The 144,179-nt window shown below is 43.0% G+C and overlaps 4 protein-coding genes and 1 pseudogene across 6 annotated transcripts; 3 read left to right on the forward strand and 2 right to left on the reverse strand.

The window, feature by feature from the left end:
* Positions 1-26,513: 26,513 nt before the first annotated feature.
* Positions 26,514-32,030, reverse strand: LOC110261945 (tripartite motif-containing protein 75-like). 2 transcript variants are annotated; one of them, XM_084973759.1, is made up of 2 exons: positions 31,940-32,030; positions 26,514-28,344 (listed from the first exon to the last, which is right to left on the reverse strand). In XM_084973759.1, exon 2 carries the CDS (start codon positions 27,975-27,977, stop codon positions 26,592-26,594), a length of 1,386 nt encoding a protein of 461 aa, XP_084829885.1. In that variant the 5' UTR covers positions 27,978-28,344; positions 31,940-32,030; the 3' UTR covers positions 26,514-26,591. The 2 variants fall into 2 exon arrangements, with proteins under 2 accessions (XP_084829885.1, XP_020956186.1); XM_021100527.2 differs by having other exon boundaries at positions 31,844-32,030.
* Positions 32,031-38,292: 6,262 nt separating this feature from the next.
* On the forward strand, positions 38,293-40,105 carry LOC110261946 (tripartite motif-containing protein 75 pseudogene; annotated as a pseudogene).
* A 20,035-nt stretch (positions 40,106-60,140) lies between these two features.
* LOC100737304 (tripartite motif-containing protein 75-like) lies at positions 60,141-106,694 on the reverse strand. 2 transcript variants are annotated; one of them, XM_084973897.1, is made up of 5 exons: positions 106,628-106,694; positions 103,794-104,941; positions 62,767-62,901; positions 62,164-62,266; positions 60,141-61,439 (listed from the first exon to the last, which is right to left on the reverse strand). In XM_084973897.1, the coding sequence occupies exons 2-4, from the start codon at positions 104,684-104,686 to the stop codon at positions 62,248-62,250; spliced, it is 1,047 nt and encodes a 348-aa protein (XP_084830023.1). In that variant the 5' UTR covers positions 104,687-104,941; positions 106,628-106,694; the 3' UTR covers positions 60,141-61,439; positions 62,164-62,247. The 2 variants fall into 2 exon arrangements, with proteins under 2 accessions (XP_084830023.1, XP_003129043.2); XM_003128995.6 differs by lacking the exons at positions 60,141-61,439; positions 62,164-62,266; positions 62,767-62,901 and having other exon boundaries at positions 103,085-104,941.
* A 12,784-nt stretch (positions 106,695-119,478) lies between these two features.
* Positions 119,479-121,159, forward strand: LOC106507778 (tripartite motif-containing protein 60-like). The gene is made up of 2 exons (XM_084971119.1): positions 119,479-119,958; positions 120,254-121,159. The coding sequence occupies exons 1-2, from the start codon at positions 119,479-119,481 to the stop codon at positions 121,157-121,159; spliced, it is 1,386 nt and encodes a 461-aa protein (XP_084827245.1).
* A 9,730-nt stretch (positions 121,160-130,889) lies between these two features.
* Positions 130,890-134,716, forward strand: LOC100513607 (tripartite motif-containing protein 60-like). Its single transcript, XM_021100530.2, has 2 exons — positions 130,890-131,065; positions 132,887-134,716. Exon 2 carries the CDS (start codon positions 133,251-133,253, stop codon positions 134,634-134,636), a length of 1,386 nt encoding a protein of 461 aa, XP_020956189.1. The 5' UTR covers positions 130,890-131,065; positions 132,887-133,250; the 3' UTR covers positions 134,637-134,716.
* The last annotated feature ends 9,463 nt before the right edge of the window (positions 134,717-144,179 follow it).

Here is a 144,179-nt window from a genome sequence, read left to right on the forward strand (position 1 = left end):
GAGCCACAGCAATGCGGGATCTGAGCCACGTCTGCGACCTACACCACAGCTCACGGCAACGCCGGATCGTTAACCCACTGAGCAAAGCCAGGGATCGAACCCACAACCTCATGGTTCCTAGTCGGATTTGTTAAACACTGCGCCATGTCGGGAACTCCTGCATGTATCTTTTTAAATGAAAGTTTTTTTTCCAGATATATGCCCAGGAGTGGGATTGCTGGATCATATGGTAGCTCTAGGTTGAGTTTTCTGAGGAACCTCCATAGTGTTTTCCATAGTGGTTGTACCCATTTACATTCCCACCAACAGTGTGGGAGAGTTCCCTTTCTCCACACCCTCTCCAGCATTTGTTATTTGTAAAGTTATTAATGTTAGCTATTCTGACTGGTGTGAAGTGGTACTTCATTGTAGGTTAAAGGATCTGGCATTGGAGTTCCTGTTGTGGCTCAGTGGTTAACGAATCCGACTAGGAACCATGAGGTTTTGGGTTCAATCCCTGGCCTTGATCCGTGGGTCCGCTAAGTGGGTTAAAGACTGGCGTGGCCGTGAGCTGTGGTGTAGGTTGCAGACACAACTCAGTTCCTGCTTTGCTGTGGCTCTGATGTAGGCTGGTGGCTACAGCTCTGATTAGACCCCTAGCCTGGGAGCCTCCATATGCTGCCGGTGTGGCCCTAGAAAAAACAAACAAACAAAAAAAAGGGATCTGGCATTGCCACAGCTGTGGCACCTACAGCTTAGATTCAAACTCTGGCCTGGGAAATTCCATGTGGCCTGAGTGTTGCCATAAAAACAAACAAACAAAAAAAAAACCCTGCTTTTTCTGCATCCCATAGGTTTTGGAGCATCATGTTTTCATTTCCATTTGCCTCTAGGTATTTTTAATTTTCCTCTTTGATTTCTTAGAGATCCATCAATTGTTTAGTAGCATATTGTTTAGCCTCCACAGCTTTGTGTTTTTCTAGTTTCCTTCTTGTAGTTGATTTCTAATCTCAAATTGTTGTTGGAAAAGATACTTGATATAGCTACAATTTTCTTAAATTTTATGATGCATGCTTTGTGGCCCAGCATGTGATGTAACCTGGAGAACATCCCATATGCCTTGAAAATAATGTGTACTTGTCTGCTTTTGGATGGAACTCTCTATTAATATCAATGAAGAACATCTGATCTAATGTGCCATTTAAGGCCTGTATTTTCTCATTGACTTTCTGTCTGGGAGTTCTGTACATTGACATAAGTGAGATATTAAAGTCCCCCACTATTGTTATATAACTGTCAATTTCTCCTTTTGCCAAATACATAAGACAGATATTTGTTAACAGGTCAGTCAATATTTGCATTGTCAATTCAGGTGCTCTTATGTTAGGTGGATATATATTTACAATTGTTATAATTTCTTGGATTGATCCATTGATCATGATGTAATGTCCTTATTTATTTCTTGTAATAGTCTTCATTTTATGGTCTACTTTGTCTTACATGTATATTGATACTCCAGCATTGTTTTGATTTACTTTTGCATGGAATATCTTCTTCCATCCTCTCACTTTCATTCTGTATGTGTCCCAAGAACTGAAGTGAGTCTCTTGTAGACAGTATATATATATGGGTCTTTTTTTGTATCCATTTAGCCACTCCATGTCTTTTGGTTGGAGCATTTGGTCCATTTACATTTCAGGTAATTATTATTATTATTATTATTATTATTATTATTGTCTTTTTGCCTTTTCTAGGGCCGCTCCCATGGCAAATGGAGGTTCCCAGGCTAGGGGTCTAATCGGAGCTGTAGCCACCAACCTACACAGAGCCACAGCAATATAGGATCTGAGCCATGTCTGTGACCTACACCACAGCTCACAGCAACACTGGATCCTTAACTCACTGAGAAAGGCCAGGGATCAAACCTGCAACCTCATGGTTCCTAGTCAGGTTCGTTAACCACTGCACCACAACGGGAACTTCCAGTTTTTAAAATTATTTTAAAAGTCACATAGCCATAGCTGGTTAAGCTTTTATTCTGACCTTTAGGCATTTAACAATCATTAGCATTGAGGAAGCTTGGTGTCAGCTATCTATGCATAGCATTCTAGAGAATCACCATTGTGCTTCTGCAGACTTCGTGCATGTCTGCAGCAACCCAGCATGCCCTACGTTTGCACCATGGTTCTTCTTGCTAATGCATATCCTGCTAACGACCCCTTATAAACCTCTTGGGGCCATGAGGCTCATCTTCCTCTTGTTCTTAAGAGGACATAACATGCTGTGCAAATAGTGTGCCTATATGCACAGGTCTGGGATACCTAGACCAACGCATTATGTCCTCATTCAGCTGACCACATGAACAATGTATGCCTTTAGGTCAATTTTTTTTTTTTTTTTTTTTTTTTTTTGTCTTTTTGCCATTTCTTGGGCCGCTTCCGCGGCATATGGAGGTTCCCAGGCTAGGGGTCTAATCGGAGCTGTAGCTGCCAGCCTACGCCAGAGCCACAGCAACGCAGGATCCGAGCCGCGTCTGCGACCTACACCACAGCTCACGGCAACGCCGGAACCTTGACCCACTGAGCAAGGGCAGGGACCGAACCCGCAACCTCATGGTTCCTAGTTGGATTCGTTAACCACTGCGCCACGACGGGAACTCCAGGTCTTTGTTCTTAAGCTTAAGTCATTTGCAAGCACTTTGACTGTTTTTCAAGTGGAAATATGGGGTAAAGTAAAGCAGGACAAGATGGAGTTTTCAGCATAGAAAATAGAAGCAAAGAGGCTAAGAAAATATTGTAGAAACAGGTCACCCGACAAAGGTCCACTGAAGCTTGCATGGGGAAATTGGCTGAAATGATGGCCCTGCCCCTTGCACATCTTTCAACAATGGTGCTCAACCTCCATGGCAGCCCAGGATCCCCGGCCACCAAACCTTCACACTTGCGGCACTCTGCTCTCCAGTCCCTCTCGACTGCCTCTACACAGCCAACTACGGTTCTATCTCCAAGGCCTGCTCTCTAAACCTCACATTCCAGCTGATGGTCCACACCTATATCTATGGTCAGGAGTCTTAGGCTGAAGCACACAGTAAAGTGGCAAGGATCATCACTGTATGTCTCAGTCTGTCTCATCTGACACAGACTGGCTGCTGTGTTCTCCTCCAAGCCCCCAGAGCTCCTTTCCTATCTCATCTGATCTCCCCGCAGCTGAGGGGAACTCCCTGGGTGTGGGAACCTTTCTCTCCTTTCAGCACTCTCCCAGGGGTGCAAGTCCAAACTCACCTCCACTTTTCCTTCATTTCTTTTTTCTTTTCATTCCCCTTCACCCTCTTCAGTTATGTGGAGACCCCTCCTGTCTCATACAGGAGTTTGGGTCCTTCTGTCAGCATTGAGTCCCTGTCCTATAAGGACTGCTATATTTTTAGATGTATTCCCAATGTATTTGTGGGATGAAATGTGCTCCACCTCCTCCTATTGTGCTGCCATCTTGATCTCTCTTTCAACCTATATTCCTAAAAATGGAATTTTATTCTTTTATTGCCAGGCACTTTTCTGAGTTCTGGGATGCATTCACCCTCATGGAGTTTACATTCTAGATTCAAGACTTTCTACAGCATGGAGTCTGTAACAGGGACATCAAATGTTTAATAGATAGGGGGAGTTTCCAAGTTTATGTGCCTGAAATGAGGTTCTGGAGTGACATCCCACCATATACAGAGGACAGTGAGCAGGACATATCCACAATATTCACTCTAACATCACTTTTTAAAATTAAAGTATAGTTGATTTATAGCATTGTTCCAATTTCTAACTTATCACATTTAAAAAAGTCTCAAGTCAGTGTCTGTAGCTTGAACCTCTCCCCTAAATGTCAAATGAGTAAATCCAACTGAAAACTAGATATTTATATTCTTTATGGACCAAATACTTTTTGGATTCAATCTGAACTCACTTTCCAATCAATCCTTCCCTGGCCTATTCCAGGGGCTGAAGCTATTGCCCTCCTCTCTGTATCCCATAGTTTACTAATCTCTTGGGTCCAGTTCTCACCTCATTATACCATGTGGCTTCAGGACATCACAGTTTCTAGAAGAACCCTCTAATGACTCAATCTGGCAGCCGCCTCTACCCCACCTCATCCAACCAATTCTAAAATGCGGCCTGGAGATCTGATCAAAATCACTTGCCGCTCATGGTGTCACTCTGCTTGAAATCTCCCTGAGGTTCTCAAAGTCAGATCCCAAATGCCTAACATGTTTCAGGGCCAACTGTCCCTGTCTCACTCATTGGCTTCATGGAAGTCGTTCTCTGTGTCCCCATTTGAGGAAGATATGCCACCGTAACTTCTCACTTTGCCAAAGCACATGGGCCTTTGAATGGAATCTTTGACCTCAGAGTTTACTTTGAGCCACACTTTGGGCCCCACAAAAAAATTTTCCAGGGGCCCTGAAGTTGTTGGACTTCTTAGCAAATTACCCTACCTGATTCTCATTTTGATGTTGGGTGTCTTGTATGATTTGCCCTCAATGTCTCTTCTTCCACCTCCTGTGTCTCTGTTGGTGAATTTCAGTGGACACTGTTCACTCCTTGCAACCATCCTGAGGCTGGCAGCTGCCTTGCCCACAGTGAGAACCCTTCTGGGTTTAGCTGCCTCTACTGCTTGTTGATATAGGGATAGAGGAATCTGGTCTATACACCTGACAAGATTCCCCAGGGGGTTCCATTCTGAGGACAGGTATGGAGATCCCTGGCTTCAGGATTTAGTAAGATGGGTTTTATGTAACTAGAGTTTGGGTGGAAGCAAAATAGAATGATAAGAATAACTATTGTGGGCAACAAGTGACATCTTTAGTAAAGGTTTTTAATCTTCAAAACAATTCAGTGTTTTTCATGAATGTTCTCAGTTTATGTAGAGAACAATTTCTAAGTGATAGACCTTGTTTTAAAACAATGATTCTGGGAGTTCCTGTCGTGGTGCAGTGGTTAGCGAATCCGACTAAGAACCATGAGGTTGCGGGTTCGATCCCTGGCCTTGCTCAGTGGATTAAGGATCTGTGAGCTGTGGTGCTTGGATCCCGTGATGCTGCTGTAGGCTGAGGTCTACAGCTCCAATTAGACCCCTAGCCTGGGAACCTCCATATGCCGTGGGAAGCAGCCCTAGAAAAGGAAAACAAAAAAACAATGATTCTTTTTTGACAAATAGTTATTGAGCATAATATCTGAGCTAGTTGGTGTCCTAGGCTTTCAAGACACCTGGACTAAAGGAAAAGCAGTCACAGAACTTCAGTCCCATGTGTGGGAAAAAGTTGAAACTACCTGTAGATTCCAGATTCTGTGTGACGTGCTGGGAGGGAGTACACCCAGGCATCCTAAAGGTGCTGTCCTGGCAGGGAAGTCTAAGAAAACCTCCCTGGGGAGAGAAGTGCGGTAGGAAGAGGGTCACAGCACAGATTTCTGGATGAGATATAAGTAGAGTTATCATTCTGACTGCAGAGGGCAACCAATGCAGAGGGCACAGCAGTAAGTAGGGAAGAAAACGTGGTCTTGTAGCAAAGTGTCACAGAGGCTACAAAACTACAGGTCTTTGAACATGAGTTGCATAAGTTAGAGGTGGGAGTAGGAAATATTAAGTGAAATTAAGGTTACTTGTGCCATGTTTTTGGTTCCACTGATAAGTAATATCATATGATGTTTGTCTTTCACGTTCTCTTTCTCTTTTGCTCCACTTAGTATGAGAATCTCTAGCTGCATTCACATTGCTGCAAATGCCATTATTTTGTTCTTTTTTTTATGGCTGGGTAATATTCCATTGTATATATACACCACATATTTTTAATCCATTTTTCTGTCAATGGATATTAAGGTTGCTTCTATGTCTTTGCTACTGTGAATAGCGCTGCAATGAACATAGGAGCACATGTATCTTTCAAACTATAGTTTTCTCCAGATAGATGCTCAATAGTGGGATTGCTGGATCATATGGTAGTTCTATACTGAGTTTTCTGAGGAACCTCCATACTGCTTTCCATAATGGTTTTTGCCAGTTTACATTTCCATCAACAGTGAAGGAGGGTTCCCTTTTCTCCACACTCTCTCCAGCATTTGTTATTTGTAGACTTGTTAATGATGGCCATTGTGACCAGTGTGAGGTGGTACCTCATTGTCGTTTTGATTTGCATTTCTCTAATAATTAGTGATGTTGAGCATCTTTTCATGTGTCTATTTACCAGCCATATGTCTTCTTTGGAGAAATATTTATTTAAGTCTTCTGCCCCTTTGTGATTGGGTTTGTGTTGTTGTTGTTGTTGAGTTGTATGAGTCGTTTGTATATTTTGGAGATTAGACACTTGTCAGTTGAACCTATCTACAAAATAGAAACAGATGCACAGACATAGAGAACAGACTTGTGGTGGCCAAAGTGGAGGAAGTGGGATATATGAGGAGTTTGTGCTTGGTAGATGCAAACTATTACATTTAAAATGGGTAAGCAAAAATAAAATAAAATTGGTAAGCAATAAGGTTCTACTGTATAGCACAGGGAACTATATCCAATATCTTGGGATAGAACCTGATAGAAGATAGTATGAGAAAAATGCATATGTTTGACAGAACACTTTAAATGGACTCTCTTTTAATAAAAATAAAAATAAAAAAATAATGTTACTGGTGAGGAAACAATGAAGTGCTGAGCACTGGGCTGTGTTTCTTTCCTTTTCTGTTTTTCTTTCTTTTTTCTCTTCTTTTTTTTTTTTTTTCATAGCTTCACTTGAATCATATGGAAGTTACTGAGACAGGGGTCAAATTGAAACTGCAGCTGAGGCCTGCACCATAGTAACACTGGATCCAAGCTGCTTCTTTGACCTATGTCATAGCTTGGAGCAATGCTGCATCCTCACCCACTGAGCAAGGCCAGGAATCAAACCTGTATCTTCATGGAGACCATATTGAGTCCTCAACATGCTGAGCTACAGTGGGAACTCCAGGGCTGAGTTTTCTAGGTTGGCAGACAATATTTACTATGATCCTTTCATTTACAGGTAACATACATGACCCAGATCAGGCTCATCTGTCTTACCTCCCTGAGAAGGAGCAAGTTATCCTCTATCCCTTAAAATCATTTCCCCATTGTAATTGGTGGATGGGAATAATAATTTATACAGAGAGTATCTGTAGTCTAATGACCAGAAATTCTGTAGCTACTTCAAATGAGAATGTATGCGAGGCACACGCTGCCCATGATGAGCTCCATTTGTGTTTGTCATTATTTTCAGCTTTTTTTTTTTTTTCTTTTTATGGCTGCACCTGTAGCATATGGAAGTTCCCAGGCTAGGGACTGAATTGGAGCTGCAGAAGCTGGCCTGCACCACAGCCACACAAATGCCAGATCTGAGACATATCTGTGACGTACACTGCACCCAACTTGTGGCGACAATGGATCCTTAACTTACCAAGTGAGGCCAGGGATTGAACCCACATCCTCACAGTCATTGCTAGGTTCTTCATGCACTGAGCCACAATGGGAACTCCTATTTTCAGCCTTTTGATTAACATTGTTTTTAGTATTATTTTATTTTATACCAGAAGAAAAACATCAAAACACATAATGTGAACAGAAGAGATAATCAGCCATCATCCTACCACTTAGATAAATCAAGATTCATATTCTAAACTGTGCGCGTTCAGAAATTTTTATATTCCACATCTTTATATTTTGCTATGTGACAGAAGGTTTAGATTAAATGGTAGACTATTTTACATATGTTTCTGTAATATCCTTCCCTCCATTGAACATTACATAAAATGGCGTGCTTCACTATCATAAAATTGTTTCTTTAGAAGTTCTCCTTGTGGCTCAGAGGGTTAAGAACTCAATATAGTGTTCATGAGGATGCAGGTTCAATCTTTGGTCTCATTCAGTGGATTAAGTATCTTGTGTTGCTGTGACCTGAGGTGTAGTTCACAGATGTGGCTCGGACCCAGTGCTGCCATGGCTGTGGTGTAAACTGCAGCTGCAGCTCCAGCTAAATCCCTAGCCTGGGAAATTCCGTACCCTGTAGGTGTGGCCTTAAAAAAAGAGAAAAAAAAGTTTCCCTAATAGGAAATACAATTTTTATCAAAAAATGTGTATTATTAATACCAGTTGTATTTAATCAATATGGGATTCATTAATTTTGAAGGAAAAATTTGGTGTTATAGGTAATTTTGATGTACCCCAGAACCATTCTTCATATTTATGCCTTATGGACGCAAATTTCATTTGTATTTTTCAATGCATTTAAAAAAATTATCGAAAATTTCAAAGATACAGTGAAGCAGGAAAATTGTATGAGAAAATATTTCCATCAACATTTAGTAGTTCCTATCATGGCTCAGGGGTAAGGAACCCAAATAGTATCCATGAGGATGTGGCTCTATCCCTGGCCTTGCTCAGTGGGTTAAGGATCTGGTGTTGCTGTGGCTATGGTGTAGGCCCTAGCCTGGGATTCAACTCTGATTCAACCCCTAGCCTGGGAACTTTAGGTGCAACCCTAAAAAGACAAACAAAACAAAACAAAATGACACTCAAAATTTATCAAATTTTTGTTAATTTATCTATTTTCTTCTCTTCTCATCTCCCTCCTACATAACTCATACCGAACAGAAAAAAAATGGGCTTTTTTTTTTCTTTTGTCTTTTTAGGGCTGCACCTGTGGCATATGGAGGTTTCCAGTCTAGGGTTCTAAATCGGAGCTATAGCTGCCGGCCTACACCACAGCCACAGCAATGCCAGATCCAAGCCACATCTGTGACCTACACCACAGCTCATGGCAATGCAGGGTCCTTAACCCACTGAGCAAGTCTAGGGATCGAACCCACATCCTCATAGATACTAGCTGGGTTCATTAACTGCTGGGCCATGACAGGAACTCCAAAAGGGTCAATTTAAAATAAAACAATTATAATATCTAGGAAACAATCAAAACTTCCTTGATATCATGAAATATCTAACATATAGTTAAAATTACCCAATTGTTTAATGAATATCTTTTTAAGTTGGTTTATTCAAATATGAATCCTAAGAAATGCCATGCTTCCATTTAGAATTTTTTTTTTTTTCATTTTCAACTCAGTCTTCCTCTCTCTCTTTTTTAAGCACACCGACTTGTTGAAACGACTAGGTTATTGCCCTGTACAATTTCCCACACTGATGTTGTTTTTGTAAATGGCATTAACTTATGTACACGCAACTCCCTACATTGACCATAAAGTAAAAGGATTTTACCAATGCTTGTTCTATTCAGATTCAATTTTTCTGTGTGTGTGGCTAGAATAATCCATAAGTGATGTGGTTTAGTTAAAAAAAAAACCTTCACATTAGCATACACTTTTTTTTGTGGTCTTTTTGGGGTCATGCCTGTGGCATACAGAAGTTCTCAAACTGTTGGAGTCAAATAGGAGCTGAAGCTGTCAGCCTATGCCATAGCCACAGGGACGCAGGATCTTAGCTACATCTGTGACCTGTACCACAGCTCACAGTACTGCCAGATCCTTATGCCACTGAGCGAGGCCAGGGATTGAACCTGAGTCCTCATGGATACTAGTGGGGTTTGTTACTGCTGAGCTACAACAGGAACTCCCAGTATACTCATATTTTACTTATTATTTTATTTTCTATGTTTAGGGAGTAAACTAGAGGGGCAAATCATCACCAGAAACCTTATTTTAGAGGACTGAAGGGCTTTGTAGGTGCCTCAAAGAACAGATTCTATTTCAACTATTTCCTTAGAGTGAACACACATTTTTTAAAAAGGAAGTAAATGTGCTGATATAGGACAAAAGTTAGTGCAAACAGGAAGCTAAAGATAACATAAATTGCCCTCATGGACAGATATACAAGGGGGACTATTCTATATGCACAATGCACATAACATTAACATTAGATTTATGTGTATAGACTACTTGGGAAGGCTTGTCCAAAAGCCATTAGGTGGGACTCCTCTAGAAAAGGAACCAGGAGAGGAGGCCACCATGTGACCCTTCTACCTAGCAGGGTTTTCTGTAACACATCCTGTCATTTTACCCATCAACACTAGGAAGAAAGATGGTTCTGGAGTGCAGGCATGTGTGCTCCTGCTGAAGAAAATGCTTCTGCTCTCCTGGGAGTAGATGCTGTCCTCACGGGGAGGAGGGAACCCCTTCACACTGGGGTCGATCTCCCTGCACGGGCACCACAGCTGCCCCCTGTGGGGAGTGTGCTGGGGCCCTCGTGTCCCAGGCTGCTAGTCAGAGTCCAGGGACAGGGAGCAGGTGACAGTTTGATGGATGAACACAGGAATGATTGAGCTGTCAATGAAGGGGTCAGCATGCAGGCCTTCCTCACATATTAATACAAAATCCTTATTTCTGAGAGAATGACAGAGAGAGAAAGATCACATCTGGAAGTGGAGATTTGGGATTACTGAGGAACTGACAAAACTTAGGGAGCACTAGGGAGATTTATTTAAATTTCAATCCAGGCAGTCCCAAGACAAACTTCTGATTCACTCCATCCAGGGAAGCCTGCCCCTCCTGGTGTCCTGGTGCTGCCCTGTCACAGCCCCTCCCCCACCCTTCCAACACCCCCATTAAGCCTCCACCTCCTGAAGGAGAGGAGCTGCTTGTCTGCTGCCTGAGGGCCTGTGAGGTTGAGAACTGCAAGCTTTGAGAAAGTTCAGAAATCCATAAACCTGAGACAGGAAAGATTCTGAAATACTTCCCTTGAGGGCAAGATGGAATTTATTTGTATATTATTTTTTCAATCCATTTACAAACTCTTTTGTGAGGGCTCTCTTTCAAAAGATTGCAGTGAGGGAGCTGCTCTGCTAAGGAAGAAACCATGATAGAGAAGCAGGTTGTCTGAGACAGTTTAACATCAGGTTCCCCATGAATGTTCAGAGAGTGACATGAAAGGGGGTGGCTGCTTTTCCTGCTATACGCTGTGTCCCAGGATGAAGAGCCCTTGGCATCAACCCTAGTCCTGAATGTGAAGTGGTCCACTGGCAGGACAGCAGGGGACTGGTTATCTTAGGTAAACAGGAGTGACCACAGCCATGCCATGCAGTTCTGCCTGGGAAGGATTCTGACTTAGAGGCTTTCAGTCATAATCCCACAGTTGGTGGCATAGCCCCATTGTCTCCTCAAAAAGCACATACACCAAGGAGAATACGAAATTAAACAATCTCTGAAAGGAGAAGCCAACACTGTTCAGTAGTGTCACTTGAGAAAAACAAAATGAAGACTTTCCAAGTATCCCACTGAGTTAGAAACAAGATACTGATTGAATTAGAGAGAGGGGATTAAGTTGGGAGTGTCTTCCAGACCCTGGATGGAAGATGCAGTCCAGTCAGAAAGAAAGATTATGAGTGATCATAATCATTACGTCATCACCCCAGGTTGATTGAATCTGCAATCTGTCCAATGGGAAGAAGGAAAGGAAACTCATTCTAGGCTTTAAAAGTCCAAGGGTTCAGATTCTGACCCCAGCAGTGAACAGAAAAGAGGGGTTGTGTCCTGTGCTCCAACCTTGCCCCAGGAAGGCCCTTGGGCTGTGAGGAGTGAGGAGCCCAAAGTCAAGGTGGGGGCACATGAAAACATGGTCAACACCACTAATTATTAAAAAAATGCAAATGAAAACCACAGTGAGGTACAACCTCACACCTCAGAATGGCTGTCATCAACAAGTCCACAAATAACAAATGCTGGAGATGTTTTGAAGAAAATGGACCCCTCCTACACAGCTGGTAGGAATGTAAATTGGTACAACCACTATGGAAACAGCAAGGAGGTTCCTCAGAAAACTAAAGATAGAACTACTACATGATCTAGAAATCCCATGCCTGGTCATATATCTGGACAAAACTTCGATTCAAAAAGATAACATGCACCTATATGTTCATAGCAACACTATTCACAATAGCCAAGACATGGAAGCAAACTAAGTGTTTACTGACAGATGAATGGATTAAGAATATGTGGTACATATGCACAACGGAATACTACTCAGCCATAAAAAGGATAAGGAGTTCCTATTGTGGGGCAGAGGAAACCAAATCCAACTAGCATCCATGTGGACATAGGTTCAATTCCTGGCCTCGATCAGTGGGTTAAAGGATCTGGTGTTGCTGTGAGCTGTGGTGTAGGTTACAGACCCAGCTCAGAACTTGTCTTGCTGTGGCTGTGGCATAGGCTGGCAGACATAGCTCTGATTTGACCCCTAGCCTGGGAACTTGCTATGTGCCTTGAGTGCAGCCTTAAAGAGACAGAAAAAAAAAAAAAACAAAAAACAAAGAAAGAATGCCATTCACAAAACATGGATGCAACTAGAGATTCTTCTACTAAGTGAAATAAGTCAGAAAGAGAAAGATAAGTACAATATGACATCACTATATGTGGAATCTAAACTATGACACAAATGTACCTATCTACAAAACATAAATAGACTCACAAATGTGGAGAACAGACTTGTGGTTGCCAAAGGGGAGTGCGGAGGGAGTGTAATGGACTTGGAGTTTGGGGTTAGTGAATGCAAACTATTACATTTAGAATGGATAGAAAATAAGATCCTACTGTATAGCACAGGGAGCTATATCCAATCTCTTGGGATAGACCATGATGGAAAATAATGTAACCAAAAAATGATATATATGTATGACTGAGTCACTCTGCTGTACAGTAAAAATTGGCATAGTGCTGTAAATCAACTATACTCTAATAAAAAATTTTAATGCAACCATCTAATCAATTTTGGTAAAAATTCATCACTACACTTTTTTTTTTTTTTTTTTTTTGCCTTTTTAGGGCCACTACTGCAGTATATGGAAATTCCCAGGCTAGAGGCTGAATTGGAGCTATAGCTGCTGGCCTCCTCCACAGCCACAGTAACATGGGATCTGAGCCACATCTGTGACCTATACCACAGCTCACAGCAATGCCAGATCCTAAACCTACTGAAAGAAGCCAGGGCCTGAACATGCATCCTCATGATCCTAGTCAGGTTCGTTAACCCCTGAGACATGAAAGGAACTCCCATCATCACTACACTACTTAAGTTTCTTCTGTATCTATCCAGGAACATACCATATATGTACAAACACAGAAAATTTTCCCTTTTATTTTATATTACAGACATGTCATATCTTTTTCTTCTGTTCACTTAAGTGTATCTAGGGACATTTGTTGGATATTTGCCCATATAAATCTACTTCATGTATTATTTTTAAACATTCTTTGCCCTTGCAATAGAAAGACAAATTAGACATTTTATAGTATAATTTTTTGAAAGAACCAGTAATACGAAACATTTACTTTTGGAAATTTTCATACTAATAACAAAAGATTAGAAAGAGAAATTAAGGAAACAATCCTGTTTATCATCATGTCAAATAGAATAAAATACCTAGGAATCCCTATTTAAGGGGCAAAAGACCTGTACTTTGAAAACCGTAAGGCATTGATGAATGAAATCAAAGACAACAAAGACAGAGGGAAAGATATACCATGTTCAGGAGTTCCCTTTGTGGCTCAGTGGATTAAATACCTGATTAGTATGCATGAGGATGCAGGTTCTATCCTTGGCCTCACTCAGTGGGTTAAAGGATCCAGTGTTGCTGCGAGCTGTGGTGTAGGTCACAGATGTGGCTCAGATCTGGAGTGGCTGTGGCCATGATGTAGGTTGGCAGCTGCAACTCTGATTCAACCCCTAGCCTGGGAACTTCCATATACCACACCTGTGGCCCTAAAAATAAATATATGAATAAATAAAAATAAAAAGCAAAAGGGAAGAAATCACAAAGATCAGATAGAAATGAAGAAAACAGTAGAATTGATCTCAATGAAACTTAATTCTTATTCTTTGAAAAGACCAACAAAACTGATAACTCTGATAGATTCATCAAGTAAAATAGTGACAGGGCTCAAATTAATAAAATTAGAAATGAGGGAGTTCCCACTGTCATTCAATGATAATGAAGCTGACTAGTATCTGTGAGGACACAGGTTGGATCCTTGGTCCCACTCAATGGGTTAAGGATCTGGTGTTGCCATGAGCTGCTGTGTAGGTTACAGATGTGGCTCAGATCTGGCATTGTTGTGGCTGTGGCCCACAGCTGCAGCTCCGATTCAACCCCTAGCCTGGGAATTTCCATATGCCTTGTGTGTGGCCCTAAAGGAAGAAAAAAAGAGAGACAGAAAAATAAAATTAGAAATGAAAAAGGAGAAATTACAACTGACATCACAGAAATACAAAGGACCATAGGAGACTAATACAAGCAACCATATGTCAATAAAATCAAATACCTAGACAAAATGGACAAATTCTTACAAAGGTACATTTAGAGAAAAGTTAACACCTATCCTTCTTAAATGCTTCAAAACAATTGCCGAGTAAGGAAAAATCCCAAGCTCATTCTAGGAAGCCACCCTCATCCTGATACCAAAACAAAACAAAGTTACGACAAAAAGGAAAATTACAGGCCAATATCATTGACAAACATAGTTGTAAAAATGTTCATTAAAGTATTAGTAAACCCAGTACAGCAATACATTAAAGGGATCATACTCCATGATTAAGTGGGATTTATCCCAGGGATGAAGGATTCTTAAATATCTGCAAATTGATCAATGTGGCACTCCACATTAACAAACTGAAGAGTAAAAACCTTATGATCATCTCAGTAGATGCAGAAAAAGCTTTTCACAGGGTTCAACACACATTTTCTTTTCAACAGACATTTTTTGATAAAATTTTTCTAGAAAGTAGGCATAGAGGGAAACTGCCTCATCATAATAAAGGTCATATATGACAAACTCACAGCTAACATCATTCTCAAGGGAGAAAACCTGAAAGAATTTCTGCAATGTCCAGGAAAAACACAACAATATCCACTACCACCACTTTTATTCAAAATAGTTTTGGAAGTCCTAGCTACAACAGTTAGAGAAGAAAAACAAGTAAAATGAATCCAAATTAGCAAAGAAGTAAAACTCTCACTGTTTGCAGATGACATAATACTTGTACTGAGAAAATCCTCAAAATGCTACCAGAAAACTACTATTTATCAATGAATTTGGTAAAGTTACAGAATACAAAATTAATATACAGAATCTCTTTCATTCCTATTCAATAACAATGAAAGAACAGAAAAAGACTTTAATGAAAAAATCCCATTTAGCATCAGATTAGAGAATAAAATACCTAAGAATAAACCTACATAAGGGGTAAAATACTTTTACTTTGAAAACAATAAGATGCTATTGAAAGAAACTGATGATACAGATGAAAACATATATCATGCACTTGCATTGTAAGAATCAATATTGGCAAAATGACTACATTACTCAAGACAATTTACAGACTCAGCGCAATCCTTATAGAGCTACCCATGGAATTTTTCACCGAACTAGAACAAAATTTTTTTTCATTTTGTGTGAAAACACAAAAGACCCACATAGCCAAAGCAATACTGAGAAAGAAAAATGGAGCTGGATAAATCAGGTTCCCTGACTTCAGACTATACTACAAAGTTACTGTCATCAAAATGATATGGTACTGGTACACAAACAGAAATGTAAATCAACGGAACAGTATAGAAAAACCAGAAATAAATCCACATATATATAGTCAATCTATGGTAAAGGAGGCAAGAATATACAATGGAGAAAAGACAGCCTCTTTAATGAATGCTGCTGGGAAAACTGGACAGCTACATGTAAAAGAATGAAATTAGAATATTCTCTTATGCTATACTCAAAACAAAATTGATAAAGACCTAAACAAAAGACCAGATACTATAAAACTCTTAGCACAAAATATAGGTAGAACATTCTCTAACATAAACTGGAGCAATACTTTTAAGATTCACCTCGTCTAAAAAATAAACAATGGGACCTAATTAAACTTAAAAGCTTTTGAACAGCAAAGGAAACCATAAAAAAAAAAGTGAAGACAACCCACAGAATGAGAAAAAAAATTGCTACAAACTAATCAACTGACGAAGGATTAATTTCAAAAATATAGGAGTTCCCATCGTGGCGCAGTGGTTAATGAATACGACTAGGAACCATGAGGTTGCGGGTTTGATCCCTGGCCTTGCTCAGTGGGTTAACGATCCGGCGTTGCCTTGAGCTGTGGTGTAGGTTGCAGACAAGGCTCGGATCCCGCGTTGCTGTGGCTCTGGTGTAAGCTGGTGGCTACAGCTCCGATTCAACCCCTGGCCTGGGAACCTCCATATGCTGCGGGAGCGGCCCAAGAAATAGCAAAAAAAAAGACAAAAAAAAAATATATATATACAAACATCACAAAAAGCTTTATATCCAAAAATAGCCCAAATAAAAAAAGAAAAGATCAGCATTTCCCATCCTGGCTCAGTGGACATGAATCTGGCTAGTGTCTGTGAGGATGCAGGTTCAATCCCTGGCCTTGTTTGGTGGGTTAAGGGTCCAGCATTGCTGTGAGCTGTGGTGTAGGTGATAGATGCAGTTCAGACCTGGTGTTGCTATGGCTGTTGTGTAGGCCAGCAGTTATAGTTCCAATTCAACCCTTAGCTGGGGAAACTCCGTGTACCATGGATGAGGCCCTAAAAAAAAAAATGATCAGAAGATCTAAATAGCAATTTATGCAAAGAAGAGAGATGGCCAAAAACATGTGAAAAGATTCTCAACATCACTAAGTATTTGAGAAATGCAAGCAAAATTACTATGAGGTTATCACCTTACACCAGTCAGAATGGTCATTATCAAAAAGCCTATAGGCAATAAATGCTGGAGAGGGTGTGAGAAAAGGGAACCCTTCTACACTGTAGGTGGGCATGGAAATTGGTGCAACAACTATGGACAGTGAGGAGGTTTAGTTTAAAAACTAAATATAGAACTACCATATGATCCAGCAATCCCATTTCTGGGCATAAAGTGGGAAAAAAACATTGAAAAGATACATGCACCCCAGTGTTCATGGCAGCACTATTTACAATAGCCGAGATATTGAAACCACCTAAATGTTCATCAGTGGAGGAATGGATAAAACATGTGGTATGTATATGCAAAGGAATATTGCTCAACCATAATAAATAATGAAATAGAAATTCCAGTTATGTCTCAGCAGAAAGGAACCCTACTAGTATTCGTGAGGATGCGGGTTCGATCCCTGGCCTTGCTCAGTGTGTTAAAGGATCCAACGTTGCCATGAGCTATGGTATAGGTCGCAGATATGGCTGGGATCTGGCATTTGCTGTGGCTATGGCTGTGGCTGTGGCTGGCAGCTGCAGCTCCCACTCTGCCCCTAGCCTGGGAACTTCCAGATGCTTCATGTGCAGCCCTAAAAACAAAGAAAGAAAAGAAAGAAAGAAAATCATGCCATTTGCAACAATATAGATGGAACCAAAAATTACCATACTAAGTGAAGTAAGTCAGAGAAAGACAAATATTGTATAAGATGACTAATATGTGTGTAGTTCCCATTGTGGCTCAGTAGGTTAAGAACCCAAATAGTATCCATGAGGATGGGGTTAGATCCCTGGCCTCTCTCAGGGGGTTAAGGATCTGGCATTGCCACAGGCTATGGCATAGGTCACAGATGAGGCTCTAATCCTGAGTTGCTGTGGCTGTGGTGCAGGCCAGCAGCAGCAGCTCCAACTCGACCCCTAGCTTCCATATTCAGCATGTGCAGCCCTAAAAAGACCAAAAAAAAAAAAAAAAAAAGACTCATATGTGGAATCTAATAAAAATAATACAAAGAAGTTCTTAGCAGAAAGACATTCAAAGATTTCAAACCAAACTTATGGTTATCAAAGGTGAAACGTTGGTGGGGGGCATAAATTATGAATTTGTGATTAATGTATGTACTACTACACATAAAATATGTAAGTAACAAGGACCTACTGTACACTACAGGGAAATCTACTCAATACTGGGTAATAACCTATATCAGAAAAGAATCTGAAAAGGAATCGATATATGTATAACAGATTTACTTTGCTTTACCCGTGAAATTAATAGAACATTGTAAGTCAATTTTACAATGGTCGAATTGGAGCTGTAGCTGTTAGCTTCCCCCGCAACCACATCAACTCATGATCTGAGCCCCATCTGCAACCTATGCCTCAGCTTGCAGCAACGCTGGATCTTTAACCCACTGAACAAGGCCAGGTATTGAACCTGCATCTTCATAGACACTGAGTTGGGTTCTTAACCTGCTGAGTCACAGCAGGAACTTTAATAAAGAATGAAATAATGACATTTGGAGCACCATGGATGGACCTAGAAATTATCATTATTTCTTCACTTAATTGTGGAGAAAGTCAGACAAAGGCAAATACTATATGAGATCATTTATATGTGCAATCTAAAATATGAAACTAGTGGAGAGAGGACAAGATGGCGGAGGAGTAGGGGGACACGCTCGCCCTCTCCCACAAACACAACAAAAAAAGCACATCTACAGAAGAAATGACTCGCACAGAACAGCAACCAATCGCTGGCAGAGGAACCTAAACTCCAATAACGGCAAGAAGTTCGTGACATTATTGGGCAGAACGGGAGAAAAGAGAGTGAGAGAAGGTGAATCCCAGCGGGACGGGCGCTCCCGAAAGGGAACCGCGGAGGAGAAAGGGATCCCGCACCCTGGAAAGTCACCTACCGGGCGAAAGATCAAATGAACCAGAGGAATCTTCAGATGCAGAGAAGAGTGTAGCAGTAAGTCGGAGTACGGAAAAACCGATCAAGAACCCAACGGACCATCTGAACTACGGGCACAGTCACCAAAAATTGAGACGCCTGGGTGGGGGCTGGGCACCGAGACCTCGCCTCCGAAGGTTAGTCCCCAAGAAAGGGCCGGGGGACGCCTGGGTGGGGGCTGGGCACCGAGTCCTCGGCTCCAGAGATTAGTCCCCGGGCTAGGGGGGCGGGGAAGAGCGGAAACTGCTTCGGAGGTCTCTAAACCATTTGACGGGGCAGAGACTGCCTGGGAGACTAGAAAACAAAGCCGTCGCAGAGGAAGGGAGCAATACTCTAGGGGCGGGGAAGTGGAAAGCCGCCTCAGAGGGAACCTGGGAGAAGAGCCTGGTCTGCACCCGTGCTGGGGAGGGGAGAGAAGAAGGGGTGGGTCCCCATAGAATACCCCCCACGCCACAGCAAGCTTACAGGCCCGCTAGCCAGCAGAAAGCTGTGCTTCCCAGTGCATTCCCTCCCCCCACCCCCACCACCCCCTACGCTCTCGCCGAACACGGGGCTGCCTACCATCCAGGAGGGCTGGCCTCAATAATTGCCTGAAGCCTACCACTGTAGGGGCTCTCCCTGCACAGGCCTGCTTGCCCTTTGGAGGGGCTACACTTCCACAGAGCAGCACCAAACACCACCAGCCCCCTAGAAAAGGCCTGCAGCCCAGAAAAGCTAGAACAAGCCTAGCCAGGCCGTGAATAGATCGGCCTAATTCTCCGACGGTTTTTCTGAGACGGGCTGCCCCGGGGAGGAGCCTCCTGGGTCTCCAAGGGTCTTGCTACCCGCCCAAGACCCCAGGGGGTGCTAAGACCTAGTGGACCAGCTGCATAGGACTGCCAGCTCCAGGCAGGACCCCCTGCAGCCCAGAAAAGCTGCAACAAGCCTGGCCGAATCGGGAAAAGATCTCAGACGGTTTTTCTGAGTTGGGCTGCCCTGGGGAGGAGCCTCTTGAGTCTCCAAGGGCCCTGCTACCCGCCCAAGACCCCAGGGGGTGCTGAGAACCAAGTGAAATCTGCTACCATCGTGGGGTGGACCTCCCAGTCCTGTCTGCCCTCAGGAAGTCCTCCTTTGCTTCAAAGAAACACTGTTAGTCCCATCAACACTCCAGAAAAGCCACACTGCCTCAAAAAAGATTGACCAACAACGCCAGCCCTCAGGAAATATTCCACGGCAGTGACAAGGCAAACACTACCCGATAACGGAGCGTACAACTCCCTCAGGAGAAAGAAGACAACAAGCAAGATGAAGAAGCTGAGAAACCACCCCCAGTCAAACCAACAGGAGAACTCACCTAAAACAGTCAACAATGAAACAGATCTCTGCAGTCAGACAGACCTGGAATTCAAAAGAGAAATACTGAAAATACTGAAGGAATTAAGAGAAGATATGAACAGTAATGCAGATACCCTCAGAAAGGAGCTAGAAAATATAAGGAGGAGCCAAGAAAAACTAGAACATTCATTTGCAGAGATGCAAACTGAACTAGGGGCAGTAAAAACCAGAATGAATAATGCAGAAGAACGAATCAGTGATATGGAAGATAGAATAATGGAAATCACTCAATCTGGTCAACAGACAGAAAACCGAATCAAAAAACTGGAAAGCAATATAAGAGACCTATGGGATAATATAAAGCGGGCCAATCTATGCATAATAGGAATTCCAGAAGGAGTAGAAAAAGATAAGGGAATGGAAAATATATTTGAAGAAATTATCGCTGGAAACTTCCCAAATCTAAAGGATACTGGATTCAAGATACAAGAAGCACAGAGGGCCCCAAACAAACTGAACCCAAACAGACCCACACCAAGACACATCATAATAAAAATGGCAAAAGTTAGTGATAAAGAGAGGATCCTAAAGGCAGCAAGAGAAAAACAGAATGTTACCTACAAGGGAACCCCCATAAGAATATCAGCTGATTTCTCTACAGAAACGCTACAGGCCAGGAGGGAATGGCAAGAGATATTTAAAGTGCTAAAAGGAAAAAATATGCAACCTAGAATACTTTATCCGGCAAGAATATCATTTAAAATAGAAGGGGAAATAAAATTTTTTCCCAACAAACAAAAACTTAAAGAATACAGCAACACAAAACCCAGGTTAAAGGAAATATTGAAAGGGCTTCTCTAAACCAAAAAGAAAGGAAGGAAAGGGAAGAAAAAAGAAAAGAAAAAAAAAAAAAAAAGAAGAGGAAGAACTAGGACTGAGGAAACCGCAATCAGAGAGCAGTCACTCAAATAAGCCAGCATACAGATTTAATCATGAACATGCTTCAAACAAAATAAAATTAAAAAGAAAAAAATAAAAGAGTCATCAAAACCATAAAATGTGGGCAAGGGATGTTAGGAGGTAAATAACCCTTTTTGTTTGTATGTATGTCTCTCTTCTTAATTTTAATATAATAATGAAGTGTTTGAACTTACAGGACCATCAGGCTAAAACACACAATTATGGGAAGGGGTTAGCATACTTAAAAAACAGGGCAACCACAAGCCAAAACCAAATATTGCATTTGCAAAAAATGAAAAAAAAAAAAAACACACTCAAGCAGATAATAACAGGAGACCATCCAACCAAAAAAAAAAAAAAAAAAAAAAAAAAGAAAGGAAGAATGGAGAACCATAGAATCAGCTGGAACACGAGGATCAAATGGCAATAAATAATCATCTATCAATTATCACCTTAAATGTCAATGGACTGAATGCCCCAATCAAAAGACACAGAGTGGCTGAGTGGATAAAAAGGCAAAAACCTTCAATATGCTGCCTACAAGAAACTCACCTTAGGACAAAAGATACATACAGATTGAAAGTGAAAGGGTGGGGAAAAGTATTCCATGCCAATAGACATGACAGAAAAGCAGGAGTCGCAACGCTCATATCAGACAAAATAGACTTTAAAACAAAAGACATAAAGGAAGACAAAGAAGGACACTATTTAATGATTAAGGGATCCATCCAAGGAGAGGATGTTACTATCATCAACATATATGCCCCAAACATAGGAGCACCCAGATACATACAACAAATATTAACAGACATAAAGGGAGATATTGATGAGAATACAATCATAGTAGGAGACCTAAATACCCCCCTCACATCAATGGACAGATCCTCTAAACAGAAAACCAATAAAGCAACAGAGATCCTAAAGGAAACAATAGAAAAGTTAGATTTAATTGATATCTTCAGGACACTACATCCAAAAAAATCAGAATACACATTCTTCTCAAATGCTCATGGAACATTCTCAAGAATCGACCACATATTGGGACATAAAACGAATCTCAATAAATTTAGGAGCATAGAAATTGTCTCAAGTATCTTCTCTGACCACAATGCCATGAAATTAGAAATCAACCACGGGAAAAGCAAAGAGAAAAAACCTACTCCATGGAGACTAAACAACATGCTACTAAAAAACCAATGGGCCAATGAGGAAATCAAGAAGGAAATTAAAAACTACCTTGAAACAAATGATAATGAAGACACAACCTCTCAAAATCTATGGGATGCTGCGAAAGCAGTGCTCAGAGGGAAATTTATAGCAATACAGGCCTTTCTCAAAAAAGAAGAAAGATCCCAAATTGACAACTTAACCCTCCACCTAAATGAATTAGAAAAAGAAGAACAAAAAAGTCCTAAAGTCAGCAGAAGGAAGGAAATTATAAAGATCAAAGAAGAAATCAATAAAATAGAGACAAAAAACAATAGAGAAAATTAATAAAACCAAGAGCTGGTTCTTTGAAAAGGTGAACAAAATTGACAAACCCCTGGCCAGACTCACTAAAAAGAGGAGAGAAAGAACCCAAATCACCAAAATTATAAATGAAAAAGGAGAAATCACAACGGATACAGCAGAAATACAAAAAACCGTAAGAGAATACTATGAACAACTATATGGCAACAAGTTTGACAATCTGGAAGAAATGGACAATTTTCTAGAATCTTACAGCCTGCCAAAACTGAATCAAGCAGAAACAGACCAACTGAACAGACCAATCACTAGAAATGAAATTGAAGAGGTCATAAAATCACTCCCTACAAATAAAAGCCCAGGACCAGATGGCTTCACAGGTGAATTTTATCAAACATATAAAGAGGAATTGGTGCCCATCCTCCTTAAACTCTTTCAAAAGGTTGAAGAAGAAGGAATACTCCCAAAGACATTCTATGAGGCCACCATTACCCTCATTCCAAAACCAGGCAGAGATACCACCAAAAAAGAAAACTATCGGCCAATATCATTGATGAATATAGATGCAAAAATTCTCAACAAAATCTTAGCCAACCGAATCCAACAACATATCAAAAAAATTATACACCATGACCAGGTTGGGTTCATCCCAGGTTCACAAGGATGGTTCAACATACGCAAATCAATCAGCATCATATACCACATTAACAAAAAAAAAGTCAAAAATCATATGATCATCTCAATAGACGCAGAAAAAGCATTTGACAAAGTTCAACATCCATTCATGATCAAGACCCTCGCCAAAGTGGGTATAGAGGGAACATTCCTGAATACAATCAAAGCCATTTATGATAAACCCACAGCAAATATAATCCTCAATGGGGAAAAACTGAAAGCCTTCTCACTCAAATCTGGAACAAGACAGGGATGCCCACTCTCACCACTGCTCTTCAACATCGTTTTGGAAGTCTTAGCCACAGCAATTAGACAAACAAAAGAAATAAAAGGCATCCATATAGGAAGAGAAGAGATCAAACTGTCACTGTATGCAGATGACATGATTCTATACCTAGAAAACCCTAAGGACTCAACCCCAAAACTCCTTGAACTGATTAATAAATTCAGCAAAGTGGCAGGATATAAGATCAACATTCAGAAGTCAGTTGCATATCTGTATACCAGCAATGAAACATTAGAAAAGGAATACAAAAATACGATACCTTTTAAAATTGTACCACACAAAATCAAATACCTCGGAATACACCTGACCAAAGAGGTAAAGGACCTATATGCCGAAAACTATAAAACCTTAATCAAAGAAATCAAAGAAGATGTAAAGAAATGGAAAGATATTCCATGTTCCTGGATTGGAAAAATCAATATTGTGAAAATGGCCATCCTACCCAAAGCAATCTACAGATTCAGTGCAATCCCTATCAAATTACCCATGACATTTTTCACAGAACTAGAACAAACAATCCAAACATTTATATGGAACAACAAAAGACCCAGAATCGCCAAAGCAATCCTGAGAAACAAAAACCAAGCAGGAGGCATAACTCTCCCAGACTTCAAGAAATACTACAAAGCCACAGTCATCAAAACAGTGTGGTACTGGTATCAAAACAGACAGACAGACCAATGGAACAGAATAGAGAATCCGGAAATTAACCCTGACACCTATGGTCAATTAATCTTTGACAAGGGAGGCAAGAACATAAAATGGGAAAAAGAAAGTCTATTCAGCAAGCATTTCTGGGAAACCTGGACAGCTGCATGCAAAGCAATGAAGCTAGAACACACCCTCACACCATGCACAAAAATAAACTCCAAATGGCTGAAAGACTTAAATATACGACAGGACACCATCAAACTCCTAGAAGAAAACATAGGCAAAACACTCTCTGGCATCAACATCATGAATATTTTCTCAGGTCAGTCTCCCAAAGCAATAGAAATTAGAGCAAAAATAAACCCATGGGACCTCATCAAACTGCAAAGCTTTTGCACAGCAAAGGAAACCAAAAAGAAAACAAAAAGACAACTTACAGAATGGGAGAAAATAGTTTCAAACGATGCAACTGACAAGGGCTTAATCTCTAGAATATATAAGCAACTTACACAACTCAACAGCAAAAAAACCAATCAATCAATGGAAAAATGGGCAAAAGACCTGAATAGACATTTCTCCAAAGAAGATACACAGATGGCCAGCAAACACATGAAAAAATGCTCAACATCGCTGATTATAAGAGAAATGCAAATCAAAACTACCATGAGATACCACCTCACACCAGTCAGAATGGCCATCATTAATAAATCCACAAATAACAAGTGCTGGAGGGGGTGTGGAGAAAAGGGAACCCTCCTGCACTGCTGGTGGGAATGTAAACTGGTACAGCCACTATGGAGAACAGTTTGGAGATACCTTAGAAATCTATACATAGAACTTCCATATGACCCTGCAATCCCACTCTTGGGCATCTATCCGGACAAAGCTCTACTTAAAAGAGACACATGCACCCGCATGTTCATTGCAGCACTATTCACAATAGCCAGGACATGGAAACAATCCAAATGTCCATCGACAGATGATTGGATTCGGAAGAGGTGGTATATATACACAATGGAATACTACTCAGCCATAAAAAAGGATGACATCATGCCATTTGCAGCAACATGGATGGAACTAGAGAATCTCATCCTGAGTGAAATGAGCCAGAAAGACAAAGACAAATACCATATGATATCACTTATAACTGGAATCTAATATCCAGCACAAATGAACATCTCCTCAGAAGAGAAAATCATGGACTTGGAGAAGAGACTTGTGGTTGCCTGATGGGAGGGGGAGGGAGTGGGAGGGATCGGGAGCTTGGGCTTATCAGACACAACCTAGAATAGATTTACAAGGAGATCCTGCTGAATAGCATTGAGAACTATTGTCTAGATACTCATGTTGCAACAGAAGAAATAGTGGGGGAAAAACTGTAATTGTAATGTATACATGTAAGGATAACCTGACCCCCTTGCTGTACAGTGGGAAAATAAAAAAAAAAATAAAAAAAAATAAAATAAAATATGAAACTAGTGAACTTATCTATGGAACAGAAACAGACTTGGAAAAATAGAGACCAGATCTGTGCTTGCCAAGAAGAAGGGAGTTGGGAGAGGGACGGACTGGGAGTCCTGATGGAATTTCTTTGAGGCCAGGCATTGTCACTGCAGTGTTCTGGGTCCCTGCTGTGGTGTGGGTTCATTCTCTGGCCTGAGAACTTCCATATACCATGAGTGCATCCAAAAAATAAAAAAGGTGAAGTAAATCAGACAGAGAAAAACAAATATATCATAATGCTTATACATGGAATCAGAAAGAAAAAGAGAAAATTTTAAAGATCCCTATGTGCTTCTAACTTTCTCAGGGGAAATGGGCAATCACAAAATCTGTATTAGTGCTTCCATTGTGGCTCATTGAGTTAAGAACCCGACTGGTATCCTCGAAGATGTGGGTTTGATCCCTGGCCTCGCTCAGTGAGTTAAGGATCTGGCACTGTCGTGAGCTGTGGGGTGGGTTGAAGATGTGCCTCGGATCTGGTGTTACTGTGGCTGGGGTATAGGCCGGCAGCTATTGCTCCCATTTGACCCCTTGCCTGGAGACTTACATATGCTGCAGGTGCAGCCCTAAAAAGACAAAAAAAAAAAAAAAAAAGACTCCTGGAATCATTCAATATTCTAAGGACGATTATGGTCATCCCACCAAGGCAAACAAAACTCAAGCCACTCAAAATTTGGTTCTGGTGTCAAGTCTACTAAAGCCACAAACATACCAAGAGGGTATGAAATGGTTTACTTTCAATTGTGGTGGCTTTTCGTGGAGCCAGGAAGGCCACTGTTCCAAAAATGGATTGAGAGAAGGGAGAAAAGCCAATAATTTGGGAGATTTGTTGGTTGGGGAAATTGTCCCTGTAAGAAAGGTCTTCCTGGGTTAGAATCCCTATCCTAAGGCCAGAGAAGTGGCACCAGGCTGTCCTGAGAGTTTTCCCAGATGTGGGGCAGAGGAGAAGGCAGAGGGTGAGGTTTAAGAGAAATCACCAGTCAGACATCAAATATGGACTCGGACTCTTTATTATAAGGACTTTCCCCAACACAGGAAGAAAGAACACACAGAACATCTGCCCAGGGAGCTCAGACCTCATCTTCAACTATTCTTAGTTTAAATGATGTGGAAAAAGGTCTAACAGAGAAGTAGGGCATAAGTTTTCCTGTAAAAATGGCACTGAATGTATATAAATTAGATCTATCATACAAGTTGTAAAAAGAAACTTCTCCCAACTCATAGTCCAGAAAAACACCAATGTGACAGGAGTTGCCTGAAACCCCTGTGTCAGGTGTAGTGGCCCAGACCTGAATTTTCCAGCAGCCATTGTCTGGGGTTGGTGGTATAGGAACATTTCTGGGGAAAGATTCTTTACACACACCTAAGGACAATTCACCCAGGCCTCTTCCTTCAACCTGCCAAAAATGCCTGCCAGCATCAAATCCCTCAGAACCCAAGACAGCTGGGTGAGAAGTAAAGGCCTTGGGATTATGAACATGGTTGGGTTCCAAGCTTTGAAATGTTGCTGTTTTCCCATCTTGTGAAAGGATGAGACTGCCGTGAGCAGTTTCAGCATCAAGTGTCAGATATTCCTGAAATGTACTGATCATTTTGTGCAGGCCAAAATATTGTGGGGGGAGAGTGAAAATCTCCTTGTTTAATTCATAGGAAAAGCCTGCTGGGCTCTCCAGGTTTTCAAATGTGCTATGGATCTTTTCAATGCCCATCAGTAAATCCACATCAGGTTGTGCACACTTATCAGTTATTTTTCTAAGCAGAATTTTCAATCTGGATTCATGGCCTGATATTTTGTGGTTTGTTCCAATTATTTTATCTTGAACCCTCTTCTCTTCCTTCAGTAACCTAACACAAATTTCATCATGCTCTATTCCCAAGAAATGTTTAATGTATTCAACTTCTGAGTGCAAATCCCTCCTTTGATTCTCCACCTTCCTCACCAATTCAAATGATTTTGAGACTTGCATTTCTAATGCCTTATTGGCCTCCTTAAACTGCTTTGTAAGGTGCTCAATGGAGCCTTTGAGCCTCTTCCTATGACAGGCTGCAGCCTGTTCCATGGGCACCAGGTGGTGATCCTGGTGGTCACAGGAGACCTGGCACTGGGGACACAGCAGCTCCAGGTCCTCCTCACAAAACAGGCTGAGAACCTGATGGTGCTTCTCACATAGTGGTTTCTCTTCCTGCTGCTTCCCCTCACCTTCCGTGTTGGGAAGTTGCTTCACAACATCAACCATGTGACAGAGCTGGGTGTTCCTCCTGAGGCTCCTGTCAGGGCAGTGCTGGAGGCACACAGGACAGGGGAAGTCGCCCTGCAGACCCTCCCAGCGCTGGAGGAGGCACGAGTGACAGAAGTTGTGCCCACAGTCAGTGGTCACTGGGTCTCGCAGGTAATCCAGGCAGATGGGGCAGCTGGCTTCTGCTTGGAGCTGTGCCAGGGAGGCTGCCTGGGCCATTGTCCAAGGAGGGTTTCTTTGTGAGGACACTCCTTCAGACAGACAAGGGAGAAGCTTCTCGTCTTCAGCCTTCTCTCTGTTCCTTCCTGGCTGCCAGGAGGTTGGCCGGGATCTGCAGGGAGCTGTGCTTCCTCAAGACTATTTCTATCCCTGCCCTTCCACTCCAAACAAGCAGCCAGGAGGACTTAAGAGTCCCCGTCACTCTCTGCTTCCTTTGTCACTTTGGTCCCCTTTTACTCAATGGGCTGAAATGGAAGTTTGCTAGGTAGTCCTCTTCCTCAGAGAAGGAAGGGATGCAGGTCAACAGCACAGAGGGGATCAGCACAATCCAGACATGAGCAGCCGTATGGCACAGCTCACCTGTTTCCTGCAAGAAAATGATAATAAGGAGGAGAGAATATATATTAGAGATTAGGAGCATGCATATATATATGACATTGCCTTACCAGGCTTTTCCTTTTTTTTTTTTCTGATTTCAAATATATATTTCTCCCACCCCCAAAAAGGTAATTGTTGTCTGTTGCAATAGTGAGTATCTGATTATGTTTTTAAAGGTTAACTAATGTGATTTTATTAATGAAAAGAGATCCTATACTTGAAGTGTTTAGAGTACACTCTTTACATATAAAACCCTATGATATCAGGGACTTGTTTCACAGAGATAGGGTAGGGAAGGGCAGGTGGCATCACTCCATGGATGGGCACATGGGATGTTTTTGGCTGAACTGTTCCCCATCTGCCACCCCTTCCCCTAGCCAACAGTTCATATATTGAAGCTGTAACTCCCGGTACATCATATGGGACCCTATGTGGCGATGAGGTTTGTGCAATGCTGCTTAGGTTAAAATGGGGCTGCTCTGAGGGAGTTCCGGTTGTGGCGCAGCGGAAACAAATCTGACTAGTACCCATGAGGATGCGGGTTAGATCCCTGGCCTAATCAATGGGTTAAGGATCCCAGTGGCTATGGTATACACCAGCAGCTCCAGCTCCAATTCTACCCCTAGCATGGGAACTTCCCTAGGCTGCAGACACAAATGTAAAAAAAGCAAAAAAAAAAAAAAAAGAGGTGGGGGACTGACTGCTCTGTGGAGAAGCCCCCAGTGAAATATCAGTGGGTTGATGGGTGTCCTTAGAAAGGGAAAGGACGTCAGGGATGGGCACCCACAGATGAAAGGCCATGTGAGGTCACAGGCAGGAGGCAGCCATCTGGGAACCAAGGAGAGAAGCCTCAGGAGAGAGTGGACCTGCTGGCCTTTTGATCTTCACCTTCCAGTCTCCAGCACCTTCCAGCCTCCAGAACTGTGACCACAAATTTCTGCTGTTGAAGCCACTGCAATTGTGTGTGGTGATTTGTTATGGCAGCTCTTGGAGACTGAGACATTAGGTTTGTTGTACTATTTTTTTTTTTATCATTTACAAGCTTAACATGTTCTATGTGGAAACATTTTTCCCAAGGCTGACCAGTGTTTTCCATATGCACCTGCCCAACCAGGCCAAGCCTGCTTCTCTCTTCCTTCTTTGAGCCACAGTTCGCCCTCTCCCTCTATCCCTGTGTCCACAGCTCTTCAGTCGCTGTGTCTCCTGGCAACATAGAGATTGCAGCAGATTCAAAACATGAGCCAACAATTGGAAGTAATCAATGTGAGTTTGATGCAAGGTCAAACACAGGAGAATAATACTATTGCTCTGAGACAGAAGACAGTTTTGGAAAAAGACCAGGAAATGGCCTTAAATTAAATAGGCCTTGCAGGCTAAAGAAAAGCCCTTGGGGCTTGAGATGGGGAGGCAGGTGGGGAGAGAAGAAAGACTAAGAAAGCAACAGGCTTAAAAGATTAACTGCAGCTCAGTTACACTAAGGTGTATACCTATTTACAACAAATGCAAGTTCAGCTATAAATTTTAAACTCATCTGTCCCTTGTTTTCTTGCAGATAATCTTCTTATCTTTTTGCATTTCTTTCCCCACACAGAGGCACTCCCTGGCCCTGATGGTCACCATGGAGCCTCATACTGCTAATCAAAGATGATTTCTGGAAATGATCAGAACTCTCCCCTTTTGTTATTAAAGCAATTCTCCCCTTCTACTCAGGGAGTTGGCACTTTTCCCCCACCTTCTCCCTTGGGCACAAGATCTCTTTTAGTTAAAAAGCTTTGCTTGCCTAAGAGTCATGGAAGTGTATTCATTTCTGTAGTATTCCTGCCCAAGAATCTTGAGAGGGCTCAGTAATGATTTCATTTCTGAAGGTAGCTATACGAAAAAAAATAATTGAAAGGAGTTCCCACTGTGGCTCAGCAGAAACGAAAAGCTACTAGTATCCTTGAAGATGCAGATTCCATCCCTGGCCCTGCTCAGTGGGTTAAGGGTTGGCGTTGCCATGAGCTATGATTTATGTTGCAGATGTAGCTTGGATCCTAGGTTGCCGAGGCTGTGGCACAGGTGACAGCTGTACCTCTGATTGGACTCCTAGTCTGGGAACTTACATATGCCACAGGTGTGGCCCTAAAAAGACAAAAATTAAAAAAAAATAAAATAAATAATAACCGAGGAGTTCAGCTGTGGCAATGTGTGGGTTAAGAATCCAACTGTAGTGGAGTTCCCGTTGTGGCTCAGTGGTTGACGAATCCAACTAGGAACCATGAGGTTGAGTGTTTGATCCCTGGCCTCACTCAGTGGGTTAAGGATCTGGCATTGCCATGAGCTGGGGTATAGGTCACAGATGTGGCTCAGATCTGGCGTTGCCATGGCTATGGCGTAGGCCGGTGGCTACAGCTCTGATTCGACCCCTAGCCAGGAACCTCCATATGCCAAGGGTGCAGCCCTAAAAAGACAAAAAGGCCAAAAAAAAAAAAAAAAAAAAAAGAATACAACCATAGCAGCTCACAGGTTGCTGTGGAGGCGCAGGTTCTATTCCTGGCCCAGCGCAGTGGCTTGAAGGATCTGAAGTTGTAGAAATTTGGAAAAGTCTTTCTGAATGTTGCTCCTCTAACCCCCAGAAACCTCCCAGATTGCGACTGAGGGGAGATGGGGCCATCCGCTCCTATGCTGGGGTGGGGGGGGGCAGGGTCTAGACAGGATCTCAGGTCACTTCTGGCCTCCAGGGCTGGTTCCTTGATCCCCAACCCTTTCAGGGACACATGGAAAAAGGTTAACTATCCTCCTCTTCCCTGTCCTTTGTGTGTGGGCATAAACACAAACACAAGAATAGTCTGATTTTGAACAATAAGGCATTGGTGTCACACAGAAACTCCAGGGTGTTTGCATCTCTCATCCTTATTTGGGAGGCTTAATTCTAGATTTCCTGACTATTTATTCAACACCGTCCTCAACACTACATGAAGAGTGGATGTACACTGATGTCCCTGAAACACCTAAAATCTTGTGTGATTATCACCAAAACAAAATCCAAACAGTTGAATACAACATAAAAAGGAAAATATCCATATATAAGCCCTCATGATAGCCAGCAAATATTTATCTTTTTAAAGTAACCACATGCATGTACATAACACCTTAATTAGGGAGTCCATATGTGGAGAAGGTGGTGGAACAGCCCTGAGCATAGTGCCTGGTGCACAGCAGGTCCCCCCCATTCCCAACACAAGGGAGACCCTGGAACTTGCTCACACCCCTCCAGGTGTGGTCCAGGTGAGAGGCAGAGCAAGTCACATCCACACCTACAGCTGGAGCGTCCCTCCTCTGAACCCTTGGATATGCCCACTCTGCTGGCCGGAGAGTCTGTTCCAAATGGACCCTCTGACTCCAAGACCACCTCAACTCTCCATCCTCCCACTACCTCATGATCACCCAGTGCCCTGGGGAGCCCAGTCATCGAGCTCCAATCCCACCTGCCCCAAGTTGGCACTCACGTGTCCATGCTTCTTGATCTTGGCTCTGCTCTGGGGAGCTGCTCAGTGTCCTTGAGATGGGGTGTGTGTTGGGGGGGGATGTCTCCACTCCCTCACCTTGAGTCTGGGCTTCTCCCTTCTTTGCAGAGCAGAAGTTCTTCCTGTGTCCAGGTAGGAAACACAACCCAATTTTCTCTTCACTGCAGGTATCAGAATCTGGTCCCTTGGCCTTATAAGTCTGTAGGGTGTTTCCTTTCCTTCTTCCCATTGGACAGACTGCAGATGCAGTTAGCCCGGGGAGATGACAGGCTGCTGCTGATTGATGCCTCCCTTCTTCCTCCCTGATGGCATCTTCTGTCAGGTACAGGAGACACTCCCACCTTAATCGCCTCAATCTAATTCCATCAGTGATCTAGGGTCCAGCTGTATAGAATAATATGGAAAGTCCTCATCATTATTATTATGTTTTTCTCAAGTGAACTTGCTGAACAGTCTTGGCCTCTCCTTATAGAAATTGTTTGAATCCCATCCACCCCATAAAGGAGGTGTTTCCAGAATCTTTCCTGTCTCTGCATTCTGGATTTCTAAAAGTTCTCAAAGGTTGCAGTTCTTGAGAGTCCCATAGAGGCTCAGAGGTAACGAAACCAACTTGGATCAATTAGGAATCGTCAGGGTTCCATCCCTGGTCTCCCTCAGTGGGTTAAGGACCTGGCATTTCTGTGGCTGTGGTGTAGGCCAGCAGCAGCAACTCTGATTCGACCCCTAGCCTGGGAATTTCCATCTACTGTGGGTGTGGCCCTAAAAAAACAAAAAAGAAAAAAAGTTTGCAGTTTTCAACCTCGCAGGCCCTCAGGCAGAAGACAAGCAGCTGCTCTCCTTCAGGAGGAGGGGGCTTAATGGGGGTGTTGGAGGGGTGGGGGAAGGGCCGCACCAGGACATCTAGAGGGGCAGGCTTCCCTGGATGAAGTGAATCAGAGGTTTGCCTTAGGGAGGCCTGGACTGTAGTTTAAATAAACCTCCCCGATGCTCCTGAAGTTCTGTGAGTTCCTCAGTAATCCCAAATCTCCACCTCCAGATGTGGTCTTTCTCACATTGTCATTCTCTCAGAAATAAGGATTTTGTATTAATATGTGAGGAAGGCCTGCATGCCGACCCCTTCATTGACAGCTCAATCATTCCTGTGTTCATCCATCAAACTCTCACCTGCTCCCTGTCCCTGGACTCTGACTAGCAGCCTGGGACACGAGGTCCCCAGCACACTCCCCACAGGGGGCAGCTGTGGTGCCCCTGCAGGGAGATGGACCCCAGGGTGAAGGGGTTCCCTCCTCCCCGTGAGGAGAGCATCTACTCCCAGGAGAGCAGAAGCATTTTCTTCAGCAGGAGCACACATGCCTGCACTCCAGAACCATCTTTCTTCCCAGTGTTGATGGGTGAAATGACAGGATGTGTTACAGAAAACCCTGCTAGGTAGAAGGGTCACATGGTGGCCTCCTCTCCTGGTTCCTTTTCTAGAGGAATCCCACCTAATGGCTTTTGGACAAGCCTTCCCAAGTAGTCTATACAGCGTTGCCATGAGCTGTGGTGTAGGCTGCAGACGTGGCTCGGATAGACAGCTGTGGCGTAGGCTGTAAGCTATAGCTCCGATTAGACCCCTAGCTTGGGAACCTCCATATGCTGCAGATGCAGCCCTAAGAAGACAAAAGGCAAAAGACAAAAAACAAAAAACAAAAAACAAAAAACAAAAAAACCGGAAAACCAAAAACCAAAAAACCAACATTTCTATGACGTCTGCTCTGCGTGTCTAGAACATTCCACTGTGTACATCTGCAATGAAGGTGAATCTAGGTTATCTCCAGTTGCCTATTTAACACTTACTTTTGTCCTATGTCAGCGTATGTACTTCCTTGCTTTAAAATGTGTTGTCAACGCTAAGGAAAGAGTTGAAATACAAGTGGTGTTTTCTGGAGTTTCTGTTGTGGTTCAGCAGGTTAGGTCCCTGACATAGAATCCATGAGGATGTGGCTTCCATCTGAGACTTCGCTCAGTGTATTAAGGATTCACCATTGCCACAACGCGAAGTGTAGGTCACAGATGTGGATCGGATCTGGCGTTGCTGTGCTTGTGGTGTAGCCCAGCAGCTACAGCTCCAATTCAACCCCTGGCCCGGGAACTTCCATATAACAGAAGTGTGGCCATAAATATTTTTAAAATATATGAAATAAATTTTAAAAAAGCAGTGGTGTTTTCTGAAGCACCTGCAAGTTATCCATGCTTCTAAAATAAGGTTTCTGGTAGTGATTGGCCTTTCTAGTTTATTCCTAAACATGACTAAACAGAAGAATAAGTAATATCACATTATTTTTATTTATTTATTTTTTTGCTTTTTCTTGGGCCGCTCCCACGGCATATGGAGGTTCCCATGCTAGGGGTCTAATCAGAGCTGTCACACCCAGCCTACACCAGAGCCACAGCATAGAGGGATCCCAGCCGCATCTGTGACCTACACCACAGGTCAAGGCAACGCCAGATCGTTAACCCACTGAGCAAGGGCAGGGATCGAGCCCTCAACCTCATGGTTCCTAGTCAGATTCCTTAACCACTGCACCACGACGGGAACTCCATATTATATTTTTAAAACAATGTGCTTGTGGACCTTATTTGCTATTTCACTGATGCTATAATCCCACCTGGAGAGAATTGAAACTTTGTGTATATGGGTCATCCAATCCACGGAGGTGTGGTGTTACTCTTCAATTTTTAAAGGTCTTCTTTAATCTCCTTTGCTAGATGTTTATAACCTTGTTCAAAAACTTTTGCATTTCATGTTCAATTTCATGAAAAGTGTTGACATAATTGTAAAAGGTCCACTTTTTTTTTTTTTTGGTCTTTTTAGGGCCGCGCCATGGGTCAAGGAAGTTCCCGGGCTAGGGGTCAAATGGGAGCTACAGCTGCCACACTACGCAACAACCACAGCAATGCCTGATCTAAGCCGAGTCTGCCACCCACAACACAGCTCACCGCAATGCCAAGTCCTTAATCTCAGGGCAAGGGTAGGGATCAAACCAAGTCCTCAAGGATAAATCTTTATAAGTTCTCTTTAGATTTTTCAAGTTTTCTAAATGACAGTCATGTATTTTGCAGATAATAAAACTTTATTTCTTTCAATGCCTAGGACTTTTTTCAGCAACTCTTTACTCAGCTGGTAGACCCTCTTGTAGGAACTCTACACAGAGCATTCAGGCTTCACTGCCTTAACCCACTGATCAATCCCTGAACGGGGAGCAACCACATGTTTTCTGGACACCTGTTTGACGTTTTCTGAGCTACACTGCATCACATATGAATTATCTACACAAAACTATGAATCTAATCCAGGTGAATCTGAGATCTGAGTTGAACAAGATTTTGTAGCACATTTTACTTTACGGAAATGTAGAGAGTAAAGGAGGCATACTTAAGGACCCTAAAAGAAACAACACATACATGTGGGAAATTGTACAGGAAAGTGACCTAATCTCTTCATCCAGTCAATGCCCAGGGTTAAAAAAAAAAAGAAAAAAAGAAGAGATTTGAAAATGAAAAAAAATCCTAAATGTGAAATATGAAACTTCTTTAGATCCACATCTGAATAAACTAACTTAAAAAGGTATTTATGAGCCAATTTGGGAATTTTGACTATGTATTAGGTATTATATGATACCAAAGAGTTGCTGCTTGGTTTCTAGGTATTGTAAAGGTATTAGTGAAAAGTATCCATATTTGTGGTTGAGGATGAGGTATACAGGAATGAAATGAGAGCAACCAAAAAGGGAAGAAAAGAAGATGAATTAACAAAAGATTGATCAAGGAGTTGCCATTGTGGCACAGCAGAAACAAATCCAACTAGGAACCATGAGGCTGCAGGTTCAATCCCTGACCTTGCTCAGTGGGCTAAGGAACGGGCATGTACATGGTCTATGGTGTAGGTCACAGATGTGGCTTGGATCCTATGTTGCTGTGCCTGTGGTATAGGCTGGCAGCTATAGCTCCGATTCGAGCCCTAGCCTGGGATCCTCCATATGCCGTGGGTACGACCATAAAAAGCAAAAAAAAAAAAAAAAAAAAAAAAGCAAAAAAAAGAAAGAAAGAAAGAAAAAGAAAAAGGTTGATCAATATAGAGTGTGTCTTGATGAAAATATTTGTTGATATTCTTGTCTATGTTTATCCATATCTTTGAAATTTTTCATAATAATTATTTTTGAAATTGACTGAAAGATACAAATTAAATTCAACTGCATAAGGAATAACAATGAAGAATGCTTCTGCGTACCTCAAATTTATCTGTAGCACTAAGTTCTTCCATGATACACAAGTATTGAATCAGGAGCTCCTGCTGTGGCACCAGAAGACCAACAGAATCTCTGGAGCACTAGGACAGGTTTGCTCCCAGCCCTGCACAGTAGATCAAGGAGCCGGAGTGGCTGCAGCTGCAATTTAAGTCACAGCTGGGGCTTGGATCCAATCCATGACTGGAACTCTATATGTCCATATACTGTGGGGAGGACAAAAAAGAAAAATAAAAGGGGCAGGGGGGAGTGGAGACTAACCTGCCTCTCCTCAGGAATGGAATGTGGCCAAGCCTGATGGGAGTTGGGTCATTCACACAGGAAACCATCATAGTAAATAGTCTCTCTCAATCAATTATCTCAGACCGTGGTCCTCAGAACATCACTATTCCCCCATCAGTCACTTTCCTTTTCCTTCATATTTCTCTATTCCTCAACCTCCCACCACCTTCCCCAACATGTGCTCAGGGAGTCACACCAGAGCCACACCTCCCCTCCCCAAGGAGGAAATGGACAGCCTCAAGGAGCCTTTCAGGTCTCAGGGCCTCATCAGGGAAGATGAGGTTAAGTGGCATTGAGAGGATCAGGGGCTGATCACCAAGGTGCAGCACCAATCCTGTTATCACCTGGGGGGGAGGGGCCCACCCTGCCTGATCTAATCTAGGCGGGGTCTTGCCTGTCTCTCCTCTCCCTGGAAACCTCCAGGCCCTGTGTGCCAGCCCTCCCCCAGGGGGGAGGAGCCTCAGGCTTTAGGGTGGGACCCCAAGAGCCCCGCCCTCCTGGGGTGTGTAATTGCCCAGGTCCCACCCAAGACCACACAGTCTGGCGGGAGAGCAGTGTGAGAACCTGGACCACTGAACCCAGTCAGAGCCTCAGAATCAGGTAAGCAGGGATCCTGGAGGAGGCAAGAGGCTGGGTTTCCTGAGTCCCTGCTATGAGCTCAGCCTAGGGGTTCAGCTCAGAGGGAATTCAGACTGGGGTTTGGCTCATGTAAAAACATGTTCTTTATTAGGGTGCTCAGTCCATGAGGAGCCTTGTCCCTAGACACCAGAATTTGCTTCCTCAGCCAGAGAGATTGAACTTATTTTTCTGTAATTTATTTTTATACTCAGTGGTGTTTTGCTTTTATTGGACATGCACACAGAAAACTTCCTGAGCCTGTAACCCTACAACTGACTCCCAGATTAAGAAATAAGTTTTTCCCAGTATCCCCAGAGCTCTGCACATATTCCCTCCAAAGTGTTATTATGTCCTAATATTTTGGACTCACAGATTATCTTGAATTTATCAGGGCTTGGGTGATTAAATCAGGAAACCCCATTCCCCACCACACCCCCATGGATGCTCATTTCTACCTTTGGGAAAGCTTCTCTGATCCCAGTGGAAAATTTGAGTGTTTACAAGACACTGTGGGTGTCTGACTCTGAGTTCTCAGGCCTGAGATTGTCCTCTCAGTCTCTTGGATAAGGGGAAGCTGCACACCTTCTCTAGAATCATGACCACACAAAACTTCACTAGTTCATAGCTCACCACCTCACTGCATCATCAGAGAGAACTATATGTGTGTATGTCTGTTTCTCAGCTTCAACTCACATTGCATTTCTGGTCTCAGTCTCATTCTGTGCTTGATGTGAAAAGTTTTGGCAGATGGTGCCCAGAGTCCTTTTATTCTAGTCGATATAGATTCCATCCATACAGGCACTGAGGTTGATAGATCCTGTAGTTGAGAAGCTTAAGTGACAAGTAAGTCTTGATGTATTATGAATTCAGTGCTGTCAGAAATAATCTGGTTTAAAAAGTACCAGGTTCAAAAATACCAGGTTCGTGAGATTTTCAAAAAGATTGAAATCACTGAAGTTGTGGTTTTTATCCTTTAATTAGATTCTCTTAGAATCAGGGATGTCAATGTAATTTCCCCCTGGTCCCCAGGTGACTGAGGGGTCCTCTCACCCAGGCTCCTGTCCCCAAGCCCACAGATTCACACGGTCCCAGACCTGGTCCATCAGCCTGTGGTCCATGTGGCTGGGGGGAGGTGGGGATGGTGAGGATCTGGGGATGCCTGGAAGTGGCAGTGAATAGGCCCACAAGACACAGAGCAGCCTTTTCACAAGAAGGATTATTTTTTCCCATCCCCAGGAAGGAAAAACCACGTTGGAGTGGTGTCTGCTTACTGACCAAGAGAGTTGCTGACCTTGGCTTCAGCCTTGGAGCTACTGAGGGTACTAGTCACCCAGCTGCTCTGCGATCGCCTGAAGGAGTGAAGGAAGCCCCTCTGGACACCTGCCTGCAACAGGAGCCCCTCAGCTTCCCAGCAGGAAGGACCCCAAAGGTGCGCACCCTCAGCCCAGGACAGAGACCCTGCAGCCCAGCCTCGTGAGAAACCCAGCTCAGTGCAGCCCCAATGGCAGTGGCCGCAGCCCTGGCTGGCCTCCAGGCAGAAGCCAAGTGTCCCGTCTGCCTGGACGGCCTGCACGACCCTGTCACCATCGAATGCGGGCACAACTTCTGCCGCCGCTGCATCCAGCGGTCCTGGGCTGAGCTGGAGGACAGGTTCCCTTGTCCCGTGTGCCGCCACTCGTGCCAGGAGCCGCACGTGAGGAGCAACACCCAGCTGGGCAGGATGATCGAGGTGGCCAGGCTGCTCCACAGCAGCAGGAGCAGCAGCAGGAGGAGCCAGCAGTGTCCCCCGTGCGAGCGGCACGACCAGGTCCTGAGCCTCTTCTGTGAGGATGACCTGGAGGTGCTGTGTGCCCTGTGCGCGCAGACCCCTAAGCACCGGAGCCATGTGCTGAGGCCCCTGGCCGAGGCCGCCGCTGACCACCGCCAGAGGCTGGGCGGTTACGTGGGGCCTCTGAAGAGGCAGGTGGCGGAAGCCCAGAGTCTGCTGGTAGCCCAGGACAGAAAGGTGCTGGAGCTGCGGGAGCACGTGCAGCGTCAGCGGCTGGAGCTGGCCTCGGATTTCGCGCAGCTCAACTGGGCTGTGGACCGCGAGCAGGAGGCCGCCCTGGCCAGGCTGGTCCAGGAGGAGCACACCATCCACGAGCAGCTGGGCGCCAACATCGCGGCCTTCTCAGACCACATCTGGGAGCTCCGCGGCCTCCTGCAGGAGGTGACAGAGCGGAGCGTGCTGCCAGGGGCCCAGCTGCTGAGAGGCATCGGGCCCGTCCTGGGCAGGTGCGAGAGCCTCAAGTGCCCTGAGGTCTACTCCTTCCAGCTGCGGCGGGAAGGCTGCAGCCTCCCCGCGCAGCACTCAGCTCTGCAGAAGATCATTCAGAAGTTCACCGAGGACGTGATCCTGGACCCCGAAAGCGCGCATCCCGACCTGCTGGTGTCAGAGGATAGAAAGTCTGCGACCTTAGCGAGGAAGAGGCAGGGGGTTCCCAGGGCTGGGAGGTCCCAGGTGGAGCCCGCAGTGCTGGGCCTGGGGGGCTTTGGGCGGGGCCGGCGGTACTGGGAGGTGCGGGTGGGCGGGGCCACGTGGGCCGTGGGCCTCTGCACGGACTCCGCCCCCAGGCCCAGAGCCTGGCTCTTGGAGGACCCGAGAGGCTCCTGGACGGTGGGCCGGCGCCAGGGGGCCTACGAGGCCCGCGGCCCCGCGGGCACTGTCCCTCTGGAGCTGAAGGAGGATCCCGGCGGCATTGGCGTCTATCTGGATTATGAACTGGGAGTGATTTCCTTCTACAGTTTCAAGGACAGGTCCCACATCTACTCTTTCAGCGATACCTTTTCCGAGGTGCTGAAGCCCTACTTCTCTATCGGGTGCTCTTCTCAACCTCTTACCATCTGCGCAGTAAGAGATTACGGAGAGACATCAGAGACTTTGCCTTCCTTCCTTCCTTCCTGAAGTTTATGGACAGTAGGAAGACTATGTACCGATGTCAGTACATCTGGCACCGACAATTTTTTTTTTTTTTAAATTCTCATTTGATTTTAGCCATTAAGAAATTTTTTTTTTTTTCTGTTTTGTTGATGGTGGTGGTGGCGGCGTAAAGTGTTTCTGGAATTCTCACATTGCACCTGTAAAACTGCCATTTCACAGCTTCAATAAAGGTGTGTACACCTGCATTTTCCTATACCTATACCTTTACCTGTTTTATAAGTAGCTTCCATGTTTTATGTGGGAGGGAAGACACAGCTCTGGGGAGAGCACAGTCTCTGAGCCTCCTGCTTGTCCAGAGGTACGCTGAGCAGGGAACTGAGTCCTCCAGCCTATGTTTTCCAGTTTTTTGTATTTGGTCTAGATGATGAACTCAAACATGACAGACTATCTCCAACGTCCCAGGGACTCTCTCCCACACTGTCACTGATAGGTGTGGAGGAGGATAGTTACACAGGTAGAAGTCCCAGTAGGGGATCATAGATAGAGAGGGAAGGCCACTATTAATAATGGCTCAAGAAAGCTAACTATCAAACCACACACACACACACACACACGGCACACAAAAGCAGGAGATATGCCTCAGTTCATTAAGTGAAAGGTAAAAGTGGTCTGCATTCAAGTTCAGGGAGACAAATGACCCTTAGGACCAAGGACAGGAATTTAAGGGAAAGATGACCTTCCAAAGTAGGAGACCCTCTCATGGGATTGAGGAAGTTCCTGAACTTCCTTTGGTGGTTGAAGATAAAGTTGAAAGCCACAAAAAAGTCCAAGGAGGCTGTTCTGCTTCTGAAGAAGCTTAAGGCCTGGAATGATATCAAAAAGGTCTATGCCAAATCAGGTGAGAAGGGAGTTCCAAACAAGAAGGCCCTGGTAGAGAAGAAAGGAAAGAAGGCTGTTGGTGTTAGGAAGCAGAAGAAGCCTTTGGTCGGGAAAAAGGCTGTGGTGACTAAGAAACCAGTAGCTGTAAAGAAGCCTGCAGAAAAGAAGCCCACCACAGAAGAAAAGAAGGCTGCTGCATAAACTTAAATTTGTTTATTCCATAAAGGTCAAATCATTTTGGACAGCTACTTTTGAATAAATACCTGATCAGAGCAGGGGAAAAAAAAAAAGTAGGAAACCTGTGATATATTTTAACTGTTCCCCCCTCATAGGGTCACATACTCTCTTACTGGTTTCTACTCAAAGAGGAAGAATGTGGTCTTTTCCCACTCCCCACTTTCCTTGGATTATAAAACTTTAGCCCACCTAGCCCTTGGGGCAAAGCCTCCTTGCCTGCCTGCTTGCATCTCTTACAGGCATGTTATCATAATAAAGCTATTTCTTGCCTACACTTTGTCTTGCTGAATTCATTCTGCACTGAGGAACAAGGAGCCTGAACCTCAGTAAGTCCAGACACTAGGTGAGTGAGTCTAATTTAAAAACTGGTTTTTGAAGTTCCGTTCGTGGCTCAGTGGTTAACTAACCAGAATAGGATCCATGAGGATGGGGATTTGATCCCTGGCCTTGCTCAGAGGGTTAAGGATCCCATGTTGCCATGAGCTGTGGTGTAGGTCGAAGACGCTCAATTCCCGAGTTGCTGTGGCTGTGGCGTAGGCTGGCGGCTATAGCTCTGATTCAACCCCTAGCCTGGGAACTTCCATATGCTGCAGGTGTGGCCCTAAAATAGCAGATAAATAAATAATACATAAGTAAATAAAAAAAACTGGTTTCAAGTCCTCATCTGGGTTCTGGCTAGGTTCAAATCATAAGTGTTGTCAGTTTCCTCACTAGTGTTTTTCTTAAGCCTGTGGCATACAGTATCTTGATTGATACTAAATATCCTTTGCTTTTCTTCATAGTTTTACCACCTATGCATATCTTCACAACCAATAAAGAAAATGTACAGTCTAAAAAGCCGGAGCCCAGGAGTACCCATTGTGGTTCCATGGTAACAAATCTGACTAGTATTCATGAGGATATAAATTTGATCCCTGGCCTTGCTCAGTGGATTAAGGATCCGGCATTGCCATGAGCTATGGTGTAGGTCATAGATATGGCTTGAATCCCACACTGTGGCTGTTGTGCAGACTGGCAGCTCTAGCTTGGATTCAACCCTTAGCCTAGAAATTCCATATGCTGTAGGTGCAGCCCTAAAAAAAAAAAAGGACACGGGAGTTCCCGTCGTGGCGCAGCGGTTAATGAATCTGACTAGGAACCATGAGGTTGCGGGTTCAGTCCCTGCCCTTGCTCAGTGGGCTAAGGATCTGGTGTTGCCGTGAGCTGTGGTGTACATCGCAGACGCGGCTGGGATCCCACGTTGCTGTGGCTCTGGCGTAGGCTGGCGGCTACAGCTCCGATTAGACCCCTAGCCTGGGAACCTCCCATATGCTGCAGGAGTGGCCCAAGAAATAGCAAAAAGACAAAACAAAACAAAACAAAACAAACAAACAAACAAAAAAACCAAAAAGGGACAGGATAAAAAAATATCAGGAGTTCCCCACTGTGGCTCAACAGGATGGCCAGCGTCTTGGGAGTGCTGGAACATTGGTTCAATCCCAGCCTGACACAGTAGGTTAGGTATCTGGCATTGTCACAGCCTAGGGCTTGGATCTGAGCCCTGGTCCTGGGAATGTGCATGTGCCCCAGGTGCAGCCATTACAGGAAAAAAAAATTGTCTTGTTATAAAATCTGAATTTTATTTTATTTTATGTTTAAGGGAATAGGGTAATAATAGGAGAATAAAACACTCATTGTCAATATCATGCACAGGTGACCAATCTTCTTTTGTTGCTTACTTATGCTGACAGGTTGGAAGGGGAGTAGAGAGAAATCACGGCTGCCCCCAGGTTTTGCCTTAGCTACTAGGAGCACGGAGGTTCCCTGCATTGTGATGGAGAGATTTGGGGAGGGGCAATTTCCTGGCAGTCAGGGTTGGAGAGAAGTCAAGATTTTGGTTTGGGACCACTGAGTCTGGAGATGCAATTGGAGTCCAGGTGGGCACCTCTACTAGGCAATTGCATGCAGAAGACTGATGGCCCAGAAAGAGGCCAAGATGGAGAAAATCACAGCCCTGGACACAGATGTGTCTTAAATAGTGCTAAGGAGGCATGCTAGTACTTGGGCAGAAAAGTTAATGAGAAAAAAGAGCTCCCGCCTTTCAGAAAACTCCTAAAAGAAACACAAATTCACAACTGGATAAATTCTTCTTTGTGTGTATGTGTGTGTGTGTTTGTGTGTGTGTGTGTGTGTGTGTGTGTGTGTGTGTGTGTATCTTTTTAGGGCCACACGCATGGTATACAGAAGTTCCCAGGCTAGGGGTCAAATCAGAGGTTTCGCTGCCAGCCTACACCACAGCCATAGCAATGCAGGATCCCATACTTATCTGCAAACTACACCACAGCTTTCAGAAAGGCTGGATGTTTAACCCACTGAGTGAGGCCAAGGATCAAACCAGTATCCTCGTGGACATTAGTTGGAATCATGACTGCTAATGCATGATGGCAGAATAGGACAAAATGGACTTTTTTTTTTTTTTTAAGCACATCTAGGGCATGTGGAAGTTCCCGGGCTGGGGAATGAACCCTTGCCACAGAAGCAACCAGACCCACAGCAGTGACAGTGCCAGATCCACAAGGTAGCTCTTGGACTTGGTTTTATAAAACAATGTGTTTCAAATATAAATAAGCCTTTTTTAGGAATATAATTTTGGGTGCATGTAGGGCTGTTATGAGTCTCCCTGAGATGTGCCTTCATCTCACTCATCAGTGAGGGCATATCATCATTTCATGCAGCAATTTGCCCTTGTTTAAAAAATGCCTCTATTTATTTATTTATGTTTTGTCTTTTTATGGACACCCCCACAGCATGTGGAGGTTCCCAGGATAGGGGTCGAATAGGAGCTGTAGCTGCTGGCCTACACCACAGCCACAGCCATGCCAAATGTGAGCTGTGTCTGTAACCTACACCACAGCTCAAGGCACCGCTGGATCCTTAACCCACTGAGCAAGGCGAGGGATAGAACCTGCTTCCTCATGGATACTAGTCAGGTTCATTAAATACTGAGCCATGATGGGAACCCTCAATTCCCCCTTATTCTAGATTCCCACTCCCACCCTCTTCCTCCACTGAGCACCCATGTAATTGCACCTCAAATGTCTTTAAGAATGGATTATTTGGGGAGTTCCCATCATGGTGCAGCAGAAACAATTTGACCCCTAGCCTGGGAACCTCCAGGTGCAGGTGCAGTTTTGCTTTATAATTGCTGCTATTCACTTAAAAGCAGTATTGGTCACGGAGTTCCCGTTGTGGTGCAGCAGAAATAAATCTAACTAGGAATGGTGAGGTTGCAGTTTCATATCTCTGGCTTCGCTCACTGGGTTAAGGATTTGGTGTTGCCGTGAGCTGTGGTATAAGTTGCAGATGTGGCTTGGATCCTGTGTAAACAAACGTCAGTTTGTTTATGGGTATATAAGTCCTTGCCTCTTTCACTGATAAGAGTTTCTAGAGATTGGGTCTAGCAAGGGAGACACCCTCACAGATGGAGATTTTCCTTATTAAAATAACTGATATGTCAGAAACATAATTTGAGGCAGCTAATTTCTCTCCCCTACCTCAGCTACAAATCTTTATTTCCCTTCAGCTAAATTATTATTATTATTATTATTTGTCTTTTTAGGGCCACACCCATGGCATATGGAGGTTCCCAGGCTACAGAGCTGCAGCTGCTGGCATTTACCACAGCCACAGCAACGCAAGATCGAAGTGAGTCTGAGACCTACACCTAGCTCATGGCAATACCAAATCCCTAATCCACTGAGCACAGCCAGGGATTGAACCCACATCCTCATGGGTACTAGTTGGGTTCATTAACCACTGAGCCACAATGGGAACTCCCTCAGCTGAATCATTTTAAATCCTGTTATGAAAGATTAAAAACTTGTGCAGATTAGAGATAATAAAGCTCCAGTCAATCACCACCCAGTGTGATTATCCCTGTTACAACATAAGAATCACTTTAGAATTATGTTCTATAGAGAGAGATAGAATGGAATTAGATTATTTCTCAAGATTTTCCTGATGAAATAAGTTTGCATCTACGAAACCAGGGCTTGTTAAAAAAGGAGCAAAGTGCGTTGCTCACCACCTGCTTCTACAAGGATTAAGTAGCAACCCACTGCATTTGCCCACCAACAGTGCACCCTGATGGGAATTCAGGGTGAAAACAAGGATGAGGCACAGTGTGCTTTAGATAGATGGTCCCTAGATAGTTAGATGCATATCTCAGGAAGAATTTCCATGACAGCTGATTCTTGCTTCTTCCCACAAGAGAAAGCACTAACATAATTAGCTTGAGATATTGGTTCTTTGTGATGAGCAGTAATGGAAGCAGATAGGTTGGGGGTCCTTGAAGGAAGGGGACCAGGCATGGCTTTCTTGACATGAGAAGCCATTTTGGCTTAAGCCATTTTGTGATCTAAGCCTGGCCACAATGCTTGCCCTTGAACAGGCCTCAGTGATCAATGATCTTAAGAGAATGAAGGAATGTAGCAGCAACTTAAAAAAAAAAAAAAAAAAAAAAAGCACAACCTGAAAGTTGACAGTTAAATTTTGGGAGTGAATTAGGACTTGAGCCTGGCAGACAGCATCTCAGGTAGCCCTAAGAAACTGCTCAAGAAGGAGGCGAGGGGGGAAGCTAGGGTATATGAATTTTTGCAACAAAGGGAAGGTGACAGGAAGGAAAGATTTGCAGATAACCAGATTTATGGAAAAAGATTTATGGAAAACCAGTTTCTATGGGAAGATGTGAAGGTCTGGGCTTAGTGGAATCACTCCTTTGATGTGCACCTCAGCTGTGGGCCAGCTTTCTTTGTTTCTTTCCTGAGTTCCCTCAGGGCTCACTGGCCTACCCTTGGGAGTGGCTGTTCTCAGAGAGGATCGTGACATCTTTTGCTTTGTCCACTTAACTGCAGCCCAGGAGGCAGTATTTTAGAGCTATCTGAAATACTGCCCCAAAGAGGAAAGGGGGACTATTAAGATAAAAGTCATAAAGGTGAAGGAGGAGGACCATGCAGCCATGCTTGTATTTTACAGAAGTTTGCTGCTGGTCTCATGAAGGTTACTACTAGTCACGAGATGCAGACACCACCATGAAGGATATTAGTGTTTTTCTGGATATGAGGAGATGCAAAAGTGAGCTCATAAAATCTGCTAAAAACATCTAACTATCTGAAGACCTGCTCTTCCAGTTTTCCCAGAGCACAGAGTGCCTCACTCCTGGTCTCCACCCTGAACTCAACTCAGGGGGTGTTGTGGGTTGGCAGCATCAGTGGCATATGATTTAATCCATGTAGAGTCAGATGGCAAGTGCCAAAACCTAGTTCATAGTAGGAACAGAGAAAAGCCAGTCAAAGAATAATAGAGTGATAAAGAAGAATCCTAGTTCCTTCTCAAGGGATATGCATAATAATAGACCTTGATTTCTGCAGGAACTAAGCCTCTCCCCTTGCTCCCAATGCATCCTCCCCCCCCCCCCATGGACAACTGAAAGATTATATTGACTCTTTTGACTTGGACTTGGATTCTGAAGCTTGAATTCTGTTGTCCTTGGCCCCAATTCTAAGCTGAATTCTCCTCTGCTCAAGACCCTTCATGAATATGAATATGAATGAATCCTTAGCTTAAAACTTCCCCAGTCTTTCTGTTGGGGGGACACTGCTTTTGGAAGGATTGCTGGTTGTCTCCTTACGGAAACCAGGCAGGACCCTGCGGAGCTCCTGGGCACAAAAAACATTTTGTGTTCCCCATCGCTTGTTTGTGGAGGTAACAAACAAGTTACTCCTCATTCTGTGTCCCCCCATTACTTGTTTGTAGGAGTAACAAACAAGTTACTCCTCATTCAGCATCCATGACCTTCCCTGAGCTCTAAAGGGCAGGTTCAAACAGTTTCTAATCAGGGAAGGGAGAGGATGCAGAGACACTGGGAGAAGTCCGGAAACAACAGTGCAGCCTGGGGGAAGTGTCCTGGTTCCTCCTCAAGGGATATGCTAAACAATATCTTTGAACTCTTCTGAAGACATAAAACTCCCAAGAAATGGAAGATGCTAACAATGTGATGAAGACTTCTTCATTCCAGGACAACCAGAACCTGTCCCAGAGCCTCTAAACATCAACTTTGAAGAAGAACGAAAGCTTGCATCTACCCTGAACCTTATCTGTGGCCCTATTTTCCACTCTCAAAACCATAAAATCACCTCCTAATCTCTCCCAAAGTAGGGAAGGGGTGTGTACAACCTTTAATGCATTAGCCTGCTATAAGCTCCTTTGCCAGGCAAAGGAAGAAAACTATTTTATTTCTCTTTTGCCCCAAACTCTGTCTCTGCATTTCTATTCAGCACAGGAGGATAGAGGCTGAGTTTTGGAAGCATTGCTTGTTGCAAATAGTAAATCCTGCCTTCTCTGAATCTTTGGCTCAACACCCTCCAAGAGGTGAACCCAGTTTTTGGGTAACAGTAATTTTTTACCAGGATGAATTCTTAACAGCACATATTCCCTGGCCAAGAAATTCATATATATCTCAGGTCCTCCCCTACATTTTTGGCAGTTCCCTGGAGCTAATGAGTGGCTGTCTCCTGGGCTGTAGACTTCAGTAAGACCCTGAATAGAACTGAATGTCAAAGCTGTCATGTTGTATGTTTTTATTTCCATAAACACTTGTTTCACATGAGTCCCCTCAGTGTTAATCTCCTATAAGAAAGAAGGTCTTTCAGCAGTAAACCCAACTGGCAGGATCTGGATTGAAATCTCTTCTTGACTTTCTCAAATTCTCAGCTCATTGGTTTGCTCATTTAAAAAAAAATGCAGGAGTCCCTATCGTGGCTCAGTGGTTAACGAATCTGACTAGGAACCATGAGGTTGCAGGTTTGTTCCCTGACCTTGCTCAGTGGGTTAAGGATCCAGCATTGTCGTGAGCTGTGGTGTAGGTCACAGACAGGGCTTGGATCCTGAGTTCCTGTGGCTCTGGTGTAGGCCAGTGGCTATAGCTCTGATTCGATCCCTAGCCTGGGAACCTCCATATGCCGTGGGAGTAGCCCTAGAAAAGGCAAAAAGACAAAAAAAAAAAAAAAAAATGCAAATAATAACAAACTGTCCTACAAGATTATTAAGGAAGAAAACTAAAAAATTCTTAGACCAAGGCCAAAGCCACTTAGGTGCTTATTATGACTTTTTTTTGGTCTTTTAAAAAATTATTATTTTAGGGCTGCCCCTGTGGCATATGGAATTTCCCAGGCTAGGGGTCCAATCAGACCCCTAGCTGGCCTATACCACAGCCTCAGCAACACAAAATGCAAGTCATGTCTGCAACTTATACTACAGCTCATAGCAATGCTGGATCTTTAACCTATTGAGAGAGGCCAGGGATTGAACCTGCATCCTCATGGATACTAGTCACCTTAACCTGCGGAACCACAGTGGGAACTCTGAGTGCTTATTGTAATTACAGGAATCCCTACCCTTCTCTGACCCCTGGCTTTCCCACTTCCAGGAGGAGCAAGTCATTGTGGGGCAGGGTCTCCATGGCCTCTCCCTCCCACAGGGGTGTGTTCAGTTGAACTGCATCACTGAGCCTCTACTGCAGGTAAGCGGAGATGGGGGTTGTGGGCACAGGAGGGACAAGCCAGGTCCTCTGGGTTGGTACTTGGTTCTCTGCTAGTGAATCCAAACTCAAGTGTGGCTTATTTTAGAACATATATTGTAGTTTCGAGGCCCTCCCTCGAAGAGTGTTGTCCAGAATTGCCTGAAATGTTTGCTAAAACACCAACAAAGTCAGTAGGTCTAAGAAAGAAATGGAAAATTTTATTCAAGCTGAATTGAGGATTATAATCCAGGAATGGTCTCTCAGAAAGCCCCAAGAACTGCTCTGATAGTTAGAAGTCAAAGCACAGTTATATAAGTTTTTGAGACAGAGGGCTGTATATTAAATGATGTATAACTGACATTCTGCACAATCCAGATCTGTAAGTACAATGTGGTGGGCCATTGTGGCCCCATACAAGATCAAGAATGAATACTATCTTTTAAAGATTTGTCTTGTTGGTGCCAGGAAAATGGTGCTGTTTATGGTTGAGCAGGTATTTCTGCCAGGTGAGGAGGCCTGGTGGATGCATAGTATAAATATGCCATGCACAGTAGAGGGGAGAGAGGAGGCCAATGGGCATAGAAAATGTTTGATGTTTAAAACTTTTCATGTCTTTCCATAAAATATGAATTTTAAGTCACATCTGGCAGGTCCCCTTTCTGATGTAATTTATAATTTATATAAATATAATTTATAATTGCAGATTTCCCCTACAAATGAGCCTGCTGCATCTTGACTACCTTCAACTCAAATACCTCATATGCTTAGAAGGCATATTTGGGGGTGCCATGTTCCAACCCCTTCAGGATGTAAAATAAATCCCCCCATGTTACTTGGACAGATGACCGAGTATGAGTTCTAATTTACAGGTGGCACATCTGTCCTTTAGCCTATGCCCTTTCTACAGGCACAGTTGGGTAGCTGTTAAGTTGATGGGATATGGGATTTTGGTTCCAAGTGTGTGGGTATAGATCAGCACAGGTAAAGGCAGGAGAATAAAAGATTGAGGTTATTCTGTGTTCAGCTGGCCTATAGCAGTGAGTAGGACCAGCTGAACTAAAGGTTTTTTTTTTTTTTTTTAGGAAGAAATACCTTTGCATCCACAGCAACTAATGATTTGAGGCAACAGCTGTTCTCTTGACTACTAAACCTCCTTAGTTTGGCTTCATTTCTCTGAGCTTCCAGATACTGGAGGAGTAGTTTGTCCAACTGAGCTGTAGACCACTGACTGCAGACCATGGGAAGGGCTCCTCTTGGCAGCTAGAATTAAAAGCTCTGAAGACTCAACAGAACTTTATGAGGACTGAGGTCCCAGGGTGCACCTGCACTCAGGGCAGAGACCCTGCAGCCCGGCCTCCAGAGAAACTTGGCTCAGTGCAGCCCCAGTGGCAGTGGCCATGGCCTTGGCTGGATTCCAGGCAGAAGCCATGTGTCCCATCTGTCTGGAAGGCCTGAGAGTCCCTGTCACCATCAAATGTGGGCACAACTTCTGCAGCTGCATCCAGTGGACCTGGGTTCACCTGGAAGACAAGTTCTTTTGTCCCGTGTGCCATCATCTGTTCCAAGAGCCGCAGATGAGGAGCAACACCCAGCTGGGCTAGATGATTGAGGTGGCGGGGCTGTTCCATTAACAGCAGGAGCAACAGGAAGAGGAGCCAGCAGCCTCACCTGTGTGAGTGGCACCACCAAGTCCTGAGTCTATTTTTTTTCTTTTTTCTTGTTTGACTACACCCATAGCATATGGAAGTTCCCACTCCAGGGACTGAATCTCAGCCACAGCTGTGATTTATGCCATATCTGCAGCAACACTGAATCCTTAACCCACTGTGCTAGGATGGAGAGAGAATTGGTGCCTCCACAGAGACAAGCTGGATCATTAGCCTACTGTGCCATAGTGGTAACTCCCTAAACCTCTCTGGGAGAATGATCAGAAAGTTCTGTGTCCCCTGTTCCCATAGACCCCTAAGGCCATGTGGTAAGGCCCCTCGCCAAGGCCACCACTGACCATTGGCAGAGGCTGTGTGGTTATGTGGAACCTTTGAAGAGGCATGTGGCAGAAGCCCCAAGCTTGCTTGTCATGCAGGACAGAAAGCTGATGGAGCTGTGGAAGTAGGTGCAGCATCAGTGGCTGGAGCTGGCCTTGGAGTTCGGGGTGCTAAGCTGTGGACCATGCGCAGGAGGTGGTCTTGGCCAGATGGTCCAGGAAGAGAAACATCTAGAAGCAGCTGGGTGCCAACACTGCCACCTTTTCAGACCACATTTCCACACTGAAAGGCCTAATTAAGGAAGTATAGAACTGCGCATTGTCCGGAGTGGAAATGATATCTCAAATTGACAGTCACTACAGGTAGAATGTGAAGATTAGAGGACCCCATCAATCTTTTCCATTGATAAAGAGAATCTGCAGCTTCCTTCTCAGTATTCTGCTTTCAGAAAATTCTAAGTAGCTAGAATTCTAGAGCCTGAAATAGTATATCCTAACCTAATCGAATATTAAAATGTATGAGATTTACAGAGACAAAATTCCTGATTTTTCTAAAAGAATTACAGTGGCAACAACAACAAAAAATTTACAGTCAACACTGTTGTCCTGGGTTTTCCATATTTTCATTTTGCAGGCAGTTCTGGGAGACAAGTCTGATTGGGCTGTTGGATTCTGCAAAGACTTCCCACAAAGGCTGGGGACCCCTCAGCCCAGCAGGGATATTTGAGGTTCAGCTGCAGGAATATGATCATGATGCACCTGATTTTTAGAAAGAAAAAATTTTATTGCAAGATCAACCAGCAAGGAGATCTCAATTTTCCCCATGTCTGCTCTTTCTTAGAAAATAACAAGCCTAAAATAATTTGCCAAAGACCCATATTTTGGAGTGACATAAATATGTCTCCTGACCCGGAGTTTGGTCATCTTTTATCAGTTAGGGGAGGAGGGCTGGTGTGCAGAGCTGCTGACAGACAGGTTCCCTTGGAGGGCTTTGGAACAGGGCCCTTTACAGTAAGGTAGGGAAAGGGGCTTCAGCACCAGATCTACTGAGAGACGGGCATTCGGGTGCCTGCTGTGTCTTGGTTCCTAGCAGGAACCCTAATTTCAGGTATGATTAAAGGTTGAAATTTTCTCTTCTGTGCATGTTTCAGCTGCATGACTTGCAGTTCATTCTGCTGTCTCTGAAAAACAGCTTGGTATCTTGTTAAAAACAGGATAGGGCCAGTTTGGACTTGTTCTGAGTTACACTGACCCTTTTATTGAATCCTTATGCCTTATTTCCACATAGGATTCAAAACCTCTCAGAATTGGGAGTTCCCATTATGGCTCAGGGGTAACGAATGCGACTAGTATCCATGAGGGCTCCAGTTCAATCCCTGGCTTCTCTCAGTGGGTTAAGGATCTGGTGCTGCTGTGAGCTGTGGTGTAGGTTTCAGAAGTAGCTCAGATCCCCTGTTGCTGTGGCCGTGGCATAGGCTATCAGCTGAAGCTCCGATTTGACCCCTAGCCTAGCCTGGGGACCTCCATATGCTGTACATATATGCTCCCCCCCACCAAAAAAAAAGATAAAAAAACCTCTCAGAATCCATACAGGAAGAGATTATGACTAAAAACTCCCTGTTAGGCTGGAATATTTTAATAGTTTGGTGGGTAGGCATTGCAATAATATACCCGTAAATTTTCCTTTTTTTTTTTTTTTTTTTGCTATTTCTTGGGCCGCTCCCGCGGCATATGGAGGTTCCCAGGCTAGGGGTCCAATTGGAGCTGTAGCCACCAGCCTATGCCAGAGACACAGCAACTCGGGAACGGAGCCGCATCTGCAACCTATACCACAGCTCACAGCAACGCCGGATCATCAACCCACTGAGCAAGGGCAGGGACCGAACCCTCAACCTCATGGTTCCTAGTCGGATTCGTTAACCACTGCGTCACGATGGGAACTCCAAGAAGAAATTTTCATTTTGTTTCAACCACTGTCTAGAAAAGGCTGCTAGTAATGACCCTCTCCAGGAATGTCCCAGAGGATTGCTGGGAATGAGGGTAGTTGTTGGAAAGTGCGGATGAGTCTCTTTTTTCTTTTGGGATGGTGGGCTTGTCTGCACCCACGGCTTATGGAAATTCCTGGGCCAGGAACTGAATCCTTGCCACATCAGGGACAAGAACTGGCTGCAGTGACTACACTAGAAACTTAACCTACTGAGCCACAAAGGAAATCCCAAACATGGGGATGAGTTTGCAAGGAATTAACCAAAAGAGAACTGGTGGGTTTCACCTCAACTAAAGGTAAAGGCTGGATGGTACTATTCCTGCCACAGACAAAGCTGTCTATTGGACAGAGAGCAGATTAGAGCTTAGTTTCACTGTAGGGCACAATTTGAAGGGGTGGGGCTCCTAGAGCTTTAACTTAACAAGTGCCTTTTTTTTTTTTTTTATGTTGTCCCCAGGGCCACCTCCTGGTGGCACTCACCACATCAATTTTCTTCAAAACCCTGTAGGGGAGCAGAAGAGGTCACCCCAAAATGTGTTTCTATGGCAAATTAATTATTTTAGGCTATTTATTTCCTTTTTTTTTTTCTTTTGCCCACACCAGGGGCGTGTGAAAGTTCCTGGGCCAGGCATCAAACCTGTACAACAGCAGCAACCAGAGCCTCTGCAGTGACAACATTGGATCCTTAACCCACTGTGCCACAAGAGAACATCCTAAGGTGGTTATATTCTAAAAAACAGCAGACATGGGAAACTGAAAACCAAGTAGGAGTTGCCCTTTCATAAGAAACATTGGCACAGCACACTCTCCCCATCTCCAAGTGCTCACCAAGAACACCTGAGCTCCATCCTTTGGGGGTTTTATGGAGGCATCATTCCATAGGCTCAAGGGGTGACATCGTGGGCCACTGGTAGCTGAATCAGCCTCCAGGAGCTCCTGCTCCCTTCCTGGAGGCTGCTAGGGAAGGGATGGTAAGGTCCAGCCCTCTAATCACTTGGCTGGTTTCTCAGGCAGCAAAGTCCCATCCTTAGGGCCTCATGTCACCTCATGAACCTCAGCTCAGCTGGGGTTGAAAGGGCTTGTTATCTTCTCAGTTCTATGGATGTGCAGCTATTCAAGAATGATGACAGAAGACCAAATATTATAACCAAAGGTGCTCCTATTGCTCTTATCACATAGGGAATTCCAAGGGTTTAAGGAGCTCTCGGAGTTCCCGTTGTGGCACAGTGGAAACGAATTCGACTAGGAACCATGAGGTTGCTGGTTTGATCCCTGGCCTCGCTCAGTGGGTTAAGGATCCAGCATTGCCATGAGCTGTGGTGTAGGTTGAAAACGTGGCTCAGATCTGGTGTTGCTGTGGCTGTGGTGTAGACCAGCAGTTGTAGCTCTGATTAGACCCCTAGCCTGGAAACCTCCATATGTCATGGATGCAGCCCTAAAAAGACAAAAGCCAAGGGTTTAAGGAGCTCTGTGTCAAGTATATATTTCTTATTATAAATCACACTCTCAGTCTGACTTGAATTATAAGTATTTTTTACCTAGTTTCTTTGTCCTATAACTTTTGTCTTGTTCATGTTACAACAGTCTTTCCCAAGGGGAAATATTTTTTATATAGTTAAATATATCAGGCTTTTTACTTATGGCTTCTATGCCTATCTTTTATTTGTTTTTTTGCTGTGCCCACGGATTGTGGAAATTCCTGGCACAGGATCAACCTGAGCCACAGCAGTGACCTGAGCCACAGAAGTGGCAATGCTGGGTACTTAAGCCACTGAGTCACCAGGGAATTCCTGTGCCAATCTCAATAGGTTTAGGATCAAGGGCTGACACTGCTATGGCTTAGGCAGCTGTTGTGTGGGTTTGATCCCTGAATCAGGAATTTTGGAATGCTACAGGCGAGGCCAAAAAAAAAAGCATAAAATTTTAAAAGATTTAAAAAAACCTACCCCATTTTTTATTTATAATACTTTTAATAATTTCATTTTAAGCTGTGAACTCCTTGAATCAGCTAGAATTAGAAGATATAAGTTGTAAGTTATAGGTAATAAACTAGGTATTTTTCCATGATGCTTTACCCAGTTAAGTTTTCTGGTTTTCTGTGTCACTTTCTTTCTTTCTTTTTTTTTTTTTTTTTTTTTTTTGCTTTGCTTTTTAGGGCCACACCCATAGCACATAGAAATTCCCAGGTGGAATTGGAGACACAGCTGCCAGTCCATGTCACAGCTCACAGCAATGGTGGATCCCTGACCCACTGAGTGAGGTCAGGAATCGAACTTGCATTTCCATGGATAGTTGGATTCATTTTGCTGTGCCACAATGGGAACTCCCAGTGTCACCATTGTATATTAAATTTGCCTATCCACTTTTGTCTAGTTCATTATTTCCTACTTTGTTTCTTTGATCTGATTACTCATGGACAGCACCTCACTGTTTAATTATTACTGTCACCATAACAATGTGCCCAGTCTCCTATAACACTAGTCCTCCATGGATGGATTGAGAAGTGCCGTGTTTATGGTGTCGAATGTGCAGATGTCAGAAAGGACAGCCCTGGGAGCAGCCAGCTTGTACACTGAGCTAGAGCCAGAAGGTCAGCAAGGGTGAGTACCTGTGGAGAAGGGTCCAGGAGATACTGACAGTAAGAAAAGACCCTGCAGGGGTTCCTTTGTGGCTCAGCTGGTTAAAGATCCAGTGTTTTCACTATTGTGGCTCAGGTCGCTGCTGTGGCATGGGCTCCACCTCTTGCCTGGGAGCTTCTTTATGCCTCGGCACAGCAAAAATAAGAAAAAGATAAAGAGCCTCCAAAGGAGACAGGAGAGGAGACCAGTGAGGCTGGAGGAAAATTAGGAGTAGGCAGTATCCCAGAGGCAGAGTAAAGAAAATCAGCAGAGCACCTCCTAGAGTAATGACAATAAAAACAAAAATAAACAAGTTGGACCTAATTAAACTTCAAAGTTTCTGCATGGCAAAGGAAACCCTAAACAAAATGAAAAGACAACACACAGAATGGAAGAAAATATTTGCAAAAGAAGTGACTGACAAGAGATTAATCTCCAAAATTTATAAACACCTCCTACAGCTCAATACCGAAAAACCAACAACCTCATCAAAAAATGGGCAGAAGATCTAAACAGACAATTCTCCAAAGAAGACATACAGATGGCCAAAAACACATGAAAAGATGTTCAGCATCACTCATCATTAAAGAAATGCAACTCGAAACTACTATGATGTACCACATTACACTAGCCAGAATGGCCATCATCAAAAAGTCTACAAACAATAAATGCTAGAGAGGGAGTGGAGAAAAGGGAACCCTATTACACTGTTGGTGGGAATGTAAATTGGTGCAACCACTGTGGAAAACAGGATGGAGATTCCTCAGAAAACTAAAAATAGAATGACCATTTGACTCAGCGATCCCACTCCTGGGCATCTATCCATAGAAAACCATGACTTGAAAAGTGTACTCCAATGTTCACTGCAGCACTATATTCAGTAGAAAAGACATGGAAGCAACCTAAATGTCCATCGACAGAGGAGTGGATCCAGAAGATGTGGTACATATACACAATGGAATATTACTTAGCCATAAAAAGGAATGGAATACTGGCATTTGCAGCAACACAGATGGACCTAGAAATTATCATGCTGAGTGAAGTTAGTCAGACAGTGAGACACCAACATCATATGCTATCACTTATATATGGAATCAAAAAAAAAAAAGGATACAATGAAGTTCTTTGCAGAACAGATACTGACTCACAGACTTTGAAAAACATGTTTTCCAAAGGAGACAGGTTAGGGGATGGGGTTGAAAGGGCTGGGCATTTGGGATGGAAATGCTATAAAATTGGGTTGTGATGATTATTGTACACAACTATAAATGTAATAAAACTCATTAAGTTAAAAAAAAAAAGAAAATCAACAGAGGAGGGAGTGGGCACTTGAGGGGAAGAGTGCAGGCAGGCTGAGGGGGCAAACTCAGCCCAGGGAAGGGGTTCCTACCCCTGCCTGGATGAGAAGTTCCAGTGGAGCATCTGGGCAAAAAGATAGACTAGAGAGAAGGTGAGGGGAAGAATTAGAGACAGGCTTACTTGATTTACGAAAAACTATTGTAAGAAATGTTTTGAGATTTTTGTGATTTGTGATTGTCATATATTCGAAGTTTGTTTTTTCCAGATTTCAAGAGGCTGCCAGATGGAAGTTTTGTATTCAAGATGCATAAGAGCATCTCTGATCAGGCTGTGAGATCGTTGAACAGTGTCTTTTGCAAAAGAAATGGGATAGGACTTAAAGTTCATTTTTTTTTTTTTGCCATTCAACTTTCTAAATATTCACAGAACATGTAAGCTAAATTCTCTCCACAAGTCATGTTAGTATCAGAATCTCCATGAGGCCTAATCTACGGAAGAATCATGCTCATCAAACCTGATAGGTGGCTAATCTCTTTACTGTGTTCATTTCCACCTTCCCTCTAGCCCTCCCCCACCTTCTCCCCAACCACCATGTAGACTCTGTGAGAACAGAAACCTTCTCTGTCTGAATGACCCTGGTTCCCTCTCTGGTGGGGGGCAGGTCTCACTCAGTTAAATGCAAAGTGTGAACTGAAAGGCCTGTACATGGAGACATTCTTGGTTGTCAGAACTGGAGGTTGATCCTGGCATCCTAGTAGCTAAGAAAAATGATAAATATCCTACGACACACAGGACAGCCTCCACAACAAAGATTATCCACCCCAAAATGTCAATAGTGCCAAGGCTGGAGAACCCTGCTTAGAGTAAATAGGAAAAATAATTAATTCATATAAGACTTTGGTTTCAAAGGAAAAAGAAGGAGAAACGGGGCCTCCAGCAGAAGCCTGGATGTATTAAACTTCCCTCAAGCCACTGCTGGCTCCCACCTAGTGTGGCTTTAGGTATCCATTTGGGTGAACTTTCCACCAGGACGGAGGGGACAGAATCCAATCTGCAAGGTTTGAAGAGTACAGAGCAAAAGAACCTGAAGCAAATTAGGAAATATTTCCAACAAGTATAAAATGAAGGAAGATCAGGTTTATTAAGAAAAAGAATATCTTAGGAGGATAATGAGCAAAAGACTCAAATACGTACATCACGGAAGATTTATGAAAGGCCAAAGAATAGGAACGAAAGCTCAAATTTATTAGTAATCACAGAAATGGAGTTAAGGAGTTCCCATTGTGGTGAAGCAGAAACAAATCTGACTAGAATCCATAAGGGTGTTGGTTTGATCCCTGGCCTTGCTCAGTGGGTTGGGGATCTGGTGTTGACGTGAGCTGTGGTGTAGGTCACAGACAAGGTTCAGATCCCATGATGCTGTGGCTATGGTGCAGGCCGGCAGCTGCAGCTCCAATTCAACCCCTAGCCTGGGAACTTCCATGTGCCTCGAGAATGGCCCTAAAAAGACCAAAAAAAAAAAGGAGAAAGAAATGAAGTTGTCATGATGCTATTATCATTTGGAATAAAATCTCCAAATTAGCAGTACAGAAATACATCACAGATACAGATCTATGCTTAATAAAATGTTACCACACACGCCCTAGTTCAGCACCATGTACTCTGCCACACACTTTCCCACGTTGCACACTCTGATCCCCCTGAGGTGAAAAACAACCACCCCTTCAGTGGACTCCATTCCAGTGCAGGCCCCTCGGCCTAGAGAGCATCGGGGGTCCCGGAAGCTGCTGCTGGTCATCCCTCTTCCCAAGTCCCACCTCACACTTTGGGGCTCATGCTCATCTGCAGTGGTCACTCTTCTTGTTTACTTGTGAATTTTCCTGGGATCCTAAAGCCCTTCCCCAGGGAACTCTCTTATCTGCAGTCCCTGAGGTACCTTGGGCTTTTCTGCCATCATTTCTGGATGATGCAGAGCCTGGAAGTCCTTGTCTTCTCCTTAGAATGTGAGCGCAAACTAGGGCGGTCTTACTGAGTTTTGCAGCCAAGGTGCTAGCCCAGTATCCGCCTGGTGTACAGAATGATTTAAACTGTTTTCTTCTCTAAACTGGTACAGCCACTATGGAGAACAGTTTGGAGATATCTTAGAAATCTATACATAAATTGTTTTCTTCTCAATCTGTATCCTAGTATACACCAGGAGAGAGGTTCGATCCCTGGCTTCTCTCAGTGGGTTAAGGACCCAGGGTTGCCATGAGCTGTGGTATAGGTTGCAGATGAAGCTCAGATCCCAACTTGCTGTGGCTGTGGCATAGGCCAGCCGCTACAGCTCTGATTTGACCCCTAGTCTGGTAAGCTCCATAGGCCAGGGTGCAGCCCTCATAAGATAAAAATTAAAAAATAAATAATAAATAGTTTTCTTCATTCCTTTCTGCTAATTCTGATAGTTTCACTTTCTCTGTTTGAACTGTTCATTATAGAGTTTAGAAAAGAGTGTTGGTGATCCTACAAACATCCCATCAGAACCTGAATATTCCAGTGTTCTAACTATTCCTTTCTCTGTAAACCAGAGTTTATTCATATACCTTAGAAACTGACCATGGATCCAAAATGAATTTAAAAATAAAGTAGAATTGGAGGTCCCACTGTGGCTCAGTGGAAACGAATCTGACTAGAATCCATGAGGACGCAGGTTCTATCCCTGGCCTTACTCAGTGGGTTAAGGATCCAGCATTGCTGTGAGCTGTGGTGCAGGTCGCAGACACGGCTTGGATCTGGCATTTGCTGCGGCTGTGATGTAGGCTAGCAGCTACAGCTCTGATTGGACCCCTAGCCTGGGAACCTCCATATGCTGTGGGTGGGGCCCTTAAAAAAAGATCAAAAAAATAATAATAATAAAGGAGAATTAACTATCTACCACCAGTATTTTCCTCAAGTAAAACAGGTAAACAAAAAATTTGTTCCAGAACATAGAGACGGATCTCCATAGAAGGCAATGGCCTTGAGTTATACTTATTGAAAAGGAAGAAAAAATAAATACAAAATAAAAAGACAGGAAAGAAGGGAGGGAGGAAAAGTCAGGAAACTTGGATACAGTCTGAACTTTAAAAATACATTTTGGCTCTAGTTTGTCAATGTTGTCATTTTGGGGATTCAATGGTATTGGCTTCAGGTGACAAGACAGTCACCTTGTCCTCAGCAGGAAACCTTCAAAATGCTCTGCAGTGGCCATATCTGAAGGAAACCAATGTTTACCCTTCATAAGTGTGATATGATCAATAAATACATCCCTTGGCAAATGGTTAGGTGAAGCTCAAGGATTTTTATATCAAATATTGATTAATTGGCTAAATTAAAAAAAAATTAGCAGCATACTTAATCACAAATATTCCCTCCCTCATTTTACGCTTTCAACCAGAGTCTTTCTAAGGCAGCATGTAAAGGTGCCAAAAGCAAACTGATAGATTAAAAGGGCACAGTAGAAGAACTGTAGAAAAAATTCCATTTACTCATAAAAATGCTTCTTTTTATCTGGGAAATTATAATATGTTTAATAGCCATATATAAGTTGATAGGACATTTTTTCCATCATAATTTTTAGGATAATGCAGGAATTTTTTTTTTTTTTTTGGTCTTTTTTTAGGGCTGCACCTATAGCATACAGAAGTTCCCAGGCTAGGGGTCAAATAGGAGCTGCAGCTGCTGGCCTACACCGAAGCCACAACAACACCAGATCTGAAACACATCTGCAACCTACACCACAGCTCACAGCAACCCGGGAGCTTAGGATCCTTAACCCACTGAGCATGGCCAGGGATTGAACCCACGTCCTCATGGATACTGGTCAGGTTCCTTACCACTGACCCACAACAGGAATTCCTTGTTTTTTTGGGGGGAAGGGGGGTACTCCAGGACTAAATACTGTTGTTCTTTTATCTTTCAGACAAACTTAAAGCCACTAAAGACTCCTTTCCTATCCCTGAACTTATTGATCCAATGACAGTCCAGTCAATATGAAATACACGGCAATGTCTTGAAAAAGGGCCAAAGGAAAGTTAAAGCCTGAAGTCTTCCCTAAGTATTTCAGCTGCTGCCAGTGGCAGGCGCTGCTGCTGTCACAGCAGCACTGGTCGGCCTAACACTGGTGCAAGTGATCCTCAAGTCTTATTTCTGGAGAATGGAAACCCACAGGAGGTGCAAAGAAAATCCCCTATGGGGACCTTGGTCCTATAGTGAGGAAATTCACTAGAAAGGCTCCAAGGGCCAAGGTCACTCGGTACCACACACACATATAAGATCCACCTGGCCTCAGTGGAGAAAACACTAACCAGGAGAAAGAATGTCTTCACTCACCAGGATAAAGTGGGAAAACCTCATTTGATCAAAGCCCCACTTTAAACAGCTTGTCAGGTCAGACTTCCTCTCTAAAACACCAAATGATTACTGGCTGCTAAGGAGGATGCAAGGAGAGTTGCTCAGAGATATTTAAACTGTACCTTTGATCCTGGAATAAACCAAGCAGTGCAATAATTTCAAATGTGCAAACAGACCTTCCCCTTGAGTTAGAAAGGCTCTACAAAGTACCCTTTAAACACTCCACGGGTCCTGCTTATTAAACGTCCAAGCAGGTGAGAACCAAGTTCAGGTTTCCAACAACAATTGTAGACTGTTACTTGGCAAAGCTGCAGTTCGCTGGGACAGCTTGTCAGGCAGGCATTCAGTCTTAAGAGCAGGCAGTCAGTCTTAAACTACTCGGGCTCCTCTAGAGTTGCTGTCAAATCCCACTTGGCTGAGAGCTGAGGTCAGAAGTCGTGAGGGCCAATAGCCGCCTGCTGAGCAGTGCATTGTGGCGCTTCAGGTACAGGATGATGTCCCCCTGCTTCTCCACAATCTCCTCCAGGCTTGAGAGAGTCCTGCACAGAAGCAAATTGGCCATGGCTTTACACATGTTCAATAGTCTCTTCCCAAATGTATTCCTACTAGTTTTCAATACAGCAATGTTGTACTGTTTGTTACTTTTTTTTTTTTTTTTTTTTTGTCATTCCTATGGCATGTAGAAGTTCCTGGGCCTGGGATCAAACCCAAACTACAATAGCGACCCAAGCCAGAGCAGTGACAATGCTGAATCTTTAACCCACCGAGCCATGAGTGAATGCCTGTGGTTTTTTTCTTAGATTTTTAAAAATTTTATTTTTAGGGCAGAACCTGCAGCATATGGAGGTTCCCAGGCCTGGGGTCAAATCAGAGCTGTAGCTGCTCGCCTACACCACAGCCGCAGCAATGCCAGATATGACCTGCATCTGTGACCGACACCGCAGCTCACCACAGTGCTGGATCCTTAACCCACTGAGTGAGGCCAGAGATTGGACCAGCACCCTCATGGATACTAGTCAGATTTGTTTCCACTTCGCCACAACAGGAACACCTCATATGTTCTAAGCCAAGGCAATATCTCCAAATGAGATTCTTTCAACAGAGGTGGTTTCAGCACAGCCAAGAGACAGTAAACAAATCAAACATAATTCAAAACAAATTCTACCCTATGCAGAGTCCTCGACTCTAACCATGAGAATTGTCTCTAGAGTTCCAGAAGGAAAGACTTTTAATTCTTTCTCTAATCATTTGTTAGGCACTTACCTGAATCCCGTCTCTGAGGTCATATTGATGGGGTAAGCATAGATTTTTTCTTCTTCTAGTACATCAGGCTGTGGTTTGGCTTTATTAAATTTTCGAATTTTCACTAAAATAATAAGGTCATTATTGTCAGGTTATTCAATCATGATAGAGTTTTTCCATTTTTGCCAATTACATTAGTAATTAGCCATTCTTTTCAAATAAGTGAACACGCAAAAAAAAAAAAATGGCTTCATAAAGGGGATTAAAAAAAAAAGTAGGCAAAATGTGCTGAAAGGAAATGGAAATTCTGGTGTGGAGAGGCTGGAGGGTCAAGGAAGAACTGGCAATGCTCCCTGCCCAGAAGAGAAGACACCTGGAGTAGCTGGGACTTTGGTGACCTGAAGGCCACAAATGAACTTGAAGCCCCAAACCCAACATGACTATCCTTGGAGACAGGACCACTGGTGAAGACATTACAGCAAAAACAAAGTATTGGGGGCAGGGGGTGTTGATCTGATGGAAGAGACACCAGAAGTATGCCTGCACAAAGCAAAGGCCACAAGAGGGCACAGGGAGAGGCAACTCGACTTCAATTAAAAAATGAAAAGGCTCTGTGACTCTCACCTGTGTACACAAGCAGGCACGTCAGGGAACAGAGCAGCTCCAGGGCCAGGGTGGCCAGAATGAGGTCCAGGTACAGGGTGCTGGGCTCCGGGAAGGAGTGCTGGAGGCAGAGCAGGAGGAGGAGAGCAGTGCTGCCTGCAGGGGGAGGGGGTGCACCAGTGGGTGTCAGGGGGCCCACACTCCCGCAGCAGGGGCACCACCACCAAAAGGGCAAAGGCTGAGAATGAAGATCAAACACAAACCAACAACATGGCTAAGAGCAAACGATACCCCATAACACAAATAGGTAAGAATCTGGGCTTAAAAACCAAGCAGTGAGTTTCTAGGAGGACCCAGCGGCCCTCTCTGCTGGTGCAGTGCCATCGAGGACTCAGGGAGGATCCAGAAGAACCCAGGACTCGCTGCTGACCTTGGGCTGCTGATCAAACACCTCTGCTCCTCCTCTGAAAGATGGTGTGACAGCACCTTCCCACAGGACTGCTGTGAGGAGTAAATGAGGTAGTGTATGCAAAATACTCAGAATGGTGCCTGGTTTGTAAGTATTCAGTAATTATGAGCTGTCTCCCCCTGCTCAGAATAGCCATTGCTCACTGTTGAAGACCATTTTAAACTCATTCTGAATTTTTCCTGTTTTTTTTTTTTTTTTTTTTTTTTTTTTTGCGACACCTGCAGCATGAAGAAATTCTGGGCCAGGATCCAACGCATACCACAGCAGTGACAATGCTAGATCCTTAACCTGCTGAGTCACGAGGGAGCACCTTCATTTCTGTGCTTTTATTGTAAAGGTTGCCAGAGAAAGGCCTAGGTGCAGAAGTCATTTCTGTAGGATTTCCTAAAACTTAACATACTTATCTAGGTCTGATCATGGTTGGAAGGGATGCTCATTTGATTCACCTTCTACTTCTTGGTAGAAAAGTGATGATTGACAGCAAAGAGCCCTGTTTAATTTTTTTTTTTAAATTACTTAATTGAGAGTTCCCATTGTGGAGCAGTGGAAACAAATCCAACTAAGAAAAATGATGTTTCGGATTTGATCCCTGGCCTCACTCAGTGGGTTAAGGATCCGGCATTGCCGAGAGCTGTGGTGTAGGTTGCAGATGTGGCTCAGATCCCTCGTTGCTGTGGCTCTGGCATAGGCCAGCAGCAATAGCTCTGATTAGACCCCTAGCCTGGGAACCTCCATATTCCACAGGTGTGGCCCCATAAAGACAAAAGACAATAACTACCTACCTACCTACCTAACTAACTAAATAAATTACTTAATTTTTTGGTTGTACCCATAGCATATTGAAGTTCCTGGGGCTAGGGATCAAACCCATGCTGCAGTTGCCACTTTTGCCACAATTGTGGCAATGCTAACAACTTAACCCACTAGGGAACTAATGAGCCCTGTTTAAATTGATCGTGGAAGGACAGCAGTGAGTGAGAGCTTGAAGTGAGATCTTAACTCTCTGCTCAGGAATTGAACCTAAGCTCAATGTATAAATTACTTTTGTGTACAAGACAAATAAATATAACTGACAATATTGAGGGAGAGGAAAAAGCTAGGGGAAAACCTCCCTAGCTTAGAATGTGAACACAGTTTCCAGAGGACTTTTTTCTTTTTTTTTTTTTTCTCTCGCTTTTTAGGGTCGCACCTGTGGCATATGGAGATTCCCAGGCTAGGGGTCTAATGGGAGCTGTAGCCACCAGCCTATGTCACAGCCATAGCAATGCGGGTTCCGAGCTACGTCTGCAACCTATACCACAGCTCACGGCAACGCCAGATCCTTAACCCACAGAGCAAGGCCAGGGATTGAACCTGCAATGTTATGGTTCCTAGTCAGGTCCTTTCCACTGTGCCATGATGGGAACTCCTCCAGAGGATTTTTGATGCCCTGAGCATAGCCTGTGTCAGCAGGGTGTCAGATCACACATTGAACTTTCAGGTTGGAGACAGAGGCTGCTGAAGTATACAGGCCCCTGAATGGCAGCAGCTGGAGACATGATGAAGGCACACTCCTTCTAAGCCCCAGGATGCCCTGCCCAGCACTGTGTCTCAGTTCAGACAGCCATCAAGAGATGGCGCTGCTTTGGGCCACTGCTGCAGCCTCCTTATGGCTTTGCTCGACACAAATGCACTCTCCAGCCAAGGCCCACCCATCTTCCCAGTCTCACAGGTCTCAGCTGGCTCTCCCCTCAGGGTCTGGCCCTGGCTGAGCTCTCTAGCCTCCCCTTCACCATTGTCCACTGAGCAGTGTTTCTTACAGGATAACAAGGATGAGGTGGGCTTGTTTTCAAATTGTTTTATAACAAAGACATAAGCCTGTTTTGTGTACTATTCCATTTGCCATGTAAAAAAGGTTCTCAGAGTTAATGGGATACTTACTATCCATAAAAATCCTGGGAAGAAACCAGTTCCTGTGGGTAGGGGAGATAGTACAGTGTGAGGTGCAGGGGCTCTGAGAGGCTAGGCTCCAGGGCAGGACCTGCCACCTCTTGTAAGTGAAACCCAGCAGGACCCAGTGGGGCTCCTGGGCACAAAAGCCTTTCTGTGTCCCCCACTGATTATTTTAGGGAGGAAGCTTCAGCTTCCATGGATTTCCCTGAGTTCCAAAGGGCAGGTTTAGCCAGTTGCTAATCAGGACAGGGAGGGGATGCAGAGACAAGGCATCCCAGAGGCAGGGTCCTGGTTCCTCCTTAAGGAACACACACAACAGTACCTTTGAGCTCTACTGCAAAACGAAACCCCCACCAAATGGAAGCCAGAGAAGAGGACCACCAGAATTGGGGCCACGAAACACCAACCTTGAAGAATACAAGCTTGTGCTTACCCTGATCCTTATCCGTGGCCCTATTTTCTACTCCTAAACTATGAAACTACCTCCTCTTCTCTCCCAAGGGAGGGCACAATTTTTAGGGTATTAGCCTGCTGTGGCTTCCTTTGCCTGACAAAGCAATAAAGCTGTTTTTTTCCTCCTACACCCAAAACTCTGTCTCCACGTTTCTAAGACTGAGTTCCAGCAACACAAGGTCCATAACTAAAACTTTGCCTCACCCCAGCCCCAGACACTCCTCCTCTGTAAAACTGCAGAAATAAACCCAAACAAGCCCTGTTGGAGGAGAAAATGAACAATTCCTAAGTAGGTGTTCAATGAATGGTAGCAAGTATCAACATTATTACAATAACAATGGTTTTACGGAATCCATCACAACTTCTCCAAGCAGGCCCCAGGGCAGACTTATAGTCACTACCCAGGCTCTGCTCCACCCACAGAGCCCAGGAGCAAGGGCACAGCCACAGCAGGACTTGAGCAGTGTTTCTGCTGAGGGGTCTGTAGATCTCCATCTCCCTGACCTTGGGGCCCTGCAACTCCTCCAAGGACCCACTCTTGCAAGCAATCTTCCAGAGCTGACTTTCTAGTAATTCCTTCACACTGCCCCTGGCCCATCCTCTGCCTCTGGGCTCACCCTTTCAGACCCAGGGAGGAGTCTTCCTGTGCACATCTGACGGGTTGAAGCTCACTGCTTTTCAGTGAAGGGTCAAGTGTTCATTTTAATGAGAAGAACAAGTACATATGCTACTTGCTACATAGGCAATATCAGACTTCGAGATGCATTTCAATCTAAGGAAAGAGAACACATATATACATATTTTCCACTTATGTGGAAGGAAAGTAAAGCCCCCTCTCCCATCTCCACAAAACAAGGCAAAATTGATTTATTTTTCTCTCTGCAGAGAATATCAAGGATCATGATGAAGCTAAACAATACTCAGCAATACTAGCACAAGCAGAAAAAGAAAGGGGACACCATTCAGATTAGCTGGAAGTTCTATGTCCTCATAGATGGATCTGTTTTTTTTTTCTTCAAATAAGAAGAAATAAAATAAAATAAAGAAAATGGAAACAAAGTAAACATCTGCCCCAATCTCTTGGATTTTCTGGATATTTACATGAGCAACATAAATGTGATGCCATCTGTGATAAAACTAAGGGTTTGGCTGTTTAGAAACAGACTGAGATTAAGGGTTACATGTTGATATAGAATCTGAAAGTCAGAATTGAGATAAAGATCAGACAATCTCTTGGTGAGCCTCAAAAATACTATTTCCATGAGTTCCTGTTTTGGCTCAGTGGGTTAAGGACCCGAAGTTGCATTCATGAGGTTGCAGATTGGACCCCTGGCCTTGCTCACAGGGTTAAGGATCTGGTGTTTTCACAAACTATGGCATACATCACAGAAGAGGCTCAGAACTTGTGTTGCCCTGGCTGTGACACAAGCCGGCAGCTGCCAGTCCCATTGGACCTGTGGCCTGGGAACTTCCATATCCTCAGGTGTGGCTGTAAGAAAGAAAAGGAAAGGAAAGAAAGGAGGAGTTCCCGTCATGGCACAGTGGTTAATGGATCTGACTAGGAACCATGAGGTTGCCGGTTCGATCCCTGACCTTGCTCAGTGGGTCGAGGATCCTGCATTGCCATAAGCTGTGGTGTAGGCTGCAGACACAGCCCGGATCCTAAATTGCTGTGGCTGTGGTGTAGGCCGGCAGCTACAGCTCTGATTGGACCCCTAGCCTGGGAACCTCCATATGCCACAGAAGCGGCCCTAGAAAAGGTAAAAAGACAAAAAAAAAAAAAAAAAAAAAAAAAAAAAAAAAAAAAAAAAGAAAGAAAGAAAGAAAAGAAAAATACTATTCCAGACCTTCACTGGAGAAACCAAACATTATTTTGTTTAGTACATAAATAGGCTTCTGCTTCTTTTTTCTGTGGGGGGGGTGGTGGTAAGAGAGGTTATAGAGCCACCTCTGGCCAAAAACCAAATACTGCACAATAGCAGGAGTACATAAGACTTCTCTGGGAGCAATAAAGGCTGCCTCTGGAGATGCATCAAGACCAGCCATCCCACTGCAGTGCTTCTCCCTTACTCTCCACCAGGCCCCCTTGCCACATGAGAACCTCAGTGATTAGATGAACTAGCAGCCTGTCCTTTAAGTAAATGCTCTACCACACCACAGAAAAAACATTCAATTCTATGGAGCTGTTTTTGTAGTGAAAAATTAATTTCTAATTTGGTTTCAAAATGTTCAAAGATTTATTCTGGACTCAAAATGAAAAAAGGATATTTTTGGAGTTCCCGTCGTGGCTCAGTAGTTAATGCATCCGACTAGGAACCATGAAGTTGCAGATTCGATCCCCTGCCTTGCTCAGTGGGTTAAGGATCCGACATTGCTGTGAGCTGTGGTGTAGGTCGCAGACATGGCTGGGATCCGGCGTTGCTGTGGCTGTGGTGTAGACCAGTGGCTACAGCTCCGATTAGACCCCTAGCCTGGGAACTGCCATATGCTGGGGCGCGGCCCTAGAAAAATACAAAAAAAAAAAAAAAAAAAAAAGAAAAAGAAAGAAAAAAAGGATATTTTTAAAAGGTAGAAACTCTGACAACAAGGAAAATCACCTAAACAAGTTCAATTTAATTTCACTAAGCCTTTAAAATATCTGCAGCACTAAGAAAAGCAGGCACTTACACATTCTAAGTTCTGGATGTGTTCTGACTTTGTAACCAATCAGGGCCCCGTGAGGCTCCTGGGCACACAAGCCTTTCTGTGCCCTCCATTTCTTATTTTCAGGGAATAAGATCTAGCCTCCGTAACCTTCTCTGAGATCCAAAGGGCAATTGCTAATCAGGGAAGGGAGGGGATGCAGAGGCCAGAGGACAAGGAGGAGCAGTCAAGAGACAATGGTGCAGCCTTGGGGCAGAGTCCTGGTTCCTCCTAAAGGAATATACATAACAACACTTCTTTTTTTAAGTCCGCACTCATGGGATATGGAGGTTCCCAGTCTAGGGGTCCAGTTAGAGCTGTAGCCATTGGCCTATGTCATAGCCACAGCAACACAAGATCTGAACTGAGTCTGCAACCTACACCACAGCTCATGGCAATGCTGGATCCTTAACCCATCGAGCAAGGCCAGGGATCAAACCTGTGTCCTCATGGATGCTAGTCAGATTTGTTTCCACTGAGCCTTGAAGGGCCCTTCCATAACCTTTGAGCCTTTCCATGGAATCAAACCCCCCAACAAATGAAAGAAGTACTTGATGAAGCAGTCTCATTCCTGGAAGAAGGAGAGCCACCAGAATCAGTCCTGGGGCCACTAACCACCAGGTTTGAAAGATAATACAAACTGGCCTCTAGACTTATCCTTATGTACAGCCTTATTTTCCACCAAACTGTAAATCCACCTCCTAATCTCCCCCAAGGGGGACAGAGTCTTTAAGGCGTTAGCCTGCTGTTGCCCCTTTGCCTGGCAAAGCAATAAAAGCTATCTTTTTCTCCTTCACCCCAAACTGTGTCTCCATATTTCTATTTGGCACTGGTGGACAGAGACCAAGTTTTGGCAACAACTTTGCGTTCATATGCTCTTTTTCATGTTTTCTTTTTCTGTCTTTTTATTTTATTTTATTTTTTAAAATTGTAATCAATTGTTATTTCCCCAATGCATTTTTTTTCCTACTGTACAGCATGGTGACCCTGTTACACATACATGTACACATTCTTTTTTCTCACATTATCATGTTTTCTGTTTTAGATAATGCACCTTATTATGTACAAACTCTCTTACTGCAAGAAAAGCAGGGAGCATCATTTAAAATAAAATAATTCAGAGTTCCCGTCGTGGCACAGTGGTTAAGGAATCCGACTAGGAACCATGAGGTTGAGGGTTCGATCCCTGCCCTTGCTCAGTGGGTTAAGGATCCGGTGTTGCCGTGAGCTGTGGTGTAGGTTGCAGACGCGGCTCGGATCCTGCGTTGCTGTGGCTCTGGCGTAGGCTGGCGGCTACAGCTCTGATTAGACCCCTAGCCTGGGAACCTCCATATGCCGTGGGAGCGGCCCAAAGAAATAGCAAAAAGACAAAAATAAATGAATAAATAAATAATTCCCTCTTCTTCTGCAAGTATCAAAAAGCAATAGCTTTCCATCTCCTTGCGATCCAACTCCTTGAGATGAACAAGCCTGCCGGCGCCCAAAGGAGAGAAGACCCACATTTCACACAGGGACCATTACAAGGAAGGGGAACAGAAGATACCACCCCCAGAATATGCTTCTTGGTGGCATCAGGATTATTTTAAGGAAATCATAGACACAGATGAAGCTCTGAAAAACAAGTAGGAGTTACATTTCATGGAAGACATTTATATTTATAAGGGAAATCTCTATGTGTTAGGGTGTGCCCCTTGTTTTACTAGGAAAAGAAGGATGACTTGAAATTTCTAGAAACTCTTATCACTCAAAGAAAAGACAGGGCCTTAAATCTATGTAAAAATCTTACTCTTTTTCTCCTTCTTTTTATGGGGCGACTCAGATCCTCAACACACTGAATGAGGCCAGGGATTGAGTCTGCATCCTCACAGACTCTGTGCTGTGTTCTTAACCTGATGAGCCACAATAGCAACTCCAACAACCTTACTCTTGTTTACTGTGCTTTTCCTGAAAACCTCCCATAACTAGCAGCCCCCTTCATCTTTCTTGATCTTTAGCTAGAGATGTTATATAAGGGGACAGTGTAGGCCATTTCAGAGAGTTGCTCAATTTTCTTGAGTCTCTCCCATGTGTACAGGAGGTGCACATGTTATTGAACTTCTATTAGCTTTTCTCCTATTAATCTGTCTTTTATTAGAGTGGAACCTCAGCCAAGAGCCTAGAACGGTAGCAGGAATATTATTTTCCCTTCCCCAAAATAACAGACACAGATTTCAAAGGAAAATAGAAGAAAAGCTTCAAGACACTAAGGGGATTCGAATTTTAGTGGCCATATCATTGTCACAAAAAGCAGAGAATATATTTGATTATAAAATCAAACAAGCTTTCCCATCGTGGCTCAGTGGCTGGCCAACCCGACTAGCATGCATGAAGATGCAGGTTTGATCCCTGGCTCTGCTCAGGGAGTTAAGGATCCAGTGTTGCTGTGAGCTGTGGTGTAGGTCATAGATGTGGCTTGGATCCTGCATTGCTGTGGCATAGGCTGGCAGCTGTGGCTCCAATTGTACCCTTAGCCTTGGAAATTCTGTGTGCTGCGGGTTTGGTCCTAAAAAGACAAAAAAAAAAAAAAAAAGACTTAACAGAAATTTCTTTTTTTTTTTTTTTTTTTTTTTTGTCTTTATTGTTGTTGTTGTTGTTGCTGCTATTTCTTGGGCTGCTTCCGCGGCATATGGAGGTTCCCAGGCTAGGGGTCTAATCAGAGCTGTAGCCACCGGCCTACGCCAGAGCCACAGCAACGCAGGATCCGAGCCGCGTCTGCAACCTACACCACAGCTCACGGCAACGCTGGATCGTTAACCCACTGAGCAAGGGCAGGGACCGAACCTGCAACCTCATGGTTCCTAGTCGGATTCGTTAACCACTGCGCCACGACGGGAACTCCTAACAGAAATTTCTATTGTGGCTCAGTGATAATGAAACTGACTAGGATCCATGAGGATGTGGGTTCAATCCCTGGTCTTACTCAGTGGGTTAAGGATATAGTGTTGCCATGAGCTGTGGCATAGATCACAGACAAGCCTGGGATCTGACATTGCTGTGGCTGTGGTGTAGGCCAGCAGCTGCAGCTCCAATTTGACCTCTAGCCTGGGAACTTCCATATGGAGTAGGTATGGCCCTAAAAAGAAAAGACAAAAAAAAAAAAAAAAAAAAAAAAAAGAAAAAGAAAAAGAAACCAAAAGTATTAAAATGCTCCAGCCTAACATGGAGTTTTCATTCATAATCTCTTCCTATATAGATTCTGAGAGGCTTTGAATCTTATGTGAACATAAGGTCTAAGAGTCCCAATAAAAAGGTCAGTGTAACTCAGAATAAGTCCAAACTGGCCCTATCCTCTTTTTAACAAGATACCAAGTTGTTTTTCACAGACAGCCGAATGAAACCACAGGTCATGCAGCTGAAGCATGCCCAGAGGAGAAAATTTTGACCTCGTATAACACCTGGAATTGGTATTTCCATTGATTTCTAGGAATCAAAGGACATAGACACAGCAGGAACCTGAATGCTAGAACGCTTTCAGAAGAGAAGGGTCTGCTCTCCAGTAGATCTGGTGTTGAAGCCCTTTTCCCTACTTTACTGTAAAGGACCCTGTTGCAAAGCCCTTCAAGGGAAACTGCCTGCACACCAGCCGTTCTCCTTTAACTCATAAAAGATGACAAAACCCCAGATCAGGAGAAAAATTTGTCACTCTAAAATGTGAGTCTTTGGCAAATTATTTTATACTGATTCTTTTCTTTCTTTCTTTGTTTTTTTGTTTTTGATTTTGTTTTTTGGTTTTTTTTGGCTACATTCACGTCATGCAGAAATTCCCGATAGAGGGATTGAACACTTGCCATGGCAGCCACCCAGGCCCTTGCAGTGACAACACTAGATACTTAAACAACAGTACCATAAGGGAACTTCCTCTACTTTCTTTTTTTTGTCTTTTTTTTTTTTTTTTTTTGCCTTTTCTAGGGATGCTTCCCGCGGCATATGGAGGTTCCCAGGCTAGGGGTCTAATCGGAGTTGTAGATGCCGGCCTACGCCAGAGCCACAGCAATGCGGGATCTGAGCCTCATCTTTGACCTACACCACAGCTCATGGCAACGCCGGATCCTCAACCCACTGAGCAAGGGCAGGGATGGAACCCGCAACCACATGGTTCCCAGTCGGATTCGTTAACCACTGAGCCATGACAGGAACTCCATCTTTCTACTTTTTGGCTGCACTTATGACATATGGAAGACAGAAGTTCCCAGTCTAGCGATCAAACCCAAGCTAAGCTGTGACATAAGCCACAGCTGTGGAAACACCAGAACTTTAACCCACTTTGCCATAGCAGGAGCCCCTCTAGTTCTCTTAATTAGGCCTTTCAGTACGGAAATGTGGTCTGAGAAGGTAGCAATGTTGGTTCACAGCTGCTCCTGGATGTTGATCTTCTTCTAGACCAGCCTTACCAGGATGTCCTCATTCTCATGGTTTGCAGCCGGGCTCAGCTGCCCAAACTCTGAGATCATCGCCAGAGAAAATGAAGCCAAACTAAGTATCTTTCATGGTTGTGAGAACAGTTGTTCCCTCAAATCACTAGTTGCTGTGGATGAGAACATATTTCTTCCTAAAATCCTCTGAGTTTATTTCAGGTGGTCCTACCCATTGCCAGCCAAACACCGAGTATCCTCTCTTAACCCCAGTCTTTTATTCCCCTGCATTTACTATTGAGCCCCATCTACCCCCACATACTTGGGAACAAAATCCCACATCCCATCTCCTTAACATCAACATCAGCTATGCCTATGGAAAGGGCACAGGCTATGGGACAGATATTTGTACCTCATGCAAATTAGAACCCAGCCTTGGTCATCTATCCAAGTAACTTGGGGGGATTTGTTTTATATCCTGAATGTGTCACACCCAAATATGTCATCTTGGCATACAGCATATTTAGAGCTGAAGGCAATTGAGAAGCAGCAGGCTCAAGAAAATCCATTTACCTCCCCTAACTGCTAATAAATCATAAAATTCACCATTTGTGGGTGAAATCTGTAATTATAAATTATGCTTACATAAATTATAAATTATCAGAAAGGGGGCCTGTAGCAAGAAGAGTGCTATTGCCAGATGTGAAATAAAATTCATATGTATAGAAAAATATGAAAAACTTTTTTTTCCCAGCCGCTCCTGCAGTACATAGAAGTTCCTAGGCTAGGGGTTGAATTGGAGCTGCAGCTTCAGGCCTATGCCACAGTCATGGTGACGCCAAATTTGAGCTACATCTGTGATCTATGCTATAGCTTGCAGCAACAGCTGGATCTTTAACTGCTGAGTGAGGTCAGGAATCGAACCCACATCCTCATGGAGACTACAGTGGGTTCCTAAAAAGCTGAGCCACAGTGGGAACTCTGGACTTGAAAAATGTTAAACATTAAACATTTTCTCTGCCCTTTGGCCTCCTCTCTTCCCTCTACTGTGCATTGTGTATCTATTATGTATCAACCAAACCTCCCCACTGGCAGAAATACCTGCTTAACCATAACGAGCATCATTCTCTCAGCATAGACAAAATAAATCTTTAAAAGATAACATTCCTTTTTGATCTTGTAAAGGGGTACAATGGCCTACCACTTTGTACTTACAGATCTGGATTGTGCAGAATGTCAATAAGACACCATTTTTTTTTTTTTGACTTTTTGCCTTTTCTAGGGCTGCTCTCGCAGCATATGGAGGTTCCCAGGCTAAGGGTCGAATTGGAGCTGTAGCCTCCGGCCTACACCAGAGCCACAGCAACGCAGGATCTGAGCCGCATCTGCAACCTACACCACAGCTCACGGCAAAGCCGGATCCTTAACCCACTGAGCAAGGCCAGGGATCAAACCTGAAACTTCATGGTTCCTAGTCGGATTTGTTAACCACTGCGCCACGATGGGAACTCCAATAAGACATCATTTAATGTACAGCCCTTTGTCTCAAAAACTTATATAACTGTGCTTTGGCTTCTAACCATTAGAACAGTTCTTGAAGCTTTCAAGATGCTCTTCCTGAATTATAATCCTCAATTTGTCTTGAATAAAATTTTCCATTCTTTCATAGATATACTGATTCATTTTTTTTTGGTGACACAGAGATCACTTTTTTACTTGACGCATCTGCATGGCAGGGCAAACTTTGTTTACCAAACATTTCCTCTTCTCATTTTCCAGGGAACTGGCTCCTTACTCCCAGAAGCCCAGGCCCTGATCCCTTAGCTTAGCTCAGAATGGGAGAATGTCTCAGTTGCCTGATGCATTTGGAATTTTCATGACATTTCTGTGCCTAAAATTTAATTAATTTTTTTCTTTTATGTCATTTTGATTCCTATACCAACTATAGAACCTGGCAAGGTGTCAATTCTAGGTCCAAACCATACCCCTGTTCTCAGATAACCCAGGAATATTCTTCCCACTCTTTCTAATCCCCTCCCTTTTACATCAATCCTTCTATATATTTGATATCTCCGCCCAAATTAGGTTGAGGTATTGACTTGCAAAGTAGGATCTGCTTATCCATTCTTTGGCCATTGGATAAAACTTGTGCTGTTCCAGGCTCAGCATTGGTTTTGTTATTGACTGCTTGAATCCAATCAGAATAAGAGCCTCCTTGGCTTGGATATGGGATCTCAGCCCAGGCTAGAACCCTGGCAAGGGTCCAGGTGACCAAGTTGGTAATAATTGGAGGCTATGCCTAGGTTACATACAAATATGATGCTATTTCATATAAGGGACTTGAGCATCCATGGATATTGGCATGGTGGGGGAGGGCCTTCCTGGAAATGCTCTCCCATAGATACCTAGGGACTACTGTATTCCTAATGGCTCAGAGTACACATTAGCCACATTTTGTTTTTCTTTCCTCACCCTTGCTCTGTATAGAGGAGGGTATATTACTTCCCTTCTACCCTCCTGGATTGTTGACTAAGACGCCCCTGTAATAAAGATAGACTAACAAGAGAAAACCTAAAAGAAGTTTGATAACATGTATACCTCTTATATACATAGGAGAGACACCATCTTCAAGAGTTACCTCTGTGGCTTAGTGGGTTGAGAACCTGACTAATATTCATGAGGATGGAGGTTCAATCCCTGGCCTCACTCAGTGGGTTAAGGATCCAGGGTTGCCTTGAGCAGTGGTGTAGGTTGCAGATGCTGCTCAGATCCTGTATTGCTGTGGCTGTGGCGTAGGCCAGCAGCTATAGCTTCAATTCGACTCCTAGCTTGGGAACTTCCATATGCTGTAGATGCAGCCCTGAAAAGAAAAAAAATATATATATTTTTTATGAAGATTTTATATATATATATTTTATATTTTAATATATTTAAAAATCTTCAGCTAAAGACAAAAGAAATATGTTGGGAAGGATGTGTCAGTTGCAGGAATTTGTTTTGTTTGTTTTTTGGTCTTTTTTTTGCCTTTTGTAGGGCCGCTCCCATGGCATATGGAGGTTCCGGGGCTAGGGGTCTAATCGGAGCTGTAGCCACTGGCCTGCGCCAGAGCCACAGCAATGCCAGATCCAAGCTGCGTCTGTGACCTACACCACAGCTCACGGCAACGCCGGATTCTTGACCCACTGAGTGAGGCCAGGGATCGAACCTGCAACCTCATGGTTCCTAGTTGGATTTGTTTCCTCTGTGCCACAATGGGAACTCAAGTTACAGGAAGTTTTTGGGAAAAGCACAGAAAACATGGGTAAGGTTCTTATGCATATTTCAGTCTCTGCCTTTTCCATTGATAACTGTGTCTAGAGGCTAGTCATCCTTCTCTTCCTAACACAGGAGAGAAACAGCCTCCAAGTATAATTCTTTCTAAATAAATATTTCCCTCACAAAAGGGCAACTTCTACTGTTTTTAGAGATTCTCTTGCAGGAGCAGACCTTCAAAAAAATTGGCCCCCCAAAATCCTTATGTCAAAGGGGCACATTTAAAAAATGTTTCTTTATAGTTGATTTACCTTGTTCCATCAATTTCTGCTGTACAGCAAAGTGACCCAGTCATAAATCCATATTGTCTTTCTCATTTTGTCTTTCATCATCACAAGTAATTAGACATAGTTCCCTGTTCTATACAGTTGGACGTCTTTCTTACACATTCTTTTCTTTTTTTTTTTATGTCTTTTTGCCTTTTCTAGGGCCGCTCCTGCGGCATATGGAGGTTCCCAGGCTAGGGGTCTAATCGGAGCTATAGCTGCCGACTCATGCCAGAGCCACAGCAATGTGCGATCTGAGCCGTGTCTGCAACCCACACCATAGCTCACGGCAACGTGAGATCCTTAACCCACTGAGCAAGGCCAGGGATCGAACCCGCAACCTCATGTTTCCTAGTTGGATTCATTAACCACTGAGCCACGACAGGAACTCCCATCATTGCTTACACATTCTAAATGTAATAGTTTGCATCTCCTAACCCCAAACTCCCAGTTCATCCCACTAACTCCTTATTTCCCTTGGCAACCATAAGGCTATTTTCTATGTCCATGAATTTGTTTCTGTTCTGTGGGTAGGTTCATTTGTGCCATATTTTATTTATTGTATTTATGTATTTATTTATTTTGCTTTTTAGGGCTGTACCTGCATCATATTGAGGTTCCCAGGCTAAGAGTCCAATTGGCTTATAGCAATGCAGAATCTGAGCCACATCTGAGACCTACACCACAGCTCACGGCAATGCCAGATCCTTAATCCACTGAGAAAGGTCAGGGATTGAGCCCACAACATCGTGGTTCCTTGTTGGATTATTTCCACTCCGCCACAGTGGGAACTCTGAAATTAGACTTTTGACAGTTACATCATTTGCAACTATTCTCTCCCATTCCCTAAGTTAATTATTATTATTTTTTTTATGGTTTCCTTTGTTGCACAAAAACTTGTCAGTTTGGTTAGGTCCCATTTGTTTATTTTTGTTTTTATTTCTATTGCCTTGGGAAACTTACCTAAGAAAACATGTGTATGGTTGATGTCAGAGAATATTTTACCTATGTTCTCTTCTAGGAGTTTTATGGTGTCTTGTCTTATGTTCAAGTCTTTAAGTCATTTTGAGTTTATTTTTGCACATGACGTGAGGGTGTGTTCTACTTTCATTGATTTAAAAGCAGCTGTTGTAAAAACAAGAATGAATAACGCAGAAAAATGAATTAGTGATGTGGAAGATAGAATAATGGAAAGCACCCAAACAGGACAGCAGCCAGAAAACCAAATGAAAAAACATGAAAGCAATATAAGAGACCTATGGGATAATATAAAGCGGGCCAATCTACACATGATAGGAATTCCAGAAGGAGTAGAAAAAGATAAAGGGATGGACAACATTTGAAGAAGTTTTCGCTGAAAACTTCCCAAATCTAAAGGATACTGGAGTTCCCGTCATGGCGCAATGGGAGTTTCCGTTGTGGCTCAGTGGTTAATGAATCCGACTAGGAACCATGAGGTTGCGGGTTCGGTCCCTGCCCTTGCTCAGTGGGTTGACGATCTGGTGTTGCCGTGAGCTGTGGTGTAGGTTGCAGACGTGGCTTGGATCCGATGTTGCTGTGGCTCTGGCGTAGGCCAGTGGCTACAGCTCTGATTAGACCCCTAGCCTGGGAACCTCCATATGTCATGGGAACGGCCCAAGAAATAGCAAAAAGACAAAAAAATAAAATAAAATAAAATAAAGGATACTGATTTCAAGATACAGGAAGCACAGAGGGCCTCAAACAAGCTGAACCCAAATAGACCCACACCAAGACACATTATAATAAAAATGGCAAATTTAATGATAAAGAGAGGATCCTAAAAGCAGCAAGAGAAAAGCAAAATGTTACCTATAAGGGAACCCCCATAAGGTTATCAGCTTATTTCTCTACGGAAACTCTACAGGCCAAGAGCGAATGGCAAGAAATATTTAAAGTACTTAAAGGAAAAAATATGCAACCTAGAATACTCTATCCATCAAGAATATCATTTAAAATAGAAGGGGAAAGAAATTTTTTCCACCAAACAAAAGCTAAAAGTATACAGCAATACAAAACCCAAGCTAAAAGAAATATTGAAATGGCTTCTCTAAACCAAAAAGAAAGGAAGGAAAGAGGGAAAAAAAAAGAGGAAGAGCTAGAATTGAGGAAACCACAATCAGAGAGCAGTCAGTCACTCAAATAAGCTAGCATACAGATTTAACCATGAACATGTTTAACACAAAATAAAATTAAAAAGAAAAAAGAGACATCGAAATCATAAAATGTGGGCAAGGGAAGTAAGGAAATAAATAGACTCTTAAAAAAATTTTTTTTCTTTTCTTTTCTTTCTCTCTCTCTTTTTTCTCTTCTTAATTTTAGTATAGTAATGATGTGTTTGAACCTGCAGGCTAAAACACACAATTATAGGAAGAAGTTAGCATTCTTTAAAAACAGGGCAACCACAAATCAAAACCAAACATGGCAGTCGCAAAAAATGAAAAGAAAAACACTCAAGCGGAAAATAATTGGAGACCATCCAACCAAAAAAAGAAAGGAAGAATGGAGAATCATAGAATCAACTGGAACACAAGGTTTAAATTGGGAATAAATAATCATCTATCAATTATCACCTTAAATGTCAATGGACTGAATGCTCCAATCAAAAGACACAGAGTGGCTGAGTGGATAAAAAGGCAAAAACCTTCAATGTGCTGCCTACAAGAAACTCACCTTAGGACAAAGGACACATATAGATTGAAAGTGAAGGGGTGGGAAAAATATTTCATGCCAATAGGAAAGCAGGAGTTGCAATACTCATATCAGTCAAAATAGACTTTAAAACAAAAGACATAAAGAAAGACCAAGAAGGACACTATTTAATGATTAAGGGATCTATTTAAGAAGAGGATATTACTATCGTCAACATATATGCCACAAATACAGGAGCACCCCGATACATACAACAAATATTAACAGATATAAAGGGAGAAATTGATGGGAATACAATCATATTAGGAGACTTTAATACCCCACTCACATCAATGGACAGGTCCTCTAGAGAGAAAACCAACAAAGCAACAGAGATCCTAAAGGAAACAATAGAAAAGTTGGACTTAATTGACATGTTCAGGACACTACATCTAAAAAAAATCAGAATACACATTTTTCTCAAGTGCTCATGGAACATTCTCAAGAATTGACCACATATTGAGACACAAAGCTAACCTCAACAAATTTAGGAGCATAGAAAGTATCTCAAGTATTTCTCTGACCACAATGCCATGAAATTAGAAATCAACCATGGGAAAAGAAATGAGAAAAAACCTACTACATGGAGACTAAACAACATGCTACTAAAAAACAAATGGGTCAATGAGGAAATCAAGAAGGAAATTAAAAAATACCTTGAGACAAACGATAATGAAGACACAACCTCTCAAAATCTATGGGACACTGCAAAAGCAGTGCTCAGAGGGAAATTCATAGTGATACAGGCCTTCTTCAAAAAAGAAGTAAGATCTCAAATTGACAACTTAACTCTCCACCTAAACGAATTAGAAAAAGAAGAACAAAAAAGACTTAAAGTCAGCAGAAGGAAGGAAATCATAAAGATCAAAGAGGAAATCAATAAAATAGAGATTCAAAAAGCAATAGAGAAAATTATTAAAACCAATAGCTGGTTCTTTGAAAAGGTAAACAAAATTGACAAACCCCTGGCTAGACTCAAAGAAGAGGAGAGAAAGAACCCAAATAAACAAAATTAGAAATGAAAAAGGAGAAATCACAATGGATATGGCAGAAATACAAAAAAACCATAAGAGAATACTATGAACAACTATATGCCAACAAATTCGACAATCTGGAAGAAATGGACAATTTTCTAGAATCTTATAGCCTGCCAAAACTGAATCAAGAAGAAACAGACCAACTGAACAGACTGATCAATAGAAATGAAGTTGAATCTGTCATAAAAACACTCCCTACAAATAAAAGCCCAGGATCAGATGGCTTCACAGGTGAATTCTACCAAACACGTAAAGAGGATCTGGTGCCCATCCTCCTTAAACTTTTTCAAAAAGTTGAAGAAGAAGGAACACTCCCAAAGACATTCTATGATGTCACCATCACCCTAATTCCAAAATCAGACAAAGATACCACCAAAAAAGAAAACTATCGGCCAATATCTTTGATGAACACAGACACAAAAATTCTCAACAAAATTTTAGCCAACCAAATTCAACAAATTCATACACCATGACCAGGTAGGGTTCATCCCAGGTTCACAAGGATGGTTCAACATATGCAAATCAATCAACGTCATATACCACTTTAACCAAAGAAAAGTAAAAAATCATATGATCATCTCAATAGATGCAGAAAAAGCATTTGACAAAGTCCAACATCCATTCATGATCAAAACTCTCGCCAAAGTGGGTATAGAGGGAACATTCCTGAACATAATCAAAGCCATTTATATAAACCCACAGCAAATATAATACTCAATGGGGAAAAACTGAAAGCCTTCTCACTCAAATCTGGAACAAGACCAGGATGCCCACTCTCACCACTGCTATTCAATAGTTTTGGAAGCCCTAACTACAGAAATTAGACAAACAAAAGAAATAAAAGGCATCCAAATAGGAAGAGAAGAGATAAAACTGTCACTGTATGCAGACGACATGATACTATACATAGATAACCCTAAGGACTCAACCCCAAAATTACTTGAACTGATTAATAAATTCAGCAAAGTAGCCTTATATAAGATTAACATTCAGAAATCAGTTGCATTTCTGTATACCAGCAATGAAATATTAGAAAAGGAATACAAAAATACAATACCTTTCAAAATTGCACCTCAAAATGTCAAATACTTTGGAATACACCTGACCAAGGAGGTAAAGGACTTATACGCTGAGAACTATAAAACTTTAATCAAAGAAATTAAAGAAGATGTAAAGAAATGGAAAGGTAATTCATGTTCATGAATTGGAAAAATCAATATGGTAAAAATGGCCACACTACCCAAAGCAATCTACAGATTCTATGCAATCCCTATCAATTTACCCATGACAGTTTTCACAGAACTAGAACAAACAATCCTAAAATTTATATGGAACAACAAAAGACCCAGAATTGCCAAAGCAATCCTGAGAAACAAAAACCAAGCAGGGGGCATAACTCTCCCAGACTTCAAGCAATATTACAAAGCCACAGTCATCAAAACAGTGTGGTACTGGTATCAAAACAGACAGACCGACCAATGGAACAGAATAGAGAACCCAGAAATAAAGCCTGACACCTATAGTCAACTGATCTTTGACAAAGGAGGCAAGAGCATAATATGGGAAAAAGAAAGTTTATTCAGCAAGCATTGCTGAGAAACATGGACAGCTGCATGCAAAGAAATGAAATTAGAATACACTCTCACTTCATGCACAAAAATAAACTCAAAATGGCTGAAAGACTTAAATATAAGACAAGACAACATCAAACTCCTGGAAGAAAACATAGGCAAAACACTCTCTGACATCAACCTCATGAATATTTTCTCAGGTCAGTCTCCCAATGCAACAGAAATAAGAGCAAAAATAAAGCCATGGGACCTAATCAAACTGAAAAGCTTTTGCACAGCAAAGGAAACCAAAAAGAAAACAAAAAGACAACTTACAGAGTGGGAGAAAATAGTTTCATGTGATGCAATGGACAAGGGCTTACTCTCTAGAATATACAAGCAAATTATACAACTCAACAGCAAAAAAGCCAATCACCCAATGGAAAAATGGGCAAAAGACCTGAATAGACTGTTCTCCAAGGTGAACAACAAGATGGCCAACAAGCACATGAAAAAATGCTCAACATCGCTGATTATAAGAGAAATGCAAATCAAAACTACCATGAGATACCACCTCACACCAATCAGAATGGCCATGATTAATAAGGCCACAAATAACAAGTGCTGGAGGGGGTGTGGAGAAAAGGGAACCCTCCTGCACTGTTGGTGGGAATGTAAGCTGGTATAGCTACTATGGAGAACAGTATCTCCATACCTTAGAAATCCATACATAAAACTACCATATGACCCAGCAATCCCACTCTTGGGCATACATCCAGACAAAACTTTCCTTAAAAAAGACACATGCACCTGCATGTTCATTGCAGCACTATTCACAATAGCCAAGACATGGAAACAACCCAAATGTCCATTGATAGATGATTGAATTAGGAAGAAGTGGTATATATACACAATGGAATACTACTTAGCCATAAAAAAGAATGACATCATGCCATTTACAGCGACATGGATGGAACTAGAGACTCTCATACTGAGTGAAATGTCAGAAAAACAAAGACAAATACCATATGATATCACTTATAACTAGAACCTAATACACAGCACAAATGAACATTTCCACAGAAAAGAAAATCATGGACTTGGAGAATAGACTTGTGGCTACCTGGGGGGAGAGGGAGGGAGTGGGAGGGATCAGGAGCATGGGGTTATTGGATGCAAACTATTGCTCTTGGAATGGATTTACAATGAGATCCTGCTGTGTAGCATTGAGAATTATGTCTAGATAAGTATATCCCAACAGAACAAAGGGAGGAAAAAAATGTATACATGTAAGTGTAACTTGGTCCCCATGTTGTATGGAGGAAAAAAAAATAAAAGCAACTGTCCATTTTTCCCAGGACAACTTGCTGAAAAGACTCTTTTCCCCATTTTACATTCTTTCCACCTTTGTTGAAGATTGACCATAGGTTTCTTGGTTTATTTCTGGGTTCTCTATTCTGTTCCATTGCTCTCTATGTTTGTTTTTGTACATGATGGAGTTTTCAGGACAGGGATCAGATCAGAGCCAGAGCTAAAACCTAAGCCATAGCTGTGGCAATACCAAGTCTCTAAACCACTGTGCTGGGCTGGGGATTGAAGCCATGTCTTGGTGCTCCCAAAATGTCTCTGATCCCATTGCGCCACAGCAAGAATTCCTTTTTAACTAATTTCCATTTTTTTTGGTCTTTTTTCCTTTTCTAGGGCCGCTTCCCACAGCATATGGAGATTCCCAGGCTAAGGGTCGAATTGGAGCTGTAGCCTCCGGCCTACACCAGAGCCACAGCAACGCAGGATCTGAGCCGCATCTGCAACCTACACCACAGCTCACGGCAAAGCCGGATCCTTAACCCACTGAGCAAGGCCAGGGATCAAACCTGAAACTTCATGGTTCCTAGTCGGATTTGTTAACCACTGCGCCACGATGGGAACTCCAATAAGACATCATTTAATGTACAGCCCTTTGTCTCAAAAACTTATATAACTGTGCTTTGGCTTCTAACCATTAGAACAGTTCTTGAAGCTTTCAAGATGCTCTTCCTGAATTATAATCCTCAATTTGTCTTGAATAAAATTTTCCATTCTTTCATAGATATACTGATTCATTTTTTTTTGGTGACACAGAGATCACTTTTTTACTTGACGCATCTGCATGGCAGGGCAAACTTTGTTTACCAAACATTTCCTCTTCTCATTTTCCAGGGAACTGGCTCCTTACTCCCAGAAGCCCAGGCCCTGATCCCTTAGCTTAGCTCAGAATGGGAGAATGTCTCAGTTGCCTGATGCATTTGGAATTTTCATGACATTTCTGTGCCTAAAATTTAATTAATTTTTTTCTTTTATGTCATTTTGATTCCTATACCAACTATAGAACCTGGCAAGGTGTCAATTCTAGGTCCAAACCATACCCCTGTTCTCAGATAACCCAGGAATATTCTTCCCACTCTTTCTAATCCCCTCCCTTTTACATCAATCCTTCTATATATTTGATATCTCCGCCCAAATTAGGTTGAGGTATTGACTTGCAAAGTAGGATCTGCTTATCCATTCTTTGGCCATTGGATAAAACTTGTGCTGTTCCAGGCTCAGCATTGGTTTTGTTATTGACTGCTTGAATCCAATCAGAATAAGAGCCTCCTTGGCTTGGATATGGGATCTCAGCCCAGGCTAGAACCCTGGCAAGGGTCCAGGTGACCAAGTTGGTAATAATTGGAGGCTATGCCTAGGTTACATACAAATATGATGCTATTTCATATAAGGGACTTGAGCATCCATGGATATTGGCATGGTGGGGGAGGGCCTTCCTGGAAATGCTCTCCCATAGATACCTAGGGACTACTGTATTCCTAATGGCTCAGAGTACACATTAGCCACATTTTGTTTTTCTTTCCTCACCCTTGCTCTGTATAGAGGAGGGTATATTACTTCCCTTCTACCCTCCTGGATTGTTGACTAAGACGCCCCTGTAATAAAGATAGACTAACAAGAGAAAACCTAAAAGAAGTTTGATAACATGTATACCTCTTATATACATAGGAGAGACACCATCTTCAAGAGTTACCTCTGTGGCTTAGTGGGTTGAGAACCTGACTAATATTCATGAGGATGGAGGTTCAATCCCTGGCCTCACTCAGTGGGTTAAGGATCCAGGGTTGCCTTGAGCAGTGGTGTAGGTTGCAGATGCTGCTCAGATCCTGTATTGCTGTGGCTGTGGCGTAGGCCAGCAGCTATAGCTTCAATTCGACTCCTAGCTTGGGAACTTCCATATGCTGTAGATGCAGCCCTGAAAAGAAAAAAAATATATATATTTTTTATGAAGATTTTATATATATATATTTTATATTTTAATATATTTAAAAATCTTCAGCTAAAGACAAAAGAAATATGTTGGGAAGGATGTGTCAGTTGCAGGAATTTGTTTTGTTTGTTTTTTGGTCTTTTTTTTGCCTTTTGTAGGGCCGCTCCCATGGCATATGGAGGTTCCGGGGCTAGGGGTCTAATCGGAGCTGTAGCCACTGGCCTGCGCCAGAGCCACAGCAATGCCAGATCCAAGCTGCGTCTGTGACCTACACCACAGCTCACGGCAACGCCGGATTCTTGACCCACTGAGTGAGGCCAGGGATCGAACCTGCAACCTCATGGTTCCTAGTTGGATTTGTTTCCTCTGTGCCACAATGGGAACTCAAGTTACAGGAAGTTTTTGGGAAAAGCACAGAAAACATGGGTAAGGTTCTTATGCATATTTCAGTCTCTGCCTTTTCCATTGATAACTGTGTCTAGAGGCTAGTCATCCTTCTCTTCCTAACACAGGAGAGAAACAGCCTCCAAGTATAATTCTTTCTAAATAAATATTTCCCTCACAAAAGGGCAACTTCTACTGTTTTTAGAGATTCTCTTGCAGGAGCAGACCTTCAAAAAAATTGGCCCCCCAAAATCCTTATGTCAAAGGGGCACATTTAAAAAATGTTTCTTTATAGTTGATTTACCTTGTTCCATCAATTTCTGCTGTACAGCAAAGTGACCCAGTCATAAATCCATATTGTCTTTCTCATTTTGTCTTTCATCATCACAAGTAATTAGACATAGTTCCCTGTTCTATACAGTTGGACGTCTTTCTTACACATTCTTTTCTTTTTTTTTTTATGTCTTTTTGCCTTTTCTAGGGCCGCTCCTGCGGCATATGGAGGTTCCCAGGCTAGGGGTCTAATCGGAGCTATAGCTGCCGACTCATGCCAGAGCCACAGCAATGTGCGATCTGAGCCGTGTCTGCAACCCACACCATAGCTCACGGCAACGTGAGATCCTTAACCCACTGAGCAAGGCCAGGGATCGAACCCGCAACCTCATGTTTCCTAGTTGGATTCATTAACCACTGAGCCACGACAGGAACTCCCATCATTGCTTACACATTCTAAATGTAATAGTTTGCATCTCCTAACCCCAAACTCCCAGTTCATCCCACTAACTCCTTATTTCCCTTGGCAACCATAAGGCTATTTTCTATGTCCATGAATTTGTTTCTGTTCTGTGGGTAGGTTCATTTGTGCCATATTTTATTTATTGTATTTATGTATTTATTTATTTTGCTTTTTAGGGCTGTACCTGCATCATATTGAGGTTCCCAGGCTAAGAGTCCAATTGGCTTATAGCAATGCAGAATCTGAGCCACATCTGAGACCTACACCACAGCTCACGGCAATGCCAGATCCTTAATCCACTGAGAAAGGTCAGGGATTGAGCCCACAACATCGTGGTTCCTTGTTGGATTATTTCCACTCCGCCACAGTGGGAACTCTGAAATTAGACTTTTGACAGTTACATCATTTGCAACTATTCTCTCCCATTCCCTAAGTTAATTATTATTATTTTTTTTATGGTTTCCTTTGTTGCACAAAAACTTGTCAGTTTGGTTAGGTCCCATTTGTTTATTTTTGTTTTTATTTCTATTGCCTTGGGAAACTTACCTAAGAAAACATGTGTATGGTTGATGTCAGAGAATATTTTACCTATGTTCTCTTCTAGGAGTTTTATGGTGTCTTGTCTTATGTTCAAGTCTTTAAGTCATTTTGAGTTTATTTTTGCACATGACGTGAGGGTGTGTTCTACTTTCATTGATTTAAAAGCAGCTGTTGTAAAAACAAGAATGAATAACGCAGAAAAATGAATTAGTGATGTGGAAGATAGAATAATGGAAAGCACCCAAACAGGACAGCAGCCAGAAAACCAAATGAAAAAACATGAAAGCAATATAAGAGACCTATGGGATAATATAAAGCGGGCCAATCTACACATGATAGGAATTCCAGAAGGAGTAGAAAAAGATAAAGGGATGGACAACATTTGAAGAAGTTTTCGCTGAAAACTTCCCAAATCTAAAGGATACTGGAGTTCCCGTCATGGCGCAATGGGAGTTTCCGTTGTGGCTCAGTGGTTAATGAATCCGACTAGGAACCATGAGGTTGCGGGTTCGGTCCCTGCCCTTGCTCAGTGGGTTGACGATCTGGTGTTGCCGTGAGCTGTGGTGTAGGTTGCAGACGTGGCTTGGATCCGATGTTGCTGTGGCTCTGGCGTAGGCCAGTGGCTACAGCTCTGATTAGACCCCTAGCCTGGGAACCTCCATATGTCATGGGAACGGCCCAAGAAATAGCAAAAAGACAAAAAAATAAAATAAAATAAAATAAAGGATACTGATTTCAAGATACAGGAAGCACAGAGGGCCTCAAACAAGCTGAACCCAAATAGACCCACACCAAGACACATTATAATAAAAATGGCAAATTTAATGATAAAGAGAGGATCCTAAAAGCAGCAAGAGAAAAGCAAAATGTTACCTATAAGGGAACCCCCATAAGGTTATCAGCTTATTTCTCTACGGAAACTCTACAGGCCAAGAGCGAATGGCAAGAAATATTTAAAGTACTTAAAGGAAAAAATATGCAACCTAGAATACTCTATCCATCAAGAATATCATTTAAAATAGAAGGGGAAAGAAATTTTTTCCACCAAACAAAAGCTAAAAGTATACAGCAATACAAAACCCAAGCTAAAAGAAATATTGAAATGGCTTCTCTAAACCAAAAAGAAAGGAAGGAAAGAGGGAAAAAAAAAGAGGAAGAGCTAGAATTGAGGAAACCACAATCAGAGAGCAGTCAGTCACTCAAATAAGCTAGCATACAGATTTAACCATGAACATGTTTAACACAAAATAAAATTAAAAAGAAAAAAGAGACATCGAAATCATAAAATGTGGGCAAGGGAAGTAAGGAAATAAATAGACTCTTAAAAAAATTTTTTTTCTTTTCTTTTCTTTCTCTCTCTCTTTTTTCTCTTCTTAATTTTAGTATAGTAATGATGTGTTTGAACCTGCAGGCTAAAACACACAATTATAGGAAGAAGTTAGCATTCTTTAAAAACAGGGCAACCACAAATCAAAACCAAACATGGCAGTCGCAAAAAATGAAAAGAAAAACACTCAAGCGGAAAATAATTGGAGACCATCCAACCAAAAAAAGAAAGGAAGAATGGAGAATCATAGAATCAACTGGAACACAAGGTTTAAATTGGGAATAAATAATCATCTATCAATTATCACCTTAAATGTCAATGGACTGAATGCTCCAATCAAAAGACACAGAGTGGCTGAGTGGATAAAAAGGCAAAAACCTTCAATGTGCTGCCTACAAGAAACTCACCTTAGGACAAAGGACACATATAGATTGAAAGTGAAGGGGTGGGAAAAATATTTCATGCCAATAGGAAAGCAGGAGTTGCAATACTCATATCAGTCAAAATAGACTTTAAAACAAAAGACATAAAGAAAGACCAAGAAGGACACTATTTAATGATTAAGGGATCTATTTAAGAAGAGGATATTACTATCGTCAACATATATGCCACAAATACAGGAGCACCCCGATACATACAACAAATATTAACAGATATAAAGGGAGAAATTGATGGGAATACAATCATATTAGGAGACTTTAATACCCCACTCACATCAATGGACAGGTCCTCTAGAGAGAAAACCAACAAAGCAACAGAGATCCTAAAGGAAACAATAGAAAAGTTGGACTTAATTGACATGTTCAGGACACTACATCTAAAAAAAATCAGAATACACATTTTTCTCAAGTGCTCATGGAACATTCTCAAGAATTGACCACATATTGAGACACAAAGCTAACCTCAACAAATTTAGGAGCATAGAAAGTATCTCAAGTATTTCTCTGACCACAATGCCATGAAATTAGAAATCAACCATGGGAAAAGAAATGAGAAAAAACCTACTACATGGAGACTAAACAACATGCTACTAAAAAACAAATGGGTCAATGAGGAAATCAAGAAGGAAATTAAAAAATACCTTGAGACAAACGATAATGAAGACACAACCTCTCAAAATCTATGGGACACTGCAAAAGCAGTGCTCAGAGGGAAATTCATAGTGATACAGGCCTTCTTCAAAAAAGAAGTAAGATCTCAAATTGACAACTTAACTCTCCACCTAAACGAATTAGAAAAAGAAGAACAAAAAAGACTTAAAGTCAGCAGAAGGAAGGAAATCATAAAGATCAAAGAGGAAATCAATAAAATAGAGATTCAAAAAGCAATAGAGAAAATTATTAAAACCAATAGCTGGTTCTTTGAAAAGGTAAACAAAATTGACAAACCCCTGGCTAGACTCAAAGAAGAGGAGAGAAAGAACCCAAATAAACAAAATTAGAAATGAAAAAGGAGAAATCACAATGGATATGGCAGAAATACAAAAAAACCATAAGAGAATACTATGAACAACTATATGCCAACAAATTCGACAATCTGGAAGAAATGGACAATTTTCTAGAATCTTATAGCCTGCCAAAACTGAATCAAGAAGAAACAGACCAACTGAACAGACTGATCAATAGAAATGAAGTTGAATCTGTCATAAAAACACTCCCTACAAATAAAAGCCCAGGATCAGATGGCTTCACAGGTGAATTCTACCAAACACGTAAAGAGGATCTGGTGCCCATCCTCCTTAAACTTTTTCAAAAAGTTGAAGAAGAAGGAACACTCCCAAAGACATTCTATGATGTCACCATCACCCTAATTCCAAAATCAGACAAAGATACCACCAAAAAAGAAAACTATCGGCCAATATCTTTGATGAACACAGACACAAAAATTCTCAACAAAATTTTAGCCAACCAAATTCAACAAATTCATACACCATGACCAGGTAGGGTTCATCCCAGGTTCACAAGGATGGTTCAACATATGCAAATCAATCAACGTCATATACCACTTTAACCAAAGAAAAGTAAAAAATCATATGATCATCTCAATAGATGCAGAAAAAGCATTTGACAAAGTCCAACATCCATTCATGATCAAAACTCTCGCCAAAGTGGGTATAGAGGGAACATTCCTGAACATAATCAAAGCCATTTATATAAACCCACAGCAAATATAATACTCAATGGGGAAAAACTGAAAGCCTTCTCACTCAAATCTGGAACAAGACCAGGATGCCCACTCTCACCACTGCTATTCAATAGTTTTGGAAGCCCTAACTACAGAAATTAGACAAACAAAAGAAATAAAAGGCATCCAAATAGGAAGAGAAGAGATAAAACTGTCACTGTATGCAGACGACATGATACTATACATAGATAACCCTAAGGACTCAACCCCAAAATTACTTGAACTGATTAATAAATTCAGCAAAGTAGCCTTATATAAGATTAACATTCAGAAATCAGTTGCATTTCTGTATACCAGCAATGAAATATTAGAAAAGGAATACAAAAATACAATACCTTTCAAAATTGCACCTCAAAATGTCAAATACTTTGGAATACACCTGACCAAGGAGGTAAAGGACTTATACGCTGAGAACTATAAAACTTTAATCAAAGAAATTAAAGAAGATGTAAAGAAATGGAAAGGTAATTCATGTTCATGAATTGGAAAAATCAATATGGTAAAAATGGCCACACTACCCAAAGCAATCTACAGATTCTATGCAATCCCTATCAATTTACCCATGACAGTTTTCACAGAACTAGAACAAACAATCCTAAAATTTATATGGAACAACAAAAGACCCAGAATTGCCAAAGCAATCCTGAGAAACAAAAACCAAGCAGGGGGCATAACTCTCCCAGACTTCAAGCAATATTACAAAGCCACAGTCATCAAAACAGTGTGGTACTGGTATCAAAACAGACAGACCGACCAATGGAACAGAATAGAGAACCCAGAAATAAAGCCTGACACCTATAGTCAACTGATCTTTGACAAAGGAGGCAAGAGCATAATATGGGAAAAAGAAAGTTTATTCAGCAAGCATTGCTGAGAAACATGGACAGCTGCATGCAAAGAAATGAAATTAGAATACACTCTCACTTCATGCACAAAAATAAACTCAAAATGGCTGAAAGACTTAAATATAAGACAAGACAACATCAAACTCCTGGAAGAAAACATAGGCAAAACACTCTCTGACATCAACCTCATGAATATTTTCTCAGGTCAGTCTCCCAATGCAACAGAAATAAGAGCAAAAATAAAGCCATGGGACCTAATCAAACTGAAAAGCTTTTGCACAGCAAAGGAAACCAAAAAGAAAACAAAAAGACAACTTACAGAGTGGGAGAAAATAGTTTCATGTGATGCAATGGACAAGGGCTTACTCTCTAGAATATACAAGCAAATTATACAACTCAACAGCAAAAAAGCCAATCACCCAATGGAAAAATGGGCAAAAGACCTGAATAGACTGTTCTCCAAGGTGAACAACAAGATGGCCAACAAGCACATGAAAAAATGCTCAACATCGCTGATTATAAGAGAAATGCAAATCAAAACTACCATGAGATACCACCTCACACCAATCAGAATGGCCATGATTAATAAGGCCACAAATAACAAGTGCTGGAGGGGGTGTGGAGAAAAGGGAACCCTCCTGCACTGTTGGTGGGAATGTAAGCTGGTATAGCTACTATGGAGAACAGTATCTCCATACCTTAGAAATCCATACATAAAACTACCATATGACCCAGCAATCCCACTCTTGGGCATACATCCAGACAAAACTTTCCTTAAAAAAGACACATGCACCTGCATGTTCATTGCAGCACTATTCACAATAGCCAAGACATGGAAACAACCCAAATGTCCATTGATAGATGATTGAATTAGGAAGAAGTGGTATATATACACAATGGAATACTACTTAGCCATAAAAAAGAATGACATCATGCCATTTACAGCGACATGGATGGAACTAGAGACTCTCATACTGAGTGAAATGTCAGAAAAACAAAGACAAATACCATATGATATCACTTATAACTAGAACCTAATACACAGCACAAATGAACATTTCCACAGAAAAGAAAATCATGGACTTGGAGAATAGACTTGTGGCTACCTGGGGGGAGAGGGAGGGAGTGGGAGGGATCAGGAGCATGGGGTTATTGGATGCAAACTATTGCTCTTGGAATGGATTTACAATGAGATCCTGCTGTGTAGCATTGAGAATTATGTCTAGATAAGTATATCCCAACAGAACAAAGGGAGGAAAAAAATGTATACATGTAAGTGTAACTTGGTCCCCATGTTGTATGGAGGAAAAAAAAATAAAAGCAACTGTCCATTTTTCCCAGGACAACTTGCTGAAAAGACTCTTTTCCCCATTTTACATTCTTTCCACCTTTGTTGAAGATTGACCATAGGTTTCTTGGTTTATTTCTGGGTTCTCTATTCTGTTCCATTGCTCTCTATGTTTGTTTTTGTACATGATGGAGTTTTCAGGACAGGGATCAGATCAGAGCCAGAGCTAAAACCTAAGCCATAGCTGTGGCAATACCAAGTCTCTAAACCACTGTGCTGGGCTGGGGATTGAAGCCATGTCTTGGTGCTCCCAAAATGTCTCTGATCCCATTGCGCCACAGCAAGAATTCCTTTTTAACTAATTTCCATTTTTTTTGGTCTTTTTTCCTTTTCTAGGGCCGCTTCCCACAGCATATGGAGATTCCCAGGCTAAGGGTCGAATTGGAGCTGTAGCCTCCGGCCTACACCAGAGCCACAGCAACGCAGGATCTGAGCCGCATCTGCAACCTACACCACAGCTCACGGCAAAGCCGGATCCTTAACCCACTGAGCAAGGCCAGGGATCAAACCTGAAACTTCATGGTTCCTAGTCGGATTTGTTAACCACTGCGCCACGATGGGAACTCCAATAAGACATCATTTAATGTACAGCCCTTTGTCTCAAAAACTTATATAACTGTGCTTTGGCTTCTAACCATTAGAACAGTTCTTGAAGCTTTCAAGATGCTCTTCCTGAATTATAATCCTCAATTTGTCTTGAATAAAATTTTCCATTCTTTCATAGATATACTGATTCATTTTTTTTTGGTGACACAGAGATCACTTTTTTACTTGACGCATCTGCATGGCAGGGCAAACTTTGTTTACCAAACATTTCCTCTTCTCATTTTCCAGGGAACTGGCTCCTTACTCCCAGAAGCCCAGGCCCTGATCCCTTAGCTTAGCTCAGAATGGGAGAATGTCTCAGTTGCCTGATGCATTTGGAATTTTCATGACATTTCTGTGCCTAAAATTTAATTAATTTTTTTCTTTTATGTCATTTTGATTCCTATACCAACTATAGAACCTGGCAAGGTGTCAATTCTAGGTCCAAACCATACCCCTGTTCTCAGATAACCCAGGAATATTCTTCCCACTCTTTCTAATCCCCTCCCTTTTACATCAATCCTTCTATATATTTGATATCTCCGCCCAAATTAGGTTGAGGTATTGACTTGCAAAGTAGGATCTGCTTATCCATTCTTTGGCCATTGGATAAAACTTGTGCTGTTCCAGGCTCAGCATTGGTTTTGTTATTGACTGCTTGAATCCAATCAGAATAAGAGCCTCCTTGGCTTGGATATGGGATCTCAGCCCAGGCTAGAACCCTGGCAAGGGTCCAGGTGACCAAGTTGGTAATAATTGGAGGCTATGCCTAGGTTACATACAAATATGATGCTATTTCATATAAGGGACTTGAGCATCCATGGATATTGGCATGGTGGGGGAGGGCCTTCCTGGAAATGCTCTCCCATAGATACCTAGGGACTACTGTATTCCTAATGGCTCAGAGTACACATTAGCCACATTTTGTTTTTCTTTCCTCACCCTTGCTCTGTATAGAGGAGGGTATATTACTTCCCTTCTACCCTCCTGGATTGTTGACTAAGACGCCCCTGTAATAAAGATAGACTAACAAGAGAAAACCTAAAAGAAGTTTGATAACATGTATACCTCTTATATACATAGGAGAGACACCATCTTCAAGAGTTACCTCTGTGGCTTAGTGGGTTGAGAACCTGACTAATATTCATGAGGATGGAGGTTCAATCCCTGGCCTCACTCAGTGGGTTAAGGATCCAGGGTTGCCTTGAGCAGTGGTGTAGGTTGCAGATGCTGCTCAGATCCTGTATTGCTGTGGCTGTGGCGTAGGCCAGCAGCTATAGCTTCAATTCGACTCCTAGCTTGGGAACTTCCATATGCTGTAGATGCAGCCCTGAAAAGAAAAAAAATATATATATTTTTTATGAAGATTTTATATATATATATTTTATATTTTAATATATTTAAAAATCTTCAGCTAAAGACAAAAGAAATATGTTGGGAAGGATGTGTCAGTTGCAGGAATTTGTTTTGTTTGTTTTTTGGTCTTTTTTTTGCCTTTTGTAGGGCCGCTCCCATGGCATATGGAGGTTCCGGGGCTAGGGGTCTAATCGGAGCTGTAGCCACTGGCCTGCGCCAGAGCCACAGCAATGCCAGATCCAAGCTGCGTCTGTGACCTACACCACAGCTCACGGCAACGCCGGATTCTTGACCCACTGAGTGAGGCCAGGGATCGAACCTGCAACCTCATGGTTCCTAGTTGGATTTGTTTCCTCTGTGCCACAATGGGAACTCAAGTTACAGGAAGTTTTTGGGAAAAGCACAGAAAACATGGGTAAGGTTCTTATGCATATTTCAGTCTCTGCCTTTTCCATTGATAACTGTGTCTAGAGGCTAGTCATCCTTCTCTTCCTAACACAGGAGAGAAACAGCCTCCAAGTATAATTCTTTCTAAATAAATATTTCCCTCACAAAAGGGCAACTTCTACTGTTTTTAGAGATTCTCTTGCAGGAGCAGACCTTCAAAAAAATTGGCCCCCCAAAATCCTTATGTCAAAGGGGCACATTTAAAAAATGTTTCTTTATAGTTGATTTACCTTGTTCCATCAATTTCTGCTGTACAGCAAAGTGACCCAGTCATAAATCCATATTGTCTTTCTCATTTTGTCTTTCATCATCACAAGTAATTAGACATAGTTCCCTGTTCTATACAGTTGGACGTCTTTCTTACACATTCTTTTCTTTTTTTTTTTATGTCTTTTTGCCTTTTCTAGGGCCGCTCCTGCGGCATATGGAGGTTCCCAGGCTAGGGGTCTAATCGGAGCTATAGCTGCCGACTCATGCCAGAGCCACAGCAATGTGCGATCTGAGCCGTGTCTGCAACCCACACCATAGCTCACGGCAACGTGAGATCCTTAACCCACTGAGCAAGGCCAGGGATCGAACCCGCAACCTCATGTTTCCTAGTTGGATTCATTAACCACTGAGCCACGACAGGAACTCCCATCATTGCTTACACATTCTAAATGTAATAGTTTGCATCTCCTAACCCCAAACTCCCAGTTCATCCCACTAACTCCTTATTTCCCTTGGCAACCATAAGGCTATTTTCTATGTCCATGAATTTGTTTCTGTTCTGTGGGTAGGTTCATTTGTGCCATATTTTATTTATTGTATTTATGTATTTATTTATTTTGCTTTTTAGGGCTGTACCTGCATCATATTGAGGTTCCCAGGCTAAGAGTCCAATTGGCTTATAGCAATGCAGAATCTGAGCCACATCTGAGACCTACACCACAGCTCACGGCAATGCCAGATCCTTAATCCACTGAGAAAGGTCAGGGATTGAGCCCACAACATCGTGGTTCCTTGTTGGATTATTTCCACTCCGCCACAGTGGGAACTCTGAAATTAGACTTTTGACAGTTACATCATTTGCAACTATTCTCTCCCATTCCCTAAGTTAATTATTATTATTTTTTTTATGGTTTCCTTTGTTGCACAAAAACTTGTCAGTTTGGTTAGGTCCCATTTGTTTATTTTTGTTTTTATTTCTATTGCCTTGGGAAACTTACCTAAGAAAACATGTGTATGGTTGATGTCAGAGAATATTTTACCTATGTTCTCTTCTAGGAGTTTTATGGTGTCTTGTCTTATGTTCAAGTCTTTAAGTCATTTTGAGTTTATTTTTGCACATGACGTGAGGGTGTGTTCTACTTTCATTGATTTAAAAGCAGCTGTTGTAAAAACAAGAATGAATAACGCAGAAAAATGAATTAGTGATGTGGAAGATAGAATAATGGAAAGCACCCAAACAGGACAGCAGCCAGAAAACCAAATGAAAAAACATGAAAGCAATATAAGAGACCTATGGGATAATATAAAGCGGGCCAATCTACACATGATAGGAATTCCAGAAGGAGTAGAAAAAGATAAAGGGATGGACAACATTTGAAGAAGTTTTCGCTGAAAACTTCCCAAATCTAAAGGATACTGGAGTTCCCGTCATGGCGCAATGGGAGTTTCCGTTGTGGCTCAGTGGTTAATGAATCCGACTAGGAACCATGAGGTTGCGGGTTCGGTCCCTGCCCTTGCTCAGTGGGTTGACGATCTGGTGTTGCCGTGAGCTGTGGTGTAGGTTGCAGACGTGGCTTGGATCCGATGTTGCTGTGGCTCTGGCGTAGGCCAGTGGCTACAGCTCTGATTAGACCCCTAGCCTGGGAACCTCCATATGTCATGGGAACGGCCCAAGAAATAGCAAAAAGACAAAAAAATAAAATAAAATAAAATAAAGGATACTGATTTCAAGATACAGGAAGCACAGAGGGCCTCAAACAAGCTGAACCCAAATAGACCCACACCAAGACACATTATAATAAAAATGGCAAATTTAATGATAAAGAGAGGATCCTAAAAGCAGCAAGAGAAAAGCAAAATGTTACCTATAAGGGAACCCCCATAAGGTTATCAGCTTATTTCTCTACGGAAACTCTACAGGCCAAGAGCGAATGGCAAGAAATATTTAAAGTACTTAAAGGAAAAAATATGCAACCTAGAATACTCTATCCATCAAGAATATCATTTAAAATAGAAGGGGAAAGAAATTTTTTCCACCAAACAAAAGCTAAAAGTATACAGCAATACAAAACCCAAGCTAAAAGAAATATTGAAATGGCTTCTCTAAACCAAAAAGAAAGGAAGGAAAGAGGGAAAAAAAAAGAGGAAGAGCTAGAATTGAGGAAACCACAATCAGAGAGCAGTCAGTCACTCAAATAAGCTAGCATACAGATTTAACCATGAACATGTTTAACACAAAATAAAATTAAAAAGAAAAAAGAGACATCGAAATCATAAAATGTGGGCAAGGGAAGTAAGGAAATAAATAGACTCTTAAAAAAATTTTTTTTCTTTTCTTTTCTTTCTCTCTCTCTTTTTTCTCTTCTTAATTTTAGTATAGTAATGATGTGTTTGAACCTGCAGGCTAAAACACACAATTATAGGAAGAAGTTAGCATTCTTTAAAAACAGGGCAACCACAAATCAAAACCAAACATGGCAGTCGCAAAAAATGAAAAGAAAAACACTCAAGCGGAAAATAATTGGAGACCATCCAACCAAAAAAAGAAAGGAAGAATGGAGAATCATAGAATCAACTGGAACACAAGGTTTAAATTGGGAATAAATAATCATCTATCAATTATCACCTTAAATGTCAATGGACTGAATGCTCCAATCAAAAGACACAGAGTGGCTGAGTGGATAAAAAGGCAAAAACCTTCAATGTGCTGCCTACAAGAAACTCACCTTAGGACAAAGGACACATATAGATTGAAAGTGAAGGGGTGGGAAAAATATTTCATGCCAATAGGAAAGCAGGAGTTGCAATACTCATATCAGTCAAAATAGACTTTAAAACAAAAGACATAAAGAAAGACCAAGAAGGACACTATTTAATGATTAAGGGATCTATTTAAGAAGAGGATATTACTATCGTCAACATATATGCCACAAATACAGGAGCACCCCGATACATACAACAAATATTAACAGATATAAAGGGAGAAATTGATGGGAATACAATCATATTAGGAGACTTTAATACCCCACTCACATCAATGGACAGGTCCTCTAGAGAGAAAACCAACAAAGCAACAGAGATCCTAAAGGAAACAATAGAAAAGTTGGACTTAATTGACATGTTCAGGACACTACATCTAAAAAAAATCAGAATACACATTTTTCTCAAGTGCTCATGGAACATTCTCAAGAATTGACCACATATTGAGACACAAAGCTAACCTCAACAAATTTAGGAGCATAGAAAGTATCTCAAGTATTTCTCTGACCACAATGCCATGAAATTAGAAATCAACCATGGGAAAAGAAATGAGAAAAAACCTACTACATGGAGACTAAACAACATGCTACTAAAAAACAAATGGGTCAATGAGGAAATCAAGAAGGAAATTAAAAAATACCTTGAGACAAACGATAATGAAGACACAACCTCTCAAAATCTATGGGACACTGCAAAAGCAGTGCTCAGAGGGAAATTCATAGTGATACAGGCCTTCTTCAAAAAAGAAGTAAGATCTCAAATTGACAACTTAACTCTCCACCTAAACGAATTAGAAAAAGAAGAACAAAAAAGACTTAAAGTCAGCAGAAGGAAGGAAATCATAAAGATCAAAGAGGAAATCAATAAAATAGAGATTCAAAAAGCAATAGAGAAAATTATTAAAACCAATAGCTGGTTCTTTGAAAAGGTAAACAAAATTGACAAACCCCTGGCTAGACTCAAAGAAGAGGAGAGAAAGAACCCAAATAAACAAAATTAGAAATGAAAAAGGAGAAATCACAATGGATATGGCAGAAATACAAAAAAACCATAAGAGAATACTATGAACAACTATATGCCAACAAATTCGACAATCTGGAAGAAATGGACAATTTTCTAGAATCTTATAGCCTGCCAAAACTGAATCAAGAAGAAACAGACCAACTGAACAGACTGATCAATAGAAATGAAGTTGAATCTGTCATAAAAACACTCCCTACAAATAAAAGCCCAGGATCAGATGGCTTCACAGGTGAATTCTACCAAACACGTAAAGAGGATCTGGTGCCCATCCTCCTTAAACTTTTTCAAAAAGTTGAAGAAGAAGGAACACTCCCAAAGACATTCTATGATGTCACCATCACCCTAATTCCAAAATCAGACAAAGATACCACCAAAAAAGAAAACTATCGGCCAATATCTTTGATGAACACAGACACAAAAATTCTCAACAAAATTTTAGCCAACCAAATTCAACAAATTCATACACCATGACCAGGTAGGGTTCATCCCAGGTTCACAAGGATGGTTCAACATATGCAAATCAATCAACGTCATATACCACTTTAACCAAAGAAAAGTAAAAAATCATATGATCATCTCAATAGATGCAGAAAAAGCATTTGACAAAGTCCAACATCCATTCATGATCAAAACTCTCGCCAAAGTGGGTATAGAGGGAACATTCCTGAACATAATCAAAGCCATTTATATAAACCCACAGCAAATATAATACTCAATGGGGAAAAACTGAAAGCCTTCTCACTCAAATCTGGAACAAGACCAGGATGCCCACTCTCACCACTGCTATTCAATAGTTTTGGAAGCCCTAACTACAGAAATTAGACAAACAAAAGAAATAAAAGGCATCCAAATAGGAAGAGAAGAGATAAAACTGTCACTGTATGCAGACGACATGATACTATACATAGATAACCCTAAGGACTCAACCCCAAAATTACTTGAACTGATTAATAAATTCAGCAAAGTAGCCTTATATAAGATTAACATTCAGAAATCAGTTGCATTTCTGTATACCAGCAATGAAATATTAGAAAAGGAATACAAAAATACAATACCTTTCAAAATTGCACCTCAAAATGTCAAATACTTTGGAATACACCTGACCAAGGAGGTAAAGGACTTATACGCTGAGAACTATAAAACTTTAATCAAAGAAATTAAAGAAGATGTAAAGAAATGGAAAGGTAATTCATGTTCATGAATTGGAAAAATCAATATGGTAAAAATGGCCACACTACCCAAAGCAATCTACAGATTCTATGCAATCCCTATCAATTTACCCATGACAGTTTTCACAGAACTAGAACAAACAATCCTAAAATTTATATGGAACAACAAAAGACCCAGAATTGCCAAAGCAATCCTGAGAAACAAAAACCAAGCAGGGGGCATAACTCTCCCAGACTTCAAGCAATATTACAAAGCCACAGTCATCAAAACAGTGTGGTACTGGTATCAAAACAGACAGACCGACCAATGGAACAGAATAGAGAACCCAGAAATAAAGCCTGACACCTATAGTCAACTGATCTTTGACAAAGGAGGCAAGAGCATAATATGGGAAAAAGAAAGTTTATTCAGCAAGCATTGCTGAGAAACATGGACAGCTGCATGCAAAGAAATGAAATTAGAATACACTCTCACTTCATGCACAAAAATAAACTCAAAATGGCTGAAAGACTTAAATATAAGACAAGACAACATCAAACTCCTGGAAGAAAACATAGGCAAAACACTCTCTGACATCAACCTCATGAATATTTTCTCAGGTCAGTCTCCCAATGCAACAGAAATAAGAGCAAAAATAAAGCCATGGGACCTAATCAAACTGAAAAGCTTTTGCACAGCAAAGGAAACCAAAAAGAAAACAAAAAGACAACTTACAGAGTGGGAGAAAATAGTTTCATGTGATGCAATGGACAAGGGCTTACTCTCTAGAATATACAAGCAAATTATACAACTCAACAGCAAAAAAGCCAATCACCCAATGGAAAAATGGGCAAAAGACCTGAATAGACTGTTCTCCAAGGTGAACAACAAGATGGCCAACAAGCACATGAAAAAATGCTCAACATCGCTGATTATAAGAGAAATGCAAATCAAAACTACCATGAGATACCACCTCACACCAATCAGAATGGCCATGATTAATAAGGCCACAAATAACAAGTGCTGGAGGGGGTGTGGAGAAAAGGGAACCCTCCTGCACTGTTGGTGGGAATGTAAGCTGGTATAGCTACTATGGAGAACAGTATCTCCATACCTTAGAAATCCATACATAAAACTACCATATGACCCAGCAATCCCACTCTTGGGCATACATCCAGACAAAACTTTCCTTAAAAAAGACACATGCACCTGCATGTTCATTGCAGCACTATTCACAATAGCCAAGACATGGAAACAACCCAAATGTCCATTGATAGATGATTGAATTAGGAAGAAGTGGTATATATACACAATGGAATACTACTTAGCCATAAAAAAGAATGACATCATGCCATTTACAGCGACATGGATGGAACTAGAGACTCTCATACTGAGTGAAATGTCAGAAAAACAAAGACAAATACCATATGATATCACTTATAACTAGAACCTAATACACAGCACAAATGAACATTTCCACAGAAAAGAAAATCATGGACTTGGAGAATAGACTTGTGGCTACCTGGGGGGAGAGGGAGGGAGTGGGAGGGATCAGGAGCATGGGGTTATTGGATGCAAACTATTGCTCTTGGAATGGATTTACAATGAGATCCTGCTGTGTAGCATTGAGAATTATGTCTAGATAAGTATATCCCAACAGAACAAAGGGAGGAAAAAAATGTATACATGTAAGTGTAACTTGGTCCCCATGTTGTATGGAGGAAAAAAAAATAAAAGCAACTGTCCATTTTTCCCAGGACAACTTGCTGAAAAGACTCTTTTCCCCATTTTACATTCTTTCCACCTTTGTTGAAGATTGACCATAGGTTTCTTGGTTTATTTCTGGGTTCTCTATTCTGTTCCATTGCTCTCTATGTTTGTTTTTGTACATGATGGAGTTTTCAGGACAGGGATCAGATCAGAGCCAGAGCTAAAACCTAAGCCATAGCTGTGGCAATACCAAGTCTCTAAACCACTGTGCTGGGCTGGGGATTGAAGCCATGTCTTGGTGCTCCCAAAATGTCTCTGATCCCATTGCGCCACAGCAAGAATTCCTTTTTAACTAATTTCCATTTTTTTTGGTCTTTTTTCCTTTTCTAGGGCCGCTTCCCACAGCATATGGAGATTCCCAGGCTAGGGGTCTAATTGGAGCTGTAGCCACCGGCCTACACCAGAGCCACAGCAACTCGGGATCTGAGCGTGTCTGCAACCTACACCACAGCTCATGGCAACGCCAGATCCTTAACCCACTGAGCAAGGCCAGGGATTAAAACCACAACCTCATGGTTCTTAGTCGGATACATTAACCACTGTGCCACGATGGCAATTCCTCCAATTTTAAATTAGTGACTGGTCATATTACGTTTGTCCCCACCCTCATTTAACCTTGATTAGTACTTGAAAGGCCCACCTTCAAGTACAGTTTGAGATGGGAAATATTCAGCTCACAACCATAACTGATGAATTTTATCAAATGATTTTTCTTCAATCCATTGAGATAATCTCAAGATTTCTTTTCTTTTTTTTTTTTTTTTTTTTTTTTTTTTTTGCTTTTCAGGGCCTCACCTGAGGCATTTGGGGGTTCCTAGGCTAGGGCTGAATCAGAGCTGTAGCTGCCTGCCTATACAACAGCCACAGCAACACCAGATCTGAGCCAAGTCTGCAACCTACACCATATCTCATGGTAACATTGGATCTTTAATCCACTGAGAAAGGTCAGGGATTGAACCCCTGTCCTCAAGGATACTAGTCAGGTTTGTTAACCACTGAGCCATGATGGGAAATCCTAGTCTCTGGTCTTTTATCTGACTTTTCCCCCTATTTTTAAGAGGGCACATCAGCAGCATGTGGGAAGTTTCTGGTCCAGGCTTCTGGGACCTATGCAACAGCTGTGGCAGTGGTGGGATACTTAACCCATTGCATTATAGTGGGAACTCTGGTCTCTAGCTTTTTAGAATATATACATTATTGGTTGTGAAAATATGCATAGACCTCAAATAACAGGTCAGAATTTAATTTAGATGCACCATTGGTGATGAGAAAAACCCACTCCTGCATAAATGGCAGTAAATCTGCCTGACCTTTGCCCTGGAGGGAGAGTGGGCAGTATCCAAACCTGCCTGTGCTCTGGATGGAGATACCACCTCCATCTTGCAAGGCTTTTTTTGGTAAAAAACATCCTGGGAAACAGTCTGGAGCAGTCAGTTCCTTGCTTTGGGCACCCCTGGAAAAGCAAGAGGCCCACAGAAAACTGTCCTCTCCCCAGAGCTGTGTCTTCCCACTTGGAACGTGTAAAGCGCTTATAAAACAGGTAAATGTATAGATAAAGGAAAATGCGGGTGTCCACACCTTTACTGAAGCCATGCAATGAGTTTTATAGGCACCGACGTAAGAATATCACAAACATTTTAGAGTTTATCTCCCTGTCCCTCTTAGTTCCCACAGTATCTCTACTGCTGCTGAAATACCACCACCACCATCACCAAAACAGAAAAGAAAAAAAAAAATGAGAACTCTATTCGTGGCTTTAAGTCAAGTGAGAATTAAATTAAAAAAAAATAATTCTCTGTGCAAGATGTACTGACATCTATAAACATTCCTCCTACTGTCCATAAACTTCAGGAAGGAAAGGAGGCAAAGTCACTGACGCACCTTCGTGTTCTATTACTGAGCTAAGTGTACGAGGTCGAGAATCACATCCCACACAGAAGTAGGGCTTGAGGACCCCAGAAAAGCTATCAGTGAAAGAGTGGATGTGGGATCTGTCCTTCAAATTGTAGAAAGAAATCACTCCCAACTCGTAGTCCAGATACACGCCAATCCCGCAGGGATCCTCCTTAAGCTCCAGGGGGAGGATGCCTGCGGGCCCCCAAGCCTGGTAATCCCCCCTGCGCTGTCCCACTGTCCAGTAGCAGCTCTGTCCCTCCATGTGCCTGGAACGTGCCCTGGGGGCGGTGTCCATGCAGACGCCCACGGCCCAAGTGGCTCCATCCACTCTCACTTCCCAGTAACGCCTGCCATGCCCAAAGCCCACAGAGCCCAGCACCGCAGGCTCCAACCTGAATCTCCCAGCTTTTAGAACCATCTGCCTCATCCTCATGAACGTTGCAGACTTTCTATCTTCTGACACTAGCAGGTTGGGATGTGCGGTCTCAGGGTCCAGGATAACATCCTCTGTAAACTTCTGAGCGATTTTCTGCAGAACCGAGTACTGCGGAGAGAAACTGCAGCTCTGCTCTCTCATCTCCTGCAGGAGGCCCCACAGCTCCCAGATGTGACCTGAGAAGGCAGCAATGTTGGTGACCAGCTGCTCATGGATGTTGTGTTCCTCCTGGACCAGCCTGGCCAGGACCAACTCCTGCTCATGGTCCACAGCCCGGCTCATCTGCCTGACCTCTGAGGCCAGCTCCAGCTGTCGATGCTGCACCTGCTCCTGAAGCTCCAGTAGCTTTATATCCTGCATGGCCAGAAGGCCCTGAGTTTCAGCCACCTGCCTCTTCAAAGGCTCCACGTAACTGCTCACCTTCTGCAGGTGGTCAGCAGCAGCCTCAGCCACAGACCTCATTACATGACCCTGGTGACTAGGGGTCTGTGCACACAAGGGACACAGCACCTCCAGGTCATTCTCACAGAAGAGGCTCAGGACCTGGTTGTGCCACTCACACAGGTGAGGCTGCTGGCTCATCTTGCTGCTGCTCCTGCTGCTGTGGAGCAGCCTGGCCACCTCGATCATCCTGCCCAGCTGGGTGTTGCTCCTCACATGCGGCTCCAGGCATGGATGGCGGCACATGGGACAAGGGAACGTGTCCTCCAGCTCAGCCCAGGACCGCTGGATGCAACGGCGGCAGAAGTTGTGCCCACATTGGATGGTGACAGGGTCATGCAGGCTGTCCAGACAGATGGGACACTTGGCTTCTGCCTGGAGGCCAGCCAGGGCTGCGGCCACTGCCATTGGGGCTGCACTGAGCTGGATTTCTCACGAGGCTGGGCTGCAGGGTCTCTGCCCTGGGCTGCAGGTGCACCTTTGGGGTCCTTCCTCTTTGGAAGCTGGCAGGCAGGTAGGTGTCCTGAAAGGCTTCCTTCACTCCTGCAGATGATCACAACACAGCTGGGTGACACATTTGCCCTAAGCAGCTCCAAGGTTGAAGCCAAAGTCAGCAACTCTCTTGGTCAGAAAGTAGACACAACTCCAAGTGCCTTTTCCTTCCTGTGGATTGGAAAATAAACCTTGTGAAAAGGCTGCCCTGTGTCTTGTGGGCCTGCTCACTGTCACTTTCACGTATTCTCTGATTCTCCCCTCTTCTGCCCCCTCCCCCCACCACATGGACCACAGGCTGATGGACCAAGTCTGGGACTGCAAAGTCTGTAGGCTTGGGGACAAGAGCCTGAGTGGGAGGACCCCTCAGTCACCTGCTATCTGGGAACCTGGGGAAAATTACATAAACATCCCTGGTTCTAAGAGAATCTGATTAAAGGATAAAAATCCCAACTTCAAGTGATTTTGATCCTTGTTGAAAATCTTATTAAATAACCTGATACTTATTCGCTTAAACCTGATATTTCTGATAGCACTGAATTCATAATAAATGAAGATTTACTTTTCATTTAAGCTTCCAAACTACAGGGTATATCAACCTAAGTGGATGGGATTTGTACTAATTGAAAAGGACTCTGGGCCCCATGGTAAAACTTGAGTTTTCACATCAAGTACAGAATGAGACTGAGACCAGGCTTGCAATGTGAGTTGAAGCTGAGAAACACAGACATATACACATGTCTCCCTGATGATTACCCATTGAGGTGGTAAGCTATGAACTAGTGAGGATTTGTGTGGTCGAAATTCTAGAGAAGGTGTGCAGCTTCCCCTTAGCAAAGAAGCTGAGAAGGCAACTCCCAGGGCTGAGAACTCAAGAGTCAGACACTCACAGAGTGTCTTATCAATAGTGACTTTCCACTGGAATCAGAGAAGTGATGCCAAAGCTAGAAGGGAGCATCCATGTGGGGTGGGGCAGGGTGGGGTAGCCAAGTCTACTGATTTAATCATCACTAGCCCTGACAGTTTCAAGACAATCTGAGTCCAGAGATCCCAGAATGTAATTCAAAGTATAAGGATATAAAGTCTAGAGCCCCTCCAGTTCCTCTGGGCTCCTGCACCAGCCTCTGACTGCCCAGCCCACCACTACTGCTGAGCCCCTCCAGTCTCCTCCCACCCACACCTGGACCCACACCTGGATCTAATCACAAGTCTCCTGCAGGACAGCTGTTCCCCTCATAGGATCTGCCTTTCCTCAGCTCCACCTTCTCCCAACACTAAGCTTTGCTATCACTCACCTTACTGCCCTCTGCCTGCAGGTTCACTTCCCTCTGGCCACAGGACATTTTCATTCATAGCCCTCCATTGTCTCCTGGGCTTGGAGCTCACTTATCACCTCCTCCTGAACCCAGCTCCCCAGACCCAGTGAAGGGTTACCTCCCCCAACAAAATGAGACTAAGCAGTAAGGACACCAGGAACTCTTCACTCTGATTGTAGTTAACTGACACAGGTTTGTAAGTCTGCATCCCACACTTAACTGTATCCTCCATGCTCCACCCACCACCCAATTGCATCTCCTCCTAATACAGCCTCAGTCCCAGCTTGCTGTTGAATGACTCAAATCCTGCCCAGGTTTCTGGGTCTCTTTTAGGAACTGAGTGACAAGGGCATCTGTGCTCTCAGGAAGCATTTAGGTGACATAGGAAAAGGCCTGCTGAGGGACTGGCAACCCTAATAAATGAGATGTCTTTACAGAAGCCAAATACCAGTGTGAATTTCCTCTGAGGTGGACCCGTAGCCTGGGCCCGGAGCAGGGGCTCAGGAAGGCCCCATTCGCCTCCTCCTGGATCCCTGCTTACCTGATTCTGAGGCTCTGACTGGGTTCGATGAGCTGGGTCCTCACACTGCTCTCCCACCAGATTGGATGGTCTTAGATGTGACCTGGGCAATTATATACCCCAGGAGGGCGGGGCTCTTGGGGTCCCACCCTAAAACCTGAGGCTCCTTCCCTGGAGGAGGGCTGGCACACAGGGCCTGGAGGGCTTGGTGGGAGGGGAGGGGAAGGCAAGACCCCGCCTAGATTAGATCAGGCAGGGTGGGCCCCTCCCCCCAGTGATAACAGGATCCCTGCTGCACCTTGGTGATCAGCCCCTGACCCTCTCAATGCCACTTAACCTCATCTTCCCTGATGAGGCCCTGAGACCTGAAAGGCTCCTTGAGGCTGTCCATTTCCTCCCTGGGGAGGGGAGATGTGGCTCTGGCGTGACTCCCTGAGCACAAGTTGGGGAAGGTGGTGGGAGCCTGGGGAACAGATGATATGTAGGAAAAGGAAAGTAACTGATGGGGGAACAGTGATGTTCTGGGGACTACGGGTCTGAGATAATTGATTGAGAGAGACTGTTTACTATGATGGTTTCCTGTGTGAATGACCCAACTCCCATCAGGCTCAGGCTCAGGTGCCTTACATCCCAGAGAAGAGGGCAGGTTAGCCTCCACCTTTTTTTTTTTTTTTAGGGCTGCACCCAAGGCATATGGAAGTTCCTAGGCTAGACGTTGAATTGGAGCTGCAGCTGCTTGCCTACACCACAGCCACAGCAACACCAGATCAGAATTGCATCTGCCTCCTACACCATAGCTCATGGCAATGCTGGATCCTTAACTCACTGAGCAGGGCCAGGGATCCAACTCATGTCCTCATGTATACTAGTCAGATTCCTTGCCACTGAGGATAGGATGGAACTTCCTGTCCTCCATCTCTTGAAAGCCATTTCCCCATTTGTAAACTGGGGACAGAAAAGTCACTTTACACTTAGAGTATCTGTAACTTAATGACAGAATTCAGTAACTATTTCAAGTGAGAATGCATGTAAATGCAGGCTATCCATGAAATGCCTAAGTTTTGATTGGCATTGTTTTCAGCCCTTCTGAAATTTCTAGTATCATTTTATTTTATGCCTGGAGAAAAAATACATCAAAACACATAAGAACAGGAACAGGGAGGATAATCAGCCATCATTCTACCACTTAGATAAATTAGGATTCATATTCTCAACTGTGTGCTTTCAGAATGTTTATATATGCACATTTTATATTTTTTATGTGATAGTCGATTTAGCATAAGTGGCAGTACATTTTACAAATAGTTCCTTAATCTGCTTCCCTCCATTTAACATTGAAATGGTGTCTTGGGAGTTCCCATAGTGGCTCAGCAGTAACAAAATCGAATCCAACCAGGATCCATGAAGATGCGGGTTTGATCCCTGGCCTTGCTCTTTGGGTTAAGGATCTGGCATTGCTGTGAGCTGTGGTGTAGGCCAGCAGCTGTAGCTCTGATTCAACCTCTAGCCTGGAAACTTCCATATGCTGTGGGTGCGGCCCTAACAAGCAAAAAATAAAATAAAAATAGGAGTTCCCGTCGTGGCGCAGTGGTTAACGAATCCGACTAGGAACCATGAGGTTGCGGGTTCGGTCCCTGCCCTTGCTCAGTGGGTTAACGATCCGGCGTTGCCGTGAGCTGTGGTGTAGGTTGCAGACAATGCTCGGATCTCGCGTTGCTGTGGCTCTGGCGTAGGCCGGTGGCTACAGCTCCGATTCGACCCCTAGCCTGGGAACCTCCATATTCCGCGGGAGCGGCCCAAGAAATAGCAACAACAACAACAACAAAAAGACAAAAAAAAAAAAAAAAAAATGAAATAAAATAAAATAAATAAAAAGTGTCTTTTAATATAATAAAACTGTTCTTTAACAGGAAGTACCAATTTTTCAAAAAGTAATATATATTGTTTAAATATATAAATTCAAAAAAGGAAGTCCACGAATGCCCCTCCAAATAATCTTTGTTAATAGTTTAATTTAAATCTTTCTGGAGTTCCCGTCGTGGCTCAGTGGTTAGTGAACCCGACTAGGAACCATGAAGTTGCGAGTTCAATTCCTGGTCACGCTCATTGGGTTAAGTATCTGGCGTTGCTGTGGCTGTGGTGTAGGCCAGTGATTATAGATCCAATTGGACCCCTAGACTGGGAACCTCTGTATGCTGTGGGTTCAGTCCTAAAATACAAAAAGACCAAAAAAAAAAAAAATTAAATCTTTCTGTACTATATAAGCACTCACAGCTTATTTACTTGTACATTGACATATAGTCACATGAGCATCAAATAGCAACTAAATATCCTACTGTTGGAGAAATTGCAGTGAATAAAGCCAAGCCTCGGCTCGCCTAGAGCAGCACAGATGGTAAACAAAAACATAAGTCTTCTGCATAAATGCAAAGGAGAAAAACTTTTTAATGTGTTTTCTAACATCTAGCCCCATACAAACATAATGTGTCAGGGGATGACAGCTGATGTAAAGAAAAAATCAGAATGGAAATTGGTCCAACCACCTTGGCAACCCCTCTGGTTCTTTTTACTTAAGCTGATAATGCACATTACCTACCCTTCAGCTCAGCAATTCCATTCCTGTTATTTACCTTTCAGATTTTTTTTCTGTGTGTTCAAGGATGCCCATAGCACTGTAGTTCCCAATAGGGGAAACCTGGAAACGACCCAAAGGCTTTCAACAACAGAATGGAGTAATGAAAAGGAGTAAAGGCACACAGTGGAATACTATTCACCAGGGAAAATGACCTAGAAAACCGAAAAAAGAAGGGTTAATTTCCCATCCCTTATATGGAGCTGAGGAGCCCAGAAATACAATAAAATATAGTGTATTTTTCCCCTGATATGAAGATCAGAGCCAGTCCAAAGCAGTGCATGGTTTAGCAGCACTTGGTGGTTATCTTTGGGGAGGAAAGTAGAGGCAGTGATGGAGAGAAGCCAGGAGGGGAAAGGGAACTGGACTGTTAGTTGCAGGCTTGAAGGTGGTTATAGGACTGTGTTCATTTTGTTACCATTCTCATGCAATCCAAAAGGACAGGTGTGTGTGTGTCTTTAGGTGTGTGTGGTCTACATTCATAAATGTTTACTTAACCATAAAACTGCTTCTCTTCTGTGCTCATAGAAGGACCAGTGAATCTGAATTTGCAACAAGCATTTTGGTAAACCCCAGCAATGGGAAACCAAGGTAAAAGGGATTGGCTCCCATGTGCAGTAAGAAGAAACTGAGTTCAGATTCCTGGTTGCTCACCGATGAGCTGTGTGATCACAGATCATACAGCCTCTGCCAGCCCAGTCTTTGGACTCTGGAACAAGACTCTGGGTTTGAGTCAGGCTCTGCCAGTTATTAGCCATAAGCTGGGCAGCATGGCATAACTCACCCCTCTGTGCCTCAATTTCCTCCTCTGTAAAGTGAGTGAGTGGTAGAACCCACCTCCTAGGGCAGTTGGGAGGGGAGAGCAGAAACAAGTGGTGAGAACAGAAAGTGCTGTATGACTCGTGTGGGGATGATGACCTTTGCCCTGAAGCAGGTAAACATCAATTTATGCTGTGCTGAGAGTAGTGAGTTGAGATGCTCAAATAAAGTGGTTCCTTGTCTCTTTGGACTTTAGAGTGATGACAGGGACAGAGGAGAGATAGAACCTGTGGGAAGAGAGGGAAGATCCAGGGGTCTGGGGGCAGTGGGCAGGTGGTTAAAAGAAACAAGATTCCCGAGTGTGCAGAATCCCCACTCTCAGGTCAGGGCTTCAGCTCTGTTCCCTGTGCTACCCTTAGCGGCAGGATAGGGGAGGGAAACAAGGGACTCATATCAGATGCACAATTTAAGGGGTGCCAGAACACTCAGGAGCAAGACCAATACAGCTTTCAGTATTTTTAAAAGTCAAAATTAATGTAAAAAACTCCACGATGAAAATGTCAAAATCTGGAGTTCCAAGGCTACAAGTGTACAGGATCACAGAGTTGAGTTTCCAGTTCCAGGTATTTCATGGGTGTGGTCTGGGCACATACAGGTGAATGTCTTCTTTTTTTTTTAATTTTTAATTTTTTGGTCTTTTTGTCTTTTAGGGCCGCACCCACGGCCTATGGAGGTTCCCAGTTTAGGGATCCAGTGGAGCTGCAGCTCTAGCCTACACAAGCAATTTGGAATCTGAGCCGTGTCTGTGACCTACACCACAGCTCATGGCAACGCCAATCCTTAACCCACTGATCAAGGCCAAGGATCGAACCCGTGTCCTCACGGGTGCTAGTTGGGTTTGCTAACACTGAGCAAGGACAGGAACTCTGCTGGTGAATGTCTTTAAATCACAATCAAGGGGACTCCTGTTTTTCAGCCTACCCTCCCACTCCTTGTCTCTTTTTGTTCACTTAATTTAGAGTCTTAGAAATTGTACCTGGGAGGTCCTGTTGTGGCTTAGTGAGTTACAAACCTGACTAGTATCCTTGAGGATGTGGGTTCAATGACTGGCCCCACTTAGTGGGTTAAGTATCCAGTATTGCCATAAGCTGTGGTGTAGGTTGCAAAGGCAGCTTGAATCCTCTGTTGATGTGGCTCTAGTGTAGGCTTGTAGCTGAAGCTCTAATTCAACCCCTAGCCTGGGGACTTCCATATGCCACAAGTGCAGCTTTAAAAAAAAAAAAGGGAAAAACCTTATGTAAGACAGGATTGGTACTACTGATTTTTCTTTCATAAATGCTTTATCACCACATTCAGGTGTAAGTAATTCAGGTATTATTAATACCTGTCCCCCCAACTTTTTTTGGCTGCACCCACAGTATATGGTAGTTTCAGAGCCAGTGATTGAATCCATGCCTTAACAGAGATGACATAAAATTCTTAACCCATTGCATCATGAGGGTAACTCCAATACCTGCTATATTTTGTCATATGTGATTCAACACTTTTATATTATGGAAAAAATTTACAGGTAATTTTGTGGTACCCTAGAACCATTCTTCATTCTTATTCCTTATGCAGCTGAATTTATTTTGTACCTTTCGGTGCACTTCAAAAATAATTATTATGAAAAACTTTAAAGATAGAAAGAAGCTGAGACAATTGTTTTAAAAATATTTCCATCAAGGAATTCCTGTTGTGGCTCAGCGGAAACAAATCTGACTAGCATCCATGAGGATACAGGTTTGATCCCTGTCCTTGCTCAGTGGGTTAAGGATCTGTCATTGCTGTGAGCTGTGGTGTAGGTCACAGACACAGCTTGGATCCTGTGTTTCTGTGGCTGTGGTGTAGGCCAGCAGCTTCAGCTCCCCCCTAGCCTGGGAAGCTCCATGTGCTGTGGGTGTGGCCCAAAAAGTAAAGAAAAAATTTTTTTCTGGCTAGAATGATTCATAGGTGAGGCAGTGTAATTCAGAAAACATTGAATAAGTGTACATGTGAGCATAGTTGCTTCCCTTTAGTGATGCTGTGGTCATTGGCTTATGGCCGTGAAGTTTGAGTACTCAAGGGTAAAATCCCCCTAAAAAGGTTTTGCCAGATTGATAAGAAGATGCTGAAAATGCCTTATGCAATAACAAAAACAAAACTGTCATTATTTGCAAAAGAAATAACTGTCTTCAGGAAACTTGAAGAACCTAAAGAGAAACTATGAAGAATTGGGGGATTTTAGCAAGATTATTGCATAAAAATTCAGCATGCATTTTAAGTATATCTACATTTGAGCAAAAAACAAAAATACTGTGTTTAAGGTGAATCTTTTACAATTGTATCCACATGTAAAACTGGTTTGAGTGAATCTAAACATGAAATACAATGATTTTATGAACAAAATAATGTTTAATGAAAGAGATTAAAGAATTCAGTGTAAAAGTAAACCACACCTCTGTGGATTGTGTGATTCAAATACTAAAAGTTTCAATTCTCTCCAAATTGGATTACAGAATCAATGAAATCCCAAATGGACATTATTTTTCATAATAAAATATGTTTTTACTTATTTTCTTTAGCAATGTTCAGGGAATAAACTAGACAGGCAAATCCTCAACACAACTATAGAGCAGTATAGTTGCTTGAGATAACATCGGTTCTATTTTAATAATTTCCTGAATGTAAAAACATTTTATTTATTTATTTATTTATTTTTGTCTTTTTTGCCATTTCTTGGGCCGCTCCAGAGGCATATGGAGATTCCCAGGCTGGGGGCCATATCGGAGATGCAGCTGCCGGCCTACACCAGAGCCACAGCAATTTGGGATCCCAGCCGCATCTGCAACCTACACCACAGCTCACAGCAACACGGGATCCTTAACCCACTGACCAAGGCCAGGGATCAAACCCGCAATCTCATGGTTCCTAGTTGGATTTGTTAACCACTGAGCCATGATGGGAACTCCTGTAAAAATATTTTAAAACAATGAGGTACAACCTGGGGTTGTGGGATGGAAATTCTACAAAACTGGACTGTAATGATCACTGTATGACTATAAATGTAATAAATTCATTGAGTATAATAAAAAAACAATGAGGTACATATGCTGATATAGGACAAAATAAGTGGAAAATAGGCAGTTGGAGATGACATAGATTGCCCTCACTGCAGATGTACACAGGGAATGTTTTATACACACAATGCATATATTATGTAAATGATGGGTTTTGGGGGGTGGGGGGATGCACTGAGGGTTTGGGATGGAAATGCTATAAAATTTGTGAGAATTGCTGTACACCTATAAATGTAATAAAATTCATTAATTAAAAAAATAAAAATAAATAAATGATGGGTTTTTTATGTATGGACTACGTGGGGAGGCTCATGCAAAAGCCATCAGGTGGGATTCCTCTAGAAATGGAAACAGAGGAGAGGAGGCCACCATGGGACCCTTCTACCTAGCAGGGTTTTCTGTAACACATCCTGTGATTTTACCTGTCAACACTGGGAAGAAAGATGGTTCTGGAGTGCAGGCATGTGTGCTCCTGCTGAAGAAAATGCTTCTGCTCTCCTGGGAGTGGATGCTGTCCTCACGGGGAGGAGGGAACCCCTTCACCCTGAGGTCCTTCTCCCTGCATGGGCACCACAGCTGCCCCCTGTGGGGAGTGTGCTGGGGTCCCCATGTCCCAGGCTGCTAGTCAGAGTCCAGGGACAGGGAGCAGGTGACAGTTTGATGGATGAACACAGGAATGATTGAGCTGTCAATGAAGGGGTCGGCATGTAGGCCTTCCTCACATATTAATACAAAATCCTTATTTCTGAGAGAATGACAATGTGAGAAAGATCACATCTGGAGGTGGAGATTTGTGATTACTGAGGGACTCACAGAACTTCAGGAGCATCAGGGAGGTTTATTTAAACTACAGTCCAGGCCTCTCCAAGGCAAACTTCTGATTCACTTCATCCACCTGCCCCACCTGGTGTCCTGGTGCTGCCCTGTCACAGCCCCTCCTCCACCCCTCCAACACCCCCTTGAAGCCTCAACTTCCTGAGGAATAGGAGCTGCTTGTTTGCTGCCTGAGGGCCTGCAAGGTTGAGAACCGAAAGCTTTGAGAACTTTTAGAAATCCAGAAACCGGAAACAGGAAAGACTCCAGAAATATCTTTTTTAAGGGGAAGATGGAGTTCAAATAATCATTAAGGAGAGACCAAGACTATTCAACAATTTTACTTGAGAAAAACAAAATGAAAACTTGACATAAAATATTCAATATAGCCAAAAATGAGTTCACTGATGGAATTTGAGAGGGAGGATTAAGATGGGAGTGTCTTCTGCCCCTGGACAGAAGATGCCATCAGGGAGGAAGAAGGGAGGCATCAGCAGCAGCCTGTCATCTCCTTGGGCTGATTGCCTCTTCAGTCTGCCCAATGGGAAGAAGGAAAGGAAACATCCTCCAGGCTTATAAGGCCAAGGGACCAGATTTTGATCCCTGCAATGAACAGAAAAGGTGGCCTGTGTCAAGTTTTCCTACCTGGAACCCTGGAAAAAGAACATTTTTCTTTTTATGTCTTTGAGGAATTGAGGGGCCCAGAGTCAAGGTCAGAGAGCTCGAGTTCCACCAGGCCTTGAGCATACAGAGCAGCTCCCCCAGCACAGAGCCAAGATCAAGAAGTAAGTGCAGGTAAGGTGGGTGCCCCCAAGGTAGAGGCAGATGGGTAAGCCGTTGTAGTCTAGGAGGTCCAAAAGGGATGGAGGTGCTAATTGGAATCACTTGGCTGGCAGAGTGGACAATTTCTATGGGTTCAGAGAAGGATGCAGCAGGGGATGGGAAACACCAGCTGTAGGTATAGAAGTTACCTGACATCCTCCTCTTAGCTGGACCACACATGCCAGAGGTGTGGGATAGTCCCACAGGCTCCTGGGTCAGGGGAGGGGAACCTTCTGTATGCCAGGCAACATGCTCGCTGATGTTCCATTTTCTTCTCAATATTTGGACTTCCTAGTTAAGTTTTTATGTACATGAATGTTGGTTACCTTATGGAAAATAGTAATTTGCTGGCTTTTGGTGGCTTTTTAATATGGACGTATATATAGACATTTTTCTTTTTATGTGTAGTCAACTGTGTAGAATTTGTTTTAGTGATCATCACATCACACAAGATTTTAAGTATTTTCAGGAACTTCAATGTAATTCTTCATGTAGTTTTGAGGATGGTGTTGGAAATAGGAAATCTAGAATTAATCCGCCCAAATAAGGATGAGAGATGTAAACACCCTGGAATTCTGGGTGACACCAATTCCTTATTGTTCAAAATCAAACTATTTCAGGAGGTCTGCTTGTATTTATATTTATGCCCACACACAAAAGCCAGGAAAGAGGACAGTGAGCCTTCCTCCATGTGTCCCCGAAGGGGTGTGGGGTCAAGGAACCAGCCCTGGAGGCCACGGGTGACCTGAGGTTCCGCCTGGATGCTGGCCCTCACAGCATCCAAGCAGATGGCCCCTTCGCCTGCCTCCATCTCCCCTCAGTCTCAATCTGGGAGGTTTCTGGGGGTTAGAGGAGTAGGCTTGGGAATGTGGGGGGTTGAATGGGAGGAGATGCAGGCAGAGTAGGATCAGCTGTGAGGAAGAAGAGAGAAGAACCGCCAGGAACCGAGGTCTCTGAGAGGGAGGGTAACTCAAAGAAGCAGGGGAGAGAAGTTGGCTTGGCTGGTGTGGGCAAGTGAGTAAAAGACTGAAGCTAAATTTCTGAATTGCTTTAGGAGAAACAGCTTTCGTTACAGAATGGGTCACTTAGCCAAGATTGGAGGGAGACTACCATAATAAATCTCCCCACGTACTAAGGCTTTCTGTACTCATGTAACTATAATTTATTTCCAACCTTCTTTACCAAGAGCCCACAAGCACCCCTGTACAATTAATTTGAAATAATTCTCTAGGCATCTGAAGATTTCATTTTTAAACATTTCCTCATGTATCGCCTTAAAGTTCATTTTTTAAAATGAAGATGTCAAGAATACCATGCTTGCCACTTAAAATAACTATCAGTTAAATTCTTCATCATCAGATAGCCTCCTTCCCTAGTGAAATTGTTACTGGGCCCTTTCTAGATTCTTGGACAGGAATCCTAGAGGAGTGAGAGAAGTGAATACCCTTCCATAAGTCTCTTGGGCAAGCAAAGCTTTCTGAAAAGTGATAGCTTGTGCACAGGGAGAAGGTGGGGAGAAAAGGGCCAACTCCCTAAGTGGAAGGGGCGCCTGAGTAGAAGGGGGAGCTGCTTTAATAAGAGCAGAAAGGGAATTTTGTCTCATGATCACTGATAATTTCCAGAAATCCATCTTTGATCAGCAGTTTGAAACTGCATGGTGACCATCAGGACTAGGGCGTGCCTCTGGGTGGGGAAAGAGATGCAGGAGGATTATCTGCAAGAAAAGAGGAACAGAGGAGATTAAAACATATAGTTAAGCTTCTTGTCTTCTGGCAATTAGGTCTACACCTTAGTGTAACTGAGATAAAGTTAAGCTTTTAAGCCTGTTTCCTTTTCGTTCCCTCCTCCCCTCCCACTACTCTGGGACTCAAGCCCCAAGGGCTTTTGTTCTAAAGTCTGCAAAGCCCCTTTTGCCCAAGGACATTCCCCAGTCCTTTTCCAAAAGGGCAGTGCACTTGTCTTCTGGTGTAACTGATAGGGTGATATTCATGTTTGAATTTGCAGCAAACTCATATCAATGACTTCTGAGTTCCCATCATTGCGCAGTGGTTAACGAATCTGACTGGGAACCATGAGGTTGCGGGTTCGGTCCCTGCCCTTGCTGGATGGGTTAACGATCCGGCGTTGTCATGAGCTGTGGTGTAGGTTGCAGACGTGGCTCGGATCCCAAGTTGCTGTGGCTCTGGCGTAGGCTGGTGGCTACAGCTGCGATTGGACCCCTAGCCTGGGAACCTCCATATGCCGTGGGAGCGGTCCAAGAAATAGCAAAAAGACAAAAAAAAAAAAAAATGACTTCTAACTGTTGGCTCATGTTTTGAATCTGCTGCTATCTCTACTGCGTTTCCACGAGACACAGACTGATGGGCTGTGGACACTTAGGGATGTAGGCAGAGGGCAAGTTGTGACTCAAAGAGCAGAGATGCAGGCTTGGCCTGGCTGGGCAGGAGCACACTGGGAATACTGGTCAGCCTTGGGAAAAATATTTCCACACAGAACATGTTAAGCTTATAAATAATAGAAAAATAGTTCAACAAAACCAATGTCTGTTTCCAACAGCTGCCATAACAAATCACCACACACAATTGGAGAGGCTTCAACAACAGAAATTTATGGTCACAGTCTGGAGGCTGGAAGGTGAAGATCAAAAGGCCAGCAGGTCCACTCTCTCCTGAGGACCCTCTCTGGCTCCCAAGTGGCCTCCTCCTCGCTGTGACCTCACATGATCTTTCCTCTGTGGGTGCCCATCCCTGATTTCTTTTCTCTTTCTTTCTTTGTCTTTTTAGGGCCACACCCTTGGGATATGGAAGTTCTCGTGTTAGGGGCCGAATTGGAGATGCAGCTGCCAGCCTGTACCACAGCTCATGCAACACTGGATCCTTAACCCACTGAGGGAGGCCAGGGATTGAAGCTGCATCCTCATGGATATACTAGTCAGGTTCCTTACCAATGAGCCAAGACAAGATCTCCTTTCTCTTCTCTAAGGACACAAGTGAATGTTGCATTATGGCTTCTTCCCAGGAACCTCATTTAAATTAATCAGGATTTTACAGGTCTTATTAAGACCTAGTTCCCATCTGAAATACCGGGTGTTACAGCTTCATCTTGTGAGCTGTGGAAGGGAGACAAGCTCAGAAAAAATCCCACATGTTCATCAAGGAAGTGATGCCCCCACCCATTCCTGCTCCCCATCTCTCTGAAGCGAGTCATTGGTATTGTAGGGTTTTTCATGTAAAGAGTGTGCTATGTAAGAGTTCCTGTCGTGGCTCAGCGGTTAACGAATCTGACTAGGAACCATGTGATTGCGGGTTTGATCCCTGGCCTTGCTCAGTGGGTTAAGGATCCGGTGAGCTGTGGTGTAGGTGGCAGATGCCGCTTGGATCTGGCATTGCTGTGGCTGTGGTGTAGGCTGGTGGCAACAGCTCTGATTAGATCCCTAGCTTGGGAACCTCCATATGCCACTGGTACGGCCCTAAAAAGACAAAAATAAATAAATAAATAAATAATCACTAGGGAGTTCCCGTCATGGCCCAGCGGGTTAACGAATCTAAGAATCATGAGGTTGCAGGTTCGATCCCTGGCCTTGCTCAGTAGGTTAAGGATCTGGTGTTGCCGTGAGCTGTGGTGTAGGTCTCAGATGTGGCTCGGATCCTGTGTTGCTATGGCTCTGGCATAGGCCAGTGGATACAGCTCTGATTAGACCCCTAGCCTGGAAACCTCCATATGCCGTGGGAAGTGGCCCTAGAAAAGGGGGGAAAAAAAAGAGTGTGCTATATATATATTTCAGGAATAGAATTACTTTTCAATAATGAAATCACAGCAATTAACCTTTAAAATCATCAGATATATACTATCCCAATTGACTATAATTATCTTTTTGTTTAGAAATGTATGTATTTGAGGAGTTCCCATCTAGTGGCTCATCCGTTAACAAACCCGACTAGCATCTATGAGGTTGAGGGATTGATCCCTGGCTTCGATCACTGGGTTAAGGATCTGACATTGCTGTGAGCTGTAGTGGAGGTTGCATACTTGGCTCAGATCCCCTGTTGCTGTGGCTCTGGCCTAGGCCAACGGCTACAACTCTCATTGGACCCCCAGCATGGGAACCTCCACATGCCATGGGTGCAGCCCTTAAAAGACAAAAAGACAAAAAAAAAAAAAAAAAAACCAACAAAAAAAAATCCCCAAAGCCAAACAAACAAAAGAAATGTATGTATTTGGAGTTCTCGTCGTGGCACAGTGGTTAATGAATCTGATTAGGAACCATGAGGTTGCGGGTTCGATCCCTAGCCTTGCTCAGTGGGTTAAGGATCCAGCATTGCCGTGAGCTGTGGGGTAGGTCGCAGACGCGGCTTGGATCCTGTGTTGCTGTGGCTGTGGTGTAGGCCGGTGGCTACAGCTCCGATTTGACCCCTAGCCTGGGAACCTCCATGTGCCGCGAGAGCGGCCCAAGAAATGGCAAAAAGACAAAACCAAAACCAAAAACAAACAAAAAAGAAATGTATGTATTTGAATTCAGGAAAAAAAGACCTAGTGAAACACTCAAATATATATGTATGTATATATGTGTTTGTGTGGGTACGTGCATGCACGTGCACCTAATCTTTAATATATATTCTCTCCTCCTTGTTATCATTTTCTTGCAGGAACCAGGTGAGCTGAAGACCAGAAGCTTCTCCCTTGTCCATGTCCCTGGAGAGCCAGGTCTCTCTGAAGGAATGTCCTCACAAAGAAACCCTCCTTGGACAATGGCCCAGGCAGCCTCCCTGGCACAGCTCCAAGCAGAAGCCAGCTGCCCCATCTGCCTGGATTACCTGCAAGACCCCGTGACCACTGACTGTGGGCACAACTTCTGTCACTCGTGCCTCCTCCAGCGCTGGGAGGGTCTGCAGGGCGACTTCCCCTGTCCTGTGTGCCTCCAGCACTGCCCTGACAGGAGCCTCAGGAGGAACACCCAGCTCTGTCACATGGTTGATGTTGTGAAGCAGCTTCCCAACATGGAAGGTGAGGGGAAGCAGCAGGAAGAGAAAGCCCTGTGTTTGAAGCACCATCAGGTTCTCAGCCTGTTTTGTGAGGAGGACCTGGAGCTGCTGTGTCCCCAGTGCAAGATCTCTTCTCACCATGGTGGGCACCTCGTGGTGCCCATGGAACCAGCTGCAGCCTGTCACAGGAGGAGGCTCAAAGGCTCCATTGAGCCCCTGAAAGAGCAGCATGAAGTTGCTAAAAAGGCACTAGAGGAGTTCCCGTCGTGGCGCAGTGGTTAACGAATCCGACTAGGAACCATGAGGTTGCGGGTTCGGTCCCTGCCCTTGCTCAGTGGGTTAACGATCCGGCGTTGCCGTGAGCTGTGGTGTAGGTTGCAGACGCGGCTCGGATCCCGCGTTGCTGTGGCTCTGGCGTAGGCCGGTGGCTACAGCTCCGATTTGACCCCTAGCCTGGGAACCTCCATATGCCGCGAGAGCGGCCCAAGAAATAGCAAAAAGACAAAAAAAAAAAAAAAAAAAAAAAAAAAAAAAAAAAAAGGCACTAGAAATGCAAGTCTCAAAAACATTTGACTTGATGCGAGAGGTGCAGAAGCAAAGGAGCAAATTGCAATCTGAAGTTGAGTATATGAAACATTTCTTGAATAAGGAGCATGATGCAATTCATTTCAGGTTACTAAACAATGGGAAGGATGTTCAGGATAAAATAATTGAGTCAAGGAACCAAATATCAGACCACAGTTCCAGATTAAAAAGTCTGCTTGATGAAATAACCAAGAAGTGTTTGCAGCGTGACCTGGATTTACTGATGGGCATTGAAAGGATCTATAGCACATACAAAAACCTGGAGAGCCCAGCAGGCTTCTCCTATGAATTAAAGAAGGAGATTTTCACTCTCCCCCCACAATATTTTGGCCTGCACAAAATGATCACTACATTTCAGGAATATCTGACTCTAGATGCTGGAACTGCTCACAACAGTCTCTTCATTACAAAAGATAGGAAAACAGCAACATTTCAAAGGATGAAACTAAACTGTTTTTATAACCCCCAGGCCTTTACTTCTCACCCAGCTGTCTTGGGTTCTGAGGGATTTAATGCTGGCAGGCATTTTTGGCAGGTTGAAGGAAGAGGCCTGGGTGAATGGTCCTTAGGTGTGTGTAAAGAATCTTTCCCCAGAAATGTTCCTATACCACCAACCCCAGACAATGGCTGCTGGAAAATTCAGGTCAGGGCAACCACATCTGGCACAGGGGATTTGGAAAACTCTCGTCGGATTGGTGTTTTTCTGGATTGTGAGTTGGGAGAAGTTTCTTTTTACAACTTGATTGAGAGATCTCTTTTATATTCATTCAGTGCCATTTTTACAGGAAAACTTATGCCCTACTTCTCTGTTGGATCTTCTTCCACATCAGTTACATTGAATCTAGTTGAAGATGAGGTCTGAGCCCCATGGGAAGGCGTTCTGTGTGTTCTGCTTTCTTCCTGTGTCCGGGAAAGTCCTTGTAATGAAGAATCTGAGTCCCTCTTCCATGTCTGAGTGGTGATTTCTTTTAATCTTCACCCTCTGGATTTACCTCTGCCCCACATCTGCCCCACATCTGGGCGAGCTCTCAAGACCCCTTCTCTGGGCTTAGGAAGGGGGGTTCTAACCCAGGAAGACTCTTCTTGCGGAGGCAATCTCCCCAACCACCAAACCCCCCAAGGTGGCTTTGCTTTCCTCTCTCAAGTCATTTTAGGCCCATTGACTGCCCGACTCCACAAAATGCCTCAGTGAGTTAAGATAAACCTTACATACCCTTTTGGTGTGTTGGTGGCTTTAGCAGACTTGACACCAGAAACAAATTTTGAGTAGCTTGGGTTTTGTCTCAGTGGGTTCACCATAACAATGTTTAGAATACTGTGTGATCTCAGTTTATTTTTCAGATATTTTGATTCCAGGAAGCATTTTTGTTTTTCAAGTACAATAAAACAGGAACTTTGAGTCTTTTTTTCCAAAATTATAATCTTGATTATGATTCTCCATTTCTCCTGAGAAAGTGAGAAAGGTGTAGGAATCTTTAAAATTTTTTTCTTTGCCACCCAGTGTCATGGATTTCTAGGGATCAGATTCGATCCACAAATGCTATCTACACAGCGGCTTCAACAATGCTGGATCCTTTAACCCACTGTACCTGGTTGGGGATGAAACACAGGTCCTGTCACTGCTGAGATGCCACCAATCCTGCTGCACCACAGTGGGAACTCTAATTTTCTTTTTCTTTTTTTAAATTCCACATAGAAAGGACATCATATTTGTCTTTGTTTGACTTTATTTAGTATGATAATCTCTAGGTCTATCCATGTTGCTGCAATTGGCATTATTCATTCTTTTTAAAAATTTTATTAGAGAGTTCCTGTCATGGCTCAGTGGTTAGTGAATCCGACTAGGAACCATGAGGTTGCAGGTTCGATCCCTGGCCTTGCTCAGTGGGTTAGGGATCCGGTTTTGCTGTGAGCTGTGATGTAGGTCGTGGATGCGGCTTGGATCTGGTGTTGCTGTGGCTGTGGCATAGGCCGGCGGCTACAGCTTCGATTGGACCCCTAGCCTGGGGACCTCCATATGCCATGGGTGCGGCCCTAAAAAGACAAAAGAAAAAAAAAATTTATTGGAGCATGGTTGACTTACAGCATTGCTTCAAGTGAATCAATGTATATGTATATACATACACATGTATACATATAGATTATATACATAAGTATGCACATGTCTATATGTATACATATAGATTATATATGTATATAATCTCCCTTTTCTCCATATAGGTTATTATATAGTATTGAGTAGATTTCACTGTGCTGAGCAGTAGTTCCTTGTTACTCACCTATTTATACACAGCAGTGTGCATATGTTAACCCCAGAATCCTCGTTTGTCGCCCCCCCCAATAGTTCCCTTTTGGTAACCATAAGTTTAGTGTTGAAATCTCTTGAGTCTATTTCTTTTTTGTGAATAAGTTCTTTTGCATCACTTTTTATTAGATTATACATATTTGTGATCTCATGTGATATTTGTCTTCGTCTGACTTACTTCACTTAGTATGATAATTTCTAGGTGCATCCATGTTGTTGCAAATTGCATTATTTTGTTCTTTTCTATGCCTAATTAGTCCATTGTTTATATGTACCACATCTTTCTAATCCATTCTTCTATCGATGGACATTTAGGTTGTTTCCATGTTTTGGCTCTGGTGAATAGGGCTGCTGTGAACATAGGGATGCATGTATCTGTTGGATTTGGAGTTTTGTCCAGATATATGCCCAGGAGTGGGACTGCTGGATCATATGTTATTTCTATTTCTAGTTTTCTGAGGAACCTCTGTACAGTTCTCCATAGTGGTTGTACAAATTTTTATATGCACCAACAGTGTAGCAGGGTTCCCTCTCCAGCATTTATTTTTTTAAATTTTATTCTTTTTGTCTTTTTGCCATTTCTTGGGCTGTTCCCTCGGCATATGGAGGTTTCCAGGCTAGGGGTCAAATTGGAGCTGTAGGTGCCGGCCTACACCAGACCCACAGCAACGCGGGATCTGAGCCTCCTCTGCGACCTACACCACAGCTCACAGCAATGCCAAATATGAGCAAGGCCAGGGATTGAACCTGCAACATCAAGGTTCCTAGTTGAATTCATTAACCACTGAGCCACAACGGGAACTCCCAATTGTTTGTAGATTTTTGATGACGGCCATTCCTCTACACATCAGAAATGGACACAACACTGTAAATCAGCTCTCCTTTACTAAAAATAAAATTAAAAAGAAATTAATGCTACTGGTGAGGAAGCAATGAAGTGCTGGACACTGGGCTGAGGTTTTTTTTTTTTTAAACAGCTTCACTTGCAGCATATGGAAGATCTTGGGACAGGGGTGGAATTGAAATTGCAGTTGAGGCCTACACCACAGCCACAGCAACACTGGATCTGAGCTGCATCTTTGACCTAAGCCATAGCTTGCAGCAATGCTGCATCCTTAACCCTCTGAGGAAGGCCAGGAGTCAAACCTGCATCTTCATGGAGACAGTGATGGGTCCTCAACCTGCTGAGCCACAATGGGAACTCCAGGGTTGAGTTTTCCAGGGTGGCAGACAATATTTATTATGATCCTTTCAGATACAGATAACATGACCCAGATCAGGCTTATCTGCCTTACATCCCAGAGAAGGGGGCAGGTTATCCTCTATCCCTTGAAGTCACTTCCCCATTTGTAATTGGTGGATGGGAATAGTACTTCATACTTAGAATATCTGTAATCTAATGACCAGAAATTCTATAGTGACTTCAAATGGGAATACATGTAATGTGCATGGTGCCCATGATGTGCTGTATTTTTGTTTGGCATTATTTTCAGTCTTTTTTTTTTTTTTTTCTTTTTATGGCTTCACCCATGGCATATGGAAGTTCCCAGGCTAGGGACTGAACTGAAGCTGTAGCTGGCGGCCTACACCATGGCCGTAGCAACTCCAGATCTGAGCCACATCTGAGACCTATGCTGCAGCTTGTGGCAATACAAGATAAACTCACCAAGGGAGGCCAGGGATTGAACCCGCATCCTCACAGACATTACGTCAGGTTTTTAGCCCACTGAGCCACACTAGGAACTCCTATTTTCAGCCTTTTGATTAATATTATTTCTAATATTATTTACTTGATGCCAGGAGAAGAAATACATCAAAACACATCATGTAGGAGTTCCTGCCATGGCTCAGGAGTTAATGAACCCGACTGGTATCCATGAGGAGTGGGTTCAATCCCTGGCCTTGCTTATTGGGTTAAGGATTTGGTGTTGCTGTGAGCTTTGCCGTGTAGGTTGCAGATGTGGCTCGGATCTCCCATTTCTGTGGTTGTGTTGTAGGCTGGTGGCTACAGCTCGGATTCAACTCCTAGCCTGGGAACCTCCATATGCTGTGGGTGGGGAGGGTTCCCTAAAAATACAGAAGCATAACAAAACACAACATGTGAACAGAGGGATAATCAGCCATCATTGGAACAGTTAGATGAATCAGGATTCATATTCTTAGGAGTTCCTGTTGTGGGGCAGTGGAAATGAATCTGACTAATATCCAGAGAATGTGGGTTTAATTCTTGGCCTCGATCAGTGGGTCAGGGATCTGGCATTACTGTGAGCTGTGGCATAGGTTGTAGATGCAGCTCGGATCCTGCGTTGCTCTGGCTGTGGTGTAGGCTAGCAGTTGTAGCTCCAATTCAACCCCTAGCCTGGGAACTTCTATGTGTTGCCAATGTGGTCCAAAAAAAAAAAAAAAAAAAAAAAAAAAAAAAAAAAAAAAAGGCATATTCTCAGCTGTGTGCTTTCAGAAAATTTTATATATCCATATCATTATATATTTTTTTATGTGACAGATAATTTAGCGTAAATCGTAGAACATTTTACATATAGTTCCTTAATTTGCTTCCCTCCCCTTAACATTGTATAAACTGGTTTTCTTCACTATCATAAAACTGTTTCTCTAGGAGTTCTCCTTGTGGCTCAGTGGGTTAAGAACACAACATAGCATCAGTGAGAATGCAGGTTCCATCCCTTATCTCACTCAGTGGGTTAAATATCTGGTGTTGCCGCAAGCTGCAGTGTAGGCTGGCGGCTGCCACTTCAATTCGACCCCTAGCCTGGGAACTTATATATGCTGCAGGCTCTAATAAGGAAAAACAAAACAAAACAAAACAACAACAACCACAAAGATCCCTAGACCGGGAACTTCCATACACTGCAGGTGCCGATTTAAAGAAAGAAAAAAATTTTACTAATAGTCAATACAGTTTTATCAAAAAGGCATGTATTATTAATACTTGTATTTTGTCAATAAAGGATTAATTCATTTTATATAAAGGAAAAATTTAGTGTTATAGATAATTTTTATGTACTCCAGAGACTCTTCTTTTTCATATTTTATGCAGCTGGATTTAGTTTGTATTTTTCAGTGCATTTTCAAAATAATTATTATGAAAGATTTCAAAGATACAGAGAAGGAGAATTGAATTAGAAAACATTTCCATTAACACTCAACATTTATCAAAGTTTTGTTAGTTTATCTTTTTTCTTCCCTTTTTTTGCTTTTATTTCACTCCTATATAACTCATACCCAACAGAAAAAAATAGGCTTTATAAATAAAAAAATTATAATTCCAAGAAAATAGTCAAAACCTCCTTGATATAATGTAATACCTAACATATAGTAAAAATTCCCCAGTTGGTTCATAAATGTTTTTTCAAGTTGGTTTATTCAAATGTGGAGCCTAGAAATTTTAGGTTTCCATTTAGATTTTTTTTTTTTTTTCATTTTCAATTCAGTATCTTTCCTTTTTGACCACATTTAGGTCACTGTCCTGTACAATTTCCCACACTGATGTGCTGTTGCTGTTAAGGTCAATAACTTATGCCTCCTCAACTCTCTACATTTACCATAAAATAAAAGATGCTGCAAATGCTTATTCTAGTCATATTCTATTTATTTATTTATTTATTTATTTATTTATTTTGCTTTTTAGGGCTGCACCCACGGCATATGGAAGTTCCCAGGATAGGGGTCGAGTCAGATCTGTAACTGCTGGCCTACACCACTGCCACAACAATACCAGATTCCAGCTGCATTTGTGACCTACACCACAGCTCAGGGCAACGCTGGATCTTTAACCCACTGAGTGAGGTCAGAGATGGAACCCGAATCCTCATGGATCCTACTTGGGTTCGTTACCGGCTGAGCAACGAAGGGAACTCCCAGATTCAGTGTTTTGTGGGTAAAATAATGCATAGGTGACGAAGTCTGGTTCAATAAACTTCACATAATTTTACACATATTTTACTTTTATTATTTTCCATGTTCAGGGAGAAAACTAGAGGGGCAAATCATCACCAGAAACCTTCTTTTACAGGAGTGGAGAGCTTGCAGCTGCTTCAGAAAACATAGATTCTGTTTCAACTATTCCCCTGGTGTGAAAACACAGTATTTATTTACTTATTTTTATTTTTTGGCTGCCCCGTGGCATATGGAGTTCCTGGGCCAGAGATCAGATCCAATCCACAGTTGTGACCTAAGCCACAGCTGCAGCAATGACAGATCCTTACTCTACTTTGCCAGGCTGGGGACCTAGCCTGCCACCCAGTGATCCCAAGATACCACCAATCCTGTTGCACCACAGTGGGAACTCCAAAACATTTTTTAAAAAGGAAGTAAAAAAAATAAAAATTAAAATAAAAAGGAAGAAAATGTGCTGATATTGGACAAATATAAGTCCAAAACAGGAAGCTAGGAGTTCCATCGTGGCTCAGTGGAAAAGAATCGGACCAGTATTCTTTAAGATACAGGTTGGATCTCCAGCCTCGCTCAGTGGGTAAAGGATCCTGTGTTGCTATGAGCTGTGGTATAGGTTGCAGATGTGCTCAGATTTGAGCTGTTGTGGCTGTGGTATAGGCCGGTGGTTCTCTGATTAGAACCCTAGCCTGGGAACTTCCATATGCTGCTAGTGCAGCCCTAAAAGACAAAAACAAACAAACAACAACAAAAAAACCAAACGCAAATTAGGAAGCTGAATAAAACATAAATTGCCCTCATTGCAAAAATACACAGGGGAATTTTCTATACACACAATGCATAATAATATAAATGTTGGATTTTATATGTATAGACTACTTGGGGAGGCTCATCCAAAAGCAATTAGGTAGGATTCCTGTAGAAAAGGAAACAGAGGAGAGGAGGCCACCATGGGACTCTTCTACCTGCGAGGGTTTTCTGTAACACATCCTATCATTTTACCTGTCAACACTGGGAAGAAAGATGGTTCTGGAGTGCAGGCATGTGTGCTCCTGCTGAAGAAAATGCTTCTGCTCTCCTGGGAGTGGATGCTGTCCTCATGGGGAGGAGGGAACCCCTTCACCCTGGGGTCCATCTCCCTGCACGGGCACCACAGCTGCCCCCTGTGGGGAGTGGGCTGGGGTCCCCATGTCCCAGGCTGCTAGTCCAGGGACAGGGAGCAGGTGACAGTTTTGACAGATGAACACAGGAATGATTGAGCTTTCAGTCAAGGGGACAGCATGCAGGCATTCCTTACATGTTAAAACAAAATTCTTATTTCTTCTGTAACAGATTTTAGTAGCATTTAACATATGTTCTCTCCTGCTGCTTGTTGGCATATAGATGTTGGTATGACCATAATTAACTGAGTTGCCTTTTCAAGCAACAGAAAATAATGTTGAAGGTTTAATCTTTTGGGTTTGCTGAAGATTTCTTAGATGTATTATTGACATAAATATGCAAGTGTGAGGTAATTAAGAGAGATTGAAGAGGGTGAAAGGAGGCAGAAGTGGCTTCTGCATTCAGTGCACACCACAGAATAAATGGTCTGTGTAAAGAACAGACACACCCACTGTGCTCTCATTATTTTTCAGTGGATTGTTTACTTAGAAATGCATGTCTTTTTCCCAAAATATTGTATAACCCAGAAATTACATACATTTTTGTGTTTCCCCATTTCTCTTAATATTTTATAAATTTTCTTGCAAAAAATAGGATGCATGTGTAGTTCACAAATCTTACATTTCAGAGACTTTAGAGGTAAAGTAACTTAAGAAACTGTCAATAAATGTCTTACTGCCTTTTTTTTTTGGTCTTTTTAGGGCTGCACCTATGGCATATGGATGCTCCCAGGCTAGGGGTAGAATCAGAGCTGTAGCCGCTGGCCTATACCACAGCCACGGCAATGCCAGATCCGAGCCTTGTCTTCAGTCTATACCACATCTCACAGGAACACCAGACCCTTAACCCACTGAGCGAGGCCAGGGATCAAACCTAATAGTTTGATAGTAGTCAGATTTGTTTCCGCTGAGTCACGACAGGAACACTTCTTACTGCTAAAAAAAAAAAAAAAAAAAAAAAAAAAAAAAAAAAAAAAAATCCTGGAGTTCCCATCCTGGCACAGTGGAAATGAATTTGACTAGGAACCATGAAGTTGCAGGTTCAATTCCTGGCCTCGCTTAGTGGGTTAACGATCCAGCGTTGCTGTGAGCTGTGGTGTAGGTCGCAGACAAGAATTGGATCTGGCGTCGCTGTGGCTGTGGTGTAGGCCGGCAGCTGTAACTCCGATTAGACCCCAAGCCTGGGAACCTCCATATGCTGTGGGTGGCGCTAAAGAAAGCCAAAAAAAAAAAAAAAAAAAAAAAAAGAAAAAAATCCTTATTTCTGTGAATATAAAAATGTGAGAAAGATCAAATCTGGGGGTGGAGATTGAGGATTACTGAGGAACTCACAAAACTTCAGGAGCACCAGGGATGTTTATTTAAATTACAGCCCAGGCCTCCCCAATGCAAACTTCTGATTCACTCCATCCAGGGAAGCCTGCCCCTCTAAGTGTCCTGGTGCTGCCCTGTCACAGTCCCTTCCTCAACCCTCCCACACACCATGAAGCCCCCACCTCCTGAAGGAGAGGATCTGCTTGTCTGCTGCCTGAGGGTCTACAAGGTTGAGAACTGCCACCTTTGAGAAGCTTTAGAAATCCAGAAACCAGAAAAGGATAGATTTTGAAACATCTCCTTTAAGGAGAGATGGAATGTGTATATATATACATACATATATGTAAAATCTGTTTACAAAACCCTGTGGGAGGGCTGTCTTTCAAAAGATTGCAGTGAGGGAGTTTCTGTCATGGCTTAGTGGAAAAGAATCTGACTAGTATCCATGAGGACACGGGTTTGATCCCTGGCCACGCTCAATGGGTTAAAGGATCCAGTGTTGCCGGGAGCTGTGGTGTAGGTGGCAAGTGGCTCAGATCCCAAGTTGCTGTGGCTGTGGCATGGGCCGGAGGCTGCAGCTCCTATTCGTGGTTTTTTTGGTTTTGTTTTGTCTTTTTGCCTTTTTCTAGAGCTGCACCTGCGGCACGTGGAGGTTCCCAGGCTAGGGATCCAATCAGAGCTACAGCTGCCGGCCTATACCACAGCTTACCGCAACGCGGGATCCAAGCTGAGTCTGCAGCCTACACCACAGCTCACAGCAACACCGGATCCTTAACCCACTGAACGAGGCCAAGGATCGAACCTGCAACCTCATGGTTCCTAGTTGGATTCATTAACCACTGAGCCATGACGGAAACTATTGCAGCTCCTATTCAACCTCTCTCTAGCCTGGGAACCTCCTTATGCTGGGCCTAAAAAAAAAAAAAAAAGATTGCCGTAAATCAAGCTGCTCTTCTCTGTTAAGCGTGAAACCATGACCCAGAAGCAGATTGAGTAATTTTAGCATCAGGTTCCCCATGAATGTTCAGTGAGTGACAGGCAGGCAAGGGGGTGGCTGCCTTTCTGCTACACTCAAAGTCCCATGATGAAGGGCCCTTGTCATCAACCCTGATCCTGATGTAGGGTGGCCCACTGACAGGACAGCAGGGGACTGCTTATCTGAGACCAACAGGAATGACCACGGCCATACCGTATAGGTTTGTTTTTGCTTTTGTTTTTTTTTTTGTCTTTTTGCCATTTCTAGGGCCGCTCCCTCAGCATATGGAGGTTCCCAGGCTAGGAGTTGGATCAGAGCTGTAGCCACTGGCCTACACCAGAGCCACAGCAACGCGGGATCCGAGCTCGGTCTGCGACCTACACTGCAGCTCATGGCAACACCCAGGATCCCTAACCCACTGAGCAAGGCCAGGGATAGAACTTGCAATCTCATGGTTCCTAGTCGGATTCGTTAACCACTGAATCATGACGGGAACTCCATGCGAATGTAGTTCTGACTGGACAGGATTCTGATTTAGAGTCTTTCAGTCATAATCCCACAGATGCTGGCATAGCCCCATTGTCTCCTCAACCAAGCACATACACCAAGGGGAAGATAGAGTTAAACAACCTTTGAAAGGAGAAGCCAATACTATTCAGCAATTTCACTTGAGAAAAACAAAATGAGGACTTTCTAAATTACTCAATGGACCTAGAAACAAGATCACTGATTGAATTAGAGAGAGGGGATTAAGGTGGGAGTGTCTTCCGGGCCCTGGAAGGAAGAGGTAATCAGAGAGAAAGACTATGAGCCATCACCATGATCAAGTCATCACCCCAGGCTGATTGAATCTGCAGTCTGTCCAATGAGAAGAAGGAAAGGACCCTCCCTACAGGCTTTATAAGGCCAAGGGATCCATTCTGACCCCAGCAGTGAACAGAGAAGAGGGGTTGGTCCTGGGCTCCAACCTGGACCTAGGAAGGCCCTCGGGCTGTGAGGAGTGAGGAGCCCAGAGTGACAGTGGGGGAGCCAAGACTGCCCCCAGGCCTCCAGGACACAGAACAGCTCCCCCAGCACAGAGCCAAGACCAAGCTGCGTGGACAGGTAAGCACAGACCTGGGGCAGGGCCAGACTCTTGGTTGGGACTGTGTGGGGACAGGTGAGCTGCCCAGGGTCATGGGTCACCCAAAGGTGGTGGGAGGTGGGATGAATTGGGGTCACCTGGGAGGTCTGACAGGGCTGGAGCAGCTCAGTGGGTCCATTTGGAACAGACTGTATGGACAGCAGAGTGGACAATTTCCAACCTTCTTTACCTGGAAGCAGCCCTGTACAATTAATTTGAAGTAATTCACTAGGCATCTAAAAATTTCAACTCAAATATATTTTTTTTTTTGTCTTTTTGTCTTTTTTGTTGTTGTTGTTGTTGTTGCTATTTCTTGGGCCGCTCCCGCGGCATATGGAGGTTCCCAGGCTAGGGGTTGAATCGGAGCTGTAGCCACCGGCCTACGCCAGAGCCACAGCAGCGCAGGATCCGAGCCTTGTCTGCAACCTACACCACAGCTCACGGCAACGCCGGATCCTTAACCCACTGAGCAAGGGCAGGGACCGAACCTGCAACCTCATGGTTCCTAGTCGGATTCGTTAACCACTGCGCCACGACGGAACTCCTCAACTCAAATATTTTTAAAAGAAGAAGTGTAATCATGGATGGGAGCTTGTAGTGGTGACATACTCAGTATCATAATGGGAGTCCCCTTGTGGTGCAGTGGGGTAAGGGTCCAGCGTCCTCACTGTAGGGGTTTGGTCCCTGCTGTGGCATGGGGTTCAGTCCCTGGCCCAAAAAGTTCCACATGCTGTGGGCAAGGCCAAAAAAAAAAAATAATAATAATATGAAGTCTAATACTATGTTTGCCTCTTAAAATAAGTATCAGTAGCCTTTTATGGGATAATTTATTATTAGGTATTTTATTATTTAGTATCATAAGTATTTTATTATTTTATTCTATTTTATTTTTTTTATTATTTTCCAAATAGAATAATAGTATTTTTTCATGTTTTTGAACTTGCACGCGATTCCCATCAATTACTTCTAATGGTCATCTATAGGTTCTGCCTCCTCTTTTGGTTCTGCCACATTTTGGTGGCTTTTGCTCTGTGGGTGTCCATCCCTGATGTCCTTTCCCTTCTAAGGACACCCATCAAGGTTTCCTAAGGGCTTTTCCACAGCAGTCCCATTTTAACCTAATCAGCACTTACAGATCTCATCACCACATAGGATCCTGTCCTGTCTTTTGGGAGTTAGAGCTTCAGCATATGAACTGTGAAGGAGACACAAATCAGCCCCCAACATCACATGTGTCCATCCAGGGAGGGGTGCCCCACTTCTTCCTGCTCCTCATCACTGTGAAGTGACTCATAGGTTTTTTCTCCCCCCCCCCCCTTTTTTTTTGGTGGGGGAAAACACCTGTGGCTAGGGGTTCCCAGGCTAGGGGTCAAATTGAGGCCACAGCTGCCAGCCTACACCACAGCTACAGCAATGTGGGATCCAAGCTGCATCTGTAACTTGCACAGTTCACAGCAATGCCGGACCCTTATCCTATTGAGCAAGGTCAGGGACTGAACCTGCGTCCTCATGGATACTAGTCGGGCTTGTTACTGCTTAGCCACAACGGGAACTCTCATTCGTCGGTATCATAGGTTTTTATATATAAATAGAGTGCTCTGGGTCAAGTATAGGAACACTTATAATTACCCAAAATACGTTAATTAAAATTTTAAAAATCATCAATATCCATTATCTTAGCTGACTAGAATTATATTGTTGTTTGGAAATGACCGCATTTGAATCCAGACAACAACTTTGGGTAAATATTCTCAATTATATTATCTTTATCTCTTCCCTCCCTTGTAATCATTTTCTTGCAGGAACCGGGTGAGCTGTGCCATAGAGCTGCCCATGTCTGGACTGTGCTGTTGATGTGCATGCCTCCCTGGAGCTGTGTCTTTCTCTGAGGAAGAGGACTACCTAGCAAACTTCCATTTCAGCCCCTTGAGTAAAAGGGGACCAAAGTGACAAAGGAAGCAGAGAGTGACGGGGATTCTAAGTCCTCCTGGCTGCTTGTGTGGAGTGGAAGGGCAGGGATAGAAATAGTTTTGAGGAAGCACAGCTCCCTGCAGATCCCGGCCAACCTCCTGGCAGCCAGGAAGGAACAGAGAGAAGGCCGAAGACGAGAAGCTTCTCCCTTGTCTGTCTGAAGGAGTGTCCTCACAAAGAAACCCTCCTTGGACAATGGCCCAGGCAGCCTCCCTGGCACAGCTCCAAGCAGAAGCCAGCTGCCCCATCTGCCTGGATTACCTGCGAGACCCAGTGACCACTGACTGTGGGCACAACTTCTGTCACTCGTGCCTCCTCCAGCGCTGGGAGGGTCTGCAGGGCGACTTCCCCTGTCCTGTGTGCCTCCAGCACTGCCCTGACAGGAGCCTCAGGAGGAACACCCAGCTCTGTCACATGGTTGATGTTGTGAAGCAGCTTCCCAACACAAGGCGCAAGAGGAAGCGGCAGGAAGAGAAACCGCTATGTGAGAAGCACCATCAGGTTCTCAGCCTGTTTTGTGAGGAGGACCTGGAGCTGCTGTGTCCCCAGTGCAAGATCTCTTCTCACCATGGTGGGCACCTCGTGGTGCCCATGGAACTAGCTGCAGCCTGTCATAGGAAGAAGCTCAAAGGCTTCATCAAATTCCTTACAAAGCGTCTTGAAGAGGTTGATGAGGCATTAGAAATCCAAACCTCAAAAGCATATCACTTGATGGAGGAGGTAGCGAATCAAAGGAACAAACTGCAAGTGGAAGTTGAACATATGAAGCATTTCTTGGGTAAGATGCATGATGACATTCATTTCAGGTTACTAACGGAAGAGAAGGGTGTTCAAGATGAAATAATTGTGAAAAATAACCAAATATCAGATCACATATCCATGTTGAAAACTCTGCTTGATGACATAAACGATAAATGTGTGCAGCCTGACACAAATTTACTGATGGGCATTGAAAAGATCCACAGCACATTTGAAAACCTGGAGAGCCCAGCAGGCTTTTCCTATGAATTAAACAAGGAGATTTTCACTCTCCCCCCACAATATTTTGGCCTGCACAAAATGATCAGTACATTTCAGGAAAATCTGACACTTGATGCTAAAACTGCTCACGGCAGTCTCATCCTTTCACAAGATGGGAAAACAGCAACATTTCAAAGGAGGAAACAAAACCGAGCTCATAAATCCAAGGCCTTTACTTCTCACCCAGCTGTCTTGGGTTCTGAGGGATTTGATGCTGGCAGGCATTTTTGGCAGGTTGAAGGAAGAGGCCTGGGTGAATTGTTCTTAGGTGTGTGTAAAGAATCTTTCCCCAGAAATGTTCCTATACCACCAACCCCAGACAATGGCTGCTGGAAAATTCAGGTCTGGGCCACTACACCTGACACAGGGGTTTCAGGCAACTCCTGTCACATTGGTGTTTTTCTAGACTATGAGTTGGGAGAAGTTTCTTTTTACAACTTGTTTGATAGATCTAATTTATATACATTCAGTGCCATTTTTACAGGAAAACTTATGCCCTACTTCTCTGTTAGTCCTTTTGCCACATCACTTAAACTAAGAATAGTTGAAGATGAGGTCTGAGCCCCCTGGGAAGATGATCTGTGTGTTCTGCTTACTTGCTGTGTTTGGGAAAGTCCTTGTAATAAAGAATCAAGTCCCTCTTTGATGTCTGACTGGAAATTTCTTTTTTTTTTTTTTTTTTTTTTTTTTTGGTATTTTTGCCTTTTCTAGGGCCACTCCTGCAGCATATGGAGATTCCTAGGCTAGGGGTCCAATCGGAGCCACAGACACCAGCCTACGCCAGAGCCACAGTAGTGCGGGATCCGAGCCACGTCTGCAACCCACACCACAGCTCACTGCAACACCGGATCCTTGACCCATTGAACAAGGCCAGGGATCGAACCCTAAACTTCGTGGTTCCTAGTCGGATTCGTTAACCACTGCGCCATGACGGGAACTCCTGGTGGTGATTTCTTTTAATCCTCATCCTCTGGCTTACCTCTGCCCCACATTTGGGCAAGCTCTCAGGACAGCCTGGTGCCCCTTCTCTGGGTTTAGGAGGGGGGTTCTAACCCAGGAAGAACCTTCTTATAGAGGCAGTCTTCCCAACCAGGAAAAGCCCCCACATTAGTGGCTTTTCTGCTTTCTCTCAGGCCTTTTTTGGACCAGTGACCACCCTGATTCCACAAAAAGCCACGATAATTGAAAATAAACCATTTCATTCCCACTTGATGTTTTGGGGCATTTGCAATCTTGATACCAGATCCAAAATTTCAATAGTTTATTTTTTTGCTTCAGTGGGTTGATCACAATCATGCTTAGAATATTGTATGATCCCAATTTATTTTTCAGATATTTTGATCTAAGGAGACATTTTTTTTTAAATACTAAAAATGTAGATTAACCCCTTTTTTTCTAAAATTATTATATTGTATTTGTGATTCCTATTTTTTTTTGAGAAACATATATTTATCTATTTCAAATAGATTTTCACTACATTTGGAGGTGCATCTGAAAAGATATTGGTATAATTTATGTCAAACTCTGTTCTGCTTATGTTTTCCACAAGTGGTGTTATAGTATCTGGGTTGATACTTAGATCTTTGATCATTTTGAGTTTATTTTTGTGTATGGTGTTAGAGAGTGTTCTAATGTCATTCTTTTATATACAGTTGTCCAGTTTTCCCAGAACCACTTATTGAAGAAATGGTCTCTTCTTCATGGTATAGTCTTTTCATCTTTGTGGTTATTTGACCAGAAGTGCTGGGGTTTAACACTTGCTTTTCTATTCTGTTCCATTGATCTATAGATCTGCTTTTGTGCCAGTACCCTACTGTTTTGAAGATTACAACTTTGGAGTATAGTCTGAACTCAGAGAGCCTTATTCCTCCAGCTCCATTTTTCTTTCTCAGTATTGAATTGGTTACTTGGGGTCTTTTTTCTTTCACATAAATTTAAGTTTTCTCTGTTTTAGTTCTATGAAAATGCCATTGGTTATTTCATTAAATCTGTAGATTGAATTTGGTGGTACAGTTATTCAAACAATCCAAGAACACAGTATATCTTTCCATTTGCTTTCGCTGTCTTCAATTTTGCTCATCAGCATCTTTGAAAGAGTTTTGAAAATACAGGTTTTTTGCTCCTTGGGTAGGTTTATTATTCCTAGGCAATTTAACCTTTTTAATGTGATGGTAAATGGAATGGTTTCCTTAAGTTCTCTTTCTGATATTTCATTGTTAGTATGAAATTTTCAATATATCCAAAAAGTAATGGTCTCATATCACAGGTTCTCCCCCCTAAAATGTCTCTGGATATACTTACATGAAAAGACACCAAGGATATGGCATTTTCATATAATAAAATAAAAGGGAAAAATTTCTTTTCCTGTGTGTTCATGAATAGTATATTCCCAGAAAGATACAGAAGAGGAATTCCAGTTGTGGCCAAGTGGGTTCGATTCATGGCCTTGCTCAGTGAGATAAAAGATCTGGCATTGCTGCAAGCTGCAGTGTAGGTCACAGATGTGGCTTGGTTCTGGCATTGCTGTGCCTGTGGTGAAAGACAGTGGCAACGGCTCTGATTCAATCCCTAGCCTGGAAACTTCCATATGCCAGGGGTTCTGCCCTAAAAAGACAAAAAGAAAAAAAAAAAAAGGTACAGAACAAATATACTGTGAGTTTTTACCCAATTTTATTTTTGTATTTTTAGGGCCACACCCACATCATAGGCAATTTCCCAGGCTAGGAGTTGAATCACAGCTGTGTTGCTGGCCTATGCCACCACCAAGCAATGTCAGATCCGAGCCACATCTGTGACCTACACGGCAGCTCACAGCAACACTGGATCCTTAACCCACTGAATGAGGCAGAGATCAAACCCGCATCCTCAGGCATACTAGTCAGTTTCTTAACCCTCCAAGCCACAAAGGGAACTCCACAGATTAAAATTTTGAATGATTCCAAATATAACTTATCTCAGGTACAACTATACTGTTATTATCTACTGTTTTGATTACAAAAACTTTAGATCCTTTGTATGCAAATACTGGGAAAAAGTGAAAAGTCTTGTCTTTCACTCAGTCTTTCCTTATATTTCTTCCTTCAGTAGTGGGTAATAGGGTGACACTTTAATTCTTCCTCTATTCTTGTGTGTTAAGTTTTGTCTAGGGAAGTGTTTGTGGATATACATGTATAGCACACAGAGACGAATATAGATGTATATGTCATTGTGCTTTACATGAGGAAATCAGTTTTTGTTCCCCCTCAGCTGAGGTTCCTCCAACCTCTTACCATGTTTACTGCCAATGCCAACACTTAGCCATTTGCTCAAGCCAAAATGGTAAACTTTTTGCTCCATTTTTCTTTTTCTCTTATTCTTCAATTATCCTTTCCACTAAAAACTCTTTAAACATTTATAGAATCCTTCTACTCACCTAAAATCCTAGACTCAGCCATCATCCCGTCTTGTCTAGATTCCTTTAAAAATCGAAGTGGTTTCTGTGAATTCGATAGTCAGTTTCCTCAGTCCCCATCTCACTGTAGCAAAGCATTGGACCGGTGACTGTTTTACAGATTTATTAAAGCAGAAGTACATATTCAGGGACACAGAGAGAGAACTCACATGTGGACAGATTAAAAAGAAAGGCCAAGGAGTTCCCATCATGGCTCAGTGGTTAATGAATCTGACTAGGAATCTTGAGTTTGCAGGTTTGATCCCTGGCCTCGCTCAGTGGGTTAAGGATCTGGCATTGCCGGGATCTGTGGTGTAGGTTGCAGACATGGCTTGGATCCCGCGTTGCTGTGGCTCTGGCATAGGCCTGCGGCTATAGCTCCAATTGGACCCCTAGCCTGGGAAACTCCATGTGCTGTGGGTGCAGCCCTAGAAAAGACCAAAAATTAAAAAAAATAAAAATAAAAAATAAAAAGAGAGGCCAATACATTTTACAATTATTCTTTACCTCCCACCAACCCCAGGTGGACGTGAGTGAAGACCCAATTTCTCCTGCTTCATCCCCTTACGCTGTGTGTAAGGGCTGAGTGTTGTTTGATCTTGGATGGGGCATATTTGATCTTCTGACTAGTCTTGCGTGGGACACTTTATTTGCACAGGGAAAAGGTTATATGGTGGCAGGGTAAGGAATGGGCGATATATATGTGTGTGTGTGTATATATATATATATATATATATATATATATATATATAAAATTATTATTTTTTGTCTTTTTGCCTTTTCTAGGGCCGCTCCCACAGCATATGGAGGTTCCCAGGCTAGGGGTCTAATTGGAGCTGTAGCCTTGGCCTATGCCAGAGCTGCAGCAACATGGGAGCCGAATCGCGTCTGTGACCTACACCACAGCTCGCGGCAATGCCGTGATCCGAACCACTGCACCACGATGGGAACTCCGACATTTTTTTCTCTAGTAGGCAGTGAGCAGCCAGGGCTGGTCAAGTTGGGGGAAGGGGCATTACAAGGTTTAATCTTGAAGGGAACTTGAAGCCTATCACAAATTCATTCTAGCCCTCACACTCTTTCTATCCTTAACATCCATGTTTCCTTAAAAATTTAAATCAGAGCCTGCGCATCTCCACTGATTCTTTAAACATAAATCAAAGTTTGTAACTTTTCACCTGAATACCCACAATTTTTTTTTTTTTAATCTCAGTTAGAAACAAGGCCAACTTTTTTTTTTTTTTTTTTTTTGGTCTTTTTAGGGCTGTGGCATATGGATGTTCCCAGGCTAGGGGTCAAATCAGAGTTGTAGCTGCTGGTCTACTCTATAGCCACAGCAGCACCAGATCCTTAACCCAGTGAGCGAGGCCAGGGATCAAACCTGCATCCTCATGGATACTAGTCAGATTCATTTCTGCTGAGCTACAATGGGAACTCCAACAATACCAGCTTGTTACTGTGGTCTCCCAGTCAGTAAAATCTGGCCATTGCTATATCTTCCAATCATAGAATATTTTTCCTTCATTTTATTCCACTGCCAAGTCCCCCAGTTATTGATCCAAACTTGGATTTTCTCTCCTTTCCACAGTAAAGTCACTCTATATACATATCTTTCTTAGTAGGGGCAGGAAGGAGTAGGCCAGGTTGCTCAATTTGGGAAAGGGGTGTTACAGTGAGACAGGTTGGGCAATCATAAGGGTCTGGTAATTCTTGCCTTGGCCAGAGGCTTTGAGGCCAGAGGCTTTTTTTTTTTTTTTTTGGTCTTTTTGCCATTTCTTGGGCCACTCCCACTGCATATGGAAGTTCCCAGGCTAGGGGTCAAATCAGAGCTGCAGCCGCCGGCCTATGCCAGAGCCACAGTAACATGGGATCCAAGCCGCGTCTTCGACCTACACCACAGCTCATGGCAACGCCAGATCCTTAACCCACTGAGCAAGGCCAGGATTGAACCTGCAACCTCATGGTTCCTAGTCGGATTCGTTAACCACTGAGCCACAATGGGAACTCTGAGTTTGATCTTCTTGAAGGTGACTTGAAGTCCGACATTCCCCCCTCTTTTTCTTGAAGGCCAAGCCTTTGGCTCCTTTGAATACCCTGCTCATGTCTAAATACCTGCCTATTTCCCTCTACAGTGTGTGGGAATGCAGAGTATGAAGGAAAAGGGGCAATGGCTGCTTTGGCTGCTTTCTGCTGAACAGGGGTGTTGTAGGGTCCAGCTCACCCCCATGAGGGCATTTTTGAAGAGGGAGGTGTCACTCCACAGAATGATATATGATATGGCAGCTTGTTCCAACTTTGTCCAGGTATTGACTGTTTGATGTCCCTGTTGATTATCATTTGAAGACTTATTTGTTGTATTCTAGAAGAAACAAAAACTTAAGCAGAGTAAAAGTTGAGGCCAAAGATCAGTAAAAATTTATTGTAATCAGTGGCCCAAGCAGGGGTAGGAACCAGGTTATTCTTAGCAATATTCTTATTTTACTATTCTTCTTCTTCTTCTTCTTATTATTATTTTGCCTTTTAGGGCCACACCTGAGGCACATGGAGGTTTCCAGGCTAGGAGTCAAGTAGGAGCTATAGAGCTGCTAGCCTGCGCCACAGCCATAGCAATGCAGGATCTGAGTTGCGCCTGTGACCTACACCACGGCTCATGGCAACACTGGATCCTTAACCCACTGAGTAAGGCCAGGGATCAAACCCACAACCTCATGGTTCTTAGGTTCATTTCCACTGCGCCATGATGGGACTCCTCTTAGTAACATTTTTGACTGTTGTCTAGATAGAGCCAAGGCTTGGGTTACCCTGTCCAAAGGAATTAAGCCATTTAGTGAGTTCATATATTTTAATGTGGGTGTAACAGACTCAGTTAGAAATAATTGAAGTGATGGAGTTCCCGTCGTGGCTCAGTGGTTAACGAATCTGACTAGGAAACATGAGGTTGTGGGTTTGATCCCTGGTCTCGCTTAGCGGGTTAAGGATCTGGTGTTGCTGTGAGATGTAGTGTAGGTTGCAGACTCAGCTTGGATCCTGCGTTGCTGTGTCCTAGGCCAGCAGCTGTAGCTCCGACTCAACCCCTGGCCTGGGAACCTCCGTATGCCATGGGTACGGCCCTAAAAATAAATTAAAAAAAAAAAGAAATAATTTAAGTGACAACCTGAACTGTTAATAGATAAAATAGAACTCATTTCTTTTTATTTTATTTTTATTTTTTATTTTATTTTATTTTATTTTTTGTCTTTTTGCTATATCTTGGGCCGCTCCCGCGGCATAGGGTGGTTCCCAGGCTAGGGGTCGAATTGGACCTGTAGCCACCGGCCTACACCAGAGCCACAGCAACGTGGGATCCGAGCCGTGTCTGCAACCTACACCACAGCTCACGGCAACGCCGGATCGTTAACCCACTGAGCAAGGGCAGGGACCGAACCCGCAACCTCATGGTTCCTAGTCGGATTCGTTAACCACTGCGCCACGACGGGAACTCCTCATTTCTTTTTAGAATGAAGCTGAAACCCAATCTGGACCTTGCATTTCAAGGAGACTTGTAGCCAGTAGTCTATTGTCTAGTTTTATCTAAGTAAGTTTTAAATTTAATGTGGTATTAACATAAGTAATAGGAGTTTTGGTCATTATTATATATATTATATAGGTGTTTATTTTTGTATTCAATATTATATATTTTATATATACTAATATATATTAGTCATTATATATATGATATACATATATCTCCTTTTTGTTAATGTATGATCTCAAGAAATTTTATTGTCCAAAAATGCAATAGTTATAAGAGGAGCCCTTGAAAACATAGGTTGCAGCTCCCAGCTGATGCTGCTTTGAGAACAGCTGGTAGCATTGTAGCTGAAAAGCGGCTTCTGTACACTGACACCAATTAAGTCTCAGAGACAAAGTTTTGGGTGAAGCAGAAAGAAGAGCTTTATTGCTTTTCCAGGCAAAGGAGGATACAACAGGCCTCAAAACCATGTCCCCTCTTGAGAGGGGATAGCAAGGGGGTTTATAGGTTTATCTCAGAAGACAGGGTTATTGATTAAGGTATCTATATTATTCTCCCTCCATAGATCATGTCAGATATATCAAGTCCTGAGTCAGTTGGTCTGGGTGATGGTTTCTTGTTTTCTTCGGGGTTATCATTCCTTGAATTTTTCTCTGGAAAGAAGATTGCCTACAGGGAAGGGGTGTTAGGGAATGTTCCAATTACAAAAGAAAATACTAGGTGCAATGTAACTAGAAAGTAACCACTAGTAATTAAGCAAAGAAGAGGTCATTTGTATAAAAGCCAGACACTAGGTGCAATATAACTCTAATTAGAAAGTAAATGTTGGAATTCCTTTTGTGGCTCAGTGGGTTATGAACCTGGCTAGTATCCATGAGGCTATGGGTTCGATCACTGGCCTTGCTCAGTGCATTTAAGGATCCAGCATTTCCATGAGCTGTGGTGTAGGTTGTAGAGGCGGCTCAGATCTGCAGTAGCTGTGGTTGTGGTATAGGAGGGCAGCTTCAGCTCCTGATTTGACCCCTAGCCTGGGAACTTCCATATCCTGCAGGTGTGGCCCTAAAAAGCAAAAAACCCCAAACCAACCAATCAAACAAACAAAAAACCCAAATAAACAAAATGAAGTGATAGGATATAAAGTCTTAGAGATACCTCATACATAGCATTCATACATAGCTGGTGATAAGGAAGTGGGTACAACCACTTTGCAAACCATTTTACATGATCAACTAACTTAGAACGTACATTCAGTTATTCTACTCAGGCTGTGTAACCATTGGGAATATGAACAAGATGGACTACAAACTATGTGCACAAAAATACACACATGAAAATTCAGTACGTATTTCACAAGTCCAAACTGGAAATAACCCCAAAGTTATGGAATGTGGTAAATGAATTGTGGTGTGACATACAATGTGACATGAATCAGCAATGTGTTCTTCACCCCCAAACTGGGATGAATCTCAAAGATATAATGCATTGTGACAAAAAGCCGTGTATAGAATAATACACACTGTGGAGGTCTCCTGTGGAGCAATGGGTTAAGGATCTGGCATTGTAACCTCAGTGGCTCTGGTTCCTGCTATGGTGCAGGTTTGGTGATCCCTGGCCCAGGAACTCTGTATGTTGGAGAGTGCAGCAAACAAACCAAAACAATGCACACTATGTGGTGCATTAATTTGTGGTGTTAGACCTCAGCATTAGAGCTCATATTTGGGGAGCAGGGATGAACTAGTGATTGGGAGGAACATGAAGAGGGCCCTGAAGATGCTGGTTATAATCTATTTCTTTTTTTTTTTTTTTTTTTTGTCTTTTCTAGGGCCGCACCCCCAGCATACAGAGGTTCCCAGGCTAGGGGCCTAATTGGAGCTGTAGCTGCCGGCCTATGCCAGAGCCATGGCAACTCGGGATCTGAGCCATGTCTGTGACCTACACCACAGCTCATGGAAACTTAACCCACTGAGCAAGGCCAGGGATTGAACCCACAACCTCATGGTTCCTAGTCGGGTCATTAACCACTGCACCATGATGGGAATTCCTATAATCTATTTCTTAATCTGGGAGGTGGTTGTAGGTTTACAGGCCAGTGCAGTTTTCTGTGTGCATGTCCAACAAAAACAAAAGACCATTATGGAAATATATGTTCAATCTCTGCTTGAAAGTCAGAAAACTACATTATTTTTATTTTTATTTTTTTGGCTTTTGTCTTTTTAGGGCTACACCTGTGGCATATAGAGATTCCCAGGCTAGAGGTCAAATTGGAGCTGTAGCTGCAGGCCTACACCACAGCCATAGCAACGCAGGATCTGAGCCATGTCTGTGACCTATACCACAGCTCACGGCAATGCTAGATCCTTAACCCACTTCACAAGGTCAGGGATTGAACCCGCAACCTCATGATTACTATTTGGGTTTGTTAACCACTGAGCCATCATGGGAACTCCAGAAAACTACATTATTGCTTCAATAATTAGCTTATATCAAGCAATTCAAAGAAACCTCATGAACAACCTGGATATAAGTGGTAAAGAAGATGAACATGGCCAATTATGAAATCAAAGCCGATCATTTTTAATAATCCAGAGAAAACAAAGTGAAAACCAAGAGAGACTGTGCTTTGTCTGAATGGCAGGGATTTTTAAAAGACTGCAAACAGGGCAGTAGAGCCAGAAATAGAAAAGGCCATGTAGGGTGAAGGAGCAGACTGCTCCTTGCTGAGCTGCAATCCTGACTCCTCCATCTATGACCCTGTGACCTTTGACAAGTCAGAAAGATTTATGGAGAAGAGGAAAATATGCCTCACAGGCCTGGCACATGGAAGGTGCTCCATGGTCCTCAACTAACAAAATCCCAGAGTTTGCTACCTGCCATGATGGCATCTTCTAATACCCTCAGTCCCAACTTAGCTGTTGAGTGACTCAAATCCTGCCCAGGTTTCTGGGTGTCCTTTAGGAACTGAGTGACAAGGGCATCTGTGCTCTCAGGAAGCATTTAGGTGACATAGGAAAAGGCCTGCTGAGGGACTGACAACCCTAATAAATGGCAAATCTTTACAGAAGCCAAACCCCAGTCTGGATTTCCTTTGAGGTGGACCCTTAAGCTGGGCCCAGAGCAGAGGCTCAGAAAGTCCCTGTATTGCCTCTTCTGGGATCCCCAGATC

Source organism: Sus scrofa, chromosome 8 (assembly GCF_054392235.1).
Source record: "Sus scrofa isolate SSC_HxYL_T2T_F1_AM1 chromosome 8, Sscrofa_HxYL_maternal_Yorkshire_Landrace_v2.0, whole genome shotgun sequence".
NCBI classification, from domain to species: domain Eukaryota; kingdom Metazoa; phylum Chordata; class Mammalia; order Artiodactyla; family Suidae; genus Sus; species Sus scrofa.

Bases quoted from the DNA above. Each gene is read 5' to 3' on its own strand.
- LOC106507778 (XM_084971119.1), top strand. From the start codon at position 119,479: ATGGCCCAGGCAGCCTCCCTGGCACAGCTCCAAGCAGAAGCCAGCTGC. The intron at 119,959-120,253 runs GCACTAGAGGAG...AAAAAAAAAAAG, and splicing joins AGCATGAAGTTGCTAAAAAG to GCACTAGAAATGCAAGTCTC.
- LOC100513607 (XM_021100530.2), top strand. From the start codon at position 133,251: ATGGCCCAGGCAGCCTCCCTGGCACAGCTCCAAGCAGAAGCCAGCTGC.
- LOC100737304 (XM_003128995.6), bottom strand. From the start codon at position 104,686: ATGGCAGTGGCCGCAGCCCTGGCTGGCCTCCAGGCAGAAGCCAAGTGT.
- LOC110261945 (XM_084973759.1), bottom strand. From the start codon at position 27,977: ATGGCCCAGGCAGCCTCCCTGGCACAGCTCCAAGCAGAAGCCAGCTGC.